At 43.0% G+C, this 135,942-nt stretch overlaps 4 protein-coding genes across 7 annotated transcripts; 2 read left to right on the forward strand and 2 right to left on the reverse strand.

Annotated features, from left to right (window-relative positions):
• Positions 1–372: 372 nt before the first annotated feature.
• Positions 373–73,391, reverse strand: C7H10orf120 (chromosome 7 C10orf120 homolog). 3 transcript variants are annotated; one of them, XR_011074534.1, is made up of 6 exons: positions 73,285–73,336; positions 9,275–9,328; positions 4,084–4,260; positions 3,331–3,367; positions 1,679–1,754; positions 1,106–1,137 (listed from the first exon to the last, which is right to left on the reverse strand). XR_011074534.1 is itself a non-coding variant. In XM_068548700.1 (5 exons), the coding sequence occupies exons 1-5, from the start codon at positions 73,339–73,341 to the stop codon at positions 1,131–1,133; spliced, it is 354 nt and encodes a 117-aa protein (XP_068404801.1). In that variant the 5' UTR covers positions 73,342–73,391; the 3' UTR covers positions 1,106–1,130. The 3 variants fall into 3 exon arrangements, 2 of the variants coding, with proteins under 2 accessions (XP_068404802.1, XP_068404801.1); XM_068548700.1 differs by lacking the exon at positions 9,275–9,328 and having other exon boundaries at positions 73,285–73,391; XM_068548701.1 differs by lacking the exons at positions 3,331–3,367; positions 4,084–4,260; positions 9,275–9,328; positions 73,285–73,336 and adding an exon at positions 1,962–2,161 and having other exon boundaries at positions 373–1,137.
• LOC137767650 (putative DMBT1-like protein) lies at positions 21,448–31,246 on the forward strand. The gene is given in 6 exon segments (XM_068548885.1): positions 21,448–21,538; positions 23,217–23,282; positions 23,285–23,527; positions 26,328–26,481; positions 29,811–30,028; positions 30,771–31,246. Coding segments are annotated over 6 exon segments (1,248 nt in total).
• A 166-nt stretch (positions 73,392–73,557) lies between the features above and the next one.
• Positions 73,558–88,241, forward strand: LOC137767517 (ATPase PAAT-like). The gene is made up of 6 exons (XM_068548702.1): positions 73,558–73,861; positions 74,643–74,846; positions 75,666–75,738; positions 78,564–78,770; positions 83,549–84,003; positions 87,772–88,241. Exons 1-6 carry the CDS (start codon positions 73,698–73,700, stop codon positions 88,004–88,006), a joined length of 1,338 nt encoding a protein of 445 aa, XP_068404803.1. The 5' UTR covers positions 73,558–73,697; the 3' UTR covers positions 88,007–88,241.
• Positions 88,242–100,514: 12,273 nt separating this feature from the next.
• Positions 100,515–133,328, reverse strand: LOC137767518 (ATPase PAAT-like). Of its 2 annotated transcripts, none has more exons than XM_068548705.1 (6): positions 133,025–133,328; positions 132,040–132,243; positions 131,148–131,220; positions 128,116–128,322; positions 122,540–122,994; positions 100,515–100,588 (listed from the first exon to the last, which is right to left on the reverse strand). In XM_068548705.1, exons 1-6 carry the CDS (start codon positions 133,186–133,188, stop codon positions 100,576–100,578), a joined length of 1,116 nt encoding a protein of 371 aa, XP_068404806.1. In that variant the 5' UTR covers positions 133,189–133,328; the 3' UTR covers positions 100,515–100,575. The 2 variants fall into 2 exon arrangements, with proteins under 2 accessions (XP_068404806.1, XP_068404804.1); XM_068548703.1 differs by lacking the exon at positions 100,515–100,588 and adding an exon at positions 117,346–117,766.
• Positions 133,329–135,942: the final 2,614 nt, after the last annotated feature.

Genomic DNA, 135,942 nt, shown 5'->3' on the forward strand with positions numbered 1-135,942 from the left:
GTCCACAAGGCACAACTACTGAACCCGCGTGCCACAACTACTGAAGCCTGTGCGCCTAGAGCCCGTGCTCAGCAACAAGAGAAGCCACTGCAATGAGAAGCCTGTGCACCTCAACAAAGAGTAGCCCCCGCTCGCTGCAAATAGAGAAAGCCCGCGCACAGCAACGAAGACCCAACACAGCCAAAAATAAGTAAAAAAATAAATAAATTTTTTAAAAACTTAAAAATAAATAAATAAAATAAACAATTTTTTAAATAATTTTTTTTTGAAAGCTAAAAAAAAAAAAGAAAGAAAAAAGAGAAAGAGGGAAGCCACCTGGGGCAGAGCTGCAGGAGTAATAAGGACCAGGACACTCGGTTTCCATGGGGAATAAATAAACCTTTAATAATGGTGGGAAGCAGCTTTGCACATGTACTCTTTCCAGGCACTGCCTTCTTCCAGGCAGCTGGCCTTTGACACATCACTGGGGTGGATTCCCCGTGATATAAAATCCTGACTCATCAGCATTAGGTCTCCAGGGAATTCGGCCAGGTGCAAAAGATTTCTGTTTGTTAAGCCAGCAATGGATCTTTCTGCTTTTTTTGTGGGGAGGAATGGTTTTAGATCATTTGGATGGTACGTTACACATTTTTTTGGTTCTTCTGACTTGAAAATTACGTTCACCTTTATTTCCTGTCTTTTCGTGGTTTTGCTCTCTGCCTCATCTCTCTTCTCTTGATGGGCATAGTCGCGGTGATCGGCGTCTCGGTCATCCTTGCCTTCCCCAGTTTTGTCCCTTGCCGGGGGGCCCAGGCCCACTCCAGACAGAAGCGAAGAGCTCCTAAATCTTTCAATGTAGGGTAAAAGCTGCTTATTCCTCAGGGCTCGAGCGAGCTGCATTCGTTCTACGTGCTTGCTGATGTTCAGCCTCTCCCGTTGTGGCATTTTGAACTCCTCCGGGGGCACCATCACCTTTGCCGTCCATATTTTTTCTAGGGGTCCGCAGGTGGCACAAGGAGGGGTGAGTTGCTTTCTATATTCCACTGCCCGTTTATAGTCTGAAGACAGCACCTGTAGTTCCTTGAGCATTTTCCGTTCTTCCTCTTGCTTATAAGTCAGAAACCTCCTGGCTGCTATGGTGTGAACACCACCTAGACGCTGACAACGGGAAAGGGATGGTTAAAATCTCAACAGGACAGGAGCAAGGGGCACCCACGGGAACAATTACCTAGTGGCACCTTCACCCTCCATCGCTGAGGGTGCCCGAGCCCCTGTGTAGTGAGAAAGAGGGCAGATCTTTGGGGTCAGATGAGCCTGGGTTCAACTCCTGACTCTCCTTCTTACCTACTATGAATTTGAAAGAATTTTATTGATCTTACAGGCCCCTGTGAGGTCTCCATAAGATAACATATATGAAAGCAACTAGTGCAAGATAAGGGCTCAAGAAAAGGCAGCTTCCGTGATTTGTTATCACTTGTAGTTATAGTCCTACTTGGGACTTTGAAATAAGAGAGAATGTTGCTTTTGCTATGCAAGTGTGGAAGCCACTAGCTCACAACGGCCAAATAGTGGCCAACTCCCGTCTGCTGTTTGGGAGACTTACATCTCTATTGCTGGTGGGTTTTGAACCTCTGGCTCCCCTAGCCTAACTGCCTGGCTTCCATGGGGCCTCCCTGTGTATAAATTTCACAGCACTTACTAGGATCTCTTTTTCCAAGGGGGAGTATTTCCCGAGGGCAATGCGTGGGTCTGATTTGTAGAATTTGGTCCATATCCTGGAAGGCAGAGAGGTGTATTAGAACTCGGAAGGGGTCCTCCTAGTTTTCCCTTTGGAATGGGAAATCTCACAAAGGGTGATTCTACATTAGTCAGGGTAGGGTCACTGTGACCAGGGTTTCTACAGCCTTAGAGTAGGCTCCTCCACTTGGCCTCGTTCTGACATGGGTGGGAAGGAATAGACCAGAAGCACAGGTCATACTTACCCCAATGGTGAAGCAGAACATAGATCCCCCTGGCAGCACAGGGAGTCTTTATCCCGAAAGGAATTGCTTATATTGAATACTTGGACTAGTGTTCCATTCTTATCTGACTTCCCCTCTGTAGTCATCCTTTCTTGGGCCCTTGAATCTCTAGCCCTCTGTTTACCAGTCTTCTGACAGCCATTCTCCCATTCTCTGGTCATACTCTGGCAATAGGCTAGGATGGGAGGTGTCAGTGCCTGGAGTTTCTTTGTAAGACAGTTTTAATGGGAACCCAGGGGACAGTCACAGACTTCTTGCATCATAACTGGCCTACGTGGAGCTATTGTGAGGTCGGAGTTTAGGCAACAAATGACCCCTTTGGGTGAAATGGACACACACTACCATGCTCCTGGCGTGTTGGAGTCTAGAGGAATAGAGTGGGCAGAGAGTGTGGCTGGGAGATGATCTGCCCACGTCACTGCCACTTATATGCCCATAAAGACTGCTCAGTTCTTTCAGGATGAAGGCTCATCAGCTAAAGTCTCTCCCTGGTGCTGGCTTGCCTCTCCAATCTTAGCTCCAATCTTAGTTCCTCATGTTCCATCCATGAACTCTATCTACGTTTCTTGGAATCAGCTTCTAGACATGCCCCCCCCCGTCTCAAATACCTCTCTCCCCCTAGACAACTCGCTTGTCTTATAGGGCCCAGCTTAACTATTGCTTCTGAAGATTTCCTTGCAGAATAAATTATCCCTTTGTCCACATTCGCACAGCACTTCCTGTATCATGCTATAGTGCTTTGTCATGTATTGACTTGGTTGTCCAATAGGTCTGTCTCTCCCTCTGCTCAAAAGCAGGTGCCAATTGCATCTCATTCTTTGCACTGGGGTTGTTTGTCATGGGATCTAGTATAGAGCAGATGCTCAGCCTGTTGACCTAATAAGCAATCATCTTGGGTTCCTGCCCAAAAGTGGGGTCAAGAGTGTTGCTGGTGGGAATGTATATTGGCACAATCCTGTAGAAAGTAATTAGGCAATATATACCAAAAGTTACAAGTGTGTTTACTCTTTGACCCAGCAATTATATGTATAAAATAAAATACACACAAGTTTGTCAGTGCAGCCTTGTTTGAGATGACAAACCTAATGGCAAACTCAAATGTCCATTAACAGGTGACTGGCTAGAGAGTTATGGTTGACCATACAATGGAATACTATATAGGAGTAATAGGACTATAGAAGTAATAAAAAGATCTTTATTTATTTGGAAATATCGCTGAGAAATATTGTTAGTGCAAAAAGCAAGGTGCAAAAGTATATAAACTGTAGACTACTTTTCTGTGTTGGAAAGGAAACATATTTGCATAAATAAACTCTAGAATAATACATACCAAAAAAATGATTAAAATGGTTACCAGAGGTGGGTACCTGGAAGATGAGGAAGAGGTGGGAATGAGCCTTTTCATTGTGTACCTTATTATTTCGTCTTGAATTTTAGAACAATGTAAGCATACTACCTATTGAAAGCATAAGTTTAAAAAGTAAAGAAGCAGCTTATGGAAGAAGTTGTCTCTGACAAGTACTGGTCCTAAAGCTTTCCTTTACTTCTACCAGGAAACATCCCCAAGTGGGGGTATTTAGAGCTCGGTCCAGTGCTCATTCCGATGTCAGCCACCTAAAATACATTGGTGCTCCTCTTACTTACCTGGGCAAGTTCAGTTACCTGGAACAGCTGTGAACCTGGAAATAGCAACAAGTGCCTCTGAGCCTCCTGCCCTGTATTCATTGACTCACACATTTGTCCTACACTCAACTGCTTGCACAAGCCACACAACACCTGGCACATTGTGTGTGTGCACTCAACAAATATTTGTGGAGCAACCAACGAATGATACATGATAGAATATTACGGGCCTATCAAAAAATCAAGTCTTTGTCAAATTTCCAATAATATGCTCATGATGTAATGTGATATTTTAAAAAGACAGAATACAAAACTTATATAGAGTATGATCTGGCTGCTGTCAATATACAAATATGCAGGAGGAAAAAAGACTAGAAGGAAATACACAGAGACATCAGCAGTGGACTGCGGGCTGATGGGGGATATTCTAGGGCTGGCCATGTACCAGCAGCCTGGTTACCTCCAGGTACTGAGATGGAGAAGCTATGGCCTTGTCCCAGCAGGTCCAGGTAGAAAAGGGTGGCACTGTCAGGACCCAGCTCCTCCAGGCATCAGGGAAAAGGAGAGTGAGAAAGGGCACCCTGTCACTCTGCCCGGAAGTGATGTCACCATGGCAATGGTAGATTTGGGGTGGGATCTGGAGACAGAGAGAAATTTATTTTAAGGAATTGACTTACATTGAGTGTGGAGGCTGGAATGTCCAAAATCTGCAGGGGTGGTCCAGCAGGCTGGGGACCCAGGGAGATCCCATGTCAAAATTCAAGTCCACTGGCGTAATTTCCTCTTGTTCAGGGGACATAAGTCTTTGTTCTTTTCAGGCCTTCAACTGATTGGATGAGGCCCACCCCCATTACAGAGCAATGGGCAATCTGCTTTACTCAAAGTTTGCTGATTTAAATGTTAATCTCGTCCAAAAACGCCTTTACAGAATAGGATTTCCCTGGTGGCACAGAGGTTAAGAATCCGCCTGCCAATGCAGGGGACACGGGTTCGAGCCCTTGTCTGGGAAGATCCCACATGCCGCACAGCAACTAAGCCCATGCACGACAATTACTGAGCCTGTGCTCTAGAGCTTGTGAGCCACAACTACTGAGCCCACATGCCATAACTACTGAAGCCCGTGCAACTAGAGCCTGTGCTCTGCAACAAAGAGAAGCCACCTTCTCTTCAAAGAGAAGACTCACTTATTAATCAGTCCTCTGTTGTTTACATTTGGGTTGGTTTTTTTAAAATTTGGGGTGCATTCATGTCATGTTTCCTTGCACTTATTCTATCAGGTGCATACCTAGGAGTGGAATTGCTGAGCCCTAGGATATGTGTAGCTTCGATTTCCTAGAGAGTTCTCAGCTCTAGTCCAAAGTGTCTCTACAATTCACCATTCCACCAGTAAAGTATGAGAATTCCCTCTTGCCAACACTAATAGGTATCTTGTGATATCTCATTGTGGCTTTAATTTGCACTTTCTGATTACAGATGAGGTTGAACATTTTTTCTATTGCCCATTGAGATTACCCTTAGTGAAATGTCTATTCAACAAGTCTTTTGTCAATTTTTTCTTATTGATATGTACAACTTTACATATTCTTGATATAAGCCCTTTGCCAGTAACCTATGTTGCAAATATCTGCTCCTATTCTTGACTGGCCTCTCTCCTTTCTTAAAGATCTCTTTTATGCCAGCTGCACTCCAATTTATGAGTCTTTTCCTTGATGGTTAGTGCTTTTCATGTCTTGTTTAAGAAATCATTTCCTATCCTAGGTAGGCATGATACTCTCCTATATTATATTGCATATATATTTATGATTTCTCTTATATTATTCTCTAAAAACGTTTTTCTTTTGAACTTTCTTAACTTCCTACCCTCATCTTATTAACTTTAATGTTCATTTCTACCTCTTTTTCTTTAAGTACATTTTCCAATTTATTATTATAATGGCTATCAAGGAGTATGTGTACATGTGTGTGTTTGCGTGTGTGTGTGTGTTTGTGTGTGCAAGTCATACACAAAAAGTCCGGGCTTCTCCTCCCCCCTTGCCACATCTGTCCCTTCAGTCACCTCCTAGGCTCTGGCTCCCTCTGGTGGATCTTGCCACTCAGTGAAAGATGGCTCTGCAAAGACCCACCGGCCATCCCCCTACTCCTGGGCTAAGATTCCCTATGGAGATAGCCCCCTTGGTTTACGAGAATGGTGCTCCTTTCTAACATTGCATTATATCCAGACTTTATATGAGAAGCTGTGTGCCTTAAAATCATAGTTCCCGTTACAAAGCCGTTGGCTCTAGGCAGAGCAGCCTCCTGGACAGGTCTTCTAGGTCAGTGCTTCTCCAACATTAATGTGCATATAACCTCCCAGGGAGATCTTGTTCAAATGCAGAGGTTTGGTAGGTTTGGGGTGGAACCTAAAGATCTGCACCTCTAACAACTTCCCAGGGGATGCCGACGCTGCTGGTCCAAGAGGAACAAAGCTGCAACTCAACGTGTGGGACTACTCAGCACGAGGTGCTACTCCAAGTGTGGCTAGGGGGCCAGCAGCAGTGGTATAACCTGGGAGCAGGTTAGAAATGCAGAATTTCAGGCCTTGTCCCAGATCAACTGAGTCACAATCTGCAATTCAACAAGCTCCCCAGGTGAATCCCACACACAGGAAAGTGTGAAAGGCAGCTGGTTGGCCCCGTGAGGAATCAGATGACACACAACCTCCACATGGACCCCGATGGAGTCAGCCCAGAGGACTTGTGGTCAGGATTCACCTGCTGTGCACCAACCTGTTTCTAAAATCCAGTTTCCCAGACTTACAGATACTGAAAACAAACTTATGGTTACAAAAGAGGGAGCATGGGGGAGAGGGATAAATCAGGAGCTTGGGATGAACATACACACACTACTATATATAAGATAGATAACCAACAAGGACCTACTGTATAGCACGGGGAACTCTACTCAATATTCTGGGATAACCTGTATGAGAAAAGAATCTAAAAAAGAACGATTGTAGGTATATGTATAACTGGACCACTTTGCTGTACACCTGAAACTAACACAACATTGTAAAGTAATTATACTCCAATAAAATTAAAATTAAAAAATAAATCCAGTTTCCAGCTTCCTGTCTGCTTCCTCTTGGCATAAGGATTGAGGAGGTGCTGGCTCAAGCAGAGTTGTTACAAATAGTTACTTAGGAATAGGTCCACTGGACCCCTTTTGGGGCCTCTTTGGGAGGTCCACCCAGAACAGTGGAACCTATGGATAAGGCGAGGCCTGTTTCCATTTAGACCTCTGGGGAATGCTTGGTCACATGGAGGTGTCAGAAGCAGGGTCTCTAATTCTTTTTTTCTGACTGAGGGGGAACAGATTATTATCTGGGGAAGGTCAAGACCCAAAAGGGTGATCTAATCAGACCTCAGAATCTAGGCCAGGATGATGATATTCCTGCCTGCATGTGTTTTTTATTTTTTCCCACCAGAATTTCAGGCCCACCAAGGAGGACTCCCCCTCCCCAATGGAATCTGTCCCACGGAGGTGAGCTGAGGTCACAGACAACAGGGCACAAGAAGGAGGGTCTTCCCTAGCCCTTCCCTCACCGATTAACAGAGACCACTGGGCAACGCCACATTCTCAGTCTGAAAGGAGGCTTTGAGCCCATCCAGGCTCCTGGGGAGGCACAAGGAGGAAAGACGCTGGGTGACTGGCCCTCCTGCCTCTGGAAGGCTTCCTTCATCCTTTAAAATCCCTAGGTGGTCACATCCCCATTTTACAATCCTGCAAGATCACACAGTCCTCATGCACCCAGACAGTAAGAAGAGCCAGAATAATCTTCAATTTCAAGTCGTTCAATGAGACTTTACTCTATCCCCCCTTTCCAAAAGGTGAAACTCTCTCTAAGGAATTGCCAGAATTCCTACGTTCTCCAAAAAAGAACCTATGTTATTCCCCTCCCACGGACAGGGAGAGAAATATGAGATGTCAGTACACCTAATGAAATAGCAAACAAGACTATCCATAGGCAGATCACAGCTAAGCAGACCCCTTGTCGTCTAGAGCTTCATCAGTCTTAGAGCTGCTTGGTCCCTTTGGTCCCATACGTCTTTCATAATGGCTTTACTATGTAAAGACCACCGAGGACAGGAGCCAACGTCTGTTGTTTGGGAGTTTAGTGCCAGAGCCTCAGGGAGTCACTAACTCAACCATTCCTCTCTTAGTCTTTACAACTACCCCACGGCTTTTACGGGGTTCCCATTTTACGGATGAAGAAACTGAGACTCAGAAAGGTGAAGAAAACTGCTCTGGATCCCATAGCTTGGCAGTGGGCTGTCTCTCACTTTAACTGTGCCTGTGGTTTCCCTCCAACTTGGAGAAATGCCTCTACCCACACTATCCATCAGCCCTTAATTTCTTAGGAATTATTCCCATGCCTGCAGGTGGAGGCGTCAAGGCCTCGAGGGCTGTGGCCAGCGAAGGCTCTGAGAAGCTGTCAGCTAGAAGGAACAGCAAAGCTAGGTCACCATCACTCAGTGCAGTGAAACGAATAAAGCAGACACGTTGCTGGAAGGACTCATTATAAGACCCTTCTGAAGTTTCTTGTTTTGATTCATCTCAGTCAGTTACCATCACCATCAAACAAGATTATTTAATTTTTTATTCATCTATTCTATGTTCATGGCAAACTTATCCTTCAATCCTTGGCTCAGTAGAAACAAACCTTTAAAAAAACAGAAGATGAATTTAAGAACATCATATTTAAGAAAGCCTAAAGGAAATGAAGCCAGCTTCTACAAATTAATTATGCTGTGAGCCATCATTTATTAAAAAATAGTCAGTGCAAAGAGACACAGAACTCCTGCATTTCAAAGGCTTCTAAAGTGTATAAGTAATTGTGATACAAAGTGGATTATGAGGGACAGCAACAAAAAAGATACAAGTACAGAGGATATGTGTCCTTGTGGAGACCAGCGGAGGCTACCTGGAGAAAGGGAGCAGCCAAGCCACGATAGGACTGCAACAGGTCAAGGGAGGGAGGGATCTCATTTCAGGCAGCACAGCTACTGAAGGACAGCAACCTCGAATTCACATATTTAGGGAGATGAGGTGCTATGTTATTGTAATTTGATTAGAATATCGTGGTAGCATATGCATTAATCCCAAATACCTGGATTTCACATTTTCCTTACTCGTATATAGGCAGAAAACTTCCAAACAGATGGTACATGAAAAAAAGGGGATTTGGGTCAAGTGTATTTTATAAGCATGGCAACCCGTGACTTCCTGTGGGGATTTTATAGGGTTAATTGTATATTAAAGGCTCCTAGACATCCTGTAGTAAAGAAACCTGTGTAATTTATTTAATGCAGTGTTTCCTAAATTCATGAGACCATAGAATCTGTGTGTGTGTGTGTGTTTGTGTGTGTGTGTGCGTGTATGTGTGTGTGATTCATCTTAACATCTTGTTGAACTAGTGGTTCTTGGAGCATATTCTCAGAAACATCTTCCTTTGATTACCTCAAAGATCCTGGTAGGGGCTGGAGACTCCTAGCAATGTTTGTTATCAAATTTCCATTTTTGTTCTTATTTCTAGAAAGGTGAAGTACTTGTAAACTTGAATATATAGAATATAAAGTTTTGTTGTAAACTCAAAAAAGTTGTATTTTTTATACCTATTGGTGTTTCCTCTTCCCCAGAGGTGATGGGGGTAATCGTTATTTCAGCAGCTACAGTAAAAAGAAAACATCAGTTAGTGATGAATATACAAAACACATAAATAGAAACAAAACTAAAGCTGAGTAAAGGGAGAACTTATCTAGCCCTCCAAACCAATGTCTAGTACCTCTTTGTGAAATGTAAGAAGCCAGTTCTAAAGGGCTTGGTGAATTTCCAGCTTAAAGACATGTTTGCTCTAATCTGGAATCTAACTCTTGTTCACCACACATTACGTACAAATGAACATCAGTTTCCTGATCCATAAAACTGGAAATCAGATTTGACAAAGAAGAGGAATGAGGTTTACTAAGAAGTGAATAAATTTTAAAAATTACCATAATTTTCCCAATTCAATAAATACTTCAGCATTTTGGGAAAAATTAGCTCACTAGCCACAAAAAATATTGAAATAGGAAAAAATTTAAATGCCTTTTATAATAGCATCAAAAACCATGGAATTCTTATGGATAAGTCTGATAAGTATGTGCAAAATTTGTACATGGAAAAATCCAAAATACTGATGAGATAAATGAAAGACCTCAGTAAATGAAGGGATACATTATGTTGATGGACCAGAAGACTTGATACTGTTAAGATGCCAATTTCCTCCAACTTTATATGAGTCAATCCAAATCAAAAATCCTAGCAGACATTTTTTTGTAGAAACTGATAAATTGATTCTAAAATATTATATTTCTAAAAGGCAAAAAGCCTAGGTTAGCCAAAACGATTTTGAAAAAGTAGAAAAAAGAACAAAGTTGGAGCACTTACACTACCCGATTTCAAGACTAACTCTAAAGCTACAGTAATCAAGCCAATGTGTTATGGGCATAACAGTGGTCACATAAATCAGTGCAACAAAAGAGGAAGTTTAGAAATAGACCATGTATTAATGGTTAGTTTATTTTTGACAAAAGTGCCAAGGTATTTCATTGGAGTTAGAAGAGTCTTCTCACAGGAATAAAGACACTGACGTAGAAAATGGACTTGAGGACATGGGGAGGGGGAAGGGGAAGCTGGGACAAAGTGAGAGAGTAGCAGTGACATATATACACTACCGAATGTAAAATAGATAGCTAGTGGGAAGCAGCTGCACAGGGAGATCAGCTCAATGCTTTGTGACCACCTAGAGGGGTGGGATAGGGAGGGTGGGAGGGAGATGCAAGAGGTAGGGGAATATGGGGATATATGTATACATATTCACTTTGTTATACAGCAGAAACTAACACACCATTGTAAAGCAATTATACTCCAATAAAGATGTTAAGAAAAAAAAAAAAAAACTGGTGCCGCAACACAAGTGAACATCAAAGTGCAACAAACCAAACCAAAACCAGAACAAAAACGCTTGACCCTTACAAGGGTCCTTCCCAGGTTCTACATCCACCTGACCACCCCCTTGACTGCAACAATTGTTAAGTATGGCTCACAGGCTGGATCCCAGCTCAGAAGTGACCTGTTGGGTTTGAAAACTCAAACTGAACTTGAATTCAGCCAAATCAGAGTATTCAGCATAAAAATCCAAATTCTTACCTTTCTGTGGAAAACATCAAAGCGGAAGTTCAGGTTCAAAGCAGCAAATTCTTTTATTACATTAATCAGCTGGATCTGAGACAGACCTGCCCCTCTGGACACAGAAGAGCTCTTCCGTTCACACAGCTCCTACCACTCAAGCCCCTTGTTTACCTTACCCCCATGGCCCTTGGAAACTTTTGCGTTTGTGACCTCTGGATGATGGGCCCAATGTGTCAGCTGGTGTTCCAGGCCCTCCACGTCTGGGCCTGGTGACCTCCCCAGACCTGTGTGTCCCTCTGGCTGACTCTCTGCCCCACGGTCCTCCCCATCTTTCCTGATTCTGTCCCGCCAGTGGCTGGAATAACGTCTCTACGAATGACGAGTTCTCCGGATGCACCTGCTCGTCCCGAGCCGCACCTCCTCAGTGCCTGATGCCCCCGGGGAGCACTGACCTCTGAAGCTCTCCTGGGACAGTCAACACTTGCCACCTAGTCTTGTGTCCCAAATCACCAGGAAATGCCAGGCTCCTCGAGGGCAGGGTCTCTGCCTCTCTTTCTGCCTTCCACTGCTCGCTACGTGTAGGATGTTCCCGGTAAACCTTCACCCATTAAGATGTGGTAGCATGTACCTTACAGGTGCTGAGTCCACAGCTGCCCCGCCTACAAGTAGGATCCGGGTTACATCCGGTGTCCTCTACTAGACTCCGCGTGATATAAGAAGATCCTGAGGTTTAGAGTCAGATCCTGGTTTGATTCCCAGCTTCATTCTTTCACTCATCCGTTCAGTCAAACATGTGCCAAACTCTGCCAGTAAAGCGCTGGGGCCACAGCAGTGATCAAACCCCTGGTCCCTTCTTTCATGGGGTTTGCTCCCTAACAGGAGAGACAGACATGACATATGATCCCCCTCATTTAAGTGACCTCAGCCAAGTTACGGCTTCTCTCCATCCCATTTCATCTTGATCCCTCTTCATTAAAGTGGGAATAATACAGAGAATCGAATAAGCTCATGGATTGGACAATGCCTAAACATTCCTGGCACCTGGCAGGCACTCACCCAGCCATGGTTCCTTCCTTTGGTCACATGCTGACCTAAGGGAGGTGATGTGGGGGAATGGGAGGGCCCTGAGCTGTCGGAATCTGATCCCAGCTGGTTTCTCGCCAGCTAAATGACCTTGGCCCTCGGCCTCCACGTCATTAGAACAGGCACGTTGGATGCCATGCCCCCTAAAATTCTATGCCTTTGACATTCTGAGACTAACAAGGGAAAAAGCAGCCACGTGGATTAGTTGAATGAAGTGTACACCACCAGGAAAGCGAGAGACTGTCGTCAAAAAACAGAGATGTAGGTCTTATAACAGAAACTGAGGGACACTTTACCTGCCCCCAACATTTTATTATGAAAATTTTCAAGTATACAGAAAAGTTTGAAGAATTTAACAAAGAACTCCTACCTAGATTGTATGATAAATTTATCAATCCATCTATCATCCATCAACTCATGTTTTATTAAGGTTTGATTTATATACCATAAAGTTCACCCATGCTAAGGTCCAGTTTGATGGACTTTGGTGACTGTACACAGTTGTGTGATCACTGCTGCAGTCAAGATACAAAACAGTTCCCTCGGCCCCAAAGGTTTCCTCAAGCATTTCAGATCTGATGCCCTCTTCCCTGCCCACCTCCCTGAAGGAACCACTGTGTGACTTTCCCTGCTTTGTTCAGGTGGAGTCACTACATCCTTGGGGCGAGGGCAGCTGAGACAGGTGATGGCCAACTGATAGCCCCCGTACAGCAGGCCACTTGGGGCTAACTGCCCATGATCTTTGCTTTTGCTAGTGGCCACGTGGCACATGTTAGTTTGTCAACAGGCAATAACGCCATGGGCCATCCTAAATGGGCATCTTGGGGACAGGAGGTCACTGACCTCAGCGTGCAGTGTCATCATTATTCCTGCTGAATCCTGGGAGGGGGCAGGTGCCCTCTTGAAGCAGCTGTCTACCTTTTCCCGATGTTCTGTCTCTTCCCTGACGTCACTCCTTCCTTTGTCCCCATCAACAGCCTATGAGAACCTACTTCCCACGTCACCAGTGACATCAGTGGCCCATAACCCACCTGCTTCTACACCTCCAGGTAAGGCTGTTTCTTTCTGTATTGTATCTTCTGAAGTGACAGAGGTGACAAGGTCATGTGTCTTTCATCGCCCAGCAGGCTACCCAGGCTTATTCACGTGGCCGTCTCAGAGCTCCCACGGGGCCTGTCATGAGGCCTCATCTCCGCACACCTCTGCCACATGCTGTTAGCTCAAGCAAATCTCAGGCCGCCGGCCCAGGGTCAGGGAGTAGGAAAGTAGGCCCAGCCTCTTGGGAGCAGCTGCAGGGTCACATGGTAAAGAGCAAGGTTAGAAGGCAGAGGAGAATCTGCCCCAGACGAGGCATCTTAAATAGGGTGTGGATAAGGATGCCATCATAGGCTTCTGAAAGCCGCACATCTGGAAAACAGCATAGGATACTCACGGCAGCATGAAGGGTGTAGGTTGCAAAGCTGTGGAAAGTAAGCAACGCCAGGGTGGTAGAAGGCAGTCATCAACAGGCAGAGGAAGCAGTGTCACCCCGAGACCCCTTTTCCTCCCCAGGAGGCTGGGCCCCCACGCAGCTGGTGGGCGGCCGCGGGAGCTGTGCCGGCCGCGTGGAGCTTTTCCACCAGGGAGTCTGGGGGACAGTGTGGGACGACCTCTGGGACCTGCCGGAAGCAGACACCGCCTGCAGGCAGCTGGGGTGCAGCTGGGCCGCATCGGCCCCGGGCGAGGCCCACTTTGGGGAAGGTTCTGGGAAGGTCCTCCTTGACAGCGTGCACTGCAGCGGGGAGGAACAGCGCCTGGAGGAGTGCTCCCACGTCGGCTGCTTTGCCCACAACTGTGGGCCCGGGGGAGATGCCGGCGTGATCTGTTCAGGTACCCCCGCCCCCTCCCCAGGCAGAGCCCCGCTTGGCCCTTTCCGAGGAAGTCCTTTTCAAAAGACAGTGTAAAAATCACAATTGAGAGTAAAGCAGGACGTTGTTCGCTGACAGCAGATATTTTCATCTCTCCCACTTACAGATGCTGAATGCTCAGCGCTCACACTACTGGGTGGGGAAGGTGGTGTTGACGTGTGTGGTCTGTCAGAACCTGGGGGAACAAGTTCTGCTGGAAATTGGGTGGGTCTTACTCTGCAAGCCGGTGGGTGCAGCGGCTGAGAGACGTGAAGTCACTGATTGCCCAGTGGGAGAGATGGAGAGCCCCTTAGAAATCATTTGGTCCTACCCCACTTTCTACCTCTTCACTCACTGGGCATTTGACGCTCAGGAAGCCGATTCAAAATTTCTCAAACTTCTGCACAGCGCTTTGGGGTTGTGATGGGCTGGCAGTGACATGTGGGTAGGAGGTGGTTAGCTATGAGAGACAGTTAAGGACACTTCTTGCCCAGGAGCAGATGGCTGGTGGGCCAGACCGGCCGAAGTCAAGGTCCAATTTCATTCCTATCCTCTCCTTGCCTCTGCCTTGTTCCGGGTGCGACCCTGGCCCCATGGAGCTTCCTTGCTGTGGGTTTTCCCACATGCCCTCAGCGTCAACACCTGGAGTTTCCCATGCCTGGGCCCTCTCTCCATCAAAACCCCTGGCCCCTTGATGCCTTGCCCTTGACCAGCTCCCGGCCAGAGGGTGAGTCATGACCACAGCTGAGTAGACAAGGTCTAGTAAAGCTGCAGTCACATCCTCTCCTGGCTGTCAACTTCAGCAAGTGGGAGCGGATTGGTCCTCAGAGAAAATCTCCAATAGGAAGTTCTGGGCCACTGGTGTCACTGGCTGGAGAGATGTTGGGGGCAGGAAGGAGGAGCCACAGCCTCCTTAGGTCCTGACTCTGTCTCTGAGCAGCACCAGGCCAAAGAAATCAGTCAGCTGGTGCTTCTTCCTATTCTTACGTGGAAGCCTCATAACTCCCAACACTGAGGTCACGGAAATTGGCCGCAGGAGCCAGAATTTCACGTCTTTAGTTTTCTTAAACTTCCGAATTTAAAAATATCTCATTTACATGTATGACAGAGAATAAATGCATCAAAGTCTAGGAAGATCTGGATCAGTGCTTCTTCCCTCCTGTATATTATCACCCCCTGCATGCTCTGGCTTCACCTCCAGAGACTGACTCAGTAGTTCTGGGAGGGACCCTGACAGCGTATCTGTTACCAGCTCCTTGGAGGCTCCTTGTGTGGGTGTGTGGACCTCAGTGCCAGCTGACAGTCCCATGTCCTTTGTGTGTTTGACAGGTCGTCCTTTGGATGCCATGGCGGGGACGGTGGCTACAGGTGAGACTGGGGTGTCCTTGGCTGCCCTGACCATCATCGTCTAGCTCGAGCCCTAAAGTGATTCTTCAAGGAAATCGAGCAAAGTACTACTGTCCTGTCTAGGTCAGCCCTCTGAGCCTGTGTTCTGCGTGAAGTGTCAGTAATGAAGGGCAGTGAATTTATGGTTCCAGTTCCATTTCCGTTAGTCAAGTGGTGCCAGCCTTCTCAGTCTCCCAGCATGGACACCACGTGTGCAGGACAGACATGTGGCTGTTAGGGCTGTTAGCACAGCAACATTGCCAGGGCGCCACCCAGGGGCATCATTTTGGTGGGCTTCCATGATGAACACCTTCTCTGCCCCTTCTCCTTCTCTATCTGTGTCCTTCCCTGTCCTTTCGTTTTCATCTTTCATTTTTTGTTCCTCTGTCCTTACCTATATCTTGGGTTTCCAGAAGCTCCACTGAACTTTTCTTACCACCACTTGGAGATAAAGGGCTAAAATCATGTAATGCCTGGAGAGCCTAGCTGGTCCTTCTAGGGAAAAGCTGCAGCTAGGAGACCAGAGCCAAATGAGTGTAGGTCCACTTTTCTTTTTTTAAATAAATTTATTTATTTTATTTATTTATTTTTGGCTGCGTTTGGTCTGCATTGCTGCATGTGGGCTGTCTCTAGTTGCGGCGAGCGGGGTTACTCTTTGTTGCGGTGCACGGGCTTCTCATTGTGGTGGCTTCTCTTGTTGAGGAGCACGGGCTCTAGGTACGCGGGCTTCAGTAATGTGGCATGCAGGCTCAGTAGTTGCGGCTCGCGGGCTCTAGAGCGCAGGCTCAGTAGTTGTGGCAAACGGGCTTAGCTGCTCTACGGCATGTGGGATCTTCCTGGACCAGGGCTCAAACCCGTGTCCCCTGCATTGGCAGGCGGATTCTTAATCACTGCGCCACCAGGGAAGTCCCTGTAGGTCCACTTTTTACACAGCCAGGTAATCTGATGGAGAAAGCCGTTGCCACATCCGTCACCTTTAATTTTGGACTACGTATTGGACAGATGGATAGACAAACAGACAAGCAGATGGAGAATCAAATGGACAGGGGGATGGACAGATGGACACAGAACAAATCAGTGTTGGAGAAGGTGGATGACTCAGAGCCACTTCTTTCCACTTAGTAGTGGATTTTCAATAATGAAATTTTAATAAGTTACAAGTGATGGTGGGTGGAACACTGCCATCTCCATATACATAGAGGCTCCACATAAGCTCAACCTTAAATGTGAAAATGAAGCAGTTTATTCATTACTGCTGATGACCTGACAACATCAAAACTATAAGACCCAGCACCAGGGAGTATCCGAGGGAAAGGTTCGGACTGATTCTGGATAACTGCTCTGCCCAGCAAGCACATGTCAGTGGTAAAACTCTCAAGAGAAGTGAGAGATGCTGGAAAATTCAGATGCCTTCATGCCCTAATTTCCTAAGTTTACAAGAATTTTTAGACTAATTTATACCTCTGCTATGTCCTAAGACGTACCCAACAAAGTAATGACCAATGAAACCTTTCGAGGAAAAAAATGAAAGAAAAAAAAATGTCAACTATAAAATTAGTGAACTAAACAGTGAAAAAACCTGAAATTCTAAAATATCTCTGTGCTTTTAGAAAAATCTCAGTGTGGCAGCGTCATTACTAACTCATCTGGAGCGATTAGGAATCCCCCTCAGAATGACATGCATGACAACATGACGTGTATGTGAGAAATCAAGGCGAACGCATCTGATCACATACTACTGGCATTTCCATATCTTAGGTAAGTCCAAAGTACTTTGCTTAAGTACACGGTGTAGTTTAAAATTCCAAGAATTTACTCCCTTGGTTGATTCTTGTAACTGAAAGAGTTCTTCATGCCTTTTTAATTTTCTATTTTGAAATAATTACAGACACACAAGAAATTACAAAATAACACACAGAGTCCCATGTACACTTCACCCCGCTTTCCCCATTGGTGGCATCTTATACAATTGTAGAACAATATCAAAAGCACAGACCTGACATTAGTACAGTACTGTTGGCTGGAATACAGACTAACTCAGTTTTCACCATTTTTTACTTGCACTTGTGTGTGTGTGGTGGGGGGGGGGGGGCGTTCTGTGCAATTTTATCCCATGTATAGACTATGCAACCGTCACCACAATCTAGAAGCAGGCAGTGTGTTCCACCACCACAAAGAAATGACTTCTTCATCCTTCCTGCTTACAACCACCCTACCTCTGTCCCTGGCAGCCACCATTCTGTCCTCCTTCTCTACAGTTTTGTCATTTTGAGACTGTTACAGCTGTGGGATCATACAGTACGTATTCTTTTGAGATTCACTTTTCTCACCAGCTTAAGGCCCTTGAGATCCACCCAGGTTGTTGTATGTATCGAGTCTGTTCCTTGTTATTGCTGAGAAGTATTCCATTGTGTGGAGACCAGAGTTTGTTTAACCGTTTCCTCCACTGAAGGACATTTGGGTTGTTTCAGGTCTTGCTGTTATATGTAAAGCTTCAATGAGCATTCATGTACAGGTTTTTGCGTGAGCATCAGTTTTCATTTCTCTGGGATGAATGATCAAGAGTCAGTGCTAGGTTGTATGGTAAGTATGTTTAGTGTTTTAAGAACACATCAAGAGACGCAAGAGGGAGGGGATATGGGGATATATGTATACGTATAGCTGATTCACTTTGTTATACAGCAGAAACTAACACAACATTGTAAAGCAATTATACTCCAATAAAGATGTTAAAAAAAAAAGGAACACATCAAACTATTTTCCAGAGAGACTACCATTTTACATTCTCACCAGCACCATATGAGAGATCCAATTTCTCCATAGCTTAGCTAGCATTTGCTATTACTATTTGTATTAGCTATTTGTCATTTTTAGCATAGAAATCTTGTACATGTTTTGTTAGATGTGTATGTGGGTGTTTCTTTTTTTCTTTTTTGGGGGGTAATTATAAATGATACTCTTTATAATTTTGGTTTCCACATGTTTGTTACTAATATATAGAAATATGATTGATTTTTGTGTGCTTCCATGAATTTGTAATTAAAGTGAAATTCATTTTATATGCTTTGTATAGATATGTATGTGTGTGTGTGTGTGTGTGTGTGTGTCGTGGAGTGTATGTGTGTGTGGTAGTGGGGTCTGAGAGAGAGAGAGAGAGATGGAGAGTATGTGTGTATATATTTCAGCTTACTGGTTAAAGATGCAGATTCCACGGAACACTCAGACCTAATAAACCAGGAAAATGTAGGTTTTAATACTGTAAACTGTCAAGGCAGATGTCATTCACAGATGAGTATCTTATGGAAATTAACCTTCAGGAACAATTTAAATTATTTACTGCTCTTGAATTATTTTTTAAATTTGTTTATTTTATTTACTTATTTTTGGCTGCGTTGGTTCTTCATTGCTGCGCACGGGCTTTCTCTAGTTGCGGCGAGCAGGGGCTACTCTTTGTTGTGGTGCGCGGGCTTCTCATTGCGGTGGCTTCCCTTGTTGCGGAGCACGGGATCTAGGCACGTGGGCTTCAGTAGTTGTGGCTTGCAGGCTCTAGAGTGCAGGCTCAGTAGTTGTGGCGCACGGGCTTAGTTGCTCCATGGCACGTGGGATCTTCCTGGACCAGGGCTCGAACCCGTGTCCCCTGCATTGGCAGGCGGATTCTTAACCACTGCGCCACCAGGAAAGCCCCTTGTTTAATTCTTATAAATCCAAAACCTGTAAGTTCCAGTTGCGGTAGATACTGAGTTGAAGGAAACACAATCTACCCAGAAAAAGTGATGAAAAAGTAGTTAAAGGGAGGTCCCAGGCATAACCTCCCAAAACAGTCCATCCCACCCCCATCCCTCCATCTCCGATTCCTCAGACCCAAACCTCGTCAGATTCACCCCTTCCCCAGGCACATCCAGCCTCGGTCTCTGTCTCTCTTTCCCAAACCCTCATGTCGATCTGCTCTGCCTCTCTCCCAGCAAGCGAGAACCCTTCCACTTTAGAAAGAGCGAGGAGAGAGTAAACAGGACAAAGATAATATTTTCTTCATCAGATGATAGAGGGAGGGAGAAAGGCAGGGAGCTCTCATGCATTAATACTTTTTGACCCATAAGAATTAGATTGAATGGACTCTCCTTCCCAGGAGACGTTTAGGCTAAAGATCTATTCAGACGGCAGCCTGACTCCACCAGGCCGCAGAGTGTGAGGTGGTCGTTAGTGGGATCACGTAAGTGATGTCATGGAGGCACATCCTGACGTCCTTTTTCCTGTCATTTCAGGAGGAAGTAACTCTTGTGGAGGGGTCATTTCTAGTCTCTCCGGCTCATTTTCCAGTCCGCCGCATCCAGGAGACTACCCAACAGACGTCCAGTGTGTTTGGGAGATCCACGTGGATAAAAAATTCCACATAGAACTCATGATTCCAACTTTGAAGTAAGAAAACAACTTTTAAAGGGAAGAGTCCACCTAAATAAGAGTATGGCCTTGTGAAATCATAATAAAGATGTTTCTTTCAGTGGGAAACACTTAGGGGCAAAACCAGAAGAATGCAAAATTCTTTCCAGTTTGAAGCTGGAGTTGTTTCTGTAGTGCTATCCAATGAGCTGCTTCTAGCTTGAAAAATTCAATAAGTGGTTTATTAACATATTTGACTTAACATCACTATGATGGTTTTTCTTTTGATTTTTTTCTAAAAATATCCTTATCAGCTTTGCCCTCACTGTACACTGGGTACCAATATTTATTCTCTTAGACTTTCTCTTTCTTTACATTTTAAGCAAGCTTAAACATTAAGAGGCTTTCCATACACATACATTAGCTGGCTACTCCAGCCTTGAGCCCTGCATCCTCTAAATGTTGCCACAGAGTGAAAGGGGATGGCAGAGTCATTGCCTCATCTCTGACATAAAAAGGATAGAATTTCCTAAGTCATTGCCATTTTTTAATCTTCAGGACATAAAGTAATAGCTGACTTTTTTTAGTGTGCTCAGGTTCTGTACTATGTATTTTGTATGCTTTGTCATGTTCCAGCATCACGTTAGCCCTAAGATAGATGTCCTTGTCATCCCAATTAGAGACAAAGAAGCTGAGGCTCAGAGAGGTTAACTAACAGGCCCAAGGCCAACCTTCTAGTTCTGTTGGATGTAAATGGCCTAGCTCTTCACCAGGATATGATTCTGTAAGCAGAGTCTGTACAAAGCCCTTCTTCTTGTTGTCTATGGCACACATCATGCTACAAACACAACAATACTGTGAAATGCTATGAAAATCCCCCTTTATCATGCACTGAATTGTTGCTCGGTCCATGGAGTCCGACATGCCCTGTGCCAAAGGATATCCTAGAAACACGTTATCTTTGTTGAGTAAAACCCTAAGGACACAGCCCACAATGAAATGAGAGCCTTGAACCCATACCTCTAAAGCCTGTCATGTTATCAGTTATCCATTTCTTCAAAATCAGCTCTCATACACATCCTTTTGAATAATTACCAAAGTGCAAGTACTCTTCTACATGCTGACATTATTTTAATTTTATTTTTTTAATATCCATTTATTTATTTATTATGGCTGCACCGGGTCTTAGTTGTGGCACGCGGGATCTTCCTTGCAGCATGCGGGCTCTTAGCTGCGGCATGCGGGATCTAGTTCCCTGACCAGGGATGGAACCTGGGCCGCCTGCATTGGGAGCACGGAGTCTTAACCACTGGACCACCAGGGAAGTCCTTACTTATATTGTAAAATCAAGTTTTTCCTCCCCAAGAATTTGGGTATGAAAAATGTTGTGAAATACAGAGGTAGGAAAATCGGGCTGTGATGTTGGTTACATGCTGATCACTGGGATGATTTTACTGTTCAGATTTTATTTGCAGTGTATATTCGCATTTCCTAATGTTCTGTGTAAGTTGTGATTGGCCAAAACCATTATGATTTTAAAATTTCTATTACTAAGTTGTAACCATAAGCCTCACACATTCCGCAAAGATAATGAGTTCTGTTAATAAGGCATCTGAAAAAGTTAATTGATATTTTATATATTAATATGCAATTTAAAGTATAATCCAACTATTTAATCCTGTGATTGTCATACTTTTCAAACTTTAAGATCCAGGATGCCCTAACCTGCTGCTAACCCTCCACTGTGATTCCCCCAGGCTAGAAGACATCCTTGGATGCCCGTATGACTCAGTTGAAATCTTTGACGGCCCCAGGATTGCCTGCTGTCCATGGGCAAATTCTGCGCCTCAGTAGCTGTGATGTTTTTCTCCTCCTCCGACATCATGACTGTGGTGTTCCGAAGTGATTTTGTGATCACCAACAGTGGCTTTTATGCTCTGTTCAATGCAATTCCGCAGGGCGAAAGAGAGTCAGGTAGGAAGCTTCAAGCAGGTTTTTGGCCTTGAAAAGACAGAACAGTTTTCTAATTTAAGGGATTTCCCTATTAGCAGAGGCCTGGGATTCAGTTTTAAAAGCACACACACACACACACAAGCCCTGCTGCATCGCCGCTAGATTTTTCCATTAAGAGGGCCTCATGAGCGATGAAATAAAGCAGTGACGTCCAGCCTGTATGTGAATGGGCAGGCGGCTCCTCCCCGCGGCTGCATCCGGCTGCCTGGGAACTGTCCAGGGTGCTGAAAAGTAAAAGTCAAACTTGCAAGAATTCTCTTCCCTCCACCAGCTGGCTCACTTTACATCTTGCCTGCATTGGACCCTAGACTCACCCAAATAAGAGGCTTGGGAAGTCCTTAATGGATGGACGCTATAGCCTGTCATTCCAGGACCAGGTCCAGTTTGCACCCAGAAGGCATACTTACCTGCCAATTGTGGGGCCCCAGTAACTCAGGTCATTAGGAATTTGGGTGGAAACTCCCTGGGTGTATTTTGAAGCTGGGTGTTTGTTTCTGAGTAAGGGAATTCCTTATATATTTGACCTTCAAAAGCATGCTTGAGATCTTGCCCTGGGGAGGCTAAGTAAGGTCCAGCATTTGAAATCCAGACCATTCATTGACTCAAGATCACCATTTTCTCATCCAATAATCTTCACTAACGTCCTACTCTGTGCCAGGCCCAGTTATAAGTGCTGGGGACACAGTAAACAGTACCATGCCTTTCCCTCATGGAGTTTACAGTAGCGTGGATTTGGGTGAATGGGGAAGGATCAAGACATAAGAAACAAGTAAATAAACAAGATGATTTGGGGGTAGTGATAAGGCTGGGAATACAGAGCCAGATAAGATAGAAGAGAGTGCCTGGGATGGAGGAGGTGCTATTGTGGATTGAATGGGGATGGCGGCCTTGCTGAGGAGGTGATATGTGATGAGTGACCATGAAGGGGCATTCTAGGCAGAGAGAATAGCAATGCAAGGGCTGCTCTCAGGGAGGAAAGAGTTGGACACATTAGAGAAACTGAAAGAAGGCCAGGGTGGCAGAGCCTGTGGACACAGTAAGGGAAGGCTGTCCCTAGTGCGTCTCCAGGAGACCGCAGGTGACTCCAGCTGGCCACAGCCCGTCAGCCCAGAAAAAGCCATTCCCTTTGGGCTTTATGAAGTCCTAGACGCCCTTGTGGTCAGGTGTCTTCAGGGGACTAAATCTACACTTATCCAAGCACTTATCCAAGACATGTCCAAAGAAGCAGCTGGGAACCCATTTCCCCAGGAACCCAGCTTTGCAACACAGAGAACCACACAGCAAGATCTGCAGAACCCAAGGTGTGCTGGGGCTAAGCACTGTGTTTTATAGTCACACTCTTGTTGACTTGTCACCTCTGAGGTACATGCTGCTAGAAGCCCCATTTTACAAATGAGGAAACTGGGGCCCAGGGAGATGAAATAACTTGTCAAAGGTTACACAACTAGGGGGCAGGAGAGCTGGGATCCAAACCCGCCTCTGTCTCACTCCTAAGCCCCTCAGCCCAACATATTACGGAATCAAGACAGCCTTAAGGCTTCATTCTTGCATTTATTTCCCTTAGCCACAAATACGGGAGCTAGAAATCCTTCTTATTTAAAACTCCCTACACTCAAAAATAAAATCCTGCTTTGTTTAGAAGATGGACCAGAGCTGCGGCTGGTGGGTGGTTCTGGACGGTGCGCAGGACGCCTGGAGATCCTCCACAAGGGGCCTGGGGCACCGTGTGTGACCACCTATGGGACCTGAACGAAGCTGAGGTCGTGTGCCGACAGCTGGGGTGTGGAAGGGCCGTCGCTGCCCCTGGAAAGGCCCACTTCGGCCTGGGCTCTGGAGACATCCTCCTGGACAACATTCAGTGTTCGGGAAGCGAGAACCACCTTGGCCCGAGCGCTGGCTGGTCAGACCACAATTGCGGTCACCATGAGGATGCTGGCGTCATCTTCTCAGGTACCTCTCCTCCTGTGGCAGCTTCTTTCTGGTCTTTCAGCATCTCGGTGATGGGTGGAAGGTGTGCACAGAGCAGGGCCAGGTGACCAGACAGATGAATGTCCCTTCAGCCGGGCTGGCAGAGAATGCTGAGAGCCACGCTTTCTTCTGAACACGCACTCCAGGGCCACACAATTTTCCGGTCCTGTTCCTTGCAGCCTCTCTCAGGTCTGTAACTGCTTCTCCAGAATCTAAACATGCCGTGTTCTTGCTTGTGTAAGACGAAGCCTGCCTGTTTGGGACTTGCCGACACTAGAAAACCACCACTTGTCTTTATAAAATTTAACTTAGATTTCCTAAATTTACCTCTTTTTAATGCATGCAGATGCAGGGAACTGGGCTCCAGATGTGATTCCTGCACCCCCAGGTAGGTCTGACACTGAATTTCCATTATCTCTGCAAAGTGAATAAGAAATTTAACCTCGGGACTCCCCTGGTGGTGCAGTGGTTAAGAATCCGCCTGCCAATGCAGGGGGCATGGGTTCGATCCCTGGTCTGGGAAGAACCCACATGCTGTGGAGTAGCTAAGCCTGTGCGCCACAACTACTGAGCCTGCGCTCTAGAGCCCGCGAGCTACAACTACTGAGCCCAAGTGCCACAACTACTGAAGCCCACGCACCTAGAGCCCGTGCTCCGCAACAAGAGAAACCACTGCAATGAGAAGCCCGCGCACCGCAACAAAGAGTAGCCCCCGCTCGCCACAACTGGAGAAAGCCCGTGCGTAGCAATGAAGACCCAGCACAGCAATAAATAAATAAATAAATAAATAAATAAATAAATAAATAAATTTATATTTGAAAAAAAAAAGAAATCTAACCTCTGTCTGGACCCAGGCACAGGTGGACAGTGACGTAGACACTGGAATCACCCAGCGAGCTTTAAAAACTTCCGATGCTCAAACTGCACCCCAGACCAGTCACATCAGCACTTCTGGGGTCCAGCCAGTCATCAGTGACATTTAAAGCTTCCTGTGTGATTCCAACATGCAGCCAAGGCTGAGAACTAGGGGCTTGGTCAACGAGCTAAAAGTCACATTTCCCAAATGGAATGGCATCTGAAACTCTCCTCTCTGGACAACAGATCATGGAGGGGCAGGAAGGGACTGAAAGAGGATGGTCCCATCACAGTGGCTGAGAAGAAGGTTGGTACAGAGAGGAAGGAGGAAAGGTTTACCTCTCGGGGATACGAATTAAGAGAGCGAAAGCATGCAAGTCAACAAAGAAGCACTGAATGTCGAACTCTCCCAGTGGGTAGAAAGCAGATTGGGGAAGTGAAAACATTTGGGGCTCCTCTGTGGGCCTCCTGGCTTAGCCAACAGAGCAGGAATAGAGAAAGGTACACCTTCTTCAGGTAACCTACTCAAAGTCGAGGTGCAGCAGTGACCTCCCAACTCAGATTCCTGCTGGATCAGAGCACCTATGGTCCTGCCTCCTGCATCTGCCTGCCTCTCCAGGACAAGTTCTCAGCCGCTTGCTTCCCTGCTCACTGGCACCCCGGGCCCCACGCATCCTCTTCCCAGCCTTACCCAGTGACGGTGCCGCTCTCTGCCCTCAGTGGTGGCCTGGGCCGGGGAGAGTTGGGGTCAGGGGTGCTCCCTGCAGTGTTTGGGGGCCAGGCGAGGTGGCTAGCAGCTGTCCCTACCCTGGGCTGGCACCACTATGGTGCATTTGGAGGGACACGCTTTGGGAGCCTCTTAGCCACTCCAGTCCAGGTTCCAAGGGCGTCCCAAGTGGAAGTTGCCATCCCTTGTAGATTGCCCTTCTGGTGTGGGTGGCAGAGGCAGACCTATGGGAAGGGGCCCGTCTTACTTCATTGGAATACTTGTCCAACCTACCTTTCCCCACCATGGCTCTCAGCTCTCCGGGTTTGAAAGCTGCATTGTCCCTCTGCATTTTGGCACCTGATAAATTTCTACAGGCACTGTGGCATGTTCATAAGCCCAGACGTTACTGTAAGTAATGCCTCATGACTGGTCAGTCTCAGGACAGCCCTTGGGTTGGTGGATCCCAGCACAGAAGAGAAAACAAATCATGAGACTGTGCGTTGTCTGTGATTTCCTGGTGAATCACTGAAAGAAGGGGAGAGGTTGCATCTCAGATCAGGGAGAAAAGAGGAATGAGTGTGTCCACACCATATATTAAGATTCAAGAGTAGTAGCAGCTTCATTCATTTGTACTTAGGTATTGATATAAGGTGATGTTATCGTGCTAAGCTCTTTCCTGATTTTTTTGGTTCTGATTTTTGCAGCTGCCATTCCCCAAGCGCCTATCCCACAAGGCAACTCTCTTCCACTGAAAGTATAACCTGTAAAGGGTGGAATCATGGTGATAATTCATAAAAGTAGAATAGACGTCTGCTGTCCTGCCTGCATGAGGGGAAGGAAGTGGTGGGACGGAGCCCTCACAAGCAGATCGATTGTCTGCATCTTAGTTGGGCTGGTTTGCATGACAGGAAGCTGGGGAGAGCAGTAAGGACGTGTCACTGGACACCCCACACCTGCCATGTACATATCCAATCCATTTCCAGCCTCACCTACAGTCTTAGGGTCCTGCCTACCTGTCACACATCTTTCCTCCTCCCTCACTCCCTCTCAGGGTACAGCCACACACCAGCCAAGCCGCAACCACGTCTACACCAGCATGATCCCTTCCCATTTTGTGATTCACTTTTGAGCTTGCTGGAATTCTGGATTCTATACTCGAGAAAATGCAAGTTGCATGCCTGAAGAATCCAGCCCCGGCTCTCTCGTTTGTTTTCACAGGAGGAAGTCACTTTTGTGGGGGAGTCATTTCAAGTCTGTCGGGCTCCTTCTACAGTCCTTGGTAGCCAACAAACTAGCCCAGTGACGTGGAGCGTGTCTGGGTGATACACCTGGCTGAGAAGTTCCACGTAGAGCTGACAATCCCCAGCCTGAAGTAAGCAGCTTTGCTTTTCCCTGCATCAAAGGCCAGACCGGATTTGAAACCATGCTTTCCCCAAGAGGTCGCTTTTCCAAGTGTCTGAGTCATTTCAGCTGCTGTAACAAAACTGTAATAGACTGGGTATCTTAATAAACAACAGAAGTTTATTTTCTCACAGTTCTGCAGGCTGGAAAGCCCAAGATCAGTATACCAGCAGATTCGGTATCTGCTGAGGACCTGCTCCCGGGTTCATAGATGGCCGTCTTTCACTATAACCTCACGTGGTGGAAGGGACCGGGAACTTTCTCAGCCCTCTTTACAAGGACACTAATCCCATCATGAGGGCTCTGCCTTCATAACCTAATCACTTCCTAAAGGCCCCACCTCCTAATACTATCATATTGAGGGTTAGGTTTCAACATATGAATTTCGAGGGGATAGACATTCAGCCTACAGCACCATGTGACAAATCCTTTCACATATTAGGTGAAAATTGGTCTGGTCTTCTGAGCTCAGAAAGTCTTAGCTTAGAAAGTGCAATTGGAGAAGACCCCACGAGCATCCCTGACACCTGCCTTGGAGGGAGCCTCAGCTGGGGTGACCCACACGTGAGGACCTCGCCCCTCCACTCTCAGCCAGCTCCATTTGGGACACAGCCTCTTCCTCTGGCTGAACCCTAAACTGTTCTTCTTCATTACCATTTTCTGATCTTTATTCTTCCCTCTGGTGCTACACAAATCTTTTTCCTCTTCCCTTCAAGAATTTCTATCATGTTCCTACTAAGATTTTTCTTCTGCATATTAAATAGCCTCCGTTCATTCATTCCTCGTATCATGTACATTGTGCTTCCTACTCTCTCTCCAACCATCACCCATTTTTAAAGGAATTCATCCCATTGTAATGCATATTTATATCCATGTATATATACATATATATTTGTACACACATACATATACAGGAGTAACTTTTTAATGAAAGTATTACTTTTCCTGATAATGTTTAACCCTGGTTTCATCCTTCTACACTGGGTCATGTCTGGCTCATTCTGTGTTCCTAACACTGTCACACAGCCTGTCCCAGACCTCTGCCACTGCTTTCTGTCTGTGTTCATTGGCCACAGCAGTCAAGGATGTGACGGTTAAATGCTGCCTTCAAATGTAATGGGTCGGCTGTGGAGTGTTAGTTTTACCTGATGCCTAAATTTCCTTTAGAATGGGGAGGACATGACTAAAATCAGGGAGTGTTATGTATTATGAGCAAAGTGTATTTATCATTCATTCATTCATTCCACACATTTATTTGCTGAAAACAATGTGAGAAGATTTGGCATCATATATTTCAAATCTATGAACTTCACAGTTCTAATGTTTTGGGGCATAGAGTATCATTTTATCGTTTCTGGAAAACGGTTATTACAAACAGCTGTAATGACCCATAGCCCCACAGTCTCAAGGTTAGCCTTCCAACACGAATTTCCTACTATAATTTCAGAGCTCACCAATCAAGGACTGTTTAGTGTGTTGCCTGGAGGCTGAGCTTAGTTGCTGATTTTTGGAGTTTGACATTTTTAAGTCTGAATTTATTGATATTTGCTTTTTGTTTCTTAGGACATAAAATTAGTTGTTATTTGCTCCAGTGAATCTCAACTGGGAATAACTGTACCTCCCCACAGGATGTTTCGTTGTGTCTGGAGACATTTTTTTACTGTCTCAATCGGGGGTACGCCGTTGTCGTATAGTGGGTAGAGGCCAGGGATGCTGTTAAGTGTCCTACAATTCGCATTACAGCCCCCCACAGTAGAGAGTTATCCATCCCCAGTGTCAGTGGTGCTGAGACTGAGACGTCCACAATGAAAATGTGAGGTATGCACTGCAGTGTCGCCTGTTATTGCCACACTACCGTCACCTTCCACACAAATATTATCACTTTTCCCTAATTTAAAAATGAGTTATTTTGGGCTTCCCTGGTGGCGCAGTGGTTGAGAATCTGCCTGCTAATGCAGGGGACACGGGTTCGAGCCCTGGTCTGGGAGGATCCCACATGCCGCGGAGCAACTGGGCCCGTGAGCCACAACTGCTGGGCCTGCGCGTCTGGAGCCTGTGCCCCGCAACGGGAGGGGCCGCGATAGTGAAAGGCCCGCGCACCGCGATGAAGAGTGGCCCCCACTTGCCGCAACTAGAGAAAGCCCTCACACGAAAACTAAGAGACCCAACACAGTCATAAATAAATAAATTAAATAAATAAATAAAGTATTAAAAAAAAACCAAAACTAATCTAAAAAAAAAAAAATGAGTTATTTTGAGCTACTTGGCTCTTATTTCATTGAAACAGATGTGTTCTGCAACAAACAGCTTTTCAAATTCAGTAGTTTGCATACAAATGTCATTGTGCCCATTGTGTATATTATGCAATGAGCACAGACAAGGCATGCGTCAAAGGCCACTGACTGTTGTTTAAATGCAAATGTGCATATGTTACATTTTTATCGTGTTAGATAAATGTTGATGTTCTTTAATGTATATTTATTGAGCCCACTTTCTGCAGGCCCTGGTCTAGGAATGGGTTTATAATGCCAAAAAAGACAAACAAGGTCTCTACCCTCATGGAGTTTACATTCTAGATGGGGAGACAAGTAGTACTCGAATAAACCAATAACTCAGTGGACAACTTCAGTTAGTGATAAGTTGATAAGCGCTATCAAGAAAAATATAATACATACTTGGTAACAAGGCAGAGAGCGAAAGGGGCGAAGACAGCTTTAGATACGATGCCAGGGACAGCTTCTCTGATCATCCAGGTTAGACAAAACATGCCAGGAAAACACTTGGTTTGAACCAGGCAGTTTGGGGCATCGGAGGGAAGAGTCTTAGTCAACAGGCCCTCAAAACTTTTACAGCTGTCACCATTTCTTCCTGCTCTGGGTCTTGTTGAGAGTTCCACTCAGTGAGACCCTAGTGGACACTCTCCACCACCATGGGGAGTGGCTGAATTTGAATAAAGAGTCAGGGGATATCCTGGAGACACTTGAGGCAGAGAGGAAGATGGTGGGACACGCTGAAAGCCAAGATACCAGTTGTGGCCGCAGCAGGGCGGGGAGGGGTGCTGAAATAGACCAGGAGAGACATGACGAGAGGCTGACTGGCCTGGACCAGTCCCGACAGGGAGGGACAGGAGGGCAGACTCAGGCAGTATCTGAGGGGTCAAGTCCACTAGTGAGCTGTGTGGTTGGAAGGAGGGGCAGGAGTGCCTGCAGTTTCTGGCTGGATATGATGCAAAATTTGACTTTATGTGAGACATTTCTGCAGATTTCCTTGGGGAGCCTAACTCTGCCTTCACCTCCTCAGATTAGAGGACATCTGTGGGTGCCCTTACGACTTCATCGAAGTGTTCAGTGGACAGCAGGTTGCCTCGCTCTCCACGGGCAGATTCTGTGCCGGGGCAGGGCTCACGTTCCGCTCCTCGTCAAACAACCTGACCGCAGTGTTCAGAAGCGACGCCATGATCACCAACACAGGGTTCCTTGCCCCGTACAATGCCATTCAGCAGGACGAAAGGGAGAGTGGTGGGTATCCTAATAGGGACCTCGGAGGGAAGTCAGATGTAATTTGCGTCCTTTCCCTTTAAGAGAGGAGATGCTTTCTAAATCCGACCTGCGGGGTCCACCTGCATTACTGACATCCTGAGTGACATCACTCTGACACTGAAAGCCCCCTGCCCACCCCTCCCCCTGCTCTGTCCCTCACTGTCACCTTCCTCCACCAAGACGTCCCCCTGAAGAGACAGACGGCTGAGTCTCGTATCTTGCCGTGGCCACGCGTGCAGGGCGAGAACCCAAACAACAGCCTCCTTCTCCAAAGGAAATGGAAATGCAGTAGAGCGAATCCTTCTGGAGCAAAACCATCTCAAACTACAACTACCAGCCCACCTGCTTCCAGCCGAATTCTATGCAGAAACCATCCAGAACGCATATTCATACAGACCTCTGAGCTTCTGCAGCAAGCTATGGGGAACATTCCACAGCCCTCTTGGAGGATAATGCTTAGGGTGACCGTATAACTTATCCTTCAGTCAGGGTACTTTTGAGAGTTTAGAAGAGACTCTAAAATAATTAACGGGCATTAACTGACCTACAGCAGTCATAAACCAGGACCATTCCTGGCAAATCAAGACATAGGGTCCAACAGCCTAATATGGGAAAACGTGCCCATCTGAGAATCTTGGGCATTCTCTATCTGAGCGGAAGGGCCTGAGCAGAGACGGGGGACAGCACCACAGCTCAGGAGCCTCTGTTCTCCTGCCCCCAGACGCGGCCCTGAGACTGGGGGACGGCAGTCACAGGTGTGAGGGCCGGGTGGAGGCCCTCTACAATGGCCCCTGGGGCACCGTGTGTGACGACAGCTGGGACCTGACGGACGCCAGGGTCGTGTGCCAGCAGCTCGGCTGTGGCGCGGCCTTGTCAGCCCCGGCGCAGAGCTACTTTGGTGGAGGCACTGGCCACGTCATGCTGGACGATGTGCAGCGCACAGGGAATGAAGCCAGGCTGTGGCAGTGCACGCACAACGGCTGCTTCTCCCACAGCTGCAGACACCCAGCTGGCGGCGTCTGCTCCTCCCACAGCTGCAGACACCCAGCCGGCGTCGTCTGCTCAGGTGGGCCCCCCCCGGGACACAGCACACCTCAGGGAGAGCCTTACCCCCCGGCAGCCTCTGGGAAGGGAGACGTCAATTACTCAGAAAGGGGCTGTCGGCTTCAAGCCATCTTTTCAAGTCAATTTGCTTAAGAGGTAGTTTTCTTTCTCTTCAGTTGTCGTGTCTGTAAAATGCTCAAGGTCCCACCTTAAAAGCTGTGGTGATTAAATGGGGGGTTTGTATCACCAGACAGCCCATTCCTGGATAGACAGGCCACGGCGTTGGTGACAATCCACTCTCTCCTCAATGGGAATAGCAGCCGGTGTCCAAAGAGTGCTTAACACAAGCCAGGCTCTGTGCTAAAACCAGTGCACTCCTGGTCTCATTTAATCTTCACAGTCTCAAATAAGGTAGAGACTACCAGCATCCTCATTTGATTGACAAGGCAGCAGAGGCAGAGCCTAGATCACACACAGGCCCGTCCCCTAAGGTGCTGTGTCAAAGACTGAGCCCAGCTCTGTTGCTAAAGTTCCTTCAGCCCCATAACTGACCCAAAGTAAGGAAATGCCATGTTTTCAAATTTAGCGCTTCTAGCAACTAGATGAGCCATCACGAGCCTGGAAAGCACAGTGTGCTCCCTCACCCGGTGGGCACTGAGGCTGCCAGTGTCTAGCCAGCATCGATGGGTTTTAGTGCCACACTCCTAACTGCCCAGAGCAGAATGTGTTTGACACACACACACACACAAAAAGCTTGATTCCTTTTGTGAATTGTGTGGCTGTCTAACTCAGTCCATCTCTTATTCTCTCCTCTGTCTTGGAATAGGTATTGATGGCAATCCAAAAGTGGGACTAACAGGTATTGCTCTTCCAAACATTTCAACCCATTGCCAGGTCCCTGGTATAGGTGAATCCTAGCTACTTTGTAATCCTGTAATTGTGCCACAGTCTAATTAAATTATCACTTGTTAATTAAAAAGAGCAATGCAGCCCATTAGCGTTAGCAAAATGGTGGGTCTTGGAGGGGGGCGGCAGAGGGTGGGGAGAGAGGTCAGGGGGAAGGAAAATTCAGATTCATCAGAAATGGAATCTCTGGCCACTGGGATTCCCTGAATCAGTATCCGCCGTGAGCAAGGGCTAACTGCCTGCAGCGGTGATCATGCTATCTATAGGTGCCGCAGGGAGCAAGGAAATGAATGGAATGGCATGGCATGGAATGGCATGGCATGGCATGGCATGGCATGGCATGGCATGGCATGGAATGGAATAGAATAGAATAGAAACCCAGGGTCAGCCCTCGACAAGTTGTATCAAACTGCACCTGTCTGCACACTTGGTGTCTAAATATCCAAACTCTTGCAGTGTCGGTCATCTCTGTCCACGGCAGCACAGAGTAATCACAGCTCTGCATGTCAATATTTTTGAGTATTTTAAAGGTTTATTCTGAATAAAAGCCATTGCTCACAGTATCATTTTTTTCCCTGTGTATTTTCATAGGCTCGACTGGTGACAGCCGCCCTACAGTACTTCAGCTTTATTTAAACACTTCACGTGGTTTTATATTTGCTTTCTTTTCAGTTTTAGCACTTCCAGCAACCAGATGGAACCCTTTCTTCCTTTTACATATGAGAAGCTCCGGCACAGAGAACCCTTTAAAAATTCCACTTCAAATCCAATGTTTCAGCCATAAAGTGGATGCTTTAAGTAATCTTGGTCTTGATTTCAGCTAGAATTGGATATAAGACAATGAGGGGTCTTCTAATTCAGTCTGTTCCGTGACCACACAGTACGCTGTACTGAGCAAGGAGCCTTTGGTTTGCATTGTCTTTGCATCCTTTTCAAGTAAAATGCATGCTCAGACCTATCTGTGCATATGGGTTCATAGAGCCCTGTCAACCTTATGTCACGATCATTTCTCCTCACAAAAACCCTGTAAGCTTGACAGGACACACGTAACGATCTTATCTGACAAAGAGTAACATGGGAAACTCCAAAAGCCTCCAAAGCTCTTTTTTGTAGTTACGGGCCAAAGCAGCTCTAGAACAAATTCTCCTTAGCCTCTTCTCACCCCACCCCCTCTTGACCCCTCTAAAAAACCAGCAGAGGTCGGTGCCCCCTTCCAATGGAATTTCTTCACTGTTTCTTGCAGATGAAAATTTCCATTGTGGCGGTTTGCTCACAGATAGTTTGGGCTCTTTCTCCAGCCCTTGGTATCCTAAAAAATACCCCACAAATGTGGTGTGTGCCTGGGACATACAAGTGGATAGGAGGGCTCATGTCAAACTTACCTTCGAAGTGATGAAGTGAGTAAATATCTCCTACTTTTACTATCCTCTTTACTTGGTTATACTGCCTGCTACCACCCTTCCCCCCCCCCCCCGCAAAAAAACCCCAAATTCCATAAAGTCTTATGTGCACTGAGGAGAATCCTGGTTGCATTCTTATAGTAGTGCTAGATTGGAAACAATCTAATTGCCCATCAATAGGGGTTCAGTTAAATAGATTTTGGTACATTTATATATTGCTGTCACACACGTAGGGTGTATTGCTGTGAAATGATCTGCAAGATCATGGCCAATAGTACAGGGACTGACAGTTGTGCATAGACTATCTGTGGAAAGAAACAAATAGAAACTGTTCGTTGTAGCCGCTTCCGGGAAGGGGACTAATCAGAGGTGGGAGAAAAGTTGCTTTGCCCCACGTACCCATCAATATCACTGAAACTATATTCCTTGTGCTTGTAATGCATATTCAGAAAATACAATTGAATGAAAACTTTAAAAAAATAAAAGACTTTTAGAATCAGGAGGATACGTACTGCCTGCCCCAGTGGGGTCATGTCTTCCTCCGACGTGTGTGAAGAGATGTAGGTTTCAGACAGCTTTTCCAGAGCCCTTCCCGAACCAACCTGGGCAGTGCTTCCTGGCGTAAAAACCAATGGATTGATCTGAACACTATCATGACTTCACAGATTGGAAACCTTCTACGGCTGTCCATACGACTTCATCGAAATCTTTGATGTCGCACAAAGCGAACCTTTTTCGCTCGGGAGGTACTGCTCCAGCCCAACCCCAATATTTACCTCCTCTGCAAATCACCTGATGGTGGTCTTCCACAGCGACGCCATCGTCACCAGCGTCGGCTTTTCTGCATCCTACGAGTCCCTCGTGCAAGACGAGAACAATACCAGTAGGTTCCCGGGTCATCTCAGCCTCTGGCCGTGGTTGGTAATGACAGTGAGGGTGGACGGCCGACTCTGTGATCGGGGAAAGGGGTCCCGAGCTCCTTAGTTTACCCCCAAGATCTGACTAGAGAAAGTGGTTGAACACCCAGCACTGCTGTGAAACCACGCGTCCACACACATCTTATCAGGGCAGAGCACACGACGCTGTGTGAGAGGGGTACTTGGCTGATGCTGTTCAGTCTCTGAGCCTGTTGCATTCGGAACACCTGCCTAAAGGATGCTGTTCCTGACCAAGGGCGGCAGGCGCCAGTGTCCCCGAGCTTGGTGCCTCCCACGTCACGCAGAGTGCCCGGGGGCCTCTTTTGATCTCTGTAAAGTAGACAATCCTGTCTGGCAAAGAGCTTTAACAAAACACCCCCCCACACACACCCCGAAATCACAGTAACCTGAGAGATGAAACCCGAAGTACCTTTGCAGGCGCTTTAACCCACCTCAATTTCCTCCCCAGAATGAGAAGGCAGCCCTCGAAAGCTGGTCAGCTCAGAGGAGATGCCCAGCTCTTCCTTGAAGGCAGAGCGGTGACCCGGGCATGTCTGTGTCCCAGATGCGGCGCTCAGGCTGGCCAACGGCAGCCAGCGGTGTGAGGGCCGCGTGGAGCTGCACTTCAACGGCAGCTGGGGGACCGTGTGTGACGATAGCTGGGACCTGCAGGACGCCGAGGTGGTGTGCAGGCAGCTGGCCTACAGCGGGGCGGGGTCTGCCCCCAGGAGGGCGAGATTTGGCCGAGGCCTGGGCCCCATCACCCTGGATGACGTGGACCGCGTGGGGACTGAAGACAGGCTGTGGCAGTGTCTGCGCGGCGGCTGGTTCTCCCACAACTGTGGCCACCACGAGGATGCTGGCGTTGTCTGCTCAGGTGGGCCTGATGCCGAGGCCGGGGGGTGGGCGAAATGACATTCCTGCTCTATGAGTCTTCGCCCAACTGTACTTAAAGCCGCGGGGAAGTCCTGGACAGTCCCTGTGTCAGTTTCCCAAGCTTCAGCCCTTCAGCCCTGCACGGTCCCCGCCATATGCACCTACTACCCACACTAGAATTTTCCGAATACTTTCCATCAGCTCTTCTTTTTTCACCGAAGTGAATTCATTTTACAAGGAAATTTTATATCACCACCATGAATGGAGGGTCAGGATCACTTGCCATGAAGAGGAAATACATAAAAATAAATACAATGGCAATAAAACAAAGTTAAAATGTTTACAAATAAACAGTGAACTGGGCTTCCCTGGTGGCGCAGTGGTTGAGAATCTGTCTGCCAATGCAGGGGACACAGGTTCGAGCCCTGGTCTGGGAAGATCCCACATGCTGCGGAGAAACTAGGCCCGTGAGCCACAATTACTGAGCCTGCGCGTCTGGAGCCTGTGCTCCGCAACGAGAGGCCGCGATAGTGACAGGCCCACGCACCGCGATGAAGAGTGGCCCCCGCTCGCCGCAACTAGAGAAAGCCCTCGCACAGAAACGAAGACCCAACACAGCCAAAAATAAATAAATAAATAAAATTAAAAAAAAAAACAAAACAGGGCTTCCCTGGTGGCGCAGTGGTTGAGAATCTGCCTGCCAATGCAGGGGACACGGGTTCGAGCCCTGGTCTGGGAAGATCCCACATGCCACGGGCAAGTAGGCCCGTGAGCCACAATTACTGAGCCTGCGCGTCTGGAGCCTGTGCTCCGCAACAAGAGAGGCCGCGATAGTGAGAGGCCCGCGCACTGCGATGAAGAGTGGCCCCCACTTGCCACAACTAGAGAAAGCCCTCGCACAGAAACGAAGACCCACCCAACACAGCCATAAATAAATAAATAAATACTTTAAAAAAATAAATAAAAATTTTAAAACAAAAACAAAAACAAAAAAAACAGTGAACTATCTAATCAGTTCATACCCATGTATATCTGAAAATATCCTTAAGCAGAATGGAACTAAGTATAAACTTTTATATTTTAATGCAATGAATGAGTGACTCTTAAACTAGCAGATGTGCTACCTCAGATTATCTCACAGCCCACCAGTGATGAGTGATGACTTTGGGAACCGTCTCTTTGGTTCGAACCACCCCCCCTCCCCAGCACCCTGCAATTTTTACAGGTAACCAGAGATGCTCTGAAAGTCTCAGAGCTGAGAGCCCAGCTCCTAGCCCAGGGTCCTTATTCTCGTTTTATCCCAGCTGAGTCTCTGCAGATAAATTCAGTAGTTGGAGTAAAAAGCCCCCCTTTATCTCCACGTCCTTCTGGGTCTGGCTGGGAAGAGGCAAACTGGTTTATCAGCTAGACTGGCTGCAACGACGTGAGAAAGGATGAAAGGCCAAGAGGGAGGGGGAGGTGCTGGAAGGTTCTGAGAGGAGGAGAGAAGTGAAGGGGCAGAATCAACGTTCTCAGCAAAGCAAGAGCCGAAGCCATCAGAGGGCAGGGCCGGGGGCCTACAGAGCAGTGAGGTTTGGAGCCAGGGGGTGGGGCAGAGGCAATGGAAAGGTCATGGCCCAGCTCCACGGCCCACTCTGGGGCCCATCTGCTCCTTCCCAACGCTGACCTTGCCAGTGGTATGTCCTTGAGACGTACGTGGTCCTGCCCTTTACAAACTGACATTTACTCTGGGAGGCAAGACCCACACACCCACAAAGAATTACAAAACCAAACCAACTGGCAAGACAGGTGCTCCACACAAGGTGACCACCATTGTGGCCTCCGTTTGCCCCCCAGAAAATCCCATAAAAATGACATTGCAGTGTCTGACAGTGACAGAAATGAACTAGGACATCTGGACATCGTAGCCATGGCAACTCAGGGCCATTCTCGGATGCCCAGATTGGGTACAGTTTCTCCCCCAAACAAGACATAGAGTTGTATATGTCTTACATTCCGCACAGCTTGTGGGATCTTAGTTCCCCAGACAAGGGATCCATCCCAGGCCCTGGCAGTGAAAGCACCGAATCCTAACCACTTGACCACAAGGGAATTCCCAAGACATATACCCTTCTGTTTTAAACAAGCAAGTCTACCCCTTGGGTTTAAGAAGAACTAAGGGACATAACCTGCCCTCTCCTTTTGATTTATGTTTCTCGTAGCCTCCCTGCCTTGCTCAACGCCATCAGCTGCTGTGAGTGACCCAGCTTCAGGTAATTGCAGCGGTTCTGAATTGAGTAGCTATAACTTGCCTCGGCAGAGTTACCCTGGGCGGTAGGGTTGGATTTAGGAACCAAATGCCCTGGGTTTGTTGTCCTGGCTTCACCTTTGCTAGCTGTGGGACCTTGAGGAAATCTCTGAACTTCTTCATGCCTCGGTTTCCACCTCTGGCCAAGGAGGAGGAGGAGGGTAAGAGCACCTGCCCCGTAAAGCCGTGCTGGGGCTTGGTGGATCCCTCTTAGTAGAGTGGGAAGGGCGGCGCTCGTGGGGCGCACCATTCAGATGTCAGTTAGTACCTTCTGCCCCCACTTCTCCCACGGCCCTGCGGGGATTTGTCTCTGGGTACTGCCTTCTGCTTGCCAGAACTGTGAAGAATGAAGGAGCAGAAATCACCACTTTTTTAGTTTTTCCCTGACTCTGTGATTGGCCCAATAGTTGTCACATTTCAAATTAGGTCAGCTGCTTTTTTTAAATGTTTTTAAGAATAAAATAAAATATGCTGCGAAGAGTTAGAAAAAAAGAGAAATGACCCCAAACCTTCAAATGAAGCACCAGGGTAGGTTACACTGAACAGCAGTGAGCCCCAGAGGATGCTTGTTGACTTTAAAATGTATCTTTAAAAAATCCATCCAACCCCCATGCTTTGATTTTCTTGAGCTTGTATGAGTTGGCTTGAATCCCTGTAGACACGCCAGTTGGGTGATGGAAGGAGTACTCCCCACAGAGAAAGAACTCAGGAAGGGAATCAACTTAGAATCAGAAAGTAGATAATCCACAAGGCAGGGAACCCACCAACCGCTGACTGAGAGTTAAGTATGTTTGACCCTTAATTAGGTTGTTGAATAACTATTTTTCTTTCACTTTCTGTCTGTCCTTAGTCTCTTTTCCAAAGCCAACAGGGGTGCCCACACCAACAGGTAATCTTTCCCTCTCGCTTCGGTTGCCTTCCCTTTGTGGAGTTTTAGCTCAGAAAAACCCCAGCATTACTGTGGGAGAAAATGGCCCTGCCGGAAGTGCCTTCCTCCGCAGCCTCAGGCCGCACAAAAGGCTGCTGCTGGAGGGGCCTGATGATGTCCAGGTTCACCTAGAAAATCCGTGGCTGGAAAGTGAGGGGAAAGAGCTGTGAGATGCAAGACTGGCTTGTGGGGACTGGTTTGGAAGCCGGCGCCCAGGAAGGCTGGGATGGGAGTACCCAGCTGACCTCACATCTTCACCCGGTCCTGCTGGGAGCTCCCCTTGGCTGTGTTCTAAGCATATACAGTCTCGACTCTTTTTTGTAGCACTGCCCTTTGACCGTGGGGACCAGCCTGTAATGACTGCCCTTTATACTTCCCAGAGCGTCTTCACATGTGGTGACACATGATCCTGGGAATAACACGGATAGGAATTATTGTTCTTGTCACTTGATCGATGCGTGCAAGGCACACAGAGAATCTTACACACACGTACACACACCAGTTAGTGTGTGCATGATAGCTTCTCATGAAAAATCCAACAAACCCTGTGAGTGCCAGAACCCGAGACTTCACAACACACAGTAAAAGAGAAGGGGCAGCTATGCAGGAATGCAGGGCTCTGGGCCAGCTGGCTAAGGAGCAAAACCATTTCTTAACCAGTTGTAACCTCGAAAAACACAGAGTAATACCCAGGGCAAAATTAAACAGAATGAAATAAAGGAGGGAGTAGATTTGTTATTATCCATGGTCAGTGCACAATTTTCAGGAGATACTGGCTCTTCTGGTGGCCTCTCTGGATGAGCCTTGATGGAGGTCATTGTTTGGAATGTCCACCAAGGTCTGGGCCTGCGGCTGGCAGACGGGTCGAGCCGGTGTGAGGGCCGAGTGGAGATCTACCACGCCGACACCTGGGGTACTGTGTGTGATGACAGCTGGTCCATCGAGGATGCCCACGTGGTCTGCAGACAGCTTGGCTGTGGTCCGGCCATGTCTGCCCTCCTGGGGGCCAGCTTCAGCCCCAGGGCCGGCAGCATCCTTCTGGACAATGTCAACTGCATGGGCAGCGAGGCCTCACTGGGGCAGTGCCCTCACAGCGGCTGGTTCACCCACAACTGCAGGCACCACAAAGACGCTGGTGTCATCTGCTCAAGTGAGCACAGGTGGCTCCTGGGCCAGGCGTGGGGCTGCCCAGGCCAAGCCTGGAATTTGCACGCAGAGTCTGGAATGCCTTCATGCCTTAAACCTTCCCCCGTGTTCGGGACGGCAGATTTCTGTTCTAACTCTGAAAAATATGCCAGCTGTTTAATATATGGGAGGACGCCATCCAACTTGAGTGCCTGCAAAGGTTAATCGTTGTAAAATAAAGAAAATAGGGACTTCCCTGGTGGTGCAGTGGATAAGACTTTGCGCTCCCAATGCAGGGGGCTGGGGTTCGATCCCTGGTCAGGGAACTAGATTCCACATGCATGCTGCAACTAAGATTTTGAGTGATGTAATTATCCGAGGAGTTTCCTGTGTGACTTTGGATTTAATAATTTGACAAATAGAGTGTTAGAGGTTTATTTAGGGGGAGGACAATAAAGAAGATATTCTCCCCTACTCCAGGTGTTGAAGCAATTAAGAAATAAAACATCAGAGTCAACACCAAAAGATGGCCTTTATTACTGATAAAGCTGTGTGGGAAGGCAACTCTTCATACAAGAGACAAATGGACTTTTCACCCCCCCTCCTCACCCTCAGTCTAGATCTTGGGATCTATACCCCACCTAGGGAAAGTTTCAGTCTGCAGAGCTTACCCTTTCCTGGGTCACTGCCTCCCACCCATTTGAGGGAAGACAGTGGAAAGCAAGTCCCCCATTTACAGAATCTTTGTTAGATGAGCCCCGTACAGTGGAGAAACTTGGACCAATTGTTGTTGTCCTCTGAACAAGTAACCTCCACCTCCAAGAGGAGAAGTAAAGTGTGGACAAGAGGAATGGCGACCCAACGAGTAGAGGGGTGGCCTGGGGGCAGTGGAGGATCTGGAGACACCCTGCCATAGCCCCTGTCTCAAAAGTAGAACGACAAGCCAAATCAGTCATACTGATCTATGATGGTCATTTTTATGTCTCCTGTATCTTATAGAAACATGTACGCCTGATATGGCTGTCTTATTGCCATCTTGTTATTTTTGTTCATCTGCAGCTTCAATGTCAACCACTGTGACCTCCACACCAGGTAGAACACTGTCTACTGTCCCATAAGTGCCTCTTCTTGGAGTTCCATTTATCAGACTAGGCTGTTCCATGGATATTTTGTCCCCACCACAGCCTCAGTAAAAACAGAAACCCAGGATTTTTCAACACTGGTATTTAAGTTTCTTCTTCTCTTTTTCTACAGATCTCTCTTCAACTTCAGCAGAAATGACCTCTCCATCTGGTAAAGGCTCTCTCATTGTGGTGTTTAGATTAATGAGACTAGCTTCTTACTTGTCATGTTCTGTTTAGAAAATGAGCCACTTAACGCCCATTTTGACTACAAAGTAAACCCCAATGAAAAGACACATGGAAGTGTCCTTTCTCTCGTTTTTAAGTGTCCTGTTCTCTTTGTTCATACACAGATTTGTCCTCAACTTCAGCAGAAGTGGACACCCCTTCTGGTAATGTCTTCTGCCTGTCATATTTCTTCAAGTTAAATATGATCAACTCCCCCTCTTTCTATTTAACAGGTGAACATATACACTGAATATTTTGTCTACGTAATAAGCCCAAATGTAAACAGAAGTCCCAGCATCCTTTTCACAGAAACTAAGCTTCATGTTCTCCTCATTCATCCACAGACACAGGAGTGGTCCCTCTGCTAGGGAACACCTTCTGCTTGTTGCACTGGTCTTAGTCAGATGTGCCCAAGAGAGGCGAGGGCTGGGGGTCCACACCTCCACCTGCTTGGCCATGTGTGTTATGAGTCAAGTGATGCTTTGACCCATCCAGCACACCCAAACGCACCCACTAGAGGACCAGGTTGTGATATTGTCGGTTTTACCCATTCACTCTTCTGTTTCAACCACACTGTTGTTGAAAAAAACATTCCATCTTCTCTTCACTAATACTTGAGTTTGTTCCTTCTTTGTTTGCAGATACAACTCCCACTTCAAGAGAAGCGCCTTCTTTACAAGGTATCTCTCTGCTCTTTGTAGTAACTCTGGTGAGAGACTTTCTGAGAGTCCATCCAAGAGTAAACACTTCCTGTTTCCCCAGCAGAGGTCAGGAGAGAGGAGAGGAGAGGCCGGGGAGGTTCCAAGCCACTCCCCCATCACTGGCTATGATTCTGAACATCGTGAAGGCAGGTGCAGGGACAGGATAAATAGGATAAAATAGCGTCAAATGTCAATTCTGGGGGAGACCTTACCAATGACCTACACCAGTCAAGGTTAACATGCAAGTGAATGGCCTAGGGAACTTGTCAAAATGCAGATTGTGATTCAGTGGCTCCAGGTGGGGCCTGAATTCTGCATTTCTCACAGGCTGTCAGGTGATGCCCACACTCCTGGTCATGGACCACATTCAAGGAATAAGATGCTGAACCACCACCATTTTGTTTTGGAGGAAAATGAGGCCCAAAGAAGGAAGAGACTTGCTTAAGGTCACTCTCTTAGCTCGGGCTGCCATAACTAAACACCACAGATTGCATGGCTTAAACTACAGAAATTTATTTTCTCACAATTCTGGAGTCTGGAAGTCCAAGATCAAGGTGACAGCAGAGGTGGTATCTGGTGAGGGCTCTTTGCTTGGGTTGGAGAAGGCCACCTTCTCACTGTGTGCTCACAGGGCCCTTCCTCAGTGCCTGCCAGCAGAGAGAGGAAGAGTGTGCTGGTGTCTCTTCTTATAAGGACACCAATCTTATCAGATCAGGGCCACAACTTTATGACCTCATTTAACCTTAATTCCTACCTTAGAGGCCCCATCACCAAATATAGCCATACTGGGGTTTAGGGCCTCAACATACGAATTTTGAGGGGACACAATTCAGTCTATAGCAGTCACAGAGCTAAAGCACAGGGCAAAGCTGGGTCTCTCAACTCCCAACCGAGGCTCTTTTTGCTCCCAGGCTTTGCTGATGAATCCATCTATGTGATTCCCCCCCAAATCCCTGTGGTAATGATCTTTTCAAGGCCTGCTGCTTGCTTCTGTTTTATTTATTTTCTTTCTTTTCAATTCCTGGTTACATTGAAGACATACGAGGTAAAACTCAATGAAACCAAAGTTCAGGACTTTCTTTTCGCTTATATTTAAATGATGAGCTGGGTCACCCCCAAGTCACAGGGCGCTACCTGATCTTCAACATTCCCTATGGCCACTGTGGCACCGTCCAAGAGGTATGAAACTGACAAGGTGGTGGTACCCTTCTGTGGATGGAGGCCAAAAAGAGAGGATTGGAAAATTCAACCACCCATTAAAAACCTGGATAGGGACAGAGGAAAGGCACAAGCCATGACTTTGTTTCTGAGTTCAGTGAGACCTGGAGCAGCTCACTAATTTGTCTAAACTGTCCTTCCTTTTGGGAATTTGGGATACATACTGAATTTGGAATCCATAGTAACAAGTGCAGACTGCTGATGGACTGATGGATGGATGGATAGCTGGATGCTATTCTCTTAGCTGCAAAGCCAAAGCATTTTTTACAACATGTTTTTTTATTCGGCGTTAGTGCACACCCACCATGTGCAAGCTATAGTGTTGAGCGTGGGGGAAGGCAGACTGACTGCCATATTTCTAACCAGGTTCCGAGCTATATTTCCCAATGTAGAAAGCAAATACTAGGACATTTATGTATAATGAAATGAATATGTTTATTTCATTTTCCTTAACCACCTACTTATTTCACAAAACAGTATCACTGAAGTTAAGGAAACAAGTATACCAAAGATGTAGGAAGAGTGTATAACCACAAAATCATTTTTGTAGATACATTTAACAATGTAACATGTTCCAAAGCAAGATCCCTATGCTATTCATCTATTCTTTCACATCCCTGTTTAGACACATGCCAAAAAAAACCAAAACAAAAATACTTGATATTTTTGGAGGTTGAATTCATTCAAACCATTTGCATGATGCTAAATAACCACTTCAACTCCATATTTCACATTTTGTCTCTTTGGTTGTGCAGACCATGGTCATTCTTACCCTTTTTGCTCTAAAAATTCTAGTTTTTATCTCAGAGGTTTCTTCCCCAGGAACCATGCTGGAACCCCCCCAGTGCCTGGGAGGAGAGAAGGCCCCAGACATTTCCAGGCCAGCAGGGAGAACCCTGCAGCTGTCCTCTCCGGCCTTGGCTGGCCCAGCTCCCCCTGCAAACCTCATGTGCTGACCACAGCGCTGGGGCCAGAGGACACAGAAGTCAGGAACCACCTGCAGTGGTGACCTGCCCCAGGCCACCTATGGGAAAAACACCACTATAAAAAGGTCCTGTATCTGATTTCAGAGTCAGTGAATGAACAACCTTTTAGGTGCTGAGGACACAGCAGCCAACAAGACCGACAGGGCCACAGCTCCATGGCTCTTACGTTCGAGAGAAGGGAGACAGGCACTGGATAAACACACAAATGAGAGTCCTTTATAGTGAAAAGGGTTAAGAAGACAATCAAACAAGGAAGAGGCTAGAAAATGCTTTGGGGTGCCACTTTGAATAGGGTGGTCAAAGAGCCGAGGCCTGAACAAAGAGCTGGAGCCAAGTACAGAGGAACAGGAGGAGGGCTCCAGGCAGGGGGTCAGCCAGTGCAGAGCCCCCAAGGCAACAGCCAGCTTGGAGAGCTCGAGGGAGAGACTCAGGCCCAGGAGCCACGGGAAGCCCAGAGTTCGGTTGGAAGTGGGCAGGGCCATGTGGTCCTGGAGTTTAGCTTTCCTTCTAAGCTGTGTATTCTCAACAAGGGTGACATCCCCTTCAAGGGGGAAGAGAGATATTGGTTCTTAGGAGCAAAAAAAGGAAAACAAGGCAGACCAGTGAGAAACACTGCTGTAAGCTGACAGGGCAGTCCTTGCAGGGTTTCAAGGCAGACTGTCACTGGATCTGAGTTGCACAGGCCAAGGCTTCCTTGAACGTCCCTGGGCAGAGTGAGTCTCTGGCGACCCACCAGCTTACAGGAAGGAGGCTGCCAGAGGCAGTGGCCCCTGCTCATCAGCCTTCAGCACCCCCTTGGCCCCTTCAAGTCATGTTGGATTTAAAGGAACATGGCTGAGAGCGAAGGTCAGCAGGGCCAGGCCCACAGCTCACAGGGAGCCAGGGTTGATCTGGGGTCAAGAGCAGGGAGGAGCAGTGGAAGAATTCAGCAGCCAGCGTGGACCTCCCACCCCACTTCACATCCCACAGCCTGGCCCTCACGGGAGGGAAGACAGGAGTCCAGACTCACACACTAGGGGCTCGCTGTATGCACCCCAAACTCCCAAAAACAAGGACAGAAGGTCACCCATCATGGCCTTAGGTACCTGCAAGGTCATGCCTGCAGCCTCATGCCCTCCAGCTTCTCAGCAAACTGGCTCCAAGTGGGGGGCATGAAGCAGAGGTCTCTGCTCATGAAGAAAGTGCTTGTCAGGGAGCCAGGAGCACTGGCCACCAACTTGCCTCTCTCCTCCCAGGAAAGCCTCGGCTCTCTCAGCTACTCCAACTCCATCAGAGGCCAAACACAGGGCCACCCTGGCCAAGACACTGTAAGGCACAAGGTGCCTCAGCTCAAGTTCACCTGCAAGGTGGACGGCCCGTTAGCAGTTGAAATTGTCCCTGGGGCTGACGTCCCAAGGGAGAATGCCAGCTACGATGTGTCCATATCATTTCTCGAGTTGCCCACGTCCCAGCACGTGGGGAGCATGCGGCCGCACTACACCAGCCAGAGGAAAGAGGTCTTCCTCCAGGTCACACTCCATAGCCCCAATCCCTGCCTGCGGCTCTTTGTGGATACCTGTGTGGCTTCTCCAGATCCTGGTGATCTTACAACTGTCAAGTACGATTTGATCCGACAAGGGTAAGGAAAACAGAAGGCCCTCGCTGGTTGACTATTATATTTACTTGGCATTCTTTTGGGGACCTGTGGCTTCTTAACTGGTAGTCCTAAATCATAACATTGTGCGGAGAGTCCTCATCATGCCCCAGAAGCAGAGCCCGGGCCCTCACCATCCCTCTCATCCTAGTTGGGGACAAATAATCATAGGAAGTCTAGACAACTTCCCTTGAATCCCCAAAGAGTCCTGGGCAGAACCCTTGCTGTCTCAGACTCTGCTGTCTCATCCCAGCCTTTCATACCCATGCCCCCCTTCTCTTTAAGTTTTATAACTGTATTACATTCCCCATTCCTCAGGATATTTGGCCTACACTGATGGGCTGGTGGGTTACCCCAGGCTAAGCTCTCATCGTGATGAGATTTATTCTGGTGCCTTTGGTTAAACAAAGGATTTGACAAGTTAGAACTCTGACAAGTTGTTTGCCTTTATAGCTCCCATGTCCCCCAACCAGGGCAAAATGCTTATGGATGGGTAACTGGCAACCAGTGTGAAGATAACAAAACCCATCACTTACTGATGGCAGCTGCAGAGTAGTGAGAGCCACAGCAGCCTAAAGCCCATGAGAAGCATCGTGGTGCCTGTTTCCAAAAAGCCGGTGAGGGGCAAGAGGCAGCACCTTCCAGAGGCAGTGTGAGCCATGGTGCGGGAGGTGCCCAGATGTGGCACTAAGCTGCACTGAGTCAGAGTGAGAAAGCTCTTCCCTTTTCAATTCTCCCTTTTCAAAATATATCAAGGAGAGGGAGTTCCCTGGAGGTCCAGTGGTTAAGAATCAGCACTTTCACTGCCATGGCCCAGGTTCAACCCCTGGTCAGGAAACTAAGATCCTGCAAGCCACGTGGCACAGCCAAAAAAATATTATATACATATAGGAGAGAGGCTGGAATTTAACAACTGACATACTCTTCTTCTGCTTATTTTAGGTTTAATTTGCTCTTCTTTCTCTAGTTTCCTAAGGTGGAAGCTTAGATTATTGATTTTACATCTTTCTTCTTTCAAATACATTAACTTAATGCTATAAATTTCCCTCTACACATTGCTTTAGCTGCATCCCACAAATTCTGGTAAATAGTATATTCATTTTCACTTCGTTTGAAATATTTAATTTCTCTTGAGACTTTTTCTTTGATCTTTGGGTTACTTGATGTTGTTTAATTTCCAAATACTTAGGAATTTTCAGCAACCTTTCTGTTATTGATTTCTAGATTAATCCCAAAGTGATCTGAAGATGTATTTTCTGTGATTCCTATTCTTTTAAATTTGTTATGGTGTTTTTTTATGGTCCAGAATGTAGTCTATCTTGGTGAATGTTCCATGTGGGCTGAAGAATGTGTATTATGCTGTTGTTGAAGTGTTCTATAAATGTCAATTAGGTCTAGCTGATTGTTGGTGCTGTTTGGGTCATCTGTATCTTTCCTGATTTTCTGCCTGCTGGACCTGTCAATTAGTGACAGAATGGTGTTAAAGTCTCCAACTATAATAATGGATTTGTTGATTTCTCTTTGCAGTTCTATCAGTTTTTGCCTCATATATTTTGATGTTTTATTGTTTGCTGCATATATATTAAGGATTGCTACATCTTCTTGGAGGACTGATTCCCCCTTCATCATTATGTAATGCCCCTCTTCATCTCTAATAATTATCCTGGCTCTGAAGTCGGTTATGTCTGAAATTAATGTAGCTAATCCAGCTTTCTTTTGATTGGTATTAGCATGGTAAATCTCTATCCCTTTACTGTTAATCTTTATCTTTATATTTAAAGTGGGTTTCTTATAGCCAGTATATAGTTGGACCTTGGTTTCATTTTATCTACTCTGGCAGTCTCTGTCTTTAAATTGGTGTATTTAGTCCATTCATGTTTAAAGTGATTATTGATATAGTTGGATTAAAATCTACCATCTTAGTAACTGTTTTCTACCTGTTGCATTTGTTCTTTGGTTCTCCCCCCACTCTACTTTTGCTGCCTTCTCTGGTTTCTGTTTTTTTTTTTTTTTTTGGCTGCATTGGGTCTTCGTTGCTGTGTGTGGGTTTTCTCTAGTTGCGGCGAGCGGGGGCCACTCTTCGTTACGCTGCACGGGCTTCTCATTGTGGTGGCTTCTCTCGTTGCAGAGCACAGGCTCTAGGCGCACGGGCTCAGTAGTTGTGGCTCACAGGCTCTAGAGCACAGGCTCAGTAGTTGTGGCACATGGGCTTAGTTGCTTCGCGGCATGTGGGATCTTCCTGGACCAGGGATCGAACCAGTGTCCCCTGCATTGGCAGGCGGATTCCCAACCACCGCACCACCAGGGAAGTCCCTTCTCTGGCTTTAATACAACATTTTATATGCTGGTTTTAAGTGAGCATTTTATATTATTCCATTTCATCTCCTCTCTTGATATATCATTTACTTCTTTCCTTAAGTTTTTCAGTAGTTGCACTAGGGTTTACAAAATACATTTTAAAATAATTGAAGTTCACCTTCAAATAATGCAGCCACCACCTTTAATCTCCCCTTTTGAAAAAAGTAGAGTAGGAAACAGCTCTAGCTATAATTTAATAACTTTGTCTTGTTTTTATTTTATTTTACAGTTCCCTTCTGTTTCTGGCCAAGAATGGTGGTTTGGCCAGGAATGGTGGTTTTTCCCCTCATGGTAGTATTATAAAGTTTTTTAATAAACGAAAGGAAGAGTGGGTTGTGGGGAGAACTCCAGTTGAAATTCAAAGGTCTGTGTCCAAGCCTGATTATTTGAGCCAGAATTAATTCACACCATGCTTTAAGTTAATCCTCTTGGCCTGGGGTTTTTCTTGCCATCAGGTGCATCAAAAACAATACTTATGTCAACCTCCACTCCCGACAGAAGAACATAGCCCAGTTCAAGTTCAACGTCTTCAGCTTTCTCACCAGCTATGATGTGATCTATCTGCAGTGTAAAGTTGCCATGTGCAAAGTGGGGGACCACGCCTCCCGCTGCTCCCAGGGCTGTGCAGGGCAGAGTAAGAGGGGCACAGGCCCCATGGAGGCCACAGTAGAGCACACTGAGTATTTCCAAATGGTGGGGCCACTGGAGATCCACAAAGGAACTGATCGAAGAAAGACCCTTGTGTGATTTCTCCAAGTTTCACGTCAATCTGTTAGAAATTAGAAGTAAATTCTGTATCTGCTCAGCAAAATAGTAAGTTTGACAAATCTGAGGTTGTCCATGTAGAGACAGGTAAAAGAAATAGCTAAAGAGGTTCTCTCTGAGGTCTGTTGCTAAGTAAGTCTTCTTCTCTGATTATTCAACTTCTAAGGCAGTCACTCTCTTTGCAGCTAGAAGTCTTGCATTTTATAATTCTTCACTATCAAGAACTTGATCATTGTCTTAAACAGTGCAACATATTATAAAGAAAAGTTATCTCTTGATACCACATTGCCAACTTAAAGATATCTTTGACTCCTTAATGTTTAGATGCTAGTAGGTGTATCTTTTTGTTTCTGTCCCTCTGATGGTGTGAGAATTTATTTTCAGATCTTGCCAAGGGTCTTGTGAAGAATAAACTAAGGGTCTGTCAGAAAGTCGCTGTTTTTTGCCTGTTTTTTTTTTAAACTACAATAATTGGTCAGTTGAATCAGACGTCATTTACTCAAAACAAGCTTTATTTGTCTGTTTCAAAGGGAACAAATTGGGCCTTGGCTTTGTTGAGTTTGGGTTAAGCTTGCAAATGAGAGCCTGAACGACAATCACAACAACCCCTCAGGACTGCTCTGTGAGCTACCACGCACTTAGTCTGTTTCCCAGATCTTCAAAGCATTACAGGAAACCTGAAAAGCATGCAAAGAAAGATTAGCATATTCCCACACGCTCCCAGAAAAGAAGGGCAGCACCCACTTAATCTAATCTCTTTTTATACCTTAACAGAAAGAGGCCTGCACTAGGCTCAGTACCCTCAAAGTTGTCTTTAAAGAAACAGACTTGGACACAGCCAGATATTTTTGTTGTTGTTTTTCAATAAATATTCAGTAACTACATTAATGCATATATGTGGAATCTGAAAAAACTGGTATAGACGATCTTATTTACAATGCAGAAATAGAGACACAGACGTAGAGAACAAACGTATGGATACCAAAGAGGAAGGGGGGCGGGGGGGTGGGATGAATTGGGAGATTGGGATTGACATATATACACTATTGATACTATGTATAAAATAGATAACTAATGAGAACCTACTGTATGGCACAGGGAACTCTACTCAGTGCCCTGTGGTGATCTAAATGGGAAGGCAATCCAAAAAAGAAGGGGCATATGTATACGTATAGCTGATTCACTTTGCTGTACAGTAGGAACTAACACAACATTGTAAAGCAACGAAACTCCAATAAAAATTTTTTAGAAATATTCAGTAACAATATTTAAAATATGAGCCCTCAAGTCCAGGGTATTGTTCCCATCTTTGTCAATAAATAGCATGTGCGAGATGAGAATACAGTATTGTCAAGTCCCCCAGGGAGAAGGCAGGGTTTGGTGGGGCCTGGGAGTGAACCCCAAATTCCTGAGAGGTGAAAATCTGACAAGTGACCCAAGGAGGGACCGTGCCTCTAAAGGGAGACATGTCAGTTTGATTACAAACATGCCCTTCACCAACAACTGTCTTGGTAAAAGTAAGTTTCCTGCTGATACAGAGTAGAAGTTGATGATATGTAATTAATGGTCAATTTGATGAAGATGGCAATCTTTGTATCAAAAGTTAATTATCTCTCACGAGTAGCTTCATCCTCAGTCACACGAAACAATGATTTTAGCATCTGGCATCTACTTCATGCAAGTGCTTCAAATGAAAAAAGGAATTTTTCCAAGTAACCAAGAGCTGCTAGAGTTTCCACTTTGAAAAGTTCATCTGCCCATTAACTGGTACCTATCCAAATCTTGTTGAGAAAGTGGGAGGCTAACAGTTTCCAAAATTAGCATCTTATGGCTTTTAGCAAATCCCTAATGTGAAAAGTGTTGACAATGAATGGACTGAATTTTTAAGAATAAATAAATAAGGGTCCAATGAACTTCCAGTTCAGGTACTCTGGGTGTAGTTGAGTGGATGGGAGCCAGGAAGCTGCCCTTTCCAAAAGCACCCAGGTGACTCTTAGGAATGATGAAGTTTGAAAACCAAGGCCGCTGTTCAGCATCTCATGCCCCATGGATCAAAATGCACTTAACAGGGAAAAGCGTGCAACCCGGAAACTCCAATGGGTGCAGAATAAAACAGCCCAAGAGAAGCCTGCTCCCTCTAGCCAAAGGACCAGCAGCAAAGGGGCAGCCAGGCAATTCAGAAAACTTTTAGGCAATAACATACCTGCTCCAAACACCATGGGTAAAACTATGCCCCCCGCCCAGCCCAGGCAGCAAAGGTGAAGTGGGGAGCCTAGACTGCCACCTGCTCTCCGTGCCCCACACCCATCTCATCCCCTGTCCTCCCCTCCCTTCCCTTCCCCAGGGTGATGTCAGAAAAGGCAGAGTGAAGAGCTGGGACTTTCATCACCTCCAGGCAGCAAGGAGGGCCCCCCTGCACCCCCAAGTCAGGTGGAGGCCAGGTGGGGAGCCTGGACTTCCAGCTCCACCCATCAGGTCTGAGGCACCCCTTTGAGTCTGCTAAGACTAAAGAAAAAATAACATTGATATTATATATTATTATATGCTGATAGTGCATCGTATAGCTCAATAGCTCCACTACAAAGTTTTTTTATTCCTGGTTATATGATTTTACACTCTCTAGTGAGTCACAGTATTTGACAGTTTTCTTAGTATTACAGTATTGCACCTGACACACCTCTGAATATGCCCCTCGCATGGCCACCAGCAGATGTTTAGTCAGTTCCTGACAGAGGGATGATTGATGGGCCAGTGACTAGATAATTTTTCAGTGCTCTTTTTAGATACTTAATTTGATTTGCCCATCCTAAGTAAGTTCTTAAGTGTTTTCACATTGGGTTAGAAAAGATCTTATTCGTTATATGAACGAATGCAGAAGAGATTCACCCGCATGGCCACTGGGGCAAGTATTTGGAAGATCTACATGGAAATATTAAGAAGAAAATGGGGGAGATCTGTTTTGATTTGGAGCTGGAATTCAATCAGGCCCCTAAGGACTTGTTCGCTGAGGGCCGAGATGCTGTTGTATCCATGGTGTATCCCCAGTATACTGTACACTCATACTGAGGAGTAAAGAGAAGGCCTCTGGGCATCAGGAATGTGGCTGCCTGTTTGGCAGCCCCCAGCCACCATTTTACATCAAGGAAACTGAGGCTCAGAGAGGTTAAGAAACTTCTCCAGTGGCACTAGCTTGTGAAAGGCAGAGTTGGATTGGAACCAAGTGTGTCCAGTTCTAAAGACCCTGTGTTACACTCTGTCCATACCGCCAACCAGAGAGGTTTGTCTCAAAGACCCCTTACTCCATCTTGCCTCCCTCAAGGACCCTGCGATGCCTGGACTTATGGCATATTCCCCACATTTGGAACACACTTGTGCAGGGCCTCCCGGATGCTGGGCACTGAGCTGCCCGCTGGGTGGGGTTCAGAGGGAAATTGGACGTGCTCAGGGGCTTGCTGGCGACAAGAGAAAATCGAACTGCATTTGAACTCCTAAGAAGGGGCAGAAAGCAGTAGGTGCCAGGAGAGGGAGGAAGTGCTCCAGGAACTCAAGAAGGACGCGTCACATCCAGCTGGAAGGTCTGGGGCAGGCTCCACGGAAGGTGCAGCCTTGAATTTGCCTCTTGAAACTCTTACTGAGATTGGGGACACTCACCCTCCATCGAGTTTCCCAGACATTCCAAGGGCTACTGTGTGAGAGCAGCTCCAGCTCCCACATCCCTCTGGCAAATTTCACGAGCACTAAAGCGCTGAATACTCCCTCATCAGCCAAGCCCTCTGCTGAGGACTGAAACTCAGCCAGGAGGTGGCCTCTTCCAAATGCTTAGTTCTACCATTGTTCTCTCCCTGTTAGCCTAGAGATAGTAGCCGTTTCCTTCATTATTTCCTGTTAATTCTTTTCCATCCCTTTTAGCAGGTAACCAACCACCTGTTACGAGTCAATTCTTTACCTTGAGTAAAACACATGATGCTCACTAAGCAAGGGTTTTGTTAATGAAAGAACGAATTGTGGGGACTTCCCTGGTGGCGCAGTGGTTAAGAATCCGCCTGCCAATGCAGGGGACACGGGTTCGAAGCCCTGGTCCGGGAAGATCCCACATGCCGCGGAGCAACTAAGCCCATGCGCCACAACTACTGAGCCTGCACTCTAGAGCCCGCAAACCACAACTACTGAGCCCTCGTGCCACAACTACTGAAGCCCGTGCGCCTAGAGCATGTGCTCCGCAACAAGAGAAGCCACCGCAATGAGAAGCCTGTGCACCGCAACAAAAAGTAGCCCCCGCTCGCCGCAACTAGAGAAAGCCCGCGCGCAGCAACGAAGACCCAACGCAGCCAAAAAATAAATAAAAATAAATTAAATATGTGCTATCAACATTTCAAATGTTTTTTTTAAGAACAGAACAAATTGTGGTTACAAATGGAGAGTCTATGGTTAGAAGGGGGTTCCAGAGGCTCAGAGGAAAGAGCAGGAACAGAAGGGAGCAGACGAGCATGAGTGACAAGGGGTGCACCTCCTGCCTGCTGCTGAGACCAGGAGGATCTGGGCTTCACCATTCAGCGGGAGGTTCCTGTTTGCAGTTAAAGACACTGACAGCTGAGTCAGCAATAATCAGTGTTAAAGTGATCCAAAGAGAAGAAAAAAATCTGCTTCTGAAGATTTGGAGGATAGCAGGAGGAGGAATCTCAGGTTTTTAAAATGTCCTTTTGACACCACAGAGTTCAACCCCATGATTGCACAGATCAGGCAACCTCAACCCAGAGACAGCCCATCTGGCTGTTCTCCCTCTGGGATGAATGGAGTTTCCCTCCAGGGCAGTGTAACAACTGCCCATGGTAGAGTAGCTGAATGAGAGTGAATGAAGCCCTTAGAAGGAGGAGGGCCGAGCGTGGGAAGTTTAGCAGGGTCTGAAACTAGAAACACTCTAAGATCAATATTTTTTTTCTGGGTTTGGATATATAGGTGTATCTTCTACTCTAACTCTCCTTATATTGCAGTATAACTTTATAAGCTAGCTGCCCCAAGTCCCAAAGTGGGTACTACACAAATTTAAGTACTTTTATAACTAACAACAACAATACTGGAGGCAGAGAGGATTATTTTCAATATTTCATTTATTCAAAAGTACATAAATATGTTATATAGTACATGATATAATGTAAACAGTATAAAACTTGACTTGAATAATAAAACATTCTACTAAGAAAGAAATATTGCTCACAAAGATATTTATGCCCACCCAAGTCAGAGTCCCTCGTTTGCATCACAGAAGCATGGTGGCAGGGCATCAAAGCCAGCATACAAGTTACATTCATCACAGCATTGGAGGTTGGGATAAGACCCAGTGGTGATGGCCGCAGTGACCTTGTCCTGGGTGACCATGGCTGGATTATTTTTTAAGGCCGAACAAATAGGTACCTTTGGAACTCTTGAGAAAAGACATACACAGAGCATAGGATTAGAATTTTTCTTCTCAGTCCATTTGTTACAACTCGTCAGAGGTATCTCAGAAGCTTAGGACTGGAGCCAAACACATGACACCAGCCCAAGATTAAAGTGCTCTGCCCGCATCCCAAGTTCCTGTCTAATCCCTTTCTCTCCTAAGATTGCCAGAAATGTAAAATCAGGTTACAGCAAATAAGGGAGAGTGAATTGCAAGTGCGGATCACCCAGATGATCACTGCAAGTCCTCCAAGTGCAGAGCATGACAGGTGCCAAAGTCAGCCATCCCCTGGGTGCTGGGATTCACCTTCCAGCACACAGGCCTAACTTCCCTAGAGTGGGAAAACCACTGCTTCTTTTTTGTTTGTTTGTTTGTTTTTTCTCCCCATTATTAGATAAGGAGTCTGAGACATGGAGAAACACAGTGCCTTGATCAAACACATACAAGCAGAGGAGGAGCTGTAAATAAAAGGCAGGTCATTGAAAGCTTGATGCAGGACTCTGTTCCACAACTTATGCTGCCTCCTTGGAACGTTAATGAATGGGAACACCACTGCTTCTGACAACCAATCTCTCCCATATTTGAAGGTTCCTTTCCCCAAAATCTAATGCTCACTTTTCTGATCTACACTCCCCTGTTAGGTAAACTCCAGGATCTTCACACAACTCAGCTTCCCCAAAGTCCTATAGGCCCACCTCACTGTCCCCAAGGCCAAGGACACACTGAGAGCTCCCCAACGCAGGCAAGAGAAGATCAACTCAGCCCATCCTCTGAGTGAACACAGGCAGAGAGACTCATTCACACAGTCTTCAGTCTGCAGTGCTGTGGAATTAGCCAGCTGAGGGTAAACTCAATGAGGCCAAGTGACAGCAAAGCAGCACAGAGCCACCTGGCTGAGAACATTCTACTTATGAACTCATAGCCCCAAACAGGAAGGCAAAGAAACCAAGATTCTACACGCACTGCCTTTGTCGTCTCAAACCCTCCCGCTGTTCCTGACCTCACCCGGGGTGCGGCCATGGGGCAAGGAATGACCCTACTCAAGCACAGAACCCCAGGATCCCATCTGAGGGAGTGTTAGCCACTCTTACCCACATCACTCACTTCAATGCGTTGGCTACTTTGTAGTAAAGACAGATGACAACAGCCATCAGCACAAGCATAGCCAAAAGGATACCGCCACCAATGCAGAACATAATTATCGTGTTAACTTTGGAAGCTTTACCTAGGCAGAGAAGTGCAGACAAGCAGTGAATGTGGCTTCCCTCCCCACAGCCACCTAGCAACCTCAATATGCTTCCTTCAGTGGAGGAAGAATGAACCCAAACCACAGATCCTTATGCATGTATAAGGGGGAGGGGGCCTTATGAGTCTTCCTAGGAGGGGCCCAGGACCCTAAGCTGGCCCAGAGACTGGGGAAAGGGTTCATTTCTAAATGAGATGGGACTGAAATGCAAAGTCCAGAGAGAAGGAAGGAAAGGAAGTGGGAAGAATCTTTTTCTCTCTTTCACATGCAGTAAAGTGCAGCTGTAAATAACCAGCCTGCACTTGAGCAAATGGTTTTATTCCCAAACACCTGGGCCTCCTGAAATATGTTCCCTTTCAGAGTCAGAGTTAAACCCTTGCCTGTACATCAGGCTTAAAAATCTTCTATGGCAATTATTAAGGGGATGACTTTTTTAAAATGTTATGTTCAAAAATACTAAGAATATACTAATCTATTTTGTAAGTGATATGTGTTTCAGGAAAAGGAAGCTTTCAATTCTCCCTCTGACAACTGCCATTTTTCCTCCTAAACCCTAAATCTTTCCAGGAAGTCCCATTTGTGTGGAATAAGCAATTTGTTTAATCTGACTCCCTGAAACTGGGGGAAAGTGAGCCAGAAGAGAGGAATAAACAATCCAACTGCCAAAGCATACTTACGAGCATCTAAGTCGTCAAAGCTGGCATTCAAAGATGAATGCTGGAAGTTTAAAAAAATTACAATTAAAATAAACTTTAGGGAAAAGTACATCTTATCAGGAATTTCTCAAACCCTTAATCTGAGAAAGAAAATTCTAATTATCCTTGTTAGGAGTAATGGAGATATAAGTTTGAAGAGCTCGCTTTTAGAAGCACAGTCTCCACCGGTGCGACCAGAATGGACAACCACTGTCCAGCTCCAACTTGTATGCCTATCAGGCCTTAGGCTGTGTGACATCAACTCTTTGGACACCAGCTCTCTTTCAGGGAGTTCTGAATTCCATTCCATGTTCAAATACATTTTAGCACCAATGGAAATGTGAATGCCCAAATACTATTTTAAATCGTTTAATTTCAATCTCACCTTTTCAGATTTTGTTTCTCTCAGAGGACCATTTAAGGTTTGACAGTTAATCAAAAGCAAATTTGGGGGGAAGAAAAAAGCGAATTTGGGATTTCAATAAAATAAAAAGACAGTGATGTGGGGAGGCAAATATCTAAAAATACTCATATCTAAAAGTACAGTCATAGAAGGCTGGTTAGACTTTATGTTTTAGCAACACAATGAAATAGTATATACTTGTAGCTTTTAACAGGATTTGGATATAGGTTCATTGACTTCAGAATATTATCATAATTTATAGTTAAGACAAAAAGATTTCAAAAAGCAATTTGAAGAGGATATTTGTTCTAAATTGGGTTTCTGTGATTTCAAGGTACTCACACCAGCAAAGCTGGTTCCATTAAATGAGGGAATTACTTTAACTACAAAGGGTTATTCCTTGCTGCTCTGGCCAAACCCTGGGTGAGGTTACAAACAGCAGGGGAGATATAACCCAAAATGGTGGCATAAGATCTCTGAAAATTCTCTCCTCTGTAAAAGCAATGAAAAATCTGGCAAAAACGAAATTGTCAGAATCAGGTTTTTCTGACTCTGGATACTAACTATAAGCTTTCAGCAGCTCAGGAAACATTTATTTAAGAACAAATGAATCTCAGTATTGAACAGCATGCTTTGTGGCACTGTTCCATCATTCACTCTCTAGCTCCATAGTAGCCTTATTTTTTTTTTAAACATCTTTATTGAAGTATAATTGCCTTACAATGGTGTGTTAGCTTCTGCTTTATAACAAAGTGAATCAGTTATACATATACAATATGTTCCCATATCTCTCCCCTCTTGCATCTCCCTCCCTCCCACCCTCCCCATCCCACCCCTCTAGGTGGTCACAAAGCACCGAGCTGATCTCCCTGTGCTATGCGGCTGCTTCCCACTAGCTATCTATTTTACATTTGGTAGTGTATATATGTCCATGACACTCTCTTACCCTGTCACATCTCACCCCACCCCCTCCCCATATCCTCAAGTCCATTCTCTAGTAGGTCTCGGTCTTTATTCCCGTCTTGCCACTAGGTTCTTCATGGCCTTTTTTTTTTTTTTTTCCTTAGATTCCGTATATATGTGTTAGCATACTGTATTTGTTTTTCTCTTTCTGACTTACTTCAGTCTGTATGACAGACTCTAACTCCAACCACCTCATTACAAATACCTCCATTTCATTTCTTTTTATGGCTGAGTAATATTCCATTGTATATATGTGCCACATCTTCTTTATCCATTCATCTGTTGATGGACATTTAGGTTGCTTCCATGTCCTGGCTATTGTAAATAGAGCTGCAGTGAACATTTTGGTACATGACTCTTTTTGAACTATGGTTTTCTCAGGGTATATGCCCAGTAGTGGGATTGCTGGGTCGTATGGTAGTTCTATTTTTAGTGTCTTAAGGAACCTCCATACTGTTCTCCATAGTGGCTGTATCAATTTACATTCCCACCAACAGTGCAAGAGTGTTCCCTTTCCTCCACACCCTCTCCAGCATTTATTGTTTCTAGATTTTTTGATGATGGCCATTCTGATCGGTGTGAGATGATATCTCACTGTAGTTTTGATTTGCATTTCTCTAATGATTAATGATGATGAGCATTCTTTCATGTGTCTGTTGGCCATCTGTATATCTTCTTTGGAGAAATGTCTATTTAGGTCTTCTGCCCATTTTTGGATTGGGTTGTTCGTTTTTTTGTTATTGAGCTGCATGAGCTGCTTGTAAATCTTGGAGATTAATCCTTTGTCAGTTGCTTCATTTGCAAATATTTTCTCCCATTCTGAGGGTTGTCTTTTGGTCTTGTTTATGGTTTCCTTTGCTGTGCAAAAGCTTTTAAGTTTCATTAGGTCCCATTTGTTTATTTGTGTTCTTATTTCCATTTCTCTGGGAGCTGGGTCAAAAAGAATCTTGCTGTGATGTATGTCATAGAGTGTTCTGCCTATGTTTTCCTCTAAGAGTTTGATAGTGTCTGGCCTTACACTTAGGTCTTTAATCCATTTTGAGTTTATTTTTGTGCATGGTGTCAGGGAGTGTTCTAATTTCATACTTTTACATGCATCTGTCCAATTTTCCCAGCACCACTTATTGAAGAGGCTGTCTTTTCTCCACTGTATATGCTTGCCTCCTTTATCAAAGATAAGGTGACCATATGTGCGTGGGTTTATCTCTGGGCTTTCTATCCTGTTCCATTGATCTATATTTCTGTTTTTGTGCCAGTACCAAACTGTCTTGATTACTGTAGCTTTGTAATATGGCCTGAAGTCAGGGAGCCTGATTCCTCCAGCTCCATTTTTCGTTCTCAAGATTGCTTTGGCTATTCGGGGTCTTTTGTGTTTCCATACAAATTGTGAAATTTTTTGTTCTAGTTCTGTGAAAAATGCCAGTGGTAGTTTGATAGGGATTGCATTGAATCTGTAGACTGCTTTGGGTAGTAGAGTCATTTTCACAATGTTGATTCTTCCAATCCAGGAATATGGTATATCTCTCCATCTGTTGGTATCATCTTTAATTTCTTTCATCAGTGTCTTATAATTTTCTGCATACAGGTCTTTTGTCTTCTTAGGTAGGTTTACTCCTAGATATTTTATTCTTTTTGTTGCAATGGTAAACGGGAGTGTTTTCTTAATTTCACTTTCAGATTTTTCGTCATTAGTGTATAGAAATGCCAGAGATTTCTGTGCATTAATTTTGTATCCTGCTACTTTACCAAATTCATTGATTAGCTCTAGGAGTTTTCTGGTAGCATCTTTAGAATTCTCTATGTATAGTATCATGTCATCTGCAAATAGTGACAGCTTTACTTCTTTTCCGATTTGGATTCCTTTTATTTCTTTGTCTTCTCTGATTGCTGTGGCTAACACTTCCAAAACTATGTTGAATAATAGTGGTGAGAGTGGGCAACCTTGTCTTGTTCCTGATCTTAGTGGAAATGGTTTCAGTTTTTCACCATTGAGGACAATGTTGGCTGTGGGTTTGTCATATATGGCCTTTATTATGTTGAGGAAAGTTCCCTCTATGCCTACTTTCTGCAGGGCTTTTATCATAAATGGGTGTTGAATTTTGTCGAAAGCTTTATTTTCAACAGCCTAGATTCCAACGCAGCCACCAGAGGGAGCAGAATAGAGGTAGAGCCCTTTCAGAGTCTCATTCCCAAAGAACTGTCATTATCTGACTCATCTGCTGGTTTTCTGGAAGACGTCACTTGCTTGCAAAGCTATCTGCATTTGACCTAACTTGGAGTCCACTCAGTGCAAAAAGTCTCCTCACAGAACTTTTGGCAAAACTTTTGACAAAATGTTTTAACTTCCTGGCTCTCTGAGGCATTGGATTATTTGGGGCAACTGACAGACTAGGCAAAAAGCTTAAAGGAAAAGCTGGTGAATTAGATGTCCATAGGGGTTTTGAACAGCTCTGACATATCCGTGGGAGTCTAGAAGTCCATGCACACGTATAGAGCTGTGTGCATGCAGGGTTGTGAGCATGCTCAAGAAAGACATGAGATGGCCCTATGCATTCAACCCTGGCTGACCTTGAAGCTTTTCCCAAGCAGGAAGTGAAGGCAAAGGCAGAGTTTTCAACTGCTTGGCTGATACTGTTGAAGGCATGCTCCAGTAGGCACACAGAGCCCCTCATGAAAGACTGGGAGGTATACTGGTTCCAGGAGTTTAAGGTAATCTTAAATGCTTAGTAGCCAATCATTAGCTGACTACTAAGCTAATCAACAGAGACTTCAGTGTCCACACACAATAAAGAATACAGACTTTACAATGAATTAGTTGAGAAAAGCCACTAAACAAACAACAACAACAAACCTTGGAGAATGGGGAGAACCTGATTTCTAGAGTTGCCATGTTATATTATTTTTTTCTTGCTTTTTTTTGGCCGTGGGGCTTGCAGGATCTCAGTTCCCCAACCAGGGACTGAACCCAGGCTATGAGAGTGAAAGCCCGGAATCCTAACCACTAGGCCACCAGGGAACTCTATATTATCTATATTATTTTAAATGTGCAGTTCTCAACAAAAGAATGTAATATATGCAAAGGAACAAGAAAGTATGGCCCATAAAAAGGGGGAGGAGGGAAGCAATCAAAAACTTTCCCTGGTGGGGGGAATAAATTGGGAGATTGGGACTGATATATACACACTACTTTATATAAAATAGATAACTAATAAGAACCTGTGGTATAGCACAGGGAACTGTACTAAATACTCTGTAATGGCCTATATGGGAAAAGAATCTAAAAAAAAAAAAAAAGAAAAGAAAAAAGAGTGGATATATGTATATGTCTAACTGATTCACTTTGCTGTACACCTGAAACACAACATTGTAAATCAACTATACTCCAATAAAAATTTAAAAAAACACTTTCCCTGAAGAAGCCCAGACGTTGGCTCTACTAGACAAAGACTTTAAATCAGCTATTTTAAACATGTCCAAAGTAAACCACTTCTTTTATTTTAATATTTATTTATTTATTTATTTGGCTGCACTGGGTCTTAGTTGCAGCACACAGGATCTTCATTGCTGCGTGCAGGATCTTTTAGTTGTAGCATGTGGGCTCTTAGTTGAGGCATGCGGGATCTAATTCCCTGACCAGGGATCGAACCCAGGACCCCTGCATTGGGAGTGCGGAGTCTTAACCACTGGACAACCAGGGAAATCCCCAAAGTAAACCACTTCTAAAGAACTAAAGGCAAGTATGAGAAAAATGTCTCCAATAGAGAATATCAATAGAGAGAGAAATTATTTTTTAAAAGAACCAAATGGAAATTCTGGAGTTGGAAAGTACAATAACTGAAAAAAAAAAATTCACTGGAGGGGCTTACCAACAGATTTGAGCAGGGAGAAGAAAGTGAAGACAGGTCAATTGAGATCATCCAGTCTAAGGAACCGAAAGAAAAAATAAATAAAAATGAACACGGACCTTCCAATTTCCACTCCAAAATGTAAAGAGCTTGGGAACTGTCATCCTCAAAACAAGAAAAAAAATTGAGGGCTTCCCTGGTGGTGCAGTGGTTGAGAATCTGCCTGCCAATGCAGGGGACATGGGTTCGAGCCCTGGTCTGGGAAGATCCCACATGCCACAGAGCAACTAGGCCCATGAGCCACAATTACTGAGCCTGCGCGTCTGGAGCCTGTGCTCCGCAACAAGAGAGGCCGCGATAATGAGAGGCCCGCGCACCGCGATGAAGAGGGGCCCCCACTTGCCGCAACTAGAGAAAGCCCTCGCACAGAAACGAAGACCCAACACAGCCATAAATAAATAAATAAATAAATAAACCCGAAGTTTAACAACAACAAAAAAAAGACAACTAAACTCAACAGTTTGGTTTAATGTAATTTAAAAAAAAAATTGGAACAAATTGAAAATCAACAAGTCTTCTCAAGTTAACAAGAGAATTGAAGTCACGTGGAAAATAGCCACCCCCAAAAGTTAAGAGACAGGTGAATACAGAGAATCATGGCATACAGCACACCAGGAGAAGAAGTCACTGCTGGAGCCAGCAATGGGTAGGAACAAATAAATAGTAATTGATGAATTGCTGGAGGCTGAATGAGGACTAGCTTGAGAGAGAAAACAAACAAAACAAAAAACAAAACAAAACCAAAAACCTCCTGGAGGCTCAGTTTTGTTTTGTTTTGTTTTTGGTGGTGGGGGGCACACTTTCATGATTGTTACCTCTAGGAACTCAATTAGGTTCTTATGGTAAAGACTGAAGAAAAAACCCCTCGTGCTTTGGTCTCCAATGACACCACATTGGAGGTGGCTTTGTTGCTGCTGGGAGATAAGGTCCTGAATTTCCACTAGGCTTCTTCTGGTATCACCGCACCAGTTAGGTGGAACAGTGCCTCATCTCCACCCGATGAGGGTGGAAGTCCAGACTTCCCAAGGTCTCCACTGACACCACAGGGGCTGGGAAGGGATGCAGGTCACAGCTCTACTCAGGCTTCTCGGGCACTAACCTGGAGAGAGGGGGTTGGGACACCTCTTCAGAGCCTGGTGAAAATGGAAGTCTAGTTTCTGCATGTAGTCTCTGCTGTGGGGGATGGGAAGGGGAGGAGAAGTGGGGCCACAGTTTTTTCTGAGGCATTTGGCTGGAACACAGCAGTTATTTCCTTCTTTCTAGGCTGCCTGTTTCCTGGTCCTTTGGCTAGAAACAGCAGGCTTTTGTTGGGCTTTTTTTGTCTGCACCCACTGGTGTTTCCAGGTTGCCAGCTTCTTCAGCTCCAAGTCTGGAAATATGAAGCGAAAACAAAATCCAGGGGACGCACCACCATGTTTCCTTGGATCTCAAGGTTACTAAGCTAGTTTGTTTTCGTCTCTCCATCTGTCAGAGTCTTGTTTGTTTTATATGTTCAGGGTTTTTAGTTGCAGTTAGTGGGAAGCATAAGGAAAGGTACATCTACTCCATCTTACCAGAAGCAGAAGTCTCTCATGTGGGAGATTTTGACATCAACCCTCTACTTAATGACCAAAGCCACTGTGCCAACCCTGCTTGTCCGACCCTGAGAGTGAATGCCTCCTTAAATTGTGCACCCCAGGCACCTCACGTGTGTCATCCTAGACTGGGCCCTGTCATCTCATCATAGCTTATCTTTCCAGCCTCATTCCCCACTGCATTTCCCCACACCCAATGTACTTTCATGCCTGAGTTTTGGCTAGATGGCTCTCCAGTCTCTCTCCTCCTCCATCGGCTGAAATACTAATCCTGCAAAGCTTCACTAAAATGCCATCTCCTCTGTAAACTTCTCACTGATTCCCATCTGCCCCCCACCCCATGTTAATTGCTCCTTTCCCTCTGTATCCATGACCTTTGTTTGTACCTCTCTGAAAATTTGACTTCTGTTTGCCTTAAGGTTTTCCAGCTCCTGCTTTAACTCTGAACAGACATTTGTCTTGAGTAAATGAACCTACTATGCTCACACTCACTGAACCCAGTACTTTGAGTTAAATTAACTGTGGGTTTCCTTCTGCTTTTTATCTCACTCAAAAATGTTTTATTTTTCCAAGTTTCTTTTCTATTCCTTCCTATTGAAGCAGCAACGATTCTGAGGGACACAGTCTTGAATATGGTAAGTCATGATTAAGGAGGTAGGCTATGTTGACTTTCACTACAGAGCTGACCACTTCATCTCTTGGTTTCCTTCTATTCCTGTAGTTACTTGACTGTTGAGTTACTTGATGACTCTGTACGTTTAAAGTGTGTTTTTTTCAAGGTGTAAGTTTCATGAGGAACGAACTCTGGATCCCCAAGTATCAAAAAGAGAGCCTAGAACCCATTAGGTGCTAGCACGTCATGGACGATGACTCAAATATGAATTTTATCAATCTGGTAACACCTTTCCCCACCTGAGCCTCTAAATTCAGACAGAGCAATAAATTCGGACATAGCAGTAAGCCCTGACCAGTATTATTTCATTTATTGATAAGGATATTTCATATTGTGTTACCAACATTAAACTATTGGCCTGACCATTTCTAACGTGTTTTAGTAACAGCTTTCTAGAGATGACTAGGAGGAAACAGCTAAAACCTCTGTTTGGCAGATGAGGAAACTGAAGCTCAGAGAGCAAATGACTCCCTTGGATCACTGAGCAAGTCACTGGCAGGACTGGAGCTAGGGCCTGGTTCTGTGATCTTTCCCTCCAGCCCCCTCCTCCCAGGTCCAACACCTTTCCAGCCCCCTGCCTTTTGAAACCGTTTGAAATGATATGTTGTTTCCTATTTCCAGTCCCCCCAACTCTATTATCCAGAGACTTTGATTTTGACTCTGAGCTGAAAGGTGGGCAAAGAAATCCAGCTGCATTTCATTAGGGAAAGGGGCTGGTTATTATCATTATGTTTTCATCCTAAGAGCTATCTCACTGGCAATTCACATGGCATGACTAGTCAAGAGTACTGGGGCTGATGGGGACCAGGGGCCATGTGTTCCAGATGACAAAAGGTAAGCAGTAGCTGTATTCAGAATCAGTGAGCTGAACTCTGTGATGTGATTACAGGGGCTTGTTTTCTCTCTGTGGGAAATTCTTTGTGATTCACACTCAAGGCCTTTTACCCAGGTCAGTTATTCTGCCAAGTGCCCATCCTGTGACTAACACCTGGGTCAGGTGGTTGCACACCCTCATACCTGCAAATGGTATCTATGGTGGCAGAAAGCAGCCCAGATCCCAGTCTACTGGGAGTAATCCTGTGAGGCCCCCTTACTTGGCCCAAGTTCCAGCTCTGTGCCCCTTCCACAGCTCCTGCTCTGCTCCTGGGATTCTCATCTTTACCTTCAGACACCCGCATGGCTGAGGGCCTTGCTCACGCCTCATCATCCTGTCCATAAACAAGATGACGGTTATATTAATGAGCAACGGAGGAGTCCAAGACCAGGGAGTTTTTGGTGCAACATATTTTTCCATGAGGTAAAAATTAACTCGTGTAGATCTTCCCATTCAATTTTTTGTTTAATTCATTTTAATTTAGCTTAAGGATAAATGTTTATTGAACTCCTACAATGTGTCAACACTGTTTTAAGATGGGGACAACAGTAGTGCAAAAAAAAAAAAAAAAAATCAGCAGCCTTCTCCCTGTATCTTCATGTGTTCCTTTCTCTGTGTTTGTCCCAATCTCTTCTTATAAGAACACCAGTCTTATTGGATTATGGCCCACCCTAATGCCCTCATTTTAACTCAATTACCTCTTCAAAGGCCCTATCTTCAAATACATAATATTCTGAGATACTGGGGGTGAGGACTTCAACAAGTGAATTGGGAGAGAGGGGGCACAATTCAGCCCCAAACAGATATTTTCATGGGTAATTGACCTCCTTTGTCATTTGAAATCCAAAGCTGTTGTCAGGTGAAGTAACTCTTCTTGCATGGCTACCCTGAGACTCTTGCAATTCAATTCCCTTGTCCAGGTTAATACCTGAGAGGTAAATCATTTAAATAGGCCATTTTCATCCAAATATAGGTAAAGCAAGACTTAGCGTCTCCCCAGTTCCCACATCACCACTTTCACATTCTTAAAGATAGTTCCATGCCACGTATTGGAAAATTAACCCAGAATTTTAGTTTTCTGCTCATTCTGACAGGGTCTCTCCAAATGCCCTCAGAAGACACATTTCCAAGGTGGTTTTGAGGAAAAACCACAAGCGTAGACAAACCTGAATTCTTATCCTACCTGAGTCACTCTATAACTTTAGCTAAGTGACTTAACATCACTCGACTTCAGTTTTCTAGTCTGTAAACTGGGGATATCACAGCCTACTTCATACTATGGCATGATGATATTCTGAACATGAAGCACCTGGCACAGGCTTGGCACACAAGAGGTGCCCAGTAAATGCTAAATGCCAATTTCCTCTTCCCTTGTTCTTCCCATGCTCTGATCTCTCTCCTCTACTTAAACAGCAAAAATATTTTGTATTGCCCCTAATAACATCACCATTCCAGAATATTTGGAAGCCCCTCTTCTCTTTTATTTCCTAGTTTGAGAGTCAAATGGAGTTAATTATTATTACGATAATAATATAGCGGTTCTCAAAGTGTACCTGAGGCCAGCAGCATCAGGAGCAGTATCTGGAACTTGTTAGACATGCAAATTCTCAGGCCTCAGCTCAGAACTTCTGAGTCAGAAACTCTGAAGTGGGACCCAGCCATCTGTTTCATCAAGCCCTCTAGCTCACTGGAATGCAAGCTTATTTAAAGAACCACTGATCTATGTTTAAGAACATGGACTCTGGAGCCAAGAGTGCTAAGATTTGATTCCTCTTCCACTTTTCATTACTATGTAACCGTGTCTTAAGTGACTTCTCTGGTCATCAATTTTCACATCTACTGAATTGTAAGACTTGCAAGACTCCCTATCCAATAAACCATTGATGTCTCTGTGTCGCTGTCTCCGGGCTCTTTCTTCAGTCTCTCGGCTGGGCAATTACAAGGTCTGCAGGTCTGGAGGGCGCAGCCTAACAACCACGCAGCTAATGTTGAAGTGTGCTTATGTCCTCACAAAGTAAGCCACCAGAATTGATTTCTCCTTCCTGGAGCCCTTGGGGCGAAAAGCATTTATGATTTCTCTATGTAAAGAAAGATGAGTTTGGGACTTCCCTGGCAGTCCAGTGGTTAAGATCCCACATGCCACACAGCCAAAGGGAAGAAAAAAAAAAAAAAAGAAGAAGAAAAAAGGATGAATTTACTAGAAGATTCTTTAACTGCATTAAAAAAAAATCTTAATGAAACCTAACTTGTAATTTGTAATCACCACATATAAAAAACCAATCATTTTCTTTTATTTTTATTTTTATTTTTTTTGGGGGGGGGGGGGGCCGCACCACGCAGCATGTGGGATCCTAGTTCCCCGACCAGGGATCAAACCTGTGCCCCCTGCCTCCGAAGCATGGAATCTTATCCACTGGACCACCAGGGAAGTCCCCCCATTTTATTTTTCTTTCTTATTTTTGGCTGAAGGGTAATGCCTTGAAGATAAGGGCATTTAAATTAGTTACTTACTTAAAATCAACTCTTATCATAAGAGCAATACATGTCTGTTACAGAAAAATAAGAAAGCAAAGACAATTAAAAGAAAAAAATTCCATAATCCAATCTACTTACGGAAAATAGCTGTTAACAACTTCACATATATATATATAAAATCATGGGTATCTTTCCTATAGATATGCCTCAATTAAAGAATTAACTTTGGAGTAATCCTTTGTATGGGTTGTATGGGTTTACAAATGTGTGTTCTCTTTAATATTTTACAATAATGAGCATGCCATAATTAACACTTTGATACACAAGTTTATGCATATATCTGATTATTTCATAAAGATAAATTCTTAGAACTAGAATTACCAGGTCAAGTTCCACATATCTATATAGTGTCAAACCGCTCTGAAGAAATGTGGTACTAACATAATCTTCCACTTAAGAGTGTATAACAGCAAATGTTTCTCCATATTATGTCCAGCAGTGGATAATTTTAAAATTTCTGGCTGTGGCCTTTTGAAAGGAGAACTTAACTGATTTCATTTGAAACCCTGGTTCAATTTTTTTTCCCCTCAGCCTCAGTCAAATTCATTTGCCAAACATGGTAAAATGAAAAGGGGCAAAGGGACAAGGCTTCTTAACGCCTCCATCATGGCAAATGGCTTGGCAGCTCTGAGGGCCAGCAGTCTTACAATTCTGGTCTCTCACACCATCTGATGAATAAGTTTCCTGCTGGCCTCCAGGGATACATATCAATTCCAGCCATATACAGATTTATGTGAGAATACCGCAGCTGCATGATTGGTTTATTACCAGCAATTCCCAAAGAGGGAGTGTTCCCTTTACCCCACTCGTTCACAGAAGGTTTATAGAGAGTACTATAACTAAAGCCCTTCACTGGGGTATCTCAATACACAGCACAGAGTAGGCACTGAGTAATTAATTACTCGTGGAATTGATAAGACATTCTTGCTTTGCAGTTCTGCTTGTTAAGATCATAAATGAGTTGATTAAACCTTCTCTGCTCTTCCCCCAAAATGCAAATTCTTAAGAGTCAAAGGACTGACCTGGATGAAGGTGAGTAGCAGGGCACTGTCACACACCCATAAGACCGGGTGAGACCCGACTGATTTTGCTGGTAAAGATAAAACAATCCACTTCTAGATTCAGACAGTTTATTATTTACAGAGACAGTGAAAGATGTGCCAAATCCCTGTTCCACACTCCGGAAAGGATGAGACCAAAGCAAGAGAGGCTGAATGCCTGCAATGCAAGTTGTGGAGTATTCCGATGCCGAGGAGTCAGTTCTAGCCTGTAGCTAAGTGGTTTTATATTCTGAAGTTTTATTTTGGAGGGGGGAAAGGGGCGGGGAGAGGGCAAGGCAGAAAGCCTCAGAACTCATCAGAATCCAGAGACAATGAGAAACTGTCTCACGACAACCTCCCAGAGGAGAGAAAGAAGTGACAGAAGGTCCTATAACGATGATTCCTTACAAGCCTCTCATCGTCTCTTGACCTAGGAGGAGTACAAAGCATTCCGCCAAAACTCAGAATAGCCTTTGCTTGCACGGCCTATGTGGAAAGGTGCAAGGATGCCAGGACACAATGACAGTGGGATTGTTTTCTTAATTTCTCTTTAATAGTACAAATTGTAATAGTACAAAGTTAATAGTACAGAATAGTAAAAATTCTTTTTAGCACAAATTCCATTTGTAAGTACAAGCCCACTGTTTAGTATGGTCCATGAGCTAAGAATGGTTGAGCTAAAATTCAAAATAATATTTCATGACACGGAAATTACATGAAATTCAAATGTCAGTGTCCATAAAGATTTTGGAACACAGCGATACTCATTTGTTTAGAAGTTGTCTATTTTTGCTTTCATGCTACAACAGCAGAATTGAGTAGTGTCAATAGAAAGTGGCCTACAAAGCTTAAAAGATTATCTGGCCCTTTACAGACAAAGTTTGCCAATCCCTATCTAGCACCAGATATATCTTCTTAAATTGCTACACCTCCTCCTTTAATTTCTATTCAACCTGTTCTTTTGTTGTGATTTTAAACCAGCTGTCTCATATATACACTACTATGTATAAAATACATAAATAATGAGAACCTACTGTATAGCACAGGGAACTCTACTCAGTGCTCTGTGGTGACCTAAATGGGAAGAAAATCTAAAAAAGAGGGGATACGTCAATATGTATACGTATAACTGATTCACTTTGCTGTACAGCAGAAACTAACACAACATTGTAAAGCAAATATACTCCAACAAAAATTTAAAAAATAAAAAACCAGCTTCATATACATATGAACAAATAAATAAATAAATAAACCAGCTGTCTCAAGTCTCAAAGTGGATAATATAAAAACTTTTTAAATAAAAAAGTAAAAGAAACGTCACCAGAAAAGGATACAAGAGTCAAAGAAATTTTTTCCATAATTGCATATTTACTGAAAAATACATCAGAGGTAATGTAAATATGACCTTCTAAAGCAAATGAAGAAATAAGAATATACTTTAACTGAAATACTAAAAAATTTTACTAAAAAGAAATTAAATGTAAACCATAAAGATATTATAAAGATATCTGTTCCCAGCATTTCCAGGTTAGACTCCTTCACTTTGGTCACAGAAGCATGTCAGGAGGTAATGGAGCCTGGCATAGACAGTACATCCTTCACACAAATGAATTGTGGCAGGGGGTGGCACAAGGGAGTTCATCTGTATTTGGTGAACTGCCACAATATTATTCTCTAAGGCTACATAACTTAAGTATCTAACAACTAAAGGGTTAAGAGATATCAGATTTTTCAGGATTATCTTCTTCCAAACTCTGTTATATGCCTTTTGTGTCAAAGTCATTGCTTTCAATATTTTTCTTCAATGCTCTAAAGATATATTTTTAAAAATTAGATTTGTGGTTTTTTCTAAGTCCATTTGTTAGATTCATCAGGGGGTTCTGTCTGGAAGTTTTCTACTGAGGCAAATCATACCATGTGACCTCTCTCAATTCCTATCCAATCCCTTCCTCCCCTAACTGTTTTATAAAATGCAATGAGGCTAAAATAAATCAAGGAGAACAAACTGCAAACTTGTCACCATATTGCCACTTTCTGACCTCGTCAGTGACTAACTAACTAGACCTTAAAGGCTTAAAAGTTGCCTATTCTACCGTACACTAAGATAGTGGTGGGAAGATGGACAGTAATAGAAGCTCTTAACCTTTTTGTGTCATGGAGAAACTTAGTCTGGTGAATCCTATGGACCCTTTCAGAATAACACATTTAAGTATTTAACATAAAATACATAGGATTACAAATGAAATCAAGCAAATTGAAATCATCACAAAATATTTTAAAAACCAAATGTATAATATAGTAGTATATGTGCTTCTTTACAATTAGATTCAATGCCCAGAATACTGACGGGTCTAATAACTACCACACACAAACCATGGCAATGTAGAGTTCATTATATAACTACACGTATTTGTCAAAAGGCAAAGAATTATACACTAAAATTTGTGACTCTTTATGTTGACTATACCTTAATGAAGCTGACTTATAAAAATAAAAATTTATAGTGGTAGTCTAATAACTATAAGTTTGAGGTTTTGATAAAATTTTGAGACAGCTCTAAGAATACTAATGTGATGTGAAAATGTCATTTATTTTAGTGACAAGGCGATAGGTGTTTCTAAGTCTACTAATTCTACTGTGGCTAGTTTTACTAATCATTAAACTGTTACATTTCAGTATGAGGTTAACAAAAATAAAGATGGGAATATCCTTCCCAATTTGGGTTGATGGCCCCCATGAAATATATACACGGAATGTATACAGACAGTACACAGAAGGTAGTGAGACTAGAGAGTAGTGAGACTACTTGCAGAGATAAACAGAGTATCTGTGGACATAGCTGAGGATAAGCAGCCCTTAGGAATCAGAAGGGTCTGCATGCCATAGTCACGCCTCCTGCTTACTTACTCTCACGAGGACATCCAGTCCTCAACTTGTATACAGCCAGCCCAAGAATTCTCCAACAGTAAAGAACCAAGAGAAGTTACAGAGGTCTACTTCCAAGCCCCCAAGTTCTTCATGGGCATGACATTCCCCTGTATCACAGGTGCTAGCTTTGCCATGGCAACACCAAGCATGCGGTCAAACACCTGGCTACAACTAGAAATGGATTCTCCTGGTTCAGTCTAGGACCATATCCTTCCCCCAAACCCCAACGTCCCATAGTCCAGTAAAGAGTCAGTGGAAACAATGGGCAGAAAAATGACGCGGGGGTGTTGGGCCAACAAGGAAGGGCTTCTATTGTTATCCCTATCAATTCCATACAAAAACCCTCTACCAGATGTAAAATACTACCTAATTTCCATAAGTATACACACGGTAGGAAACACAAATGTGAGAATTATTTTATAAAGTCCCAAACCACAAGAGAATCATAGTACCTCAAAAGTGTAGTTCAGAGGAATTAGTGATTAATTCTGTAGCACAGTGGAGGTCTGTACTTGCTTTTGAATATAAACAGAATTTTCCCTGCTATCCAAAGGGAAAAGCATTGCAGATAGAGGGAAAAGCATGTGCAAAGGCAGAGGAGAATGGGAGGCAGGCAGGAGTAAGAGTACCAAAGGCTTTGTACGCCATGCTAATGAGTGATGTGACTCAGTCTGGCGCAGCAAACACCAGAAGGATCAGAGGGCAATGCAGAGAATGAAATGGAGGCAATTAAAATGAAGGCTCGGGAAAATTCCCTGGCAGTCCCGTGATTAGGACTCCCCGCTTTCACCGCCGGCGCCCGGGTTCGATCCCTGGTCGGGGAACTAAGATTCTGCAAGCCGTGTGGTGCGGCCAAAAAAAAAAAAAAAAGCCTAAAAGACCAATAAAGAAGATCCTGTAACTTTGCAGCTGCAAGTCAGTGCTGGAAAACAGAAAGAGCAGAGATGGAGAAAAAGAGGGAAGTTTTCCTTAAAAAAAAAAAAAAAAAAAAAAAAGGAGGGGGGACCTCAAGACAGTGATTTATTGGATATATGGGAATAAAAGAGGGGGGACCACAGAAGTCTTTAGTCTTCTGACCTATGGTCTTTCAGCTTTATTTAAGGAAGCCAACATCCAGTTGCTAATATTGATTTTGCTCATAAATTGCAGATTGGTATTTCTGAAGAAGAGCCAGTTTTCCTTCGGACCGTGCAAACAGTCTAACATGGAGGAAAGTTACCTTTCGACCACAAGAGGCAGGACATACATGACAAATACACTGCTTACCGTTAAGTCTGGGGGACTAATCTTTGCAATCATTAAAACCAGAATATTTACAGTCAAGGACGTTTAACTTTATAAATTCTGTACCTATCAGATCTGTGGTAGGTTTCCCTTTCGATCTTCCTAAGTCCATCTAACAAACACTCTGGATAATTACTTACAGAAAAATACATTAATAATTTTTCTAGCACCGCTCCACAAGTACGTAAAAAGAAGGCAAAAGAGCACTGTATTCTCATTAGGTAAATATCCCAACATTACAACTCAGATGAAAATTTAATAAAAAGAAAATAAAAATTACTTTGCCCAGAAAACCCATAGTGGGACGTACTAAGACAAAACTAACGTGAGGCAAGATTTCTTTTTTTTTTTTTTCTTTCTTTTTTTTTCTTTTTTTGGCCGCGCCACACGGCCTCCGGGATCTTAGCGCCCCGGCCCGGGATGGAACCCAGGCCACCGCAGTGAAAGCGCCGAGTTCAAACCACTGGACGGCCAGGGAATTGCCGTAGCAGAGTTCGATGTCTATTTCCTACACAGAACACCACCAGAACTACAGAAGTGACGGGCCAAATTTGCAGAATGCTGACATTACAAGTGTATTTTACTCTACTTTGCACTTCTTCACAAGGTGCGGCTGAAAGGGGTAGAGAAGCATCATAGGCCTTCCTATCCCGGAGACATCTGGAAAGGGTCACCCGCTCCCACTTCTCCGGACCCAAAGCTTCAGGGTCCTTCAGGTCCAGCTCGCATTCTGCTCCACCGCAGACCCGAGGCCGCCGTCCTGCTCGCTCTGCCCGGGGCCGGGAGGGCAGACCCCACCCCCCTTCGGGCCCAGGCCTTTCTCCACCTTCCACCCGGCCCGGGGGACACGAGGGCGGCCCGCGCCACCTGACAGGGCGAAGCCCCAGGGCCACAGACCTTCCTCACACGCCACCCGCCCCGGCCCCACACCAAGGGGAACACCGTCCCAACCTCCTCCTCAGCTAAAGCCGAACGACCGGCACCCACCTGACACCCTCGGAGGAGAGAGCGCGTCTGCGGCGCGGGCTGAGGGCTTCCTGAAAAGCCGACTCCACCGCCCGGCCGCCGCGTCCCCAGCCCCCCGCACCCCACCGCACTCCGCGGAAAGGCTCGGCGTCCGCGCCACAGACAGCGAGGGTCGGGACGAGGTCCTTCAGGTCTCGAGAGCCACGACACCACACCTACCTCACGACGTACTCTCCTCACCGGACCAATCCTGCGGGTCAGCCCAGCCACCGTCATCCACACATTTCCGAGGCCAACGTCAAACCACCACTGGGGTCCCACGGGCGCCGCACCGCGCCTGCGCACAGCCCAGCAGCTGGACCAGGCTGTCAGTGCGCATGCGCCGGACTCCAGCTCTCCGCCCCCCCCCCACCACCCCCCCGCATATTTTGAACGCTCCGCCCAAACCGGCCGGCGCGCGCATGCGTGTTTACAGTAGCTGGTCTCTCCCGACCCCGGCGAGAAGCGGCGGCTCTGGGGTTTGCAGCCGGACGAGGCGGAAGTTGCTCTGTTGCTTTACAGTCCCTCAGTCTGGCGGAAATTAAAGAGCTGTAAGGGAGGTTCCGGAGCTGGCCTGGCGTGTAGGTGGCCAGATGGAGACCGAGACCGTACACCCGCCACTGACCCGCCGCCCGACGCTGGCCTCTTCCTGGGATGCCGCGTGCGGAGCCCTGGCCCAGAGTCTCCATCTCACCCGGTCTGGTCTCGGCGCCCGGGACGCCGACTGGGAGGAGCTGCTGGCGCCGCCTGCCACCGGGTGCGCCGGGCCGGCGGGGACTGGGGTTGTGCTCGGTGCCAGCCACGCTCCTGGGGGAGCCGGGAGGGGAGGCGGGGGCCGTGAGGGGAGAGGGTCTGGGCCCGGAGCCGAGCCGGTGACGGGTCTGTGCGGGCGGCGAGGGCGAGGGGGGCAGGTCCCGGGTGGCGGGAGGGTGGGGGCGGGCCCGCGGGAAAGAGGAGGCGACTCCGGCGTGAGCGTCGGGCGCAGGGGACGGGGGGCAGGTGACCTGAAGACTCGGCATTTCACCCCCTTCCCCCTTGTGTCCGTCACGTCGGCTCCTGAGGCCCCCTGTCGGGATCAGAACCGCCTTTCTATCCCGAAACAAAAACCTCCGGTCGACCAAAATAGGCATTAAAAACAAAATCCAGATGTCGAACATCTTCATCAGCTTATGTTTGAAAATGGCACACTTTGGTCCTTTATTCTCTTCTGCACCCCGCCCCACCCCCACTTCTGAACTGTTTTTTAACTTACACTAGCTGCCCAGTCCATATATTTCATTAACTGGACAGGCAATTATAGGAAGTCGCTTAGAATGTATTACAGAAGTCAAGGGAAAAGAGAGTGGAGAGCCCTCACGTCTAAAGCATCATTTCCTTATGAATTCTGTATTGAGCATTTCGTCAGTGCTTTTTGCAAGGCGCTTGGACTGCAAATGCAAATGTAAATGAATAGGATAACATGTCAACCCCTGTGGCCCATTAAGTGGGTTAATGACAGTGCTCAGAGAACTGTATAATAGTCTTCATTTTCTTTTCAGCCAGGAGCTGGTGATTTTGCAAAGGAACGTGAACAGCCAAGATGAAAACCCCTGCTTCCTTTACCTGAGATGTGACCCTCCTGGAGGTGAAGAAATCGTTTCTCTTGGCATTTTCAGTTCAGCAAGAAATATGGAAGTATACTCAGGAGAGGAGTACTGTGGAACCAGTAGGGGCAAGAATGTTTGTAATGTTCTGGATAACAGGTTTGTGACGTATGCATGTGGAAGTGTTCTTCTGAAGTAGTGTTTTATTTTCTTGACCTTTTGTGATATTTATTGATTCTCTGACATTGGTGCCAGATACTAGGGGAGAGAAGATAAAAACATACCAGCAGACATAGAAGTTTAGACCTTTAGGGATCTTAAAGACAGTCTAGATCAGCCTAGTTGTTTTTATAAACGTGGAAATTGAGAGCTAGTGGAGGAGAGAGTAGTTGGTAAAAGATCATAGCTAGTTACTGGAAGACTATGATCAGGTGAAGTTCTGGTAAGTGTCTCTTGTCTGTTTTCTTTCACTCACAACGATCTGTTTTCCAAAAATTAAGTTGTCTATCAGTCTGGAACTTTGAACATTTTCCTGTAGGAAACTCTTTACACGTAGTGTGTGAGCCCAACACTGTGCCATACCAGCATACTTAACCCATTTTTATACTTATTGGTTTTTTTTCTGCTTTCTTACAAAGATTCTGACCTAATCTCTCCTTAATACGAATCAAAATATGAAGTGTTTTATATACCGTGCATGTTGGATATAACGGGTATGTTATTGAGCTTTACAGTGTGCTCTGTGCTGCATGAGCATACATTTGATATCTAATTTCATTTTCTCATGTAGCTAGTAAGTGGCAGATGTTGTCTTTGTAGCCGGTGCACTTCAGTAGGAAGTCCCAGCTGTTTATGCCTCACCAGGAAAACTGAATCTCAGGATTTAAATATTGTCCTGGAAACCTTTATTTTTAAATGTAACTGTTAAAAGTGATAGTGTGTGAAATTTTTTATAAGTTAATTCTTTTTTATTTTTAGTGAACATGAAAAGGTTATTTTGTACAAAAAATATCTAAAATTGGAGTCTTCCACACATGCTTGTAAAGTAAAGGTAAGTCATTCCTAAGTATCATTTAGTCATTCCTAAACTAATTTAAAAACTACAGTTGTCCTCCTATTATATAAACTTATTTTCTGTAGGTTTGGTAATGTAGTTAGTCCAACTTGGTCCCTGGTTTTAGTTCAGAAATACTCAGTAAACATGGAAAAAGAAATGCTTTTCTAAAAAATTATCAACATTCTTCTGTTAGAATGTGACCATTTATTAGCTACGGTTGTAACCAAAAGTGGTGTCCAGCTGCTCGCCACTCAAGAGCCAGTAAAGAGGCAAGGTTGGTGGACAGGAAAGTTTGCCTTGTTTTGGATGCCGGCAACAGCAGGGGTGGGGCGTTGGGGGTGCTGGACTCCTGTCTGAAGGCCGACTCCCCCCACTGACCATCAGGGGACAAGAGCTCCTATAGACAGAGGGAGGGGGCTGCATGCAGAAACAGCACAGTCAGCTCTGACAGTCATCTTGAACTTGGTCATGTGGTGGGCTGACCAGCATCATCTTGATTGTTCTTCAGTTCCAGGGTCGGTTTGTTCACTTTTCCTTGAGGCCAGTTCCCGGAATTGTGGCAGCTTATGTCATGGGTACAGTCTTGTCATCATGTAGTTAACTTCCTCCACCTGGCGGGGGTTTCAGTATCTGTACGACAGCTCGCAGGATGTGGCTCAGAATATGGTCTATAGCCCTTGAGGAGGAACTAAAGGTCCTTGACTTTGCTTACTGACTAACCAATTATTGTTTTGTCCTGTTGACTGCTTTTCTTTGCGTCTCCATTTTCGCACTTCTCTGATTAAACTTACTCTTTGGCTAAAGTTTTTCCACAGACCAAAGGCAGGCTGAGGGCATGGGGGGCAAGGTCCATTGGGTCCTGCTCCATTTCCTAGTCATGTCATGTACTGCTGTTAGTACAGCAGTATTGTACCTTTGAGCCTTAAAAAACTGAGTTAAAAACATTTTTTATCGTTATGTAAAACTTCGGTGCCAAGAAAACCACACGCAGTTTTGGTCCCCAAATCTAGAAGGATAGGACACAATCAGGGAGGACTCAGACATGGGCACCACAAAGTTAAAGGAGTTTGGATTGGTGTCTTCAGCCTGAAAAATATTATTAAGGTGAACTTTACTAAGGTCATCAGATCTAAGGAAATGGTACTGAGCTGGAAATCAAAAGCCCTATTTTTTTTTTCAATTTTTATTGGAGTAGAGTTGATTTACAATGTTTTGTTAGTTTCAGGTATACATCAAAGTGAATCAGTTATACATATACATATTTCCACTCTTTTTTACATAAGCCCTGACTGTTAAATGAGCTCTCTTGCTGACTAGCACAATAACTTTGGGCAAGTTCCTTCACCTTTTTCAAGCTACCTTATGGGTAGTATTAGGGAACTGAAGAAAATTCTTGGATTGATTATTTTTAATTTCTCAAATTCTTTGCTGATTATTACTTACAGAAGAGCACAGAACTGATTATCCCAAGATGTTGTTTTAGATGTATATACTAATAGTTTCTAAATTCATTTAAATAAGGCAATTCATTCATCCAACAAATACTGGAGTGCCTATTGATGCCAGATACTGTACTTGGCATTCAGGAGTTGGCAGTTATGAAATAAATTGGAATGAAGGCCTCACATCGCAAATATTATAGTGGGCAAGACAGATAATAGGTTGACTCAGTGTGCAAAATAGGTACTACATTCGCTAGCGAGAAGGGCTTGGGGGTTAAAAAGCAGAACAGGGATAATATGGAGGTTGGAATGTGGGTGTTTACATTTCATGAGGTATTTACTTACTTGTTGATGACAGTCACATCTTTGGTGCCACACTGAGTTTTTAGATCATGGGTCTGTATTCGCCTGTGTCTCTGTGTGATGTATAGGTTTGTTGTGTCTGTGAAGGTGAATGGTATTTAAAACTGTGCTGTGGAAGTACCAGGGAGTGAAAGAGTGTTTCATTTAGGGAAATCCTTGGGTTTGTGTGAAAGCTTCTTCTGGGCCGGTAGTATATGTAAGTTAAAAGTAATAGTTACTGAGCACTTACTCAATGATATGTACTGGAAATTTTAACACATAATCCTCATAACAACCATGTGAACTCATTTTACTCCTGACTCAAGTTTGGCATTTGCCCATGGTCACTCAGGCAGAGCCATCACTGAACTCAGGTCTGTCTGATTCTAAATGCTGTTTTCGTTCCACTTTGCTACTTTGTTGTCCTACACCACACGTGAAATGTCTTTTGCTCTAGAAGCAGGGACAACATGAAGAAGCATAAAGCATTGGAAAAGCTACTGGGATAGAAGACAGAAGAAACAGGCTCAGAGCTCAACTTTGCTAATTGGGTGTCTTTTGCAAGTTAAAAAAACCACCCTGAACTCGTATTTTTATGTGTAAACTGTTGAGCTCTCTTAGGTTGTATTGATATTCCCTACAGTTCTAAATTCTAAAATCCTGACTTATTTATATTTAGTATTTCACAAACACTTTGCATGGGACACTGGACAGTCTTATTTTGTATTAAATAATACTATAGCAAGTTTCAGTATGTTAAGATCTCCGATTGGTATAGTTTATCTTTAATTCCCTAAACTAAGTAAGTAAAACATTATTTATACATAATCTTTTATTTAAAAAGGACTTTTTGCATTTACATTGTCTTTTTGAGTCTTTTTTTGACTATGACTGTTCTAGAGAAACCTTTAAAATGTACTGGAAGTTAATTTTTAGATTCTTGAATGCTTCACTCTTCAGTATTAACAAGAAATGACTTTAAATGATGATTATTTTTATTATCATTAATTTTGCTGACCTTTTGTATTATAATAGCTGCTCTCCTTTGGTGAAAAGCAGTGTGTGTTCATCAGTAAAGTTGTGGTACATGTGAGGCCAGTTTCAGCAAATTCTTCAGCAGGCTCTCCTGCTCTAGGATCAAGGATAGACCTGGAGAGGGTCCAAACCATCATGGAGTCCATGGGGTCAAAGTTGTCATCTGGAGCTCAGCAATTGATGAATATGGTTATTTTCCAGCAACAGGTGAGTAGAAATGGATTTCTTTCCGGATACTGTTAAAATTCTTTAAATGATGTCTTCTTATAAGGACATGTAGAAACGTAAATCTTTTTATTTCAACTTTGGTTATTGATTTAACTATTCACTTTACTAATTTTCCAAAAATAACATTCTGTAGACTTACTCTCTTGCAAAAAAATATTTCTATTACAGACTTCACAATTTTCCATGAATTCACTCATTTATTCATTCAGCAAGTATTTATTTAGCCCCTTCTTAGTGAGTACCACAGTTTTGGTTACTTTAGAAGATTCAAAGATGAATTAGTCGATAGCCTGTTGTTAAGGATCTCTGTAGTCTTGTTAGGGGAGTCAGGGCATCTAAGTGGGGAATGATGAGGAATGCTAGGAAAGGCTTATTAAAGGAAGTAGCATTTTATCTACGCCTTTAAACAGGAAGGGTGGGATTAGGCAAGTAAATTTGGAGGGATGCAACTTAAGAGATAGAGACAAGTATGGATTAAATCTTAAGTGCTAGAGAAATAGGATGTACCTAGGAAATGAATAGAAGTTCATTTCTCTGGAGTGAAGAAGTGACAGGAAGTTTCAGGTAGACTGGGGCTGGATCTTAGAGGATTTTGAATGATGTTATGAAGTTTGTGGGTATTTTTTAGCTCTGTTTTAATAAATTTAATCGGCTATTATGTGTAAGATGAGTCAGTAGGAATGATGCGTCAGCAGAAAGTGAGGCTACAAGGAGGAAAGCAGCTCTGTTATTTCCGTCATCCAGAGGAGAGTTAATGAGAGTCTAAACTTGGAAGGAGTAACCTGATGCTGGATTGTGAGAGGCTACAACAGTGGGGCCACTGGGACTTGACAACTAACTTAATATGGGTTCTGTGGGAGAAAAACAGAATCAAACGTGAAACTAAAGTTTTGAAAATGGTGATACCATAATATACATGGAACCCAAGGTGGGAAGCGACTTGGGGGAAAGGAGTTTAATTTGGGAGTGTTGAGTTTTAGATGTGAATGACACATGTCCTGGGATGATGTTGTGAGGCTTTGGAAACACAGGTGGGGCTGGTGGAGTGGAGGGGGGTTTGGGAGGAGCATGCTAGTAGATGATGGGGAAGGGGGTGAGGGGAGAGACTGGAGCCAGGAAGGAAGACCCTGGGAGAGTAGGAGCATTTGCTAAGAATACGGGGAGAGGAAAAAGGAACCACAAGAGCAGGACACAGCAGTGCTTAAGAGTCACAAGAGATCTGATGTCACGAGACCTGAATTCAAAGCTATTAGTTCTGTGTTATTTGGCATCGCTTCCTCTTTTTGAGAATAAATTTCTTCGTGTTTACAATCTAAACGATAATACTGGTAAGATCACAGGATGAAAGTTTAAAACCAATAATATGAATTTAAAAACTTACATAACTTTTTTGAGATTTGCCAATATTAATTTAGGACGAGTATCGTTGGATCAACAGGCAGACATAGGAGAACAGGAGAGTTGATGATGATCTTGGAAAGCATGGAAAAGAGAGCTTTAAAGTGAACAGGGTCCATACTCTTCTTCCGCTGGCACTATTACCTCACCTCCACACCTCAGGAGGTTCCTACCTGGCCCTCCTGCTCCAGTGCTCCCTCTCCGCAGTGCAGCCAGAATGATCTCAGAGGGTAAAGCAGACTCGACTTCCCCTGTGCAAAGCCCCCTGACTGCTCCCCTTGACACTCAGAACTAATCCAGATTCCTTACGCTCTCATCTAAGATCTGGGCCCTCCTTACCTCCTCAGCCTCATCTCCTGCTGCATCTCCTTAGATGCCTTGCTCTAGACATTCTGATGTGGGTATTCCACAAATAGCCAGACGTGCTCCCACCTCAGGACCTTTGCCCTCTTAACTGCTCTCTTTGGCCAGAATCCTCTCTTCCTGATCTTAGCAAGTCTGCCTTTTTCTCGTTATTTCAACCTCATCTTAAACGTTCCATCTTGAATGACACCTTCCCTAACCACCCTGATTGAAATATTAGCCTTTTCCTCCAAATCTGTATCATATTTTCATCAGCGCTTTCCTGCCTGTTTTTGTTTATGTGTTGTTCTGTGTATCTCATTAAAATATAAGCTTTGTGCAAAGAGGACCTGTCTGTCTAGTTTATGGCTCCGAGTAAATTTTATATAATATATATGCCCTTTGGATTATCAACTAAGTACTCCTTGGAGATCTTCAGGGGGTCAGTTTGAATAGTGATGAGATGGAAACCAGATTTTGAGGGATTAGATAGTAAATGGGTAGTTAGAATGTGGAGGTAGCCAGGGTAAAGTGGGTTGTTTCAAGAATGATAGAGATAAGGAACCTGCTGGTATCAGAATCCCTTGGAATGTTTATAAAGTGCAGAATCCTGGCCCTCAGCAGTGACCTGGAACGCTGAGGATGTGATCCAGGACTCACCTATTTTATACAGGCAATGCCAGATGAGTCTTATGCATAGCATATTTTAAGAACAGATGTTTGAGGGGAAGGATCCAGTGGCCGTAGAGATTAAACATTTAAAAACAGAAGAAATTTTTTGTGTGTGGAAAATTTTGCAAACATTGGAGAGGGTTAATGAATTAAGTAAAAGCAGTTCATGGACTGATTTTTATGTTTTAAAACCTTGACTTTGGAAAAGAAATGACATGAATAGTAGTTTGTGGGTTTTTTTGCCCATGTTTTCAGGGTTTTTTGTTTAATTCCCAAAACAATACATTTTCTTTGCTGTGTAATTTCCGTCCATTCACAAGTACATAAGGTATATTGTAAGCGTGCTCTCCCAGCTCTCATCCTAGTCCCAAGCGTGGTGTGTGTCCTTGTCGCATCTTCTGTCGTATAGAAACACAAGTCCTCCAACCAACAGCACGTGTGTGGTAACCCCCCAACACACGTGCTAAATCATTATCTATGGGGACATTTGGTAAACCCCCTGGGGAAGAAAGAAGGTGATCCTGTTAAATCGTCTTTGAAACATGCTAATAAAAGTCTTCTTTCTCGTGGGGAGGCTGTATTTATGGAATGATTCTCACAGGATGTACCTGGTTCTCTAGGATTGCTTTTGTCCACAAACAAGGAATCCATGGAATGTCTTCCTGGAAAGTGTCATATAAGCTCTGTAACTATCTGTTAAGAATAAAGTAGGGATGTTTCATGATCAGAACCTCTCCTTCTATGGAAGGGGTGTAACCACTCACTGTTTGGAACTTTCATATGTTAATTGGGGCAGGGCCTGTCCTGATGAGGAAAGAAAGGACCTGGGGAACAGCTTTCTAGACTCCCTGCTTCACCTTTGCCTTGTGGTTCCTTGTTTTCTGGAAAGTTTCTTAAAGTGATTTCTTATTTCCTTGTATTTGAAGTTCACATGTGCTGACTTCGATTTGTTTTTGCTTTAGCAATTTAGAATAATTGAGTAGGAATTCTGAATCAAAGTGCCTGGCATATAGTTGTCATTTAACGTTACCTGAGGGAAAGCTGTGCCCCATTTTCTCAACAAAAATATATTCAGTTATTCAAGATTTTCACTGTTTACCTTTTTCATCTGAAAAGATAAAAACATCCTTTTTTCTTGCTTTTTCAAGGTGATACTTTTTGGATTTTATGGTAATTATAAAAGTTAAAGACAGACCTTTCAGAAATCCTACAAGATGTTCAGAGATACTTATTTTTTTCAGAAATCTGAGGGTATGTTTGCAAATTTGTATTTGTCTTGTTCACTGTCTTATTTCCAGTCCCTGAAACAGTACCTAACACAGAGTAGATTCCTGGTAAATATTTGTTGAATGAATGAGTTTGGGGCTGGCTTTATCCAAGAATCATTTATTAGAATATTCAGAAAATATATGGACTGAGTGTTTTCAGCTAACTTGTATAATATTTTTCTCAGTCTCTCTAACTAGATACTGAGCAACAGTAAGTATGAGATGATATTCCCTATAAGAATCCCTGGTAGAGTTCTGTGTTTAGAATTTAGGATGGAGGTGTATAACGTAACAGTTAGATAGGCTAGAGGTAGTTTTGCTTTTCTCTTGTGGAAAAATAAAAGAGCATAGCAAGAACATGGCCCTGGATAGGAGACAGTGTAACCTGCTCTCAAAGGTGAGCCTGAGTCTTCTCAGGAAATAATATAGCATAGCCGGTTGAGTTGAGGCCACAAAACATAATCATTACCCTACAGATTATTTAGGCAGACTTAGGCAAAAGGTAGCTCATTTTAGTCATTGAAAGTGTTACAAAAGTACTCATATAACATCATACTTTAAGTATGTAACTATCTGGTCTATCTTCCAATGAAAATAAGTTGCATATCCTTAGGTTGGCTTACCATATGTGACAATGGGCAGATGATTTTTAATTCTATGAAAGTTATCAATTACTGTGACTCAGCTGAGAATACTACATTTTATTACCATATATTAAGGAGGCCTTGGTAGTGGAAACATTAAAATACGCCCATGCAATTTTACTAAGTATGCTTGTGTTTATTTGAATATTTTCCTTAGCAAAACTAGTGAAATGATGAGAAGTCCTGACTCTGGAGTTCGATGGCCTGGGTTCCAGTCCTGCTTCTGCCACTGACCAGCTGTGTTACCTTGGCCGAGTTAACTTTAGTCTTGGTCTCCTAACTTAATATTGGGATAGTAGCTATAGCCTACTCCATGTGAAAGCTTTGAGGATCAGATGAAAGAAGGCACGTTGCCTGACTCTGAGTTACTCCAGAGGTTACCTGTCGTTATCATTCATGTTAATAATAACATTTTCTTATTTACCTTGCTTAGAATTGTATTCCCATTGGAGAGCAGCTTCAGTCAGTTTTGGGGAGCGCTGGATACAAGCACATGATGGGACTGCAGTCATCATCTGCTTCAGGCGCCTTCGACAAGTCATCCTCCACACCTTTCCCTTCCAGAACTGGATTGACATCTGGAAACATGACTGAAGACTTAAAAGCTTACGTTGATAAAAGTACACAGCCAGCTGGTGGAGGAAATGTGACAAGCCTCCAAGAGTGTAAAATTGTGCCACAAAACCATTCTCTTCCTGAGAATGATCTTAAGAATGCAGTATCTTCTTTCTTACCAAAGAAAGCAAGTGACAACTCACATATACCTAATTCTGAGTTGCTGCCTTTTCTGCAGAATCTGTGTAGTCAAGTGAACCATCTCCGTGTGGGACCCAACACCAAGTGGCAGGAAAGCATCACCAAGCCCGGCAAAGGCACTGTTGGTGTTACGTAAGTATTTAAGACAAGTGTGGTTTAGATTGGGGGCAGGAGGGGGGAGGCAGGTGGAGGAAAGCAGGTTTGTTTCAACAACTACTGCCTGAAAATGTTTCCAGAGAGGATTTTAGCAGCTTTTACATTTCACCATTAACACACTGGCGGAAAGAAATACTCAGCAGAGTAGGATGGATTGCTTTGAAAGAAGTGTGTAAAACTGGAGGTGCCGAGCACTTCTCAGGCCTCTGATGGAAGGGGTACAGGCAGCAGATAGGGTCAGAGTAGAGAGTTGTCCGCATGAATGGAGAGGAGCTGTGGTGACCATGATATGTACATTTTTTGCCTGATTGTATGAAGTGAGCCATTGTAACAGATTTCCTTTGTAGATCATGTGTGACCTAGGCTAATTTCGGAGTCATCCAAACATTTTTCAGCTCTAAATTACTTCTAGTGTACAGGCCCTTATCCCCTGATCTCATAATTCCAATTTTTTCCAGTCCTGCTTTGATTGAGGGGTGGCTAAGTGTTTAGTATGTTCCCCATCTTTTATATAGATGTAATGTGTCCAAATTTCTCACTAGACTGGAATTCAGGACTCTAATCATAGTTCTAGCTTAACTATTTTGCCTTACTGTTTAAATTTTTTGGTTTAGACTTTTTTCCCATGTAAAATGAGGTAGTTGTATTGGTTGAAATTTTCTTAATGTCTCTAATAGCATTGAAATTTGAGGAGTTTAATAAGTTATTGAAAAAAAAGTGGTTCTTACTTGGGCAGGACAAGGAAAGATAACAATAGTCTTTAATAGTTGATAGTCTACATCAGTGTCAACTTGTGATGTGGCAAAACAAAACAAACAAACAATAAAACCCAAAGAAAAAAAACCTAAACATTTAAAAACTGCTTCTGGGTCCAGCTGAGATGGAATGTCCCTATTTCTCTTAGATCCCCCACTTTACCAATATAATCCCTGGACATAATACAGCAAACATACAAAGACTATAAAAGGTGGAAAGAAGTCAGATTGCTCAGGGACCGTGAGGCTTAGTGTTCCTTGGTTCCTAATTACCTGAGAGTTTCTTTCATCATAGATTGGTATAGGATTTTGTCAAGTATTTTTCCTATGGCCATTCATATGATCCTGAATTTTCTTCTGTAGTCTGTTCATATAGTGAATTACATTAATTTCAAAAACTGAACCTGCCTTGTATACCTAGAATAAATCCCACTTAGTTGTGGGCTGTAATTCTTTTTTACACAATGCTGGATCTGATTTGCTAATATATTTTTGAGTATTCTTGCGTCTAATTCATTAAAGATACTGGTCTGTATTTTTCCTGTACTGTCTTTGCCTGGTTTTCTATGAGGGTAATACTGGCCTCATAAAATGAGTTCCATGTCTTAGAAGAGATTGTGTAAAATTAATATTATTTCTTTTTAAACTGTTTGGTAGAAGTCTCTAAGGAAACCAGATGGGCCTGGATATTTCTTTCCTGGGAACTTTTAAATTACAAATTCAATTTCATACATAGTAAAGTTGTCAATTCTCCCCATTGATATGAAGACTTAATGTAATGCATACTGAAGTTCCACCACAATACTTTGTAGACGTAGACAGGATTATTTTAAAAATTATATGAAAAGCAAAAGAGGTAGAATAGCTAAAACAGCTTTGAAAAAGAAGAATGAGGGCTTCCCTGGTAGCACAGTGGCTAAGAATCCGCCTGCCAATGCAGGGGACATGGGCTCGAGCCCTGGTCCGGGAAAATCCCACATGCCACAGAGCAACTAAGCCCGTGTGCCGCAACTACTGAAGCCCATGCGCCTAGAGCCCGTGCTCCGCAACAAGAGAAGCCACCGCAATGAGAAGCCCGTGCACCGCGACGAAGAGTAGCCCCTGCTTGCCACAACCAGAGAAAAGCCCACGCGCAGCAACAAAGACCCAACGCAGCCAAAAATAAATAAATAAAATAAAATAAATTTATTAAAAAAATAAAAGAATGAAGTGGGAGGAATCACTCTTCCCAGTGTTGAGTATTATGTAGTGAGAGTATTCAAGATGATGTAGTGATGGCAGAGGGACAGACACAGACACATAGGTCAATGGGATGTAATAGAGAGCTCAGAAATAGACCCACACATGGACTTCCTTGGTGGCACAGTGGTTTAGAATCTGCCTGCCGATGCAGGGGACACGGATTCAAGCCCTGGTCCGGGACTATCCCACATGCCATGGAGCAACTAAGCCCGTGCGCCACAACTACTGAGCCTGCGCTCTATAGCCTGCAAGCCACAACTACTGAGCCTGTGTGCCACAACTACTGAAGCCCACGCGCCTAGAGCCCATGCTCTGCGACAAGAAAAGCCATCGCAGTGAGAAGCCCACGCACCACAACAAAGAGTAGCCCCCACTCACCACAATTAGAGAAAGCCCGCGTGCAGCAATGAAGACCCAACTCAGCCAAAAATAAAAATAAATAATTAAATTAAATGAAAAGAAATAGACCCACATGAATATGCTCAACTGATTTTTAACAGAGGTGCAACAGCAATTCAATAAAGGAAGAATAGTCTTTTTAACACATGGTGCTGGAGCAATTGGATCCAAAGGGTAAAAAGTGAACCATGACCCAAACCTCATACCTTATACAAAAATTAACTCAAAATGGATCGTAGACTTAAATGTAAAACATAAAGCTATAAAACTTTTCTAATAATACATAGGGGACAATCTTTGGGGACCTAAGACAAGACTTCTTAGATATGACACCAAAAGCAAGGTAATAGAAAATTTGATATATTGGATGCCATGAAAATGTAAAACTTTTGCCCTGTGAACGACTCTGTTAAGAGGAATAAAATACAAATACAAAGTGGGGAAAAATATTTGCAAATTATGTATCCAACAAATGACATATCTAAAATATAGAAAGAACTGTCAAAACTCAACATTAAAAAAATCCAATTAGATCATGGGCAAAAGACCTAAAGAGACATTTTATCAGAGAGGGTGTACAAAAAGCAAATAAGCACATGAAAAGATGTGCGATTGACCTCATGGCTATTAAGGAAATGCATATTAAAACCACAATATACCACTATACAGTTATGGCTAAAATAAAAAGTTTAAAAGTGGTAACGATAGCAAATACTGATGAGGATGTGGAGAAACTGGATCTCTCATTTTAAATCCTGTGAGGTTTTAAAATGGTACAGCCACTCTAAAAACTATTCCGGCAGTTTCTAATAACTGAACATACAGTTGTGCTCCTGGGCATTCATCCCAGAGGAATGAAAACATCTGTCCACACAAAAGCCTGTACACAGTTGTTCATAGAAGCTTCCAGTAATTTAATAAAGTTGTATGGATTAAAAAAGAAAAAAACTATTTAAATTGTACAGTTGCTGGGGGAAGTACTTGGAAAACCTTAAAAAAATTTTGCAAGATTACTTTAGATTTGGAGCTCAAAATCAAAAGGACCCTTTCTAAAGAGCCATTCTTTGAGGGTAGAAATTCCATCATCTTCATTTTTATATTCTCATTTCAATTGTATGCTTAAATGTTTAAAGAATTGAAGAAGTAAGAATGCTTTGGGCATTCAGGATCGTGGTCACCTGTTGAGTGTGTATTTTAGAACCTGGAAATATATTGTAAGGAGACAGTATAGTTGTGGAGACAGATTTCAGCAATGTGTGTTGGCTGCTTTATCGTACTACAGTTTGGTTGTTTTTGTTATAATATTAGGGAAAATTGTTACATTATTATTTTTTAAATTTACTTTTAGAATGGAAGAGCAATCCATTTGTTCCTACTTGGAAAAGATTCTTTCTAAAAATATGGAACTGATGGAAAAGAAACTTGTGGACTACATTGATCAGCGAATATATAAACTCCAGGAGCACATAGATAATAAGATTGCTTTGTTAGTGGACTTGCTGCAAAGTCCCAACTCCCCACCCTCTGGCATGCCTCTAAGACATTATGACTCTGGAGAAAGACTTTCAAATGGAGATAGATAGCACTGAACATGTTCAAAGTACTACAGATATTTATTACATATTTATTACAAATCCAAACCCCAAAAGTCAAAGCAACTATTTAATGTCATTTGAGGATCACCGTTTACTTACATAAAGCAACCTCAGTGTTCATTTTAACTGTACTGTTAACTGTAAATCTCGTCCTGTACACTAAGAGTTAACATGATAGGGTCAGAAATTATTTTTGTTTTTCATATTTTTCACTTTTATAAGAAATTCAGATATACCTCTGGGTTGCTTAAAGTTTTCAACTTTTTTAAGGATTTCTAATGCTTTTCATCAGTTGGTAGTTTATATGTGTTTGATTGGAATACTCTTAATTTTTAGAAAGACCTTATGTTTTACGGGTATAAAAAATGCTTAGAATACTTCATTGATATTTTTTCTTTTTCTAATTGATCGTTCTTAGAAAACTGGGTACTTAAGGCTTGCAACCTTTAATTTCAGATCACCATATTACCTTTTTTATTATTTCAGATAAAAAATTAGATGTGATATTTGGCATGTGTAAAATTGGTCTACATTGGGGCCATTTTGTGTTCTGTTACACTGTAGTTATGGATAGAAAAGTAAAAATTAGAACTGACCTATTCTTTGTTAGGATTATTACTTTAGATTTTATGTTTGATGTAAAATGAGAGAAGTCATCTTGTTTGATCTCCATCAACTCAGAAAGTAGAAGGAATTCTCTCCTTTTCTGAGCTGATACAGGTTCTTCTTTCCAGAGCCCTTTTCTGATTAAAGTGTGAAATGCTGAGGTTCTGCATTGAAGGATTAAGGCATATAAATCAAGGAGATTGCAGTTCTCTCTGGCAGACATGATTTTCAGAAATTATACCTATTGTATATGTGTTGTAAGGTGATATATTTGCATCTAAAAAATAAATGCATCCACTCTGGAAAGTACTTGTCTTAAACAAATAAAAATATTTTTTTTCATCTAATATTTAAGATGAAAAAGGATGGTTTACACTCATTTAGTATGTTGTATTTTGATGAATTTAGTTCTTTGAAGTGAAAACTAATATAAAGTGTGTTCATTTATTAATCATTCTGACCTTAGGGACATGAGGACTTGTATATTACTTTTATCAGTCTTTTCCTAATTTATTAACAACATATGTAGCCATTAGGTAGCATTTCTTTCAGCACTCAGGAGAAATGTGTCTCATTTAAAGCTGAACCCTTTCATTAATAGTTTATACAATTTCTGATTATTGTGGTCTGTTCTTTGATTCACAAATTGCTTTAATATGATTATAACTAGAACACCTATGCTATGTTTTCTAAAGTAATTAAAATAAATACAATATTCATGATTATAGTAGTAGAAATAATTCAGATGAGCTTTAATTCCTGATCATCCATTTCTTAATTTCTCCATGTTAATAAAAACCTAAATTACATTTTATATATATTAGAGATTCATAGGTATTGATTTTCTTATACTTACAAATTGCTATACGTATGTATATATAATTGCTTTATTAAAATTATTATCACCTAAGAAAATACTGCCTGAGTTTGCTCAGATAGGAGGAGCAGACCACAGTATGTACAAAATCTCTATTAAGTCTTTTTTTTCTTGTAACTTTTCTCCCCTTGTATGTGGCACACCCAGTAAGTCAAGTCTGGGAAATCAGGGCTGGCAAATGCACCTTCAGAGGTGTCAGGGTAACCACTGCAGTTTGAGGTGGCTGCAAGGGGTGTGTGGGTGATCAAAAATTAAATCAAGATACAGGTTACGGGGGGCTTCCCTGGTGGCACAGTGGTAAAGAATCCGCCTGCCAGTGCAGGGGACACAGGTTCCAGCCCTGGTCCGGGAAGATCCCACATGCCGTGGACAACTAAGGCCGTGCGCTATAGCTACTGATCCTGCGCTCTAGAGCCCGTGAGCCACAACTACTGAGCCCGCACGCCTATAGCCCGTGCTCCACAACAAGAGAAGCCACCGCAATGAGAAGCCCACGCACTACAATGAAGAGTAGCCCCTGCTCGCCACAACTAGAGAAAGCCCGCACGCAGCAACGAAGACGCAACGCAGCCAAAAATAAATAAATAAATAAATTTATAAAAATAAAAAAAGATACAGGTTATGTATTTTAATTTCCACATTGCCTCCCCTTTGAGTATTAATTCATCTCTGTCTTTCCTATGGTAGCATATTAAAGTTTTCATCCCTCTATCATCACTGGACTTTGATCCTTTTATGTTCAGGGCAAGGAGTGCGTTTGCGTGCTGCTGCCACGTGGCTCATAAACAGAGACGACCACCGGAGGCTCTTCCTCACTTAGCCCCAGCCTAGCTTTCCAGGCTCATTGGCCACCACCATGTGACCTGCGTTGCAGCCCGTCCTTTCTTCCCAAGTCTCCTCAAGCTGTTGCTTCCGGCAGACGAGAATCCTCCTGCACTGATCCCCACCTCTTCCTGCCCTAAATCACACTACTGTTCAAAGCTTAGCTGAGATGCAGCCTTCATGAGCTGCCCTTGGTCTCTCCGTTCCTCAGCAAGCGACTGGACACGTGAAACATGAAAAAACAACACAGAAGGCTCTTTTTAGGGGTAAGTAAAACAGTTTAGATTGGCTCAAGCATATGACTCATGTCAGGTAGAGGAAAGGCTTGAAAAGGTAGCCTGGGTCTGGCCTGGGAAAACCATCACCGCTCCACTCGGGATTTGTTAGCACCAAATAATCAGTGGCTTGTCAAGCAGGAGGGTGACATGAGTCGCTCTGGGCCTCAGAAAGAAGGAGTGGAGCTTTGCTCGTGACCTCACGTGCAGAATTTCTTGGCATTCTGCTTTGGGTGCTGTGAATGTACAACCATGTAACATCTGATTGCCTGACAAAGGTAAGTCTGTACAACCATGTAACATCTGATTGCCTGACAAAGGTTAAGTCTGTACAACCATGTAACATCTGATTGCCTGACAAAGGTAAGTCTGTACAACCATGTAACATCTGATTGCCTGACAAAGGTAAGTCCTGTACAACCATGTAACATCTGATTGCCTGACAAAGGTAAGTCAGTGTTGCTCTTCATTTGCTCTCCAGTCTCTGTCAGAATCACCTGGGGAACTTGTTAAACATGAAGGTTTATCAAATCACAATCTAACAAATCACACCAGAGGGAGAAGCGGTCCCTGAATAGGCATTTCAAAAGATCTCGGGGTTATTATTATTTAGATAACAGGCTGAGCTTGGGAAGTCGGCTTTGGTCTCTATCATAGCACACCTCGACACAGAGCCATGTGATCAGCCCCTCCCATCTGCCTTACCTGGGAGCTGGTTAGAAAGGCAAACTCATGAGCTTTACCCCAAAACCAGTGAATCAGTCTTTGGTGGGGCCCAGCAGAGACCCCTTGGTGAAGGTTCCATCAAAAAATGTTTTCACTTTCACACTTTCCATCTGGATCAAGCCTGTGAACGGAACACATCTGTGGTTGGAGAAGAGGCACCATCAAAGGGATCAACTGCTCACATTGGCGTCACAGTTTACAAAGTGGTGACACCTCTGTTCTCACTGAAACCTCTCAGACACTAATAGCCACCACCGCCATTGTCAAACCACACATTATTCATTATCTTTTCACTTTCGAGAAGAAGCAACAGGCTCAGGGAGCTGAACTGCTTTGCCAACCATTCTATCAAGTAAGTGGGGAAGATGGGCCTGGAATCCAGGACTCCTTTCCTTCCCCTTACTTCCATTCTCTGTTCCCCGTGCCCATGTGGGTTTTGGTATAGAACCTTCTTACTTGGAACTGATCCCCTTTGACATTTGAAATCCAAGGCTGTTGAAAGGAGAAGTGACTCCTCTTCCATGGCCACCTCTCTCAAGGTAAAGCAAGTACAGCATCTTCCTAGTTGTCCCTTCCTTTCCTCACATCACTACTTCCTCCTCCTTTTTTTTTTTTTTTTGGCTGCGCCATGCATAGCATGTGCGGCTTGTGGGATCTTAGTTTCCTGACCAGGGATTGAACCCACGCCCCCCTGCAGTGGAAGTGTGAAATCTTAACCACTGGACCACCAGGGAAGTCCCGCTACTTTCTCCTTCTTAAGGACAGTCCCATGCCCTGCATTGGACAGCAGCCCAGGATTTCAGTTTTCTACCATTTTGACATTTTCTCTCCAAATGCCTTCAGAGACCATATTTCCAAGATGACTTAGAGAAAAAAACACAAGGATAGAAAAACCAGAATTCTCTTTCCATCTTAGTTATTCCTGCTGTGTAACTTTGGATGAGTGGCTTTACCTTTCTTGGTCTCAGTTTTCTCTTCTGTAAGATTGGAGATATCACAGCCTACTTCATTCTCTTGTATGAAGTTTTTATGACTTGCCTAGCTCAGGCCTAGTATATAGGAGATATCCAGTAAATGTTAAATTTTTCCCTCCCGCTTTCTACTCTTCTGTTCTCTATCTTCTTAAGTAGCAAGAGTGGGACTTCCCTGGTGGCCCAGTGGTTAAGAATCTGTCTTGCAATGCAGGGGACGCCCGTTCGATCCCTGGTCGGGGAACTAAGATCCCACATGCCGCGGGGCAACTAAGCCTGAGTGCTGCGACTACTGGGCCCGTGCACTCTGGAGCCCATTGGCCACAACTAGAGAGAAGCTTGCCCACTGCAACGAAAGATCCCATGTGCCGCAACTGAGACCTGACACAGCCAATAAATAAATAAATAAATAAATAAATAAATAAATAAATATTTAATAAATAAATAGCAAGAGTGACATACGTGGTTCTTAATATCATTACTATTCCAGTACATTTGAAAGTCCCTCCTCTCTTCCATCTTAGGCGCTATAGGGAAGTCACATTCAAAGTCAATTATATTGAGCAGTCGTTCTTGAGTCTGGTTCCGGAAGCAGCAGCAGCAGCATACCCAGGGAACCTACTTGAAATGCAGATTTTCAGGCCCTACCTCACAATACTGACTCAGAAGCTCTGGGGCTGGGCCCAGCCATCCATGGTTCATCAAGCCCTCCAGCTGATGTGGATGCATGCTCAGTTTGAGAACCGCCGGTCTATGTTTAAAAGCACAGGCTCTGCAGCCAGATTGCATGGGTTCCTTGCTAAAACCCCACTGACACCCTCCAAAGGTGTTCTATAACAGGCAGGAAAAAAATCTAGACTTTCTACTAAGAGCTTTAAACCCCCATAAGATTTTGTCCTTGGCTAATTTTTCCAACTCCGTCTCCTGCCACCTCTCCCCTGGGTGCATCCCACTAGCCACAATGGCCCTTTTCTTGTCCCTTGAACACACCAAACCCGTTGCAGCCTTGGGATTCTGTTACTATTTTCTTTGCCTGGAATACACCTCCTCGCTTTGCTCCCCCGTTTTTCTAGGCCTCTGCTGGAATGTCACCTGTTCAGAAAGGTATGTCAGCTATTTTTACTTTCTTTTCCTTTAACCGTCCTTTAAGGGGTAGATCTTTTCAGGACAAATTCTTTTAGTTTTTCTTCATCCGAGAATGTCCTTTTTCCTCCATTCCTGAATGATAGTTTTGCCAGATACAGAATTTAACAGTTGTTTTCATTCAGCACTTGGAAAAATGTCATGTACTACTTTCTTCTGGCCTCCATGGTTACAAACAAGAAAGAAGTCCGTTGTCATGTGAATTGGTGTTCCTCTGTAGGTAATGCGTTGTTTCTAGCTGCTTTCAAGTTTGTTTCTTTGTCTTTAGTTTTCAGAAGTTTAATTTAGAACGTGTCTTGCCGTGGATTTTCTTGGCTTTATCCTGTTCAGGATTTTCTCAGCTTGAATCTGTCTTTTACCAAATTTGGGAAGTTTTTAGCTATTATTTCTTCAAAACCTCATCCCCATTCTCTCTCTTCTTTCCTAAGACTCTGATAACATAAATGTTGGATCTTTTGTTATGGTCCCAAAGATCCCTGAGGCTTTGTTAATTTTTGTTCAGATTATTAAATTCTCTTGTTCTGTCCTCAAGTTCGCTGATTTGGTCCTGTCATTTCCATCTGCTACTGAACCCTTCCAGTGAGGTGTTTTTCTTTTGTTTTGTTTTTTAATTTCTGTTAATGTACTTCTTAGTTGTATAATATCTATTTGGTTCTTTTGTTGTAGCTTCCCTTTCTTTGCTGAAATTTCTATATTGTCATTATTTCAGGAAGATTTGGTATTGATTACCGAAGGCTTTGTAGGATGCTGTCTTCAATTCTTTGGATAAATTCCAGCATTTGATTCATCTTGCTGTTAGCATCAATTCATGGTCTCTTCTCATTCAGGTGTTACTTCTCTGGTTCTTGGTCTGCCAGGTGATTTTCCATTGAATCCTGAATCTTTTGGCTATTATGTTAGGAGACTCTAGGTCCTATTTAAATCTTTTTTATCAGGTAGTCACCTGGCTTAGGTTTAGAATGCAGATCCTGGCCTATTTTCGTGGGATGAGGTCCCAATGACAATTTAATGTTCAGAGGCTTTTCAGTGCTACTTTGATCTGCTTAGTTTTTTTGGTGCCACTGGGGCTCCCAAACCCCCAGCAGTGCTGCCTGAAGGAGCAGGAGATTCCCCAGGCTAGAGCCATTTGGTGCATCTAGGTGTGAGAAGGGAATCTCGGTGGCCACTTCCACTAGCCACTGACTGTCAGGGGGCTCCCACACTGTCCGCCTTGCCACTGGGCTAGCCTGGGCTTGTCAGCAGGGCTCGCGTTAAATCCAGGGAGAATGAACCCTCCAGAGCCACCCTCTGTTGCTGGATTCAGAGTTGGAGAACATCGGGCCTGGGCTACCTTCTTCTGTCCTGAGGCTATATTGCTCATCCAGGCCTAGGGTCCCTAACCAGTTTGCTTTCCTCTTTCCAACTTTCACAGTTCTCCTTCGTTTGACCTTTGTTGTGTTTTCTTTTGTTTTTTACCTCAGGTATTACAGTTATTCTTTGCAGAGAGGAGCAGGGAGAAACAAATCTAAGCTTTCTTGTCTGTATCTGGAGTCTCCTCATTTAATGTTACTAGATTGGCTGGGTATGAGTACCTTAAATCATATACACTTGACTTAGAACAGGTATCCTATTCAACTTTCATTTTTGTAACCCTTTTAACTATAAAGTATGAAACTCTTGCAATGTCAATGAGCATATATGCTTGAATCCTAGTAAATGGCTCTGTATTATTTCATTGTGTAGCTAACATAAAGTCGTCTATAATTGAACTCTTAAGTGTAAGACTATTTTTAATCTCCCCATTTCTATCTTTTTCCTTTATTTTTTAAATTGAAATTTTAAATCCTTAAAATTATCGTGAGGGAAATAAGACCTGGAAAGTTAAAGACTTAGAATTAACTGATTCAAAATAGTATATCTGTTTCATGGGGGCTAAAATATACCTACACATGGAACAGAATTCAGAACTCCATGAAAGGGCTGGTGTCCAGAGAGTTGATGTCACACAGCCTATGGCCTGATAGGCATAGCAGTTGGAGCTAGACAGAGGCTGTGCTTCTAAAGTGAGCTCTTCAACCTTGGATCTTAATTCCTCCTAACAGGGATGATTCGATCCCTGTTTCTCAAATTACAGGTTTGATAAAATATCCTGTTCCCTAAAGTTTTTTTGTTTTTTGTTAAATTTTTTTCCAGTTGGCCTTCATCCAGATCTGGATGGTTTAACTGTAGTAAGTATGTTTAGCAGTAGAATTGTTTATGCTTCTTTCCTGGCTCATGTTGCCCAATTTCATTGTGTTAGATTAAGCAAATTGCTTATTCCAGACAAACTGGATTTCCTGGGAGGATTTAGGGGGGAAAATGGCAGAAAGGCCTCTGGTCTCCTGTTGAGACAGAATGAGGGACAAAGTCTCCTAGAATCTCCTTAAACCATGAGATGGCATGACAGCTGTCAGTGGGAGAATTAAAAACTTTTTTTCCTTAAAACATAATCACTTATGAAATGGGTTTGTGTATTCTATTACACAGCATGATATTTTTAAAAAAGTCTTTCCCTTAGTCATTCCCATAAAACAGTATTTTTAAATTTGCTGAACAGCAAGGGGTCAATCCTGACTCTATCAGTAAATATATTTCATGAGACCCAGGTGTTTGGGAATAAAACCATTTGCTCAAGTGCAGGCCTGTTTTTCACTGACAGTTGCACATTACTGCCTGTGAAAGGGAAAAGATTCTTGTCAATTTTTCTATTAATTTCCTTCTCTCTGGACTTTGTATTTCAGCGCTTTTCCATCCATGAATAAACCTTTACCCAACCTGGCCAGCTTAGGATTCTAGGCTTCTCTGGGAAGATACATTCATGTTTTAGATGCATAAAGAGGGCTCTGTGGCTTGGGTTCATTCTTCCTCCCCTGAAGGAAGCATACTGAGATTGCTAAGTGACTGTGGGCAGGGGGAACTCACACTCACTGCTTGCCTGCACTTCTCTGCCCAGGTGTGTGTAAGATGTTTGACCTCAAGATTATGATTGCCATTTGTGGCGGCTTACTGACGACCGCATTTGTGCTGATAGGTGTTGTCATCTGTCTTTACTTCAAAGTAGCTGACACATTAAAGTGAGTGATGTGGGTAAGAGTGGCTAACACCCCCCACCCAAAGGGGATCCTGGGGCTCTGTGCTGAGCGGGGTCATCCCTTGCCCTGTGGCCGCACCCTGGGTGAGGTCAGGAACAGCGGGAGGGTTTGAGACGACAAAGGCAGTGCGTGTAGAATCTTGGTTTCTTCCCCTTCTGGTTTGGGGCTGTGAGCTCATAAGTAGAGTGTTCTCAGCCAGGTGGCTCTGTGCTGCCTTGTCACTTAACCTCATTGAGTTTACCCTCAGCTGGTTGATTGCACACTGGCTGGCCCCGCTCTGTTCAGGCTCTGCAGACTGGGGACTGTCGGGGAGACTGTGTGAATGAGTCTCTGCCTCTGTTCACCCAGAGGACGGGCTGAGCTGACCTCCTCTTGCCTGAGTTGGGGAGCTCTCAGGGTGTCCTCTCACTCATGGCCTTGGGGACGGTGAGGGGGGCCTACAGGACTCTGGGGAAGCACCTGGGGAAGCTGACAAGGGAGTGTAGATCAGACCAGAGAGCATTAAACTGGGGGGAAAGAAACCTTCAAACATGGGAGAGATTGGTTGTCAGAAGCAGCGGTGTTCCCATTCTAGGGAAGTTAGGCCTGTGTGCTGGAAGGTGAATCCCAGCACCCAGGGGTTGGCTGACTTTGGCACCTGTCATGCTCTGCACTTGGAGGACTTGCAGTGATCATTTCGTGACCCGCACTTGCAATTCACTCTCCCTTATTTGCTGTAACCTGATTTTACATTTCTGGCAATCTTAGGAGAGAAAGGGATTAGACAGGAACTTGGGACGGGGGCAGAGCACTTTAATCTTGGGCTGGTGTCATGTGTTTGATTGGCTCCAGCCCCAAACTTTCCAGACACCCCTGACAATTGTAACAGATGGACTGAAATGAAAAATTCTAATTCCATGCTTTGTGTATGTTTTTCTTAAGTGCTGCAAAGGCCCCTGTTGCTATGGCCATAACCAAGAGTAATCAAGACAAGGTCGCCGAGGCTACAATCTCCGAGTCTTATCCCAGCCTCCGGTGCTGTGAAGAATGTAGCTTGCCTGCCAACTTTGACCCCCTGCCATCGTGCTTCTGTGGCATAAACAAGGGACTCTGGATACAGAATGAGTAGTAGAAGGTGTTTATAAATACCAACTGCTACCATCTGACCAGTTACAGAAACAAGGATTCTGTCATATTTCCTCCTTATTTGTTATGAATATATTATGTGTGTATTTACATATATTAAGCAAATATCTTTGTTTTCTTTCCTCTCTTATTTCCATATCATGTAACATAAGATATATTGACTTTATATCAGCATTTAGTATTTAATTTTACATCATAGTATTTAAGTTACAGGATATCAGGAAAATAGTGAACATCACTCAAGGACTTCCCTACTCTTCTGGAGAAGGAACTAGTGTGTTTTGGGTTGCACGCAGAATAGTTGTATCATGTTAGGTGGAATTATGACCTTATTATTGCCTTTATCTGGAGATTAAGTGTGCTTTAAGAAGATGCGTACGAGTGCCACGAGTGCCACGTTGACTAAGGGTGGACTTGTGGTAGTTAATTTTATGGGTCAACTTTACTGAGCTAAGGGATGCCCAGATTGCTACTAAACCATTATTTATGGGTGTGTTTGTGTGGGTGTTTTCAGAAGATATTAGCATTTGAATCAGTAGACTGAGTAAAGATCTGTCCTCACCCGTGTGGGTGGGCGTCGTCCAATCCCTTGAGGAACTGAATAGAACAAAAGGCAGAGGAAGAGCAAATTCATTCTCTCTTCTTGAGCTGGGACATCAATCTTCTGCCCTCAGACATTGGAGCTCCTCTTGGACTCTAGGACTCACTCTAGCAACCCCACCACCTCATCCCCCCTCCCCTGGTTCTTAGTGGCCTTGGACTGGGAGTTACACCACTGGCTCCCCTGGTTCTCAGGCCTTCAGACTCAGACTGAATTACACCACGGGCTTTCCTGGTTCTCCAGCTTGCAGCAGGCATATTGTGTCATAGCTCATTCTCCATAATTGGGTGAGGCAATTCCATTATACGTGTCCTCTTATATATCTGTATATATCCTATTAGTTCTGTTTCTCTGGAGAACCCTGACTGATAGAGTTGGATAGGACATGAAAAGCACTTGCAAACTAAAGCATTTTTAAGTAATATGAAAAGCAAACAAACAAAATCCCCTTAATTCTTCTCAGTGTATATTTTCTCGAGCACCTCCTGCGTCTAAAATAGTGGGTTCAGCAAGACAAAGTACAGACACAGAAGCTTTGGTTCCTGAACTCAAGTATCTGTCCACAGTGTAAAATCATACCCTGGAAACCTGTAGGTCAAACAAAATTCAGGTTTCATTAGAGGCACAAGCAATGGGCATGGAGATCCAGTGGAAGGAATAATTAATGGGGGCAGGGGGGACAGGTGAGAGCCTCAGGGGAGGCTTCCTGGAGAGAAGACATTAGGATTTGAGCAAGTGGAGGAGGAGATGGAGGGCAGGCCCAGGCAGCCAGAGGAAGCGGCCCAGGCTCAGAGGTTTGAACACGTGTGGGCTGTGGGATGTACAGTGGGAGGTGAGGCTGGATAATAAGCTAGGCTGAGACAGAGATGGTGTTGGAGGCCATGCTAAGGGGTGTGCCTTCCATCCTGCCCTGTGGAGCTCCAGCTTCAAGCTCCTGGGGGCTCCCCACTGAGGGTAGATCTGTTAGGGGAACCACAGACTGAAACCGCCCGCCCTGGCCAGACGCAATAGTAACCGCTCGCATGAGTTATCTTACAACAGGAGGTCCTGGTAAGAAATGTGGAACTAACATTCCTTACCCACCCACCCACAGGAAGAATTCGGGAAAGGTCAAAAGGAGAGAGGAGACGCCAGTCCATATGTCCTACCAGCCTCCCAGAATCCTTCTCGCTGGAATCCATCTCGGTTGAGCAATGCGCGCACCACCAGGAAGGACCCTGAGTCAGACCAGATACGGGCCAAGCAAAATGATTGGCCAGAGACCACCCAGAAACTAACCCCATCACCATAAACCCTGAGACAGCGAGCCACGTGGCAGAGCAGTTCTCCTGGGTTCCCTTACCCTGCCGCTCTCCGCCCCGGCGCCCCTTCCCAATCAATTCTCCTGCTTTGTCAGCACGTGTGTCTCCTCAGACTATCCATTTCCGAGTGTTAGACAAGACCCCACTCTCGGGCCCTGGAAGGGGTCTCCCTTCCTGCAACAGATCCAGCACTCCCACACGAACATTCCTCCATCTAAATCTTCTGCAGCTCCGAGTTAGCAGGTCTGGATTTGGCTCCACTCGCTTACCCTTGTGTGTGGCATATAATTCCTCCAAGCCCCATTTTCCTTGTCTGTAAAATGGAGGTAATAGGACCCACTTGATAGGGTTGTTCTGAAGATTCAATGGGATGTTGAAGAGGAAAGATCTTAATTTAGAGACAAATACGGTAAAAATATAAGTTTCTCCTGAGAGGATAAGCCTCCAAGCAATACAGTGCTTACCACTAAGACCGAATTTGCAATAACTTTCAGAGCAGTCTTTTTCTCAGGCTTCTAAAGTATATTTTCTTGAAAATAAGAATTCTTCTAGTAGTCTGCATGACATTAAAATCTTTTGTCATTTTAGTGTTTGCTTTTGAATCACATCACATAATTGTATACATAAAATTAGAGTGAATATGAAAATTCGCTAAAGTTGCACTTTTGATATAAAAGATTCAGGAGTGTCTAAAGCCTTTCTTAAGAAGACATTTTCTTCAAACCTTGTAAAAGCTCGGTTTTTCTTTTCCATGTTATGTTGAACAAACCACTTGACTTATCACTTAAGATTAGGTGTGATTATAACAAAATCTCAAAATAACAGTGGCTTGAACAAGTAAGAATTTGATTTTTCTCCTCTTCAAGATGCCCAGCAGCAGACAGTCATGCTGGTTGCCTTTCCCATGTCAGGGGCCATGGTGCTCTACTGTGGTGTGTTGTTTTTTTTTTTTCCCCTAAAGTCATATCATGGTCCAAGATGACTGCTGGTTCTCTAACCTTCATGTCCAAATTCTAGACAAAGAGGAAGGAGGTTGAAAAAAGCTGTGCGTTCCATTTCTCTTTAAATCCCCTGTGCTAGATAGAACTGAATCACATAGTCTCACCTAGCTGCAAGGGAAGCTCATAAATGTAGTTTTTATTCCGGTTGTGAATGTGCCCGGTAAACATCAACGTAGTAATAGACATTGCATGTAATGAGCTATCTTCACCTCAATCATGAAGTGATTTCTGACAGTTCATCTTCTAAATATTCATATAAAACACGTTTTGATTATGTTAATTCACATCTTTGCGGTAATGCATTAACATTTAATGTAACCCTTATCATCAGAGTCATTATTTTTCCCCATTAGTGAGTTATTACTTCTCATAAATGAGTGAAAGCATGTAACACTTAGAACAGTGCCTGAGAATGTGTTCCATAAATGTTAGCCTGACTAACACACATTCTGTGTGATAGCACAGAAATGGGCAGCAAGATGCACCCTTGACTGTTCTGGCGCCTTCCACTGAGCCTCTAGCACCTCTTTCTAAGCACAGACTCCCCATCTGTAACCACAATTTGTACTTCCTGTGATAACAGAATGTTTGCTTTATAAGCATCACATGTTTACTTAGAGTTAACTAGTGACAGGTGATTACCTACTAAAAGGGGCTTCCCTGGTGGTGCAGTGGTTGAGAATCTGCCTGCCAATGCAGGGGACACGGGTTCGAGCCCTGGTCTGGGAAGATCCCACATGCCGCGGAGCAACTAGGCCCGTGAGCCACAATTGCTGAGCCTGCGCGTCTGGAGCCTGTGCTCCGCAACAAGAGAGGCCGCGATAATGAGAGGCCGGCGCACCGCGATGAAGAGTGGCCCCCACTTGCCGCAACTAGAGAAAGGCCTCGCACAGAAACGAAGACCCAACACAGCCATAAATAAATAAATAAATTAATCAATTAATTAATTAAATAAATTAATTAAATAAATAAATAACAAACCCAAAGTTTAAAACAAAAAACAAGCAACAACAAAAAAAAAAGAAAAAAAAGGGGTAAAAAAGATAACTTGTAAATGAAGGAAACATCTACTCCCTCTGGGATGAACATAGAACCCAGCATCTTCAGAAGGCCCCCTCTCTGCTGAGCTTCAGTCCTCTCAGCACAGGGCTTGGCTGATGGAATAGTCAGCATTTCAGTGATGCTGAAATTTGCCAGAAGGGCTGATGGGGACAAACTTCCTAGAGGGTGAGTGCTCCCAGCCCCAGTACAAGTTTTAAGAAGCAAATTTAGAATTGCATCTTCCCTGGAGGCTGCTCTGAAACCCTCCACTTTGAAATGACCTGTCCATCTTGAGTTCCAGGACACTTTCTCTGCTCCTGTCCTGGCATCTATTCCCAGGTTCATCTTAGGTGTTCATATGCCTTCCAATTTTCTCTTGCCACCAGGAAGTTCCATATCAGACATGAAGGCAGGACTGTGTCTCTCATATTCAATTCTGTATTCCCAGGCCCTAAAACAGTAACTAATGGATATTTTTTAAATGAATGAAAGAAAGAAAAAGAAGAAGGCAACACCACACACACACTTGCTCTTTTTAGTCTCACCTTGGACACCAGGATTCCTTTCTATCATCTGCAAAATGTAGTGCCTGAGGGACTTTAATGTGCCTTCTTCAGGCTCTCTGGACATAGTAGGTTGAAATTCCTCCAAACTGAACTTGGATCTGCACTTTCTTTTTCCTCCTGATCCTGTGCCACCTCCCCACCCCCTCCCCCTCAGGGTCAGCACCCTGGCAGGCTCAGAGGAACCCAGCTGGACCCAGAGTTTGCCCAGGTGCCACACTACCTGCCTCACATGGCTAATCCCTTAGACTCCAAAGGCTTTAATTTTGCAGAAGAGCAGTGAAGGCTTAAGAGGTCAATGGTGCTACCCCCTTCATGATCTGAACAAACAGTAAGGCAAAGGCACAGTCCCAAGTCAGTGCCACGAGGAATTAGTTGTGCCTACTGTGTGCCAGGTGTTGGAGATCCCCTGTGAAGAGCTTTAGCTGGGCACCTCCTGCAAACCTTCCAGGAAAAAAATTGGGGAGAGCAGACACTCACTGTTTGGGATCGCTGATAATAAACCAGTCACACAGCAGCTATATTCTCACATAAATCTACCCTTTGGATAGTCAAACTGACACATTTCCCTAGAGGTGGCCAGGAGGCTTATGAAACTAGATAGTTATGAAATGCAGAAAAGTATAAAAGTCTGCTCACCCTCAAGGCTGCCTCCTCACAAAGATGGAGGCTGTGAGAAGGGTCATCCCTTTGGCCCTTTTAACGGAATCATGTTTGGCGGAGTTGAATTTGACCAAGTCTGAAGGTAAGAAAATTGAACCAGGGTTTTCAAACAAAACAGGGCCATTCAAGAGGCACCTGCCAGAGACTTAAAAAATTTTTAAACGTTCTGCTGCCCTCAGTGTGGAAAAATTTACCCTTATATATACTTAGTGAAAGATTAATTTAGTACCAGCTTTATTCAAGGTGATATAACAATATTTATAAAAATATAAAAAGCACAAGGAATTTTACCAGGTATATTACTTCTAAAAGTTTAATCTTTAAAGAATTAATACCAATCCTTCTCAAACTCTTCCAGAAAACAGAAAAGGAAAGAACGCTTCCAAACTCATTTTACAAGGCTAGCATTACCCTGATCCCAGAGGTAGACAACACAAGAAGAAAAAGTAACAGGCCAATATCCCAGATGAACATAGATGCAAAAATCCTCAATAAATAATACTAGCAAACTGAATTCAACAGTACGTAAAAAAGATCATGCACCATGTTCAAGTGGAATTTATCCTTCAGATGCAAGGATGGTTCAGCATACGTAAATCAATCTATGTGAGACAACACATTAACAGAATGAAGGATAAAAATCATATGGTTATCTCAATAAATGCAGAAAAAACATTTGACAAAATACAACATCCTTTCATGACAAAAGCTCTCAACAAATTGGGTATAGAAGGAACATATCTCAACCTAATAAAGGCTATATATGACAAGCCCACAGCTAACATCATACTCAATATGAAAAGCTGAAGGTTTTTCCTCTAAGATCAGGAACAACACAAGTATGCCCACTCTTGCCACTTTTATTCAACATAGTACTGGAAGTCTTAGCTAGAGCAATTAGGCAAGAAAAGGAAATAAAAGGCATCCAAATCAGAAAGGAAGAAATAAACTTGTCTCTGTTTGCAGATTATATGATGTAATATATAGAAATCTCTCAAGACTCCACAAAAAACTGTTAGAACTAATAAATTCAGTAAAGTTGCAGGATACAAAATCAACATACAAAATCATTTGCATTCCTTATACACAAACTACCACAGAAATTAAGAAAACCCATTTACAATAGCATCGAAAAGAACAAAATATTTAGGAATAAATTTAACAAAGGAGATGAAAAATCTGTACACTGAAACCTATAAAACACTAATGAAAGAGACTGAAGAAGACACAAATAAATGGAAAGATATTCCCATGTTCATGGACTCAAAGAATTAATTATGTTAAAATGTCTATACTATCTCCAAGCAATATACAGATTCAATTCAATCCCTTAAAATCCCTTTAATTTTAGAATTAAAACTCTAACGGCATTTTTCACAACAATAGAAAAAAGAATTCTAAAGTCCATGTGGAACCCCAAAAGACCCCAAATAGTCAAGGCAATCTAGAGAGGAACAAAGCTGGAGGCATCATGCTTCCTGAGTTCAAACTGTATTACAAAGCTGTTGTAATCAAAACAGTAAAGTATTAGCATAAAAACCAATGAAACTAATAGATAGCCCAGAAATAAACATATATATATTTAATTAATTTTTGACAAAAGAGCCAAGAATAAACAATGTGGAATGTATAATCTCTTCAATAAATGGTTTTGGGAAAACTGGATATCCACTTTCAAAAGAATGAAGCTGGACCCCTATCTTACACCATATACAGAAATCAACTCAAAATGTAGTAAAGAGTTGAACATAAGACCTGAAACTATAAAGGCCTAGAAGAAAACACAGGGCGTAAGCTCCTTGGCATTTGTCTTGACATTTTTTTTTGGATTTGACACCTAAAGCAACAGCAAAAAAGCAAAGTAAACAAGTAGGACTACATAAAACTAAAAAAAAATTATTCACATAAAACAAGTCAAAATGTAAAGGCAACCTATTAAATGGGAGAAAAATATTTGCAAACTACACACCCAATAAGGGATTAATATTCAAAATATACAAGGAACTCATACAACTCAATAGCACAAAAACAAACAACCCAATCAAAAAATGGGCAAGGGCCTGAATAGACATTTTCCTAAATACTGTATACAAATGGCCAACAGTTATATGAAAAGGTGCTCAACATTACTAATCAGTAGAGAAATGCAAATCAAAACCACAGTGAGATGTCACCTCACACCTGTTAGGATGGCTATTATCAAAAAGTCAAAAGAAAAAGAAAGAATCTTATTTTAAAAAAAGTCAAAAGATAACAAGTGTTGGCCAAGATGTGGAGAACAGGGGACCCTTGGACAATGTTGGTGGGAATGTAAATTGGTACGACCATTAGGGAAAACTGTATAGATGTTCCTCAAAAAATTAAAAATAGAACTACCATATGATACAATAATCCCACTTTTGGGTATACATCCAAAGGAAATAAAACCTTAAAGAGACATCTGTACTCTCATGTTCATTGCAGCATTATTCAGAGTAGTCAAGATATGGAAACAACGTACGTGTCTGTCAACAGATGAATGAATAAAACAATGTGAGATATATTTATATATATAAAATGGAATATTATCCAGCCTTAAATAGGCTATTTGTGACATGAATAAACTAGGATAACATTATGCTAAATGAAATAAGTCAGACACAGAATGACAAATACAGAATGATCTCACTTATGTGGAATACAAAAAAGTCAAATTCATTGCAACAGAGAGTAGAATGGTGGTTACTAGGGGTAGGTGTGGGGGAAATGGGGAGATATTAGTCAAAGGGTACAAACTTTCAGTTACAAGATGAATAAATTTTGGAAACCTAATATACAGCATGGTGATTACAGTTAATAGTGCATAGTATGTACTTGAATTTTGCTAAGTGAGTAGATATCAAGTGTTCTTGCTACACACACACACACACACACACAAATGGTAGCTGTGTGAGTGGTAGATATGTTAATCAGCTTGATTTTGGTAATCATTTCATGATGTATATGTATATTAAAACATCATGTTGTATGCCTTACATATATACAATTCTTATTTGTCAATCATACCTCAATGAATAAAATAATACTAGTAAAAGTGTTGTCTTTATTAAAAATTTATAAAATACTATTTTTATAAGGATATCACTCATCAGCCACAGAGAAGAAAAATAAGTTTTGTTCCTCTACAAGTGGAGTTACTAACCATTAGATTCCATTGTAAAGTATGTGTTTGTTCACATTCAATTAAAGTTTCTTTTTAAAACCATCGTTCTTCAGGTCCTAAGAGATTTTTACTTTTTATGAACGCTATGTAGAGAAGTCATACATGTTTTTCTCCCCAGAGCTTCACACTGGGACGTAAAGTCCTGGTAGCTAACCATGATGAGAGAAATACAGTTCACTTTTAACAACATGGCTGAGTGGGGATCTCACGTGGGTAGGGCAGGCCCACAAAGCCCTGATCCTGAAACTCGGCCCCAGTGAGGATTGCACCTGAACACTAAAAGGCCAGAAAGCAAAGCGTCAGAATCATCTTTGCCCACTTTCAGCAAGTAGAGACTTTGGTCTCCTAACAAGGGTGGTTGAAGTCTCTGGCCATATTGAAAACTGTTAGAAAGTTAGCTGCTTCTAGATGATGATAGTCACGGCTGATAGTCACTGACTGATGGCTGTACCCCCAGCTCGGGCTCACGGGGACATTGAGAACTTGTCTCAGATCATACAGTTTGTAAATGGAATGACTGGGGTTAGTACCCAACTAGTCTAGTTCCAGGTTCTAGGCCCTAAGACACTAAACTTCTAGTTCGGGACTTTGCTACACATTATAATCAGCCAGGGAGCTTCCCCAAACCCAGATCTGCAGGCTAAACACAATAGAATTAGATCACAACCTCTGGGGGTGGGACCCAAGCATCAGTGGATTATTTTCAACTTTTTATTTTGAAATAAATATACACTCACAGGTGTTTTTGTTGTTGTTGTTTTGTAAGCGCCCAGGTGATCTCAGTGTGAGGCCAAGCTGAGAACAGGGCACTGAACTGCAAGACTATCTCAGGGCCTCATGAGAACTGCCCCAGTTAATCCTCTCAACAGCCCTTGGGGGTAGAAGCAATCTAATCCCCAGTCAATGAATAAGAAAGTCCAGAGAAGTCACTTAACACGACCAAAGTCACATACTAATGGAAGTGGGAGAGGATATCAGAAGCACCTGGAGAGTTTAAAAGTACAACTGCTCTGCCCTACCCCTCAATTCACTGATTCAAATAAGGTGGGTGGGGCCTGAGAATTTGCATAGGTTAACAACTTCCCAGGTGATACTGATGCTGCTGGTCGAAGAACCACACGTTGAGAATCATGGCTCTACAGCACTGATACTGAATTCACTTCTCTTTATATCTCAAAGAAATAAAAGAAGGGGGACTTTCAAATTTCCTAGAATTCTAGGGTTATTAAGAATCATATACATTATTCCTGATGTGGAAAGAGAAAGAATAAAGCATGGAAAGAGTGAGGGGAGAGGAAGATAAACAAGTAACATTTATTGGACACCTCCTGTGTGCCTGGCCTGTGCTAGCTGCTTCATGTTCAGAATATTATAAACCTCACACAAGATGGAAACTGTGATAGACCCATTTTACAGAAGGGAAAACTGAGGTTATAAAATATTAAATCACTCACCCAAAGTTATACAGCAGTTAAGTGACCAAGATGGAAGAATTCAGATTTACCTATCCTTGTGTTTTTTCCTCTAAGTCATCTTGGAAAAATGTTCTCCAAGAACATTTGGAGAGAAAATGTCAAAATGGTAAAAAACTTAAATCCTGGGCTGCTGTCCAATGCAGGGCATAGGACTGTCCTTAAGAAGGAGGAAGTAGTGATGTGAGGAAAGGAAGGGACATCTAGAAAGATGGTGTACTTGCTTTACCTTGAGAGAGGTGGCCATGGAAGAGAAGTCACTTCTCCTTTCAACAGCCTTGGATTTCAGATGTCAAAGGGGATCAGCTCCAAGTAAGAAGGTTCTATACCAAAACCCACATGGGCACGGGGAACAGAGAATGGAAGTAAGGGGAAGGAAAGGAGTCCTGGATTCCAGGCCCATCTTCCCCACTTACTTGATAGAATGGTTGGCAAAGCAGTTCAGCTCCCTGAGCCTGTTGCTTCTTCTCAAAAGTGAAAAGATAATGAATAATGTGTGGTTTGACAATGGTGGTGGTGGCTATTAGTGTCTGAGAGGTTTCAGTGAGAACAGAGGTGTCACCACTTTGTAAACTGTGATGCCAATGTGAGCAGTTGATCCTTTTGATGGTGCCTCTTCTCCAACCACAGACGTGTTCCGTTCACAAGCTTGATCCAGATGGAAAGTGTAAAAGTGAAAACATTACATTTTTGATAGAAACTCTACAAAGGGGTCTCTAGTTAGTGAAAATCTGCAGTAAAAATGACTGTATTCTGTTTGAATCATTTTGTTTCACCGTATTTCAAGAATTCTGACTCTGAAGAAGTCAAAGAATTGCCTTTGTCTTCTACTACTTCTCTTCTGGAACCCATAGTTCTTGTTTAAAATTAAAACTTCAGGAGATACAGAAGGACACAGGGTTTTTTCCCCTCCCCCTCAATTTTTTTTTATTCTGTTAAAATAAACATAACCATCTTAACCATTTTTAAGTGTACAATTCAGTCGTATTAAATACACTCATAATATTGTGCAAACATTACCCTCATCTATCTCCGTAACTTTGACCTTGTGAAACTGAAACTGTATACCCATTAAACGGTGACTCCCATCATGCTCCCCCAAACCCCTGGCAACTACCATTCTACTTTCTGTCTCTGGGATTTTAACTCTAAGTACTTATAAGGTGTGGCTGGCTTCTTTTTCTTAGCATAATGTTCTCAAGGTTCATCCATGTTGTAGCATGTGATAGAATTTCCTTTCTTTTCAAGGCTGACTAATCTTTCATTCTCTGTATATACCACATTTTGCTTATCCATTCATCCATGGGTGGACACTTGGGTTGCTTTCACCTTTTGGCAATTGTGAACAATGCTGACATGAACATGGGTGCACAATATCTCTTTGAGACACTGATTTCAATTCTTTTGGGTATATACCCAGAAGTGGAATTGCTAGATCATATGGTAAATCTCTTTTTAATTTTGGGGGAAACCTCCATACTTTTTTTCACAGTGACTATACCATTTTACCATTTTACTGTGTACCAAAAGTGCATGAGGGTTCCAATTTCTCCACATCCTCACCATTTTCTGTTTTTTCAATAGTAGCCATCCTAATCAGTGTGAGGTGGTATCTCATTGTAGTCTTGATTTGCATTTCTCTAATGATTAATGACATAGAGCATCTTTTCATGTGCTTATTGGTCATTTGTTTATCTTCTTTGGAGAAACATCTACTCAAGTCCTTTGCCCATTTTTGAATTGGGTTGTTTGTTTTATACCGTTAGGTGTTCTCCATTTTTCTGAATATTAATCCTTTATCACATGTATCATTTGAAAATATTTTCTCCCATTGTGTGAGTTGCCTTTTCACTGTGGATAGTGTCTTTTGATGCACAAAATTTTAAAATTTTCATGAAGTCAAATTTGTCTATTTTTTCTTCTGTTACCCATGGGTTTCGTGTCATATCGAAGAAACCACTGCCAAATCCAATGTCGTGAAGTTTTTGTCCTATGTTTTTTTCTGAGAGTTTTACTGTTTTAGGTTTACATTTAGGCCTTTGATCTATTTTTTTTTAAAATGTCATGTTAGATAACAGTCCAACTTCATTCTTTTGCATGTGGATATCTAGTTTTCCCAGAACAATTTTTTGAAAAGATTGTCCTTTTCAGTTTTGGCATCCTTGTCAAAATTCATTTGATCATATACTTCAATGTTTTTCTGGGCTCTCTATTCAATTCCATTGATTTCTGCGTCTGTCTCTATAATAGTACCCCATTGCTTAGATTACTTACTATAGTTTTATTTTTTTTCTTTAAATAAATTTATTTATTTATTTTTTGGCTGCATTGGGTCTTTGTTGCAGCATGTGGGCTTTTTCTAGTTGCGGTGAGAGGGGGCTACTCTTCATTGCGGTGCACGGGCTGCTCATTGTGATGGCATCTCTTGCTGCGGAGCACGGGCTCTAGGCGCGTGGGCTCAGTAGTTGTGGCTCGCGGGCTCCAGAGTATGGGCGCAGTTGCTCCGCGGCATATGGGATCTTCCCAGACCAGGGCTGGAACCCATGTCCCCTGCATTGGCAGGCGGATTCTTACCCCCTGAGCTACCAGAGAAGTCCTGCCATCAGGTCTTTTTCAACACACACACACACAAAGACAGATACATAGGTGATAGATAGGCAGAAATAATGTAATTTAGATCTTCAGAACTTGGAAAGATTAACAAGATGAAAGAGAAATTAATGTTCATCTGAATTATTTTTAGTATTATAATCATAGAATGTTATAAAATTTACTTTTATTATTTTACAAAACGTGTATAAATTACAATAAAACATTTCTATAACTACAGCCATAATTATTAGAATTTTAAAGTGTATTTTAATTTTTATAAAGAAGGCCCTATTTGTGTTTTCTGGTGGTTTCCTTTTTTAAAAAAACATTTTCATTGTTTTCAACAGAAACCAGGACAATTAATTCATTTGTGCTATATTTTGGTAATAAACAGAATGTCATCAATCTACAAAATATATGTGGCATTCTAAAAATAAAAGAGGTGGACTATTTCTTCTGAAGTGGTTTCATTGTTTTCTAAAGCTAATGGATTTTTTTTTCTTTTTTTAAAATATATCTCGCTGGAGTGCAAGGGGAGCATTCAAATCTTGCCATTCACTCTATGTAATTAGGAATGGATCCTAGAAAAAAAAGTCAAAAAATATGAGTTTAAAGAATTTTTCTTTTTGAATTTTTGAATTTTATTTTATTTATTTTTTTATACAGCAGGTCCTTATTAGTCATCAATTTTATACATATTAGTGTATACATGTCAATCCCAATCTCCCAATTCATCCCACCACCACCCCCATCCCCCCGCCGCTTTTCCCCCTTGGTGTCCATACGTTTGTTCTCTACATCTGTGTCTCAACTTCTGCCCTGCAAACCGGTTCATCTGTACCATATTTTTAGGTTCCACATATATGCGTTAATATACGATATTTGTTTTTCTCTTTCTGACTTACTTCACTCTGTGTAACAGTCTCTAGATCCATCCACGTCTCAACAAATGACCCAATTTCGTTCCTTTTTATGGCTGAGTAATATTCCATTGTAAATACGTACCACCACTTCTTTATCCATTCGTCTGTCGATGGGCATTTAGGTTGCTTCCATGACCTGGCTATTGTAAATAGTGCTGCAATGAACATGGGGTGCATGTGTCTTTTTGAATTATGGTTTTCTCTGGGTATATGCCCAGTAGTGGGATTGCTGGGTCATATGGTAATTCTATTTTTAGTTTTTTAAGGAACCTCCATACAGTTCTCCATAGTGGCTGTATCAATTTACATTCCCACCAAAGGTGCAAGAGAGTTCCCTTTTCTCCACACCCTCTCCAGCATTTGTTGTTTGTAGATTTTCTGATGCTGCCCATTCTAACTGGTGTGAAGTGATACCTCATTGTAGTTTTGATTTGCATTTCTCTAATAATTAGTGATGTTGAGCAGCTTTTCATGTGCTTCTTGGCCATCTGTATGTCTTCTTTGGAGAAATGTCTATTTAGGTCTTCTGCCCATTTCTGGATTGGGTTGTTTGTTTTTTAATATTGAGCTGCGTGAGCTGTTTATATATTTTGGAGATTAATCCTTTGTCCGTTGATTCGTTTGCAAATATTTTCTCCCATTCAGAGGGTTGTCTTTTCATCTTGTTTATGGTTTCCTTTGCTGTGCAAAAGCTTTGAAGTTTCATTAGGTCCCATTTGTTTATTTTTGTTTTTATTTCCATTATTCTAGGAGGTGGATCAAAAAAGATCTTGCTGTGATTTATGTCAAAGAGTGTTCTTCCTATGTTTTCCTCTAAGAGTTTTATGGTGTCCGGTCTTACCTTTAGGTCTCGAATCCATTTTGAGTTTATTTTTGTGTATGGAGTTAGGAGTGTTCTAATGTCATTCTTTTACATGTAGCTGTCCAGTTTTCCCAGCACCACTTACTGAAGAGACTGTCTTTTCTCCATTGTATATCCTTGCCTCCTTTGTCATAGATTAGTTGACCATAGGTGCGTGGGTTTATCTCTGGGCTTTCTATCTTGTTCCATTGATCTATGTTTCTGTTTTTGTGCCAGTACCATATTGTCTTGATTACTGTAGCTTCCTAGTATAGTCTGAAGTCAGGGAGTCTGATTCCTCCAGCTCCGTTTTTTGCCCTCAAGACTGCTTTAGCTATTTGGGGTCTTTTGTGTCTCCATACAAATTTTAAGATTTTTTGTTCTAGTTCCGTAAAAAATAACATTGGTAATTTGATAGGGATTGCATTGAATCTTAGATTGCTTTGGGTAGTATAGTCATTTTCACAATATTGATTCTTCCAATCCAAGAACATGGTATATCTCTCCATCTGTTGGTATCATCTTTAATTTCTTTCATCAGTGTCTTATAGTTTTCTGCATACAGGTCTTTTGTCTCCCTATGTAGGTTTATTCCTAGGTATTTTGTTCTTTTTGTTGCAATGGTAAATGGGAGTGTTTCCTTAGTTTCTCTTTCAGATTTTTCATCATTAGTGTATAGGAATGCAAGAGATTTCTGTGCATTAATTTTGTATCCTGCAACTTTACCAAATTCATTGATTAGCTCTAGCAGTTTTCTGGTGGCAGTTTTAGGATTCTCTATGTATAGTATCATGTCATCTGCAAACAGTGACAGTTTTACTTCTTCTTTTCCAATTTGTATTCCTTTTATTTCTTTTTCTTCTCTGATTGCCATGGCTAGGACTTCCAAAACTATGTTGAATAATAGTGGTGAGAGTGGACATCCTTGTCTTGTTCCTGATCTTAGAGGAAATGTTTTCAGTTTTTCACCATTCAGAACGATGTTTGCTGTGGGTTTGCTGTATATGGCCTTTATTATGTTGAGGTAGGTTCCCTCTATGCCCACTTTCTGAAGAGTTTTTATCATAAATGGGTGTTGAATTTTGTCAAAAGCTTTTTCTGCATCTATTGAGATGACCGTGTGGTTTTTATTCTTCAATTTGTTAATATGGTGTATCACATTGATTGATTTATGGATATTGAAGAATCCTTGCATCCCTGGGATAAATCCCGCTTGATCATGGTGTATGATCCTTTTAATGTGTTGTTGGATTCTGTTTGCTAGTATTTTGTTGAGGATTTTTGCATCTATATTCATCAGTGATATTGGTCTGTAATTTTCTTTCTTTGTAGTACCTTTGTCTGGTTTTGGTATCAGGGTGATGGTGGCCTCATAGAATGAGTTTGGGAGTGTTCCTTCCTCTGCAATTTTTTGGAAGAGTTTGAGAAGGATGGGTGTTAGCTCTTCTCTAGATGTTTGATAGAATTCACCTGTGAAGCCATCTGGTCCTGGACTTTTGTTTGTTGGAAGATTTTTAATCACAGTTTCAACTTCATTACTTGTGATTGGTCTGCTCATATTTTCTATTTCTTCCTGATTCAGTCTTGGAAGGTTATACCTTTTTAAGAATTTGTCCATTTCTTCCAAGTTGTCCATTTTATTGGCATAGAGCTGTTTGTAGTAGTCTCTTAGGATGCTTTGTATTTCTGTGGTGTCTGTTGTAACTTCTTTTTCATTTCTAATTTTATTGATTTGAGTCCTCTCCCTTTTTCTTGATGAGTCTAGTTAAAGATTTATCAATCTTGTTTATCTTCTCAAAGAACCAGCTTTTAGTTTTATTGATCTTTGCTATTGTTTTCTTTGTTTCTATTTCATTTATTTCTGCTCTGAGCTTTATGATTTCTTTCCTTCTGCTAACTTTGGATTTTGTTTTTTCTTCTTTCTCTAGTTCTTTTAGGTGTAAGGTTGCATTGTTTGAGATTTTTCTTGATTCTTGAGGTAGGCTTGTATAGCTACAAACCTCCCTCTTAGAACTGCTTTTGCTGCATCCCACAGGTTTTGGATTGTCGTGTTTTCATTGTCGTTTGTCTCTAGGTATTTTTTGATTTCCCCTTTGATTTCTTCAGTGATCTCTTGGTTATTTAGTAACGTATTCTTTAGCCTCCATGTGTTTGTTTTTTACGTTTTTTTCCCTGTAATTCATTTCTAATCTTATAGTGTTGCAGTCAGAAAAGATGCTTGATACGATTTCAATTTTCTTAAATTTACTGTGGCTTGATTTGTGACCCAAGATGTGATCTAACCTGGAGAATGTTCCATGTGCACTTGAGAAGAACGTGTAATCTGCTGTTTTTGGATGGAATGTCCTATAAATATCAATTAAATCTATCTGGTCTATTGTGTCATTTAAAGCTTCTGTTTCCTTATTTATTTTCATTTTGGATGATCTGTCCATTGGTGTAAGTGAGGTGTTAAAGTCCCCCACTATTATTGTGTTACGATTTCCTCTTTTATAGCTGTTAGCAGTTGCCTCATGTATTGAGCTGCTCTTATGTTGGGTGCATATATATTTATAATTGTTATATCTTCTTCTTGGATTGATCCCTTGGTCATTATGTAGTGTCCTTCCTTGTCTCTTGCAACATTCTTTATTTTAAAGTCTATTTTATCTGATATGAGTATTGCTACTCCAGCTTTCTTTTGATTTCCATTTGCATGGAATATCTTTTTTCATTCCCTCACTTTCAGTCTGTATGTGTCCCTAGATCTGAAGTGGGTCTCTTGTAGACAGCATATAGATGGGTCTTGTTTTTGTATCCATTCAGCAAGCCTGTGTCTTTTGGTTGGAGCATTTAATCCATTCACGTTTAAGGTAATTATCGATGTGTATGTTCCTAAGACCATTTTCTTAATTGTTTTGGGTTTGTTTTTGTAGGTCCTTTTCTTCTCTTGTGTTTCCCACTTAGAGAAGTTCCTTTAGCATTTGTTGTAGAGCTGGTTTGGTGGTGCTGAATTCTCTTAGCTTTTGCTTGTCTGTAAAGCTTTTGATTTCTCCATCGAATCTGAATGAGATCCTTGCCGGGTAGAGTAATCTTGGTTGCAGGTTCTTCCCTTTCATCACTTTAAGTATATCATGCCACTCCCTTCTGCCTTGTAGAGTTTCTGCTAAGAAATCAGCTGTTAACCTTATGGGAGTTCCCTTGTATGTTATTTGTCGTTTTTCCCTTGCTGCTTTCAGTAATTTTTCTTTGTCTTTAATTTTTGCCAATTTGATTACTATGTGTCTCGGTGTGTTTCTTCTTGGGTTTATCCTGTATGGGTCTCTCTGCACTTCCTGGACTTGGGTGGCTATTTCCTTTCCCATGTTAGGGAAGTTTTCGACTACAATCTCTTCAAATATTTTCTCGGGTCCTCTCTCTCTCTCCTCCTTCTGGGACCTCTATAATGTGAATGTTTTTGCGTTTAATGTTGTCCCAGAGGTCTCTTAGGCTGTCTTCATTTCTTTTCATTCTTTTTTCTTTATTCTGTTCCGCAGCAGTGAATTCCACCATTCTGTCTTCCAGGTCACTTATCCATTCTTCTGCCTCAGTTATTCTGCTATTGATTCATTCTAGTGTAGTTTTCATTTCAGTTATTGTATTGTTCATCTCTGTTTGTTTGTTCTTTAATTCTTCTAGGTCTTTGTTAAACATTTCTTGCATCTTCTCGATCTTTGCCTCCATTCTTTTTCTGAGGTCCTGGATCATCTTCAGTATCATTATTCTGAATTCTTTTTCTGGAAGGTTGCCTATCTCCACTTCACTTAGTTGTTTTTCTGGGGTTTTATCTTGTTCCTTCATCTGGTACATAGCCCTCTGCGTTTTCATCTTGTCTATCTTTCTGTGAAAGTGGTTTTTGTTCCACAGGCTGCAGGACTGTAATTCTTCTTGCTTCTGCTGTTTGCCCTCTGGTGGATGAGGCCATCTAAGAGGCTTGTGCAAGTTTCCTCATGGGAGGGACTGGTGGTGGGTAGAGCTGACTGGATTTTAACTGGACCACCATACTGCACATTAGTAATGGCAAGCAGGTGATGAAAAGTATTCAAATTCTAATATAGGTATCATTTTTTAAATTAATTCATGTGGACTCAGAAATTTAGGCTTAAGGGAATTTTGCTATCTTGCAATAAGAGCAAATCCAGAGTCTTAGCTTACATTAGTCTGAACTGAAGACTTTGTCTCTTCAGAGAGATTTTGGCTTCTACAAACTGGAAAATTCAATTGAAGAATATTTTGTACCATCTCTTTTCAATATTGTACCTTTATACATCTTTTTGACATGACCATATTTCTGTTTCAGATGTAATAAAGATGAGACTTGTAAGATGAATTATGTATCTGGAAGGAGGCATTTTGTAAATCAACAGACTATAACTACCAGAAGCTGTAAAACTTAACTAAAGGGTTCAGCTTGCAGTGAGACAGATTTCTCCTGAACAACAAAGGAAATACTATCTTACAGCTATGTATGTTGTGAATGTCCCATAAATTAGAAAAGACTAGAAAAATATGCAAATTTTCAAGTGGCTGTGGTGAGGGTATGTTCTATATACTGTGTCACCTTTGTAGTATGATACAAATGAACAAAGAGTATATAAATTAGCCCTTATTTTAAAGAACTGACCAAAATATCAATTGTGAAACACCCCTTTTCATAAAAATACAGCATTTTAAGGAAAGATTAGATGAAAATTAAAAATTTGTATTTACTTAGACAAGTAGTTTCCAGAGTGGATACATATATTTTTTAAATGCAAATACATCACCCTTCAACACATATACAATAGTTATAATTTCCAAAAATTAAGTCTGCCTGAGAGAATTGCAATCTCCTTGATTCATATGTCTAACCCTTCAAAGCAGAACCTCAGAATTTCCCACTTTAAACATATAGAAGAAGGTTCTGGAAAGAGGAACCTGTATCAGCTCAGAAAGGGAAATAGTTCCTTATATTTTCTGGGTTGACTGAGATAAAACAAGATGACTTCTCTCACTTTACATCAAACATTAAATCTAAAATAATATTCCTAACAAGGAATAGGCTAGTTGTGATTTTTACTTCCCTATCTACTGCTACACTGTACTGAAACAAATAATATTAACCTCAGTGTAAACTAATTTTACACATGCCAAACACTGCACCTTGTTCATTATCTGAGATAAACATACAAAATATAAACTAGTGATTTGAATTAAAGGTCTTAAGTATCCAATTTTCCAAAAACAATTGATTAGAGAAAGAAAAATTATCAAATACTCTAAGCATTATTTTTCAGACGCCTAAGACTATATAGTCTTTGTATAAATAAAAAATGTACTTCTATGAAACACATATACAATATGAACTAATGAACTGCTTTAGAAATCCTTAAAATCTTAAACAGTTAATCCAGAAGTATACATAAATTTCACTGAGAGTGAAAAATATTGCAAACAAAAGTAACTTATGATCCTATTATGTTAACTCAGTGTACAGTACTGGATTCACGAGTGTAGTAAAAATGAACACTGAGGTCACTCTAAGTAAGTGGTAATATTTCAAAGGACATTAAATACCTGCTTTTCATAAACTTTTTTGGGGGATTCGGCTTTGTAATAAATATGTAATAAATATCTGTAGTACTTTGAACATGTTCAGTGCTATCTTTCTCCATTTGAAAGTCTTTCTCCAGAGTCAAAATGTCTTAAAGGCATGCCAGAGGGTGGGGAGTTGGGACTTTGCAGCAAGTCCACTAACAAAGCAATCTTATTATCTATGTGCTCCTGGAGTTTACATATTCGCTGATCAATGTAGTCCATAAGTTTCTTTTCCATCAGTTCCATATTTTTAGAAAGAATCTTTTCCAAGTAGGAACAAATGGATTGCTCTTCCATTCTAAAAATAAATTAAAAAAATAATAATAGAACAATTTTCCCTAATATTATAACAAAAACAATCAAACTATAGTACAATAAGCAGCCAACACACATTGCTAAAATTTGTCTCCACAACTATACTCTGTCACCTTACAACATATTTCCAGGTTCTAAAATACATATGCAACAGGCAACCACAATCCTGAATGCCTAAAGGATTCTTACTTCTTAAATTCTTTAAACATTTAAGCATAAATTGAAATGAGAATATAAAAATGAAGATGATAGAATTTCTACCCTCAAAGAACAAGTCTTTAGATAGAAAGGGTCTTTTTGGTTTTGAGCCTCAAATCAAAAGCGATCTTGCTGACTTTTTTTAAGGTCTCCATGTTTGTCTTCCAAGTGCTTCCCCAAGCAACCCTACAATTTAAACAGTTTTCTCTTTTTTCATCCAAACAACCTTACTGAAGCAGTGGAAGGACAAGGACAGTGAATTTCAGAGTGTGGTCCACAAAACCCTAGGGTCTCCACGACTTTTTCCAGGGGTTCCATGAGGTCAGAAGTATTTTTATAATAATAATAAAATACTATTTGAACATTAATCGTACAATGAATGTACAATGAATTATCCAGAGGCTATACCATGTATAATGTCATTACTCTGATAACTAATAGCATGTATGGTTGTATATTCTGTTTCCTAGAATTCCTTAAGGTAGTAGGTTTAGCGTACAGATAAATGTTTTTCTCAGAGGTAACTCAATTTGTTCTCAGTATTTCTACTGTTGTCTTACTAGCTATCTATCTTTATACATGCTATAATGCAACATATATGAGAATACAACACAAAGCTAATAAAGTTTTACATAAATTTAAAACAATACCAAACTTCCCTGGTGGCGCAGTGTTTAAGAATCCGCCTGCCAATGTAGGGGACACGGGTTCGATCCCTGGTCTGGGAAGAGCCCACATGCCATGGAGCAACTAAGCCCGTGCGCCACAACTACTGAAGCCTGTGTGCTCTAGGGCCCGCATGCCGCAACTACTGAAGCCCACGCACCTAGAGCCCGTGCTCTGCAACAAGAGGTCACCGCAGTGAGAAGCCCGCGCACCGCAACAAAGAGGAGCCCCCACTCGCTGCAACTAGAGGAAGTCAGCGCACAGCAACAGAGACCCAATGCAGCCAAATAAATAAATCAATAAACTATACCATTCTCACTAAACTTTTTAAAAAGAAAATATGGTATTTTTTCATAAAAATGTTTATGTTACTATGTAATGAGTTTATTGTTATTTCTAAACTAATAAATATTTTTATATAGCCTACATAAATAAAAGTTCTTTGGAGTGCTCAATTATTTTTAAGAGGGTAAAGACCAAAAAGTTTGAGAACCACTACTCTAGAATATACGAGGAGCTTTTTATTTTTCTCTTTATTTTCAAATAATTATAGATTCACAGGGGTTGTAAAGATACTATAATTCCCCAATGGTCCCAATCGTTACATCTTACCTAACTATGGTATAATATCACAACCAGGAATCTGATGTTAGTACAGTGTGTGTGTATGCCATTTTATCACATGTACACACATTCATGTAAACATCATGTTCTTGACAGAATCAAGTTCTGTCTCGATTGCAAAAACCACAATCAAGAGACAGAACTATTCCTTAACTACAAAGATCTCCCTCCTGCTACCCTTTTACTGTCACATCCACTCCCCTAATCTCCTCTATCCTTAACACCTGGTAATCACTAATACAGTCTTCATCTCTATTATTTTGAGAATGTTACACAAACAGAATCATATAGTATGTGACCTCTTGAGATTCTCTTTTGTCAATCAGCGTAATGCCTTTGACAGACAACCAAGTTGTTGCATGTATCAACAGGTCATTCCTTTTTATTGCTGATAGCATCCCATGATATGGATATACTAGGGTTAATTTAACCACTCATCTATTTTAAGACATACTGGTAGTTTTTGGCTTTTACAAATAAAGCTTCTATGAACAATTGTGTACTGGTTTTTATGTGGAAAGAAGTTTTCATTTCTATGGGATAAATGCTCAGGAGTATGATTGCTGAGTCACATGGTAACTATATGTTTAGCTATTAGAAACTGCCAAAGTTATCTAGAGTGGCTGTACCACTTTAAATCGCCACAAGCAATGTATGAGAGATCCAGTTTCTCCACATCCTCGTTGGTACTTGGTTTTGTTATCATTTTTAAACTTTTTATTTTAGCCATTCTGTGTAGTGGTTTCTTGTGGTTTTAATGTGTGTTTCCTTAATAGCCATGAGGTCAACAGCACTTATATTCATGTGCTTATTTGCTTTTTGTACATTCTCTCTGGTATAATATCTCTTTATGTTTTTTGCCTATGTTCTAATTGGATTTTTTTAATGTTGAGCTTTCAGAGTTCTTTCTATATTTTAGATATAAGTCATTTGTTGGATATGTATTTGCAAATATTTTCCCTCACTTTGTAATTTGTATTTTATTCCTCTTAACAGAGAAGAGCAAAAGTTTTACATTTTCATGGCATCTAATAAATCAAATTTTTGATTACCCTGCTTTTGGTGTCATATCTAAGAAGTCTTGTCTTGTCTTAGGTCCCCAAAGATTGTCCCCTATGTATTATTAGAAAAGTTTTATAGCTTTATGTTTTACATTTAAGTCTATGATCCATTTTGAGCTAATTTTTATATAAGGTATGAGGTTTGGGTCATGGTTCACTTTTTGCCCTTCGGATATCCAATTGCTCCATCACCATGTGTTAAAAAGACTATTTTTCCTTTATTGAATTGCTGTTGCACCTTTGTCAAAAATCAGTTGAGCATAATTTTGTGGGTCTATTTCTGAGCCCTCTATTATGTTCCATTGACCTATGTGTCTGTCCCTCTGCCATCACTACATCATCTTGAATACTCTAACTACATAAGACTCGACACTGGGAAGAGTGATTCCTCCCACTTCATTCTTCTCTTTCAAAGTTGTTTTAGCTATTCTACCTCTTTTGTTTTTCATATAATTTTTAAAATGATCCTGCTTATGTCTGCCAAATATTGTGGTGGGATTTCAATACGCATAATATTAAGCCTGCATATCAACGGGGAGAATTGACAACTTTACTATGTTAGAAATTGAATTGGTAATTTAACAGTTTCCAGGAAAGAAATAACCAGGCCCAGCTGCTTTCCTTAGAGACTTCTACCAAACATCTTAAGAAGAGATAACACCAATTCTACACAATCTCTTATAAGATGTAGAACTCATCTTATGAGGCCAGTATTACCCTCATGAAAACCAGACAAAGACAGTACAAGAAAAATACAGACCAGTATCTCTAATGAATTAGATGCAAGAATACTCAACAAAATATTAACAAATCAGATCCAGCATTGTATAAAAAAGAATTACAGCCCACAACCAAGTGGGATTTATTCTAGGTATACAAGGCAGGTTCAGTTTTTGAAATTAATGTAATTCACCCTATGAACAGACTACAGAAGAAAATTCATGATCATATGAATGGCCATAGGAAAAATATTTGACAAAACCCTATACCCATCTATGATGAAAGAAACTCTCAGATAAGTAGGAACTAAGGAACACTAAGCCTCATGGTCCCTGAGCAGTCTGACTTCTTTCCACCTTTTATAGTCTTTGTATGTTTGCTGTATTATGTCCAGGGATTTTTATTGGTAAAAAGGGGGATCTGAGAGAAATGGGGACATTACATCCCAGCTGGACCCAGGAGCAGTTTTTAAATCTGTTTAGGTTTTTTTTTCTCCTTTGGGTTTTATTGTTTGTTTTGTTTTGCTATATCACAAGTTAACATTGATTAGACTATCAACAACTAAAGACTGGAACATCCCTGGTGGCCCAGTGGTTAAGACTCCGCGCTTCCAGTGCAGGGGCACGGGTTCAATCCCTGGTCGGGAAACTAAGAACTAAGATCCCGCATGCCACGCAGCACGGCCAAAACAAAAAACAAAAAAAACAATTAACGACTATTGTTATCTTTCCTTATCCTTCCCAAATAAGAACCACTTGTTCAATAATGTCAACTCCTCAAATTGAATGCTATTGGAGACATTAAGAAAGTTTCAACCAATACAACTCCCTCATTTTACATGGGAAAAAAGGGTAAGCCAAAAGATTTAAACAGTAAGGCAACAGTTAAGGTAGAACTATGATTAGAGTCCTGAATTCCAATCTAGTGCAAAATTTGGACACATTACATCTATATAAAGGATGGGGAACATACTAAACACTTAGCCACCCCTCAATCAAAGCAGGACTGGAAAAAATTGGAATTATAAGATCAGGGGATAAGGGCCTGTACACTAGAAATAATTTAGAGCTGAAAAATGTTTGGATGACTCTGAAAATAGCCTAGGTCACACATGATCTACGAAGGAAATCTGTTGCAATGGCTCACTTCATACAATCAGGCAAAAAATGTACATATCATGGTCACCACAGCTCCTCTCCATTCATGCGGACAACTCTCTACTCTGACCCTATCTGCTGCCTGTACCCCTTCCATCAGAGGCCTGAGAAGTGCTCGGCACCTCCAGTTTTACACACTTCTTTCAAAGCAATCCATCCTACTCTGCTGAGTATTTCTTTCCGCCAGTGTGTTAATGGTGAAATGTAAAAGCTGCTAAAATCCTCTCTGGAAACATTTTCAGGCAGTAGTTATTGAAACAAACCTGCTTTCCTCCACCTGCCTCCCCCCTCCTGCCCCCAATCTAAACCACACTTGTCTTAAATACTTACGTAACACCAACAGTGCCTTCGCCGGGCTTGGTGATGCTTTCCTGCCACTTGGTGTTGGGTCCCACACGGAGATGGTTCACTTGACTACATAGATTCTGCAGAAAAGGCAGCAACTCAGAGTTAGGTATATGTGAGTTGTCACGTGCTTTCTTTGGTAAGAAGGAAGATACTGCATTCTTAAGATCATTCTCAAGAAGAGAATGGTTTTGTGGCACAATTTTACACTCTTGGAGGCTTGTCACATTTCCTCCACCAGCTGGCTGTGTACTTTTATCAACGTAAGCTTTTAAGTCTTCAGTCATGTTTCCAGATGTCAATCCAGTTCTGGAAGGGAAAGGTGTGGAGGATGACTTGTCGAAGGCGCCTGAAGCAGATGATGATTGCAGTCCCATCATGTGCTTGTATGCAGCGCTCCCCAAAACTGACTGAAGCTGCTCTCCAATGGGAATACAATTCTAAGCAAGGTAAGTAAGAAAACGTTATTATTAACATGAATGATAATGACAGGTAACCTCTGGAGTAACTCAGAGTCAGGCAATGTGCCTTCTTTCATCTGATCCTCAAAGCTTTCACATGGAGTAGGCTATAGCTACTATCCCAATATTAAGTTAGGAGACCAAGACTAAAGTTAACTTGGCCAAGGTAACACAACTGGTCAGTGGCAGAAGCAGGACTGGAACCCAGGCCACCGAACTCCAGAGTCAGGACTTCTCATCATTTCACTAGTTTTGCTGAGGAAAATATTCAAATAAATACAAGCATACTTAGTAAAATTGCACGGGCTTATTTTAATGTTTCCACTAAAAAGGCCTCCTTAATATATGGTAATAAAATGTAGTATTCTCAATTCAGTCACAGTAATTGATAACTTTCATAGAATTAAAAATCATCTGCCTTGGACAGGAATAAAGACGCAGATGTAGAGAATGGACTTGAGGACACGGGGAGGGGGAAGGATAAGCTGGGACGAAGTGAGAGAGCGGCATGGACATATATATACTACCAAATGTAAAACAGATGGCACAGGGAGAACAGCTCGGTGCTTTGTGACCACCTAGAGGGGTGGGATACGGAGGGTGGGAGGGAGACGAAAGAGGGAGGAGATATGGGTATATATGTGTATGTATAGCTGATTCACACTGTTATGAAGCAGAAACTAACACACCATTGTAAAGCAATTATACTCCAATAAAGATGTTAAAAGAAAAAAAAATACACAGGAAAAAAAAAATCATCTGCCCACCGTCACATATAGTAATTCAACCTAAGAATATGCAATTTATTTTCATTGAAAGATAGACCAGATAGTTACATACTTAAAGTATGATGTTATATGAGTACTTTTGTAACACTTTCAATGACTAAAATGAGCTACCTTTTGGGTAAGTCTGCCTTAATAATCTGTAGGGTAATGATTATGTTTTGTGGCCTCAACTCAACCGGTTATGCTATATTATTTCCTGAGAAAACTCTGGCTCACCTTTGAGAGCGGGTTACACTGTCTCCTATCCAGGGCCATGTTCTTGCTATGCTCTTCAATTTTTCCACAAGAGAAAAGCAAAACTACCTCTAGCCTATCTAACTAAGTTATACACCTCCATCTTCACTTCTAAACACAGAACTCTACTAGGGATTCTTATAGGGAATATCATCTCATACTTACTGTTGCTCAGTATCTAGTTAGAGAGACTGAGAAAAATATTATACAAGATTAGCTGAAAACACTCAGTCCATATATTTTCTGAATATTCTAATAAATGATTCTTGGATAAAGCCAGCCCCAAATTCATTCATTCAACAAATATTTACCAGGAATCTACTCTGTGTTAGGTACTGTTTCAGGGACTGGAAATAAGACAGTGAACAAGACAAATACAAATTTGCAAACATACCCTCAGATTTCTGAAAAAAATAAGTATCTCTGAACATCTTGTAGGATTTCTGAAAGGTCTGTCTTTAACTTTTATAATTACCATAAAATCCAAAAAGTATCACCTTGAAAAAGCAAGAAAAAAGGATGTTTTTATCTTTTCAGATGAAAAAGGTAAACAGTGAAAATCTTGAATAACTGAATATATTTTTGTTGAGAAAATGGGGCACAGCTTTCCCTCAGGTAACGTTAAATGACAACTATATGCCAGGCACTTTGATTCAGAATTCCTACTCAATTATTCTAAATTGCTAAAGCAAAAACAAATCGAAGTCAGCACATGTGAACTTCAAATACAAGGAAATAAGAAATCACTTTAAGAAACTTTCCAGAAAACAAGGAACCACAAGGCAAAGGTGAAGCAGGGAGTCTAGAAAGCTGTTCCCCAGGTCCTTTCTTTCCTCATCAGGACAGGCCCTGCCCCAATTAACATATGAAAGTTCCAAACAGTGAGTGGTTACACCCCTTCCATAGAAGGAGAGGTTCTGATCATGAAACATCCCTACTTTATTCTTAACAGATAGTTACAGAGCTTATATGACACTTTCCAGGAAGACATTCCATGGATTCCTTGTTTGTGGACAAAAGCAATCCTAGAGAACCAGGTACATCCTGTGAGAATCATTCCATAAATACAGCCTCCCCACGAGAAAGAAGACTTTTATTAGCATGTTTCAAAGACGATTTAACAGGATCACCTTCTTTCTTCCCCAGGGGGTTTACCAAATGTCCCCATAGATAATGATTTAGCACGTGTGTTGGGGGGTTACCACACACGTGCTGTTGGTTGGAGGACTTGTGTTTCTATACGACAGAAGATGCGACAAGGACACACACCACGCTTGGGACTAGGATGAGAGCTGGGAGAGCACGCTTACAATATACCTTATGTACTTGTGAATGGACGGAAATTACACAGCAAAGAAAATGTATTGTTTTGGGAATTAAACAAAAAACCCTGAAAACATGGGCAAAAAAACCCACAAACTACTATTCATGTCATTTCTTTTCCAAAGTCAAGGTTTTAAAACATAAAAATCAGTCCATGAACTGCTTTTACTTAATTCATTAACCCTCTCCAATGTTTGCAAAATTTTCCACACACAAAAAATTTCTTCTGTTTTTAAATGTTTAATCTCTACGGCCACTGGATCCTTCCCCTCAAACATCTGTTCTTAAAATATGCTATGCATAAGACTCATCTGGCATTGCCTGTATAAAACAGGTGAGTCCTGGATCACATCCTCAGCGTTCCAGGTCACTGCTGAGGGCCAGGATTCTGCACTTTATAAACATTCCAAGGGATTCTGATACCAGCAGGTTCCTTATCTCTATCATTCTTGAAACAACCCACTTTACCCTGGCTACCTCCACATTCTAACTACCCATTTACTATCTAATCCCTCAAAATCTGGTTTCCATCTCATCACTATTCAAACTGACCCCCTGAAGATCTCCAAGGAGTACTTAGTTGATAATCCAAAGGGCATATATATTATATAAAATTTACTCGGAGCCATAAACTAGACAGACAGGTCCTCTTTGCACAAAGCTTATATTTTAATGAGATACACAGAACAACACATAAACAAAAACAGGCAGGAAAGCGCTGATGAAAATATGATACAGATTTGGAGGAAAAGGCTAATATTTCAATCAGGGTGGTTAGGGAAGGTGTCATTCAAGATGGAACGTTTAAGATGAGGTTGAAATAACGAGAAAAAGGCAGACTTGCTAAGATCAGGAAGAGAGGATTCTGGCCAAAGAGAGCAGTTAAGAGGGCAAAGGTCCTGAGGTGGGAGCACGTCTGGCTATTTGTGGAATACCCACATCAGAATGTCTAGAGCAAGGCATCTAAGGAGATGCAGCAGGAGATGAGGCTGAGGAGGTAAGGAGGGCCCAGATCTTAGATGAGAGCGTAAGGAATCTGGATTAGTTCTGAGTGTCAAGGGGAGCAGTCAGGGGGCTTTGCACAGGGGAAGTCGAGTCTGCTTTACCCTCTGAGATCATTCTGGCTGCACTGCGGAGAGGGAGCACTGGAGCAGGAGGGCCAGGTAGGAACCTCCTGAGGTGTGGAGGTGAGGTAATAGTGCCAGCGGAAGAAGAGTATGGACCCTGTTCACTTTAAAGCTCTCTTTTCCATGCTTTCCAAGATCATCATCAACTCTCCTGTTCTCCTATGTCTGCCTGTTGATCCAACGATACTCGTCCTAAATTAATATTGGCAAATCTCAAAAAAGTTATGTAAGTTTTTAAATTCGTATTATTGGTTTTAAACTTTCATCCTGTGATCTTACCAGTATTATCGTTTAGATTGTAAACACGAAGAAATTTATTCTCAAAAAGAGGAAGCGATGCCAAATAACACAGAACTAATAGCTTTGAATTCAGGTCTCGTGACATCAGATCTCTTGTGACTCTTAAGCACTGCTGTGTCCTGCTCTTGTGGTTCCTTTTTCCTCTCCCCGTATTCTTAGCAAATGCTCCTACTCTCCCAGGGTCTTCCTTCCTGGCTCCAGTCTCTCCCCTCACCCCCTTCCCCATCATCTACTAGCATGCTCCTCCCAAACCCCCCTCCACTCCACCAGCCCCACCTGTGTTTCCAAAGCCTCACAACATCATCCCAGGACATGTGTCATTCACATCTAAAACTCAACACTCCCAAATTAAACTCCTTTCCCCCAAGTCGCTTCCCACCTTGGGTTCCATGTATATTATGGTATCACCATTTTCAAAACTTTAGTTTCACGTTTGATTCTGTTTTTCTCCCACAGAACCCATATTAAGTTAGTTGTCAAGTCCCAGTGGCCCCACTGTTGTAGCCTCTCACAATCCAGCATCAGGTTACTCCTTCCAAGTTTAGACTCTCATTAACTCTCCTCTGGATGACGGAAATAACAGAGCTGCTTTCCTCCTTGTAGCCTCACTTTCTGCTGACGCATCATTCCTACTGACTCATCTTACACATAATAGCCGATTAAATTTATTAAAACAGAGCTAAAAAATACCCACAAACTTCATAACATCATTCAAAATCCTCTAAGATCCAGCCCCAGTCTACCTGAAACTTCCTGTCACTTCTTCACTCCAGAGAAATGAACTTCTATTCATTTCCTAGGTACATCCTATTTCTCTAGCACTTAAGATTTAATCCATACTTGTCTCTATCTCTTAAGTTGCATCCCTCCAAATTTACTTGCCTAATCCCACCCTTCCTGTTTAAAGGCGTAGATAAAATGCTACTTCCTTTAATAAGCCTTTCCTAGCATTCCTCATCATTCCCCACTTAGATGCCCTGACTCCCCTAACAAGACTACAGAGATCCTTAACAACAGGCTATCGACTAATTCATCTTTGAATCTTCTAAAGTAACCAAAACTGTGGTACTCACTAAGAAGGGGCTAAATAAATACTTGCTGAATGAATAAATGAGTGAATTCATGGAAAATTGTGAAGTCTGTAATAGAAATATTTTTTTGCAAGAGAGTAAGTCTACAGAATGTTATTTTTGGAAAATTAGTAAAGTGAATAGTTAAATCAATAACCAAAGTTGAAATAAAAAGATTTACGTTTCTACATGTCCTTATAAGAAGACATCATTTAAAGAATTTTAACAGTATCCGGAAAGAAATCCATTTCTACTCACCTGTTGCTGGAAAATAACCATATTCATCAATTGCTGAGCTCCAGATGACAACTTTGACCCCATGGACTCCATGATGGTTTGGACCCTCTCCAGGTCTATCCTTGATCCTAGAGCAGGAGAGCCTGCTGAAGAATTTGCTGAAACTGGCCTCACATGTACCACAACTTTACTGATGAACACACACTGCTTTTCACCAAAGGAGAGCAGCTATTATAATACAAAAGGTCAGCAAAATTAATGATAATAAAAATAATCATCATTTAAAGTCATTTCTTGTTAATACTGAAGAGTGAAGCATTCAAGAATCTAAAAATTAACTTCCAGTACATTTTAAAGGTTTCTCTAGAACAGTCATAGTCAAAAAAAGACTCAAAAAGACAATGTAAATGCAAAAAGTCCTTTTTAAATAAAAGATTATGTATAAATAATGTTTTACTTACTTAGTTTAGGGAATTAAAGATAAACTATACCAATCGGAGATCTTAACATACTGAAACTTGCTATAGTATTATTTAATACAAAATAAGACTGTCCAGTGTCCCATGCAAAGTGTTTGTGAAATACTAAATATAAATAAGTCAGGATTTTAGAATTTAGAACTGTAGGGAATATCAATACAACCTAAGAGAGCTCAACAGTTTACACATAAAAATACGAGTTCAGGGTGGTTTTTTTAACTTGCAAAAGACACCCAATTAGCAAAGTTGAGCTCTGAGCCTGTTTCTTCTGTCTTCTATCCCAGTAGCTTTTCCAATGCTTTATGCTTCTTCATGTTGTCCCTGCTTCTAGAGCAAAAGACATTTCACGTGTGGTGTAGGACAACAAAGTAGCAAAGTGGAACGAAAACAGCATTTAGAATCAGACAGACCTGAGTTCAGTGATGGCTCTGCCTGAGTGACCATGGGCAAATGCCAAACTTGAGTCAGGAGTAAAATGAGTTCACATGGTTGTTATGAGGATTATGTGTTAAAATTTCCAGTACATATCATTGAGTAAGTGCTCAGTAACTATTACTTTTAACTTACATATACTACCGGCCCAGAAGAAGCTTTCACACAAACCCAAGGATTTCCCTAAATGAAACACTCTTTCACTCCCTGGTACTTCCACAGCACAGTTTTAAATACCATTCACCTTCACAGACACAACAAACCTATACATCACACAGAGACACAGGCGAATACAGACCCATGATCTAAAAACTCAGTGTGGCACCAAAGATGTGACTGTCATCAACAAGTAAGTAAATACCTCATGAAATGTAAACACCCACATTCCAACCTCCATATTATCCCTGTTCTGCTTTTTAACCCCCAAGCCCTTCTCGCTAGCGAATGTAGTACCTATTTTGCACACTGAGTCAACCTATTATCTGTCTTGCCCACTATAATATTTGCGATGTGAGGCCTTCATTCCAATTTATTTCATAACTGCCAACTCCTGAATGCCAAGTACAGTATCTGGCATCAATAGGCACTCCAGTATTTGTTGGATGAATGAATTGCCTTATTTAAATGAATTTAGAAACTATTAGTATATACATCTAAAACAACATCTTGGGATAATCAGTTCTGTGCTCTTCTGTAAGTAATAATCAGCAAAGAATTTGAGAAATTAAAAATAATCAATCCAAGAATTTTCTTCAGTTCCCTAATACTACCCATAAGGTAGCTTGAAAAAGGTGAAGGAACTTGCCCAAAGTTATTGTGCTAGTCAGCAAGAGAGCTCATTTAACAGTCAGGGCTTATGTAAAAAAGAGTGGAAATATGTATATGTATAACTGATTCACTTTGATGTATACCTGAAACTAACAAAACATTGTAAATCAACTCTACTCCAATAAAAATTGAAAAAAAAAATAGGGCTTTTGATTTCCAGCTCAGTACCATTTCCTTAGATCTGATGACCTTAGTAAAGTTCACCTTAATAATATTTTTCAGGCTGAAGACACCAATCCAAACTCCTTTAACTTTGTGGTGCCCATGTCTGAGTCCTCCCTGATTGTGTCCTATCCTTCTAGATTTGGGGACCAAAACTGCGTGTGGTTTTCTTGGCACCGAAGTTTTACATAACGATAAAAAATGTTTTTAACTCAGTTTTTTAAGGCTCAAAGGTACAATACTGCTGTACTAACAGCAGTACATGACATGACTAGGAAATGGAGCAGGACCCAATGGACCTTGCCCCCCATGCCCTCAGCCTGCCTTTGGTCTGTGGAAAAACTTTAGCCAAAGAGTAAGTTTAATCAGAGAAGTGCGAAAATGGAGACGCAAAGAAAAGCAGTCAACAGGACAAAACAATAATTGGTTAGTCAGTAAGCAAAGTCAAGGACCTTTAGTTCCTCCTCAAGGGCTATAGACCATATTCTGAGCCACATCCTGCGAGCTGTCGTACAGATACTGAAACCCCCGCCAGGTGGAGGAAGTTAACTACATGATGACAAGACTGTACCCATGACATAAGCTGCCACAATTCCGGGAACTGGCCTCAAGGAAAAGTGAACAAACCGACCCTGGAACTGAAGAACAATCAAGATGATGCTGGTCAGCCCACCACATGACCAAGTTCAAGATGACTGTCAGAGCTGACTGTGCTGTTTCTGCATGCAGCCCCCTCCCTCTGTCTATAGGAGCTCTTGTCCCCTGATGGTCAGTGGGGGGAGTCGGCCTTCAGACAGGAGTCCAGCACCCCCAACGCCCCACCCCTGCTGTTGCCGGCATCCAAAACAAGGCAAACTTTCCTGTCCACCAACCTTGCCTCTTTACTGGCTCTTGAGTGGCGAGCAGCTGGACACCACTTTTGGTTACAACCGTAGCTAATAAATGGTCACATTCTAACAGAAGAATGTTGATAATTTTTTAGAAAAGCATTTCTTTTTCCATGTTTACTGAGTATTTCTGAACTAAAACCAGGGACCAAGTTGGACTAACTACATTACCAAACCTACAGAAAATAAGTTTATATAATAGGAGGACAACTGTAGTTTTTAAATTAGTTTAGGAATGACTAAATGATACTTAGGAATGACTTACCTTTACTTTACAAGCATGTGTGGAAGACTCCAATTTTAGATATTTTTTGTACAAAATAACCTTTTCATGTTCACTAAAAATAAAAAAGAATTAACTTATAAAAAATTTCACACACTATCACTTTTAACAGTTACATTTAAAAATAAAGGTTTCCAGGACAATATTTAAATCCTGAGATTCAGTTTTCCTGGTGAGGCATAAACAGCTGGGACTTCCTACTGAAGTGCACCGGCTACAAAGACAACATCTGCCACTTACTAGCTACATGAGAAAATGAAATTAGATATCAAATGTATGCTCATGCAGCACAGAGCACACTGTAAAGCTCAATAACATACCCGTTATATCCAACATGCACGGTATATAAAACACTTCATATTTTGATTCGTATTAAGGAGAGATTAGGTCAGAATCTTTGTAAGAAAGCAGAAAAAAAACCAATAAGTATAAAAATGGGTTAAGTATGCTGGTATGGCACAGTGTTGGGCTCACACACTACGTGTAAAGAGTTTCCTACAGGAAAATGTTCAAAGTTCCAGACTGATAGACAACTTAATTTTTGGAAAACAGATCGTTGTGAGTGAAAGAAAACAGACAAGAGACACTTACCAGAACTTCACCTGATCATAGTCTTCCAGTAACTAGCTATGATCTTTTACCAACTACTCTCTCCTCCACTAGCTCTCAATTTCCACGTTTATAAAAACAACTAGGCTGATCTAGACTGTCTTTAAGATCCCTAAAGGTCTAAACTTCTATGTCTGCTGGTATGTTTTTATCTTCTCTCCCCTAGTATCTGGCACCAATGTCAGAGAATCAATAAATATCACAAAAGGTCAAGAAAATAAAACACTACTTCAGAAGAACACTTCCACATGCATACGTCACAAACCTGTTATCCAGAACATTACAAACATTCTTGCCCCTACTGGTTCCACAGTACTCCTCTCCTGAGTATACTTCCATATTTCTTGCTGAACTGAAAATGCCAAGAGAAACGATTTCTTCACCTCCAGGAGGGTCACATCTCAGGTAAAGGAAGCAGGGGTTTTCATCTTGGCTGTTCACGTTCCTTTGCAAAATCACCAGCTCCTGGCTGAAAAGAAAATGAAGACTATTATACAGTTCTCTGAGCACTGTCATTAACCCACTTAATGGGCCACAGGGGTTGACATGTTATCCTATTCATTTACATTTGCATTTGCAGTCCAAGCGCCTTGCAAAAAGCACTGACGAAATGCTCAATACAGAATTCATAAGGAAATGATGCTTTAGACGTGAGGGCTCTCCACTCTCTTTTCCCTTGACTTCTGTAATACATTCTAAGCGACTTCCTATAATTGCCTGTCCAGTTAATGAAATATATGGACTGGGCAGCTAGTGTAAGTTAAAAAACAGTTCAGAAGTGGGGGTGGGGCGGGGTGCAGAAGAGAATAAAGGACCAAAGTGTGCCATTTTCAAACATAAGCTGATGAAGATGTTCGACATCTGGATTTTGTTTTTAATGCCTATTTTGGTCGACCGGAGGTTTTTGTTTCGGGATAGAAAGGCGGTTCTGATCCCGACAGGGGGCCTCAGGAGCCGACGTGACGGACACAAGGGGGAAGGGGGTGAAATGCCGAGTCTTCAGGTCACCTGCCCCCCGTCCCCTGCGCCCGACGCTCACGCCGGAGTCGCCTCCTCTTTCCCGCGGGCCCGCCCCCACCCTCCCGCCACCCGGGACCTGCCCCCCTCGCCCTCGCCGCCCGCACAGACCCGTCACCGGCTCGGCTCCGGGCCCAGACCCTCTCCCCTCACGGCCCCCGCCTCCCCTCCCGGCTCCCCCAGGAGCGTGGCTGGCACCGAGCACAACCCCAGTCCCCGCCGGCCCGGCGCACCCGGTGGCAGGCGGCGCCAGCAGCTCCTCCCAGTCGGCGTCCCGGGCGCCGAGACCAGACCGGGTGAGATGGAGACTCTGGGCCAGGGCTCCGCACGCGGCATCCCAGGAAGAGGCCAGCGTCGGGCGGCGGGTCAGTGGCGGGTGTACGGTCTCGGTCTCCATCTGGCCACCTACACGCCAGGCCAGCTCCGGAACCTCCCTTACAGCTCTTTAATTTCCGCCAGACTGAGGGACTGTAAAGCAACAGAGCAACTTCCGCCTCGTCCGGCTGCAAACCCCAGAGCCGCCGCTTCTCGCCGGGGTCGGGAGAGACCAGCTACTGTAAACACGCATGCGCGCGCCGGCCGGTTTGGGCGGAGCGTTCAAAATATGCGGGGGGGTGGTGGGGGGGGGGGCGGAGAGCTGGAGTCCGGCGCATGCGCACTGACAGCCTGGTCCAGCTGCTGGGCTGTGCGCAGGCGCGGTGCGGCGCCCGTGGGACCCCAGTGGTGGTTTGACGTTGGCCTCGGAAATGTGTGGATGACGGTGGCTGGGCTGACCCGCAGGATTGGTCCGGTGAGGAGAGTACGTCGTGAGGTAGGTGTGGTGTCGTGGCTCTCGAGACCTGAAGGACCTCGTCCCGACCCTCGCTGTCTGTGGCGCGGACGCCGAGCCTTTCCGCGGAGTGCGGTGGGGTGCGGGGGGCTGGGGACGCGGCGGCCGGGCGGTGGAGTCGGCTTTTCAGGAAGCCCTCAGCCCGCGCCGCAGACGCGCTCTCTCCTCCGAGGGTGTCAGGTGGGTGCCGGTCGTTCGGCTTTAGCTGAGGAGGAGGTTGGGACGGTGTTCCCCTTGGTGTGGGGCCGGGGCGGGTGGCGTGTGAGGAAGGTCTGTGGCCCTGGGGCTTCGCCCTGTCAGGTGGCGCGGGCCGCCCTCGTGTCCCCCGGGCCGGGTGGAAGGTGGAGAAAGGCCTGGGCCCGAAGGGGGGTGGGGTCTGCCCTCCCGGCCCCGGGCAGAGCGAGCAGGACGGCGGCCTCGGGTCTGCGGTGGAGCAGAATGCGAGCTGGACCTGAAGGACCCTGAAGCTTTGGGTCCGGAGAAGTGGGAGCGGGTGGCTCTTTCCCGATGCCCCCGGGATAGGAAGGTAGATGGTCCCTCCCCACCACCGCTCTCTGTCCCCTTCCTAAAGAGGCCTGTGCAGATGAGTTTTCCACCTTTTGAGAGAAAAAAGGGAGCTAGAATATAGAAAAGTGGGATGTCAGAGTTCCAAAGGCCTTGAGTGTAAAGGGCCTAATTTGCAAAGGTGTTTTAATACTCCAGACGCATTCTCGGTTGTCTACATCAGTATTTTTGTCTTATAGTTCCTGCTTCCTGTATATTTTTTTTTTTTATAATTGGTTCTTATTCATATATACACATGTATGTTCCTTACTCCCATCTCCTAGTAATGCACAATTGACAACATTTCAACTTTTTATTCTTCTGAATCAAAGATGACTTTCAACTGTGGTTTAGAGGGACTCTGATTCTTCCTGGGGCAGGGGGCAGGGTGAGAGCACTAGAGGTCACATGAGATCAGGCAAGAGACCTTTGCCTGCCCTTGGGCACAACATCAACACTTTTTTTTTTTTAATTTTTATTTATTTATATTTATTTTTGGCTACGTTGGGTCTTTATTTCTGTGCGAGGGCTTTCTCTAGTTGCGGCGAGCGGGGGCCACTCTTCATCGCGGTGCGCGGGCCTCTCACTGTCACAGCCTCTCTTGTTGCGGAGCACAGGCTCCAGACGCGCAGGCTCAGTAGTTGTGGCTCACGGGCCCAGCTGCTCCGCAGCATGTGGGATCTTCCCAGACCAGGGCTCGAACCCGTGTCCCCTGCATTGGCAGGCAGATTCTCAACCACTGCGCCACCAGGGAAGTCCTCTGCTTCCTGTATATTAACCTTAATTCACAGTACCAGCTTTGGGCAGCCCAAAGAAAATAGGCTCTTCTTCAGAAACACCCATCTCCACTTTAAGGAGCCAGGTCAATACTGTAAAGTGGACTTTGACTTTCTTGAATAAGGCTGAATGACCAAGAGTCAGGAAATTAGACTCCTATGGTCGCCCCTTTTTTTTTCGCACAGCCAGTAAATCACCAAATCTTGGTTTTCTTAGAGGAAACCTATTCTATCTTTCTTCATCTCTGCTTCTTCTGTTTTCAAGCACTAGCTTTCATTTGAACAGTTCTAGGAGCTTCTTTACTGTCATTAGCCTTCCTTCTCAACCACTTCCACTCCATCCTCTGCACTGCCCTCTGGTGCTTGTTGCTCTTGACCGAGTACAGCCTTTGTACTTTGACTCCCGCCTGCCTCCCTGCCCTCCCATCTCCCCCACCTTTGCGCAGGCTTTTCCCTCTGGAATGCCTGTTCTTTTGGAACAGGGAAAATCCTGTTCATCGTTCAAAATGAAGCAGATCTCCACTCTGCTATAGAATTAAACTCATTCCTCTGTACGACTCTTATACTTTTAATTTATGTTAGAGAAAAACCCAAACTGGACAGTAAAAGCAGATTTTATTCAGAACTATGTAATAGGGGAAAAGACCTCAGTGTAGGACCAGGTTCAATTCTGAATACAGCATGGACAAGTGAGAATTTAAAGCCAAGGAGCAGGGTAGGGGGGTCAGTGGATAGAAAATTACTAATGAGAAACCTCAAGTGTCTAGATGATTGTGCCTGAACCTACCTAACAGAATTCTTGCTGGTGAGAGGCCAGGGTTATTAGACATCACCCAGGGGATGATGGAAGATGAGGAACCTGATTAGCTATCAAGGGTGGTCAGATATGGAGGATGGGGGATCTTGCTAAATTGACTTAGCAGTGTTGTTGCTAAAACTAGATTTTACAAGGAAATGCCCAGATGAGCCTAGGAGAAGGTTCAGGAGCCTGAATAAAGTTTGG

This window comes from Eschrichtius robustus, chromosome 7 (genome assembly GCF_028021215.1).
Source record: "Eschrichtius robustus isolate mEscRob2 chromosome 7, mEscRob2.pri, whole genome shotgun sequence".
NCBI lineage: Eukaryota > Metazoa > Chordata > Mammalia > Artiodactyla > Eschrichtiidae > Eschrichtius > Eschrichtius robustus.

What these genes read in the sequence shown, in the direction of transcription:
- LOC137767518 (XM_068548703.1), bottom strand. Translation starts at nt 133,188, where the DNA reads ATGGAGACCGAGACCGTACACCCGCCACTGACCCGCCGCCCGACGCTG. An exon ending in TGGTTATTTTCCAGCAACAG is followed by an intron (nt 122,995 to 128,115) that starts GTGAGTAGAAAT and finishes TACCTTGCTTAG; the next exon opens with AATTGTATTCCCATTGGAGA. An exon ending in GAAGGCACTGTTGGTGTTAC is followed by an intron (nt 117,767 to 122,539) that starts GTAAGTATTTAA and finishes ATTTATTTTTAG; the next exon opens with AATGGAAGAGCAATCCATTT.
- LOC137767517 (XM_068548702.1), top strand. Translation starts at nt 73,698, where the DNA reads ATGGAGACCGAGACCGTACACCCGCCACTGACCCGCCGCCCGACGCTG. An exon ending in CTGGCGCCGCCTGCCACCGG is followed by an intron (nt 73,862 to 74,642) that starts GTGCGCCGGGCC and finishes TTTTCTTTTCAG; the next exon opens with CCAGGAGCTGGTGATTTTGC. An exon ending in CACATGCTTGTAAAGTAAAG is followed by an intron (nt 75,739 to 78,563) that starts GTAAGTCATTCC and finishes GTATTATAATAG; the next exon opens with CTGCTCTCCTTTGGTGAAAA.
- C7H10orf120 (XM_068548701.1), bottom strand. Translation starts at nt 2,161, where the DNA reads ATGACCAGAGAATGGGAGAATGGCTGTCAGAAGACTGGTAAACAGAGG. An exon ending in TGTTCTGCTTCACCATTGGG is followed by an intron (nt 1,755 to 1,961) that starts GTAAGTATGACC and finishes TCTGCCTTCCAG; the next exon opens with GATATGGACCAAATTCTACA. An exon ending in CCTTGGAAAAAGAGATCCTA is followed by an intron (nt 1,138 to 1,678) that starts GTAAGTGCTGTG and finishes TCCCGTTGTCAG; the next exon opens with CGTCTAGGTGGTGTTCACAC.